At 37.9% G+C, this 144,179-nt stretch overlaps 1 protein-coding gene across 6 annotated transcripts; it reads left to right on the top strand.

The window, feature by feature from the left end:
• Positions 1 to 63,520: 63,520 nt before the first annotated feature.
• LOC148874137 (syntaxin-81-like) lies at positions 63,521 to 110,228 on the top strand. 6 transcript variants are annotated; one of them, XM_088965890.1, is made up of 10 exons: positions 63,521 to 64,436; positions 64,686 to 64,915; positions 72,660 to 72,763; positions 80,023 to 80,102; positions 85,722 to 85,805; positions 87,209 to 87,313; positions 87,508 to 87,657; positions 89,702 to 89,944; positions 90,038 to 90,169; positions 109,903 to 110,228. In XM_088965890.1, exons 4-10 carry the CDS (start codon positions 80,025 to 80,027, stop codon positions 110,044 to 110,046), a joined length of 936 nt encoding a protein of 311 aa, XP_088822016.1. In that variant the 5' UTR covers positions 63,521 to 64,436; positions 64,686 to 64,915; positions 72,660 to 72,763; positions 80,023 to 80,024; the 3' UTR covers positions 110,047 to 110,228. The 6 variants fall into 6 exon arrangements, with proteins under 6 accessions (XP_088822016.1, XP_088822018.1, XP_088822020.1 ...); XM_088965892.1 differs by lacking the exon at positions 72,660 to 72,763 and having other exon boundaries at positions 63,954 to 64,436; XM_088965893.1 differs by lacking the exon at positions 63,521 to 64,436 and having other exon boundaries at positions 64,638 to 64,915; positions 89,774 to 89,944.
• The last annotated feature ends 33,951 nt before the right edge of the window (positions 110,229 to 144,179 follow it).

The raw sequence follows: 144,179 nt of genomic DNA, 5'->3' as shown, positions 1-144,179 counted from the left end.
GGAAAGTAGGTTAAACAGTTCCATTTCAAGAGTTCTCTAAATTTTTTCTTTGAAGATGAAGGGAGCTTAGGTCGGTCATCATGTACTTAAATGCCATAATAGAATGGAGATGCACAAAGGAATAATAGACATTTACTTGTGACTACTCATTCTCTAGTCATCAACCAAATGCCATCCAAGGTTTTAGGGATCAGAACCCTTTTTCTGTCTTGTGTCTAGAGCAAGCTATGCTCTCTTTGCCTCCCAAGGTTTTTGGTTATGTATGTTTTATTCATATTAATGATCTTATTAAATGGACAAAGTTGGATCCAAAGGCAATCCATGGGGTGTTCTTGGGTTATTCTCCTACATAAAAGGGTATAAATGTCTTGATCCAACTACTGGAAGGAATTTCATCACCAAGGATGTCACCTTTTGTGAGTCACAATCCTTCCTTAAGCCTCAATGAAATCCTATTCAAGGGGAGACTAGTGGAGTAGAAGAGACTTTCTCAAAGTCTAACCCTTTTGTATCCGCTCCTACTTCTCCTACTTCTTTTTCAGAGCCTTCTCATGTTGAACCTTCTTCCTCTTGTCTAATGGAAACTACAATGGTGACGTAATGATGACCTAGATGATGAAAGGCAGATATGTGTTTATCGAAGAGAGAGAAAGAGAGGCCTACCAGTGAATAACTATGACTAATCAGGAACTTCAGATTCCGGCCAAGGTATTGCTCCTCACATTACTTCCTCTAATCCAAATTCAAATCTTCATATTGCCTTGCAAAAACCGGTTCGTTCATGATCTTTATCCTATTAATAGATTTGTTTCATATTATCACTTGTCACCTACCTATTACTCTTTTGTATTGGTCTTGTCCTCTGTTTCTACCCCTTCTAGGCAAGGTTCAAAGTATCGAAAACATCAAGTGTATCGGAAAGGTGATTTTAAGAGACGTATCAAGATACACCTTGGATATGCATGCATATCAGAGAAAAACTAAGATACACATAGATATGCTTAGAAACACTATAAATATTTTAATAAATCATAAAAATGCATCAACAATACTAAATATAAGACCTTAATGAGGTGTATATACATTAAATTAATATATTTTAATGGTTTTATGAAGAAATATATTGTAGCTAATTATAATTTCATTAAAAATCCTATGCTTAACTATAATTTATAAATTATAATTCTTAAGTTTTAATGTTTTATGAGATGGGAAAAATCCAATTCTCCTATCCAACCATAAAACATGCATTGGCACAACTTCTATGTAAAAATGTAATTAATAATTATTTATTATTCATTTCCAAAAATTATAAAAAATAAATACACATTATATAATATATTCAAAAAATAGTTATTAAAGGAGAAGTTTCAATTGCTTTGTGGATATGATAGATCATCCATAGAATTACAATGATTAAAAAATAATCATTAAAGAAGAAATTTCAATTGGTCTATGGATATGATAAATCATCCATATAATAATAATATATTCACATGTTTTAATCAAATAATAAAATATAATTAATTATTATTTATTTTTTAATTCTAAAAATATAAAATCAAAAAAATATATTAAAGAAGACATTTTAATTGCTCTATGGATATGATAGATAAACCCATAGATCTAAAACATATTTAGTCTTCATTAGTAGAGAAAAAACTACATTTTTAAATTTTTTGTTAATTTATATTTCCCCAAATATGTTCATGAAATTTCCATAAATCTACTGATAAAAAACATTGTGATTTTGAATGTAAGAAATGTAGATCAACATAAATTTAAACATTCAAGAAAAAAAAAATAACAAGATATTATAAAAGATTGAAAAGATTTACCTATTTTTGCCACATTTTTTTTAATTTGAAAAATCTTTAAAAAATTTAACGATTCACACTTATTTCTTGCAAACTTTTGCAAATCAAGCACTCTACGAATGAAGTTTGGAGTTTTAGAGTAATTTGGGGGTGAAAGAAGGCTTATTTTAGGGAAAAGAAGCTTGCTTTTCCCCTTTAAGTTTTTTTTTTAGCTTTAGTCATAACTTTTCGTCGATGCGCTACTGTTACGCCCTGATACACTCCCAATACGCCCCCGATATGGGTCCAATATGCATGAAAAAAATGAAACGTCTGATTTCCATGTGTATCTCATATCGATTTTTCAAAGATATGATACAATACGCCTCGTATTGGGAATGGAGAGAAGCTATGGATGAGGAAATGAAAGCTATGTTGAAAGCTAACACTTGGGAGCTTGTGGATCTACCAACCGAGAAAAGCACTGTAGGGCGTAAGTGGGTATATATAGTCAAGCACAAGGCTGATGGAATTAACTATAAGGAGACCTTTGCTCTAATTATCAAATTGAATACTATACAATTGTTACTCTCTCTTGCAACAAATTTTTCTTGGGAGCTACATCAGTTACATGTCTAGAATGCTTTCTTAAATGAAGATCTACAAGAAGTCTACATGGACCTCCTCTAGGGTATGACATGAGAGGAAAGGTTTGCAAGCTAAGGAGGACCTTATATGGCCTCTAGGGGTGGATTTGAGCCGAGCTGAGCCAAATACTTGGCTATTCGAGCTTGGCTTACAGGAATAGTATTAGGCTCGAACTTGAGCTTCAGCTTGATTCGAGCTAGAGACTTGAGCCCGAGCTCAGCGTGGCTTGAGCTCGACTATAAGCCATGTTTTTTTTAAATAAAAATTATATGTATAAAATTGTTTTTTTTTTTATTTTTTAGACAAAAACTTAAGAATTATAAAAATTATTTACTAATATACATGAAAAATAAAAATATTATATTAATATAAATATTATTATATATAATTAAATTATTTATTATATATTTATATGTATGTATGTATGTATGTATGTATGTATGTATGCATGTATGTATGTATGTATGTATTTATGTATGTATGTATTTATGTATGTATGTATGTATATAATAAAAATTATTTATTTAATACTAGGCTCGCGAGCCTCATGAAACGAGCTTCACTAGGCTTAAGTTCGACTCAAGCAAACAAGCCTATATATTGGGCTCAAATTTGACTTGAAGCTCAGTTTAAATCGAGCCAAGTTGAGCTTTTCATGAGCCAAGCTTGAATATCTTGTGAAAGGCTCGACTCGTGGCCACCCCTAATGGTCTCAAATAATCTCCAAGGGCTTGGTTTGAAAGATCATGCAAGGTAATGAAGGTTGTTGGGTACAAGTAGAGCAGTGCTAATCACATGTTGTTATATAAAAGAAATAAAGGAAAACTAACAACATTAATTGTTTATGTTGATGGTATCGTTGTTACAGGAGATAATTCAAATGAGATTCAAAAGTTGAAAGACTTCTTAGCCTCAGAGTTTGAAATCAAATATCTAGGACCTCTAAAATTATTCTTGGGAATAGAGGTGACTAGATTTAGACAGGGAATATACATCTGCCAAAGGAAGTATGCATCATACCTTCTAAAAGAGACAGGGAAGCTAGGAGCCAAACCACTAGACACTCCTATAGAGCAAAATCATGGGTTGCAGAAAGATGATGGAGAGTTGTATCCTAACAAAGAGAGATATCAAAAATTAGTTAGAAAATTGCTTTATTTTTCCCTTACAAGTTTCTGATATTGCATATGCAATTCATGTGTTTAGCCAATTTATGCATACTCCACAAGTTGCACATATGAGGGTAGTAGAAAGGATCTTGAGATACTTGAAGACATATCCTGAGAAGGAATTATTATTTAAGAAATGTAATGAAATAGATTTAGACAGGGAATATACATCTGCCAAAGGAAGTATGCATCATACCTTCTAAAAGAGACAGGGAAGCTAGGAGCCAAACCACTAGACACTCCTATAGAGCAAAATCATGGGTTGCAGAAAGATGATGGAGAGCTGTATCCTAACAAAGAGAGATATCAGAAATTAGTTAGAAAATTGCTTTATTTATCCCTTACAAGTTTCTGATATTGCATATGCAATTCATGTGTTTAGCCAATTTATGCATACTCCACAAGTTGCACATATGAGGGTAGTAGAAAGGATCTTGAGATACTTGAAGACATATCCTGAGAAGGAATTATTATTTAAGAAATGTAATGAAATAGATGTAGAAGCCTACATTGATAACGATTGAGCAAGTTCTAGTGGAGATAAAAAGGTCTACGTCTAGATATTGCACCTTCATAGGTGGAAATCTAGTCACTTGGAGATACAAGAAATAAACAGTTGTTGCAAGATCATGTGCCAAGGTTGAATATAAGGCTATGGCCCATGAAGTTACATAACTACTTTTGTTTTAGATTCTTCTAAAAGAGTTAGGGATAGGAGTAACTAGACCTTTAATGTTGTATTGTGATAGTCAGGCTACAATCAACATTGCTAACAACCCAGTCCAATATGATAGAACAAAACATATTGAGATTGATAGACACTTTGTGTGAGAAGGAATTGTTTCTAGGGACCTTTACCTCTCTTATATGCCATGTACAAGACAACTAGCTGATGTTCTTACCAAGGAGCTTACCAAGACAAGATTTATGGAACTGTTATGCAAGTTGGGAATGAAAGATATCTATGCTCATCTTGATGGAGAGTATTGTAAGACTTATTTTGTAGTCTTGGGCCTTAGTAGTCGACTATTATCAGTACATTATTCTTAGTAGTCGACTACTATTGGTATACTATTCCTAGTAGTTGAGTACTTGGTGAAGAGATTTCCTAGTAGTCGACTACTTGGACACCGTTGTACTTTTTCATTTTTTTATTTTGATCGCCCTAATATAATAGAATGATTGGTGCAACCAACATAACTTTTTGGCCTCTCTCACATTTTTTCTCTCTCTCTCTCTCTCTCTTATCCTCTTCTCTTCTTCTTGGAAAATAGTATATAATATAATATAATGTTTAAACATATATATGTATGCATGTGCGTATTCATTTATTTCATACATTCACTACAAGAAAGTTTTGTTTAGATTGTGGTTTCCCTCCAGTGATCTTGTGTAATTGCCAACAACTCCAAAAAAACTTTTTCCCACCCAATGTTTGATTAGGGACCGGTGTTCAAGTTTTGATGGGAAACAATTCACTTAGACACATGGTGGGTACTAACAATCATGCTTTGGCAAAAAAAAAAAAAATCCATTGATAGGTCAAGACCCCTGGCAATTAGGGCTATAAATGGATCATATTCAACAAATGTAAATCTGATCTGATTATTGAATAATTGCATCCAAATCCAATCTGATTTGGATTTAGTCTAACTCCATTTTAATTTTGTAAAATACAAAAAACTAAAAAGTTAGTTACTTTTCAACTTTATATATAATAAACTAATGTAAACATAACATACTAAATTTATTTTATATATATAAATTCATATATAATATAATGTATAAAAATATATTTTTCATAATTTAAATATAATTATATAAAATTTATGTATTAAAATCAATATGTTTTCGTTTGTTTGTGGTGTAAATATGGACCGGTGTAAAACTTCACTCCGGTTTGTATTTGTCATTGTTTCTATGAGTTGTAGTTAAACATCGAGAATCAATGTAAAACTCCACTCACGGTAGAGTTTTACATCAACAATCGATGTAAATACAACATCGATAAAATCATTGTAAATATTTACATCAATAATCATACATTTCAAATTCCAACGATTCACGACTTTAAGCTGATCGGTGTTGGAACTATTAGACAGTTTTGTATGCCCTTAGCTCCAATCAGTTTTTATGTACTTTTGACATTTAGTGTAAATGAATAAAGTGCATGTTTGATTCATGTTGTGTGGTATGTTTCTATGTAAAACCCTTAAACTAGACACTTAATGAGACTCGTGTTAGTTTAGAATGTTCACAGTCGTTGGATAAGTCTGGGGAGATTTATCCTACCAAGGCTGACACTGGTGTGCTGCCAAGTGTTGGGGTGGCCTATCTCAGCTGCCAGGGTGAGATCCAAAGCACATGCAGTGTAGGATTAATTGAATCTTTGAACCGGACCAGATTTCCAGTATTACCCTAGACTTTGGTGATTTATGGGCAAAACTGGAAAGTTACACTTGACCCCTAGACTCGATTATTATACTGCACTAGGTGTTGGATTGGGCCGTCTTTGATATGCCAATTAGTGAGATTCTTAGCCTGGGTTCAAATCTGGGTATGTTGGGATAGTCTGAGAATTCATCTGAGTGGGTGATCATAGTGACTGGATCAACCCCTTTGTTGGACAAAGGTAATGATCGGGGATGCACTCTCTTTGATGGAAACCAAAATGCCGGCAGTTGATTTCAATTGTTAGATTTTTGTTTTGCAAAATTTATATATAAGATATATAGATATATACGGTTTCAAAATGTTTGCAAATGGTTTTAATTCCCCGGATCCATATGAGCAGAGAGTGCAACATTGTTCCTTGCAGCCGAGGGAGAGGTCCTCTCTTGTTGGGTAATGTTTGATCATTATGGGCTGAGAGGTTAAGTGTAAGGCCATTTAGGTTTATACCTGAAGGGTTAATCTTGCATCTGCCACAGTCCCTGGGTTTTTATAAGATGGCTTGACCCAGGGACTACTTAGTGCAAGTGTTGGGCCCATAAAGTCCATGTGATGGGCTCAGGGGGTTCATTGGGCTGTCTAGAGAATTCGGCTAGGCCTTGTAACAAAGGTTGGGCTGAACCCATGTGGCTGATGTGTAGATCAATGCTTGGACCCCACGCCATACAAAGAAGCCCAACTGGGTAGTAGTTTGGAAGCCTATTGAGCACTTAATACATATTGGGCCTAAAGCCCATTTCGAACTAGCTGATTACCCACTTAAAGGGGCGGATCTGAGATTAAGGCAAGCCAAAGGATTGGGTCTTGACCCTATCCATTCTTGAAGACCAAATTCAAATAAAGATTTGAATTTGGTAACCTTCTGATAATATTAGGAGTGGGCTGACCTAATCTGCAGATAGGATTAAGATAATGCCCTATCCAAATATAGATTTGGATTGGGATAACTCCTAATAGGATTAGGAGGTTTCTTAATCACTAAAAAAGAGGAGAAACCCTAATCTTGAATTACAAGAATTCGAACCAAGGATTTAGCAGAAAAAAAGCCTCCTACAATTTGAGATAGGATCTTAGAAACCCAAGAGAGAAGAAAAGCAAATACGCCAACTTCATCTCTAGAGTTCTTCTCCAGCCACCGCCATTCACTGCCTGGTTCAATCTCTTTGAGAGGGAAAGATCAAGAAGGTATTCTTGATATCAGTATTTGCTGAAAGGCTGATTGTGTACGGTGCTCTTCGCTTCCATCGAATTCTTGTGAAGAATTTGGTTCGTAGGACGAACACTACTGGTTCTGTTCCAGTATCATTGCGTCATCTTCAGTGGGAGCAGATCTTGGGAGTATTCTTTCGGCGTGAACACCAACGTTGGGAGATACCAACTCTTTTTATCAGGTATAACCCTTCCCTTTCTCTTTGGTTCATATCTTGTTCGGTTTTGGTTCAATTAGATCATTGAATATTGTATTCTAAAATCAGGGAATATGATTCCCGGTTGGAAGGGAGGAGAGAAATTTTTTGAAATTCACCCACCATGTTCCGCTGCATTCTTGGCATCCATACGATGGATCTCTCCCTCCTTTCAGGAACTCCATCGATGTACTTTTACAGCGATAGAGTTTCACATCACAAACAACATAGCCTAAATGTTATGATATAATTGGATTCGGATTTTAATCAGATTGGATGGAGTGAAATCAGAATCTGACACTATTATTAATTGGATGCATATTACAAAATTTGAATTCGATCCAATTTCGTAAACACATTGTCTGAATCCAAGATAATGGGATTGGATGCTAGATTAGGTCATGGATTTTTTACTATAATTGACAAGCCTACTTGCAATTACCCCTGGCAAATATGAGGTGAACTTTTTGTTGTCATTTTCAAATTTGAGGTGATGGTGATTTACCCTTTCTTTATAAACTTGATGATTAAATTGTACCTTGATGTGTGCACAATTTACATATAAATTCTGGTGTTTATGCATGGTTTTGATGCTAATTTGTGTGAATTCTTACCCCAATTGAGCTTGATTTCAGGAATTGTCAAAGGGGACAAGTCTAGGGAAAAAGAACATAAAATCATGCTAAAAGAGGCCAAATTGAAGGTAATACGGCCCAACTGGGAGCAAGGCCCAATCGAGAGGTCAAAGGAGGGCTATTCAGCCCTTAAAGCCCATGCAGCACTCTTTGGGAGAGCCCAAAGAAAGAGCCTAGTCGCAGCCTTCCAAGGGAGCTTATTCAGCCCAGCAAGGAGGAGGCCTATTTGCAGCTCAAGAGCAGCTCAAATTGCAGCTCAAGAGAAGCTAGGGGCGGAAACTTCTAGAAAGTTCAAGAGAAGTTAGGGGCAGCAACTTCTAGAAGGTTCAAGAGAGGCTAAAGGTGTCAAACTTTCTAGATGAGAGAAAGGGGATGAAGAGAAAGCTATAAAAGGAGAAGAGAAAGAGAGGAAAATGGGTCAAAGACCTTTAGGGATAAGAGAAAGATAGGCGCAAGAGAGGAGAAAATTCAAGAATATTCAAGAGAAGAAGAAGTTGATTTTGAATTTGGAGAAGAAACCATTGGAGGAGATCAATCTAGGTTGTCTTCTTTCTTGATTTCTGCACAAGTGGTAATCGAATTCAGCTAGGGCTTTCATGTTTATTTTCTCCATTAATTCAATCTTTCTTGCTGTAATTGAATGGTGTTTCTTGTAATTTTAGATCTGTAATTAGTTCTCTAGACTTATTCAAATGGATTAGATTCAATTTTTATGTTTCTTGATTAGAAATTTAATTGTTAGAACTGCTAGCCGAATTGATCTTAATCTTTATAATGTCTGAATTGCTTGAGAAAGAATTTAGGCAATCTTAATTCTGTTTGGCCGAATTGTTCTTCTTTCTTGGATTTTTTAGATTGCTTGAGAAAGAGTCTAGAAATTCAGATCTGCTAATCAAGAACCGAATTGAGTGCAAGGTTAGAGATAACTTGCACAATTCGGTTGGTGATCATTCAATTTGAAATGATGCCCTAGAATTTCTAGATCTTAATGCATGCATGTGGATTAAATTCTTGCTAGAGATAGAAGAATCATCACTCATGCATAGAATGAACATGCGCTTGAGAGAGGCTGTTCATTGCCTTGGGGTTTCACCAAGCCAAGGCTGAATCCTAATCTAATCGAATGACCTAGAGAACTAATTGCTGAAGCAATTCTATGCATAGTGAGCTTATCTTCTCAATTGCATGAAAGGTGTTTGATCAAATTTGTTAGAGCTAGTTTGTTAGATAGGAATTCAGTTTTTGATTAAGTTAACATTTTGGTTAATCAGATAATAGATGGCTGATATATTACTAGTAATTGCTACATAAGTCCTCGTGGGAATGATACTCTATTCATCACTCTATTACTTGTGCGGCTAGTGCACTTGTTAGTATAGCAAATACGCATCATACCTTTTATCCAAATTCATGAGTTCTTTTATAACAAAGGATAATAGTTTAATGTAGCAACATTCCCCTTGTCTAAAATCCCTAGTAGGATGTTGTCAAGATGTATTAAATTTTTCAAGGTTTATGAAAAACAACACTTTGTAAAGGCAAAATTATCATCAAGAAAATTCTCTTCTTGATAAACAAAACAACCTCATATTTCTAGAGTTGGAGATGCCATTGCTTGTGCTGTTATCTCTTTTCTTCTAAATGGCAATACACAGGGCTTTGACTTTGCCAGGAATATTAAAGGATTGAGGAGGTTTTCTTTCTCATAAATTCCTTTTTTCTACCACCTTTAAATCTGATGATAAGATTTGAAGCCCTAAACCAAGTAGTTTTAAATCTCAAATCCTTCCTTTTCTACATGGCATCATCTAACAATTCTGCCCTATTCCCATATATATACTCTCCAAGGGAAACAATTTTTGTTTGGAAAGGTGAATATATGCATTTTTCTTCAAAGGAGAAGGCATAATTACAAATAGCTCCCCCTTTGTACATATATACAAGATGAAGAATCAACTAATTACTTATTTCTCCACTTTTTTATTGTCATAGACATTTGGAAATAGTTCTTATATATCTTAGATATGCTAGTGGTTTATGATTGCCGATATGATAGTGATTTTCACAAGTTTGTCGACAACAATGTTCAAAATATTGGCCTATAGTGAGGTTCGCTTGTCCCTTATTTTTTAGTTTTTTTTTTTTCAATTTGGTTTAAAGGGGTCAATTAAAGGCCTGTCTACCCCCTGAACCATGGTCTTACCTGAAGCAACCCTGTAGGGTCATATCAGGAAGCCCCCGATACAATATTTATCGGCCGATATGGTTTGATACGTATCAAAATTTTGAACCTTGGTTTACAATGCTTAATATAAAGCACCATTTTAATGACACCTATGCTGGTGGTTTTTTAGGGCTTTCTTGGTGCTCATGTTCTTTTCCGACAATATTTGTACCGTCAACAAAAACTTGTTTTCTTGTAATGGATGTTGTTGTTTATTTTAATTTTTAATTTGTAATTTGATGCCCAAGGAGTTATTTATGTTTGAGAAAGTGTGAACATAATTTGTATAATATTAATGGGTGGTACTTGTTAACATTTCAATTTGATATTTGAATTATATTGGTTATTTATGTAGGTATGCATGTTATTTGGACTTTCTTACTAGGTTAAGCCCATTAGAATGGTTCAAACCATATTAGAAACTAGACTAAACCATATGGTTTTTGTTAGTTTGTATTATAAAATGGTTTGGTTTGGTCTGACAACTTCTCACTTATAATTTACTGGTTTGGTTTGATATCTTCTCCAAACTGAACCAAACAGTATCGTGAACACCCCTACTTTTTGTGCAAGATACAAGGCAATTTATATGAGAATCTCCAAAATTGGGTGAACCCCACAAAATTTTTAAGTAATGGATTCACGAGCCTTGTGAGATCCCACTTGTGAGTTTCGTGTCCTACGAACCTGGGACTTGTAAGTCCCACTTGCTTTTCTAGGTTACAACAAGTCTAGATGACTCACAATTCCCATCTGTCTACAATTTTGGATGAGCTATGAACCTCATTTCTTTGTGAAACTAAATATGTTGCAATTCTCAAAAAGAACTGAATTGTGATCCCCACTGGCAAATTTCCTTCGAGTTTTCCTCAACTTTGTTGGGTCGGGTCATGGAGTGGTTTCACAATTGGAATACAAGGTACCAACACAACAAATGACAAGGCTTGTTATCTTCTTGCCCATGGTACCAGTGGTATGAAAGATATTATTTCTAAGAAAATCTTTTGATTCATCCCTAGGTAAGAATCATTAAGGATCATTACATCACTAAGGCTTCACCCACTCCCTATGGGGCTCTCCATCATCTTCTACAAGCATCATTCATCCTTTCCTTTTATCATTCTTTGCACATTCATTAGAACCAACTTGATTTTGGTTTGGTCCACAGCCTCGGTCTGGGTTCAACCCACAAAGATACTATTGTTGTTGGGATTTGGGTTGGATTCAAGTTCCCATGTAGAGGTCGTTTGGTACCCATGAAGCTAGTATAGTTGTGTGTTAGGTTGTGAGTTGGATTCGGGTTCCCACATGGAAATGGTCTAGTCATATTACCTTAGGTTTGGCCCAATTGGTTAGGCTTGTAAGTTTGTCTCTCTATGGTAAGAGCATGCCAATGAACCATAGAGATGTCATAGATGTTGACTTAGATGAGGCCAGTGTCACCCTTAGGACTTGTATTAACATCCTCACCCGTAATAAGGAAATAAAGTTGCGCCCTTACCATCAACTTAAGCAGAGGGTGGCATAACGACATAATCTTGTTCTTTCTTTCTATATTTGCATATGTTTAAAAAGCAAACTTTATCTACTATATCTTAATTTGTTTTAAAATCTGGTTTGGTCCTATACATCCTTGCTGGTTTGCGGAGTGAATATGAATATATTGTTACAACAATCACTAACATACATGGTGCAGATTGCTTTTCATTGGATCACTTCTCAACCATGAAAATTGGTTGGCAAAGCAGGCCTACTCCTTGCAAGATTCGAATTTACCTGCGGATGATCTTGCTGGTGTAAAGAACAAGACTAACACCGGATACCAACAAAACTCTGGTTTCAGCAAAATTGACCACCACAAAACTCTTAAGGACATTGGCATGGAAGTGATAAAGGACAATGTTTTTCACAACAATTCTTTAATGGACAACAACAAGTGTTTATTGGTTGTGGTAAGGTCCTATCTATAGTATGTCAGATATGCAATAAACCAAGTCATGGTTTCTTGACCTGTAGAAAAGGCAAGTACATGTTTGGCTTCTAGAATGACAACATGTACTCTACACTAGCAACCTATAATAGTGAATTGAGTAACTCCTCATTTTGAATACATGGGTTTCAATTAGGTCAAAGTAGGGATTGGTCAAGGTTTGAGCATAAAACACATTGGTTCTTCTTTCTTAATTTTTAATCAACATGCTTTTTCTTTGAATGAAATTCGTTATGTACCTTCTATATGCAAAAACTTGCTATCAGTAAGCTGATTTACCAAGGATAATGATCTCTTCCTTGAATTTCACTATGATTGTTGTTTTGTGAAGGACCATACGAAGAGAATCTTGCTACAAGGGCTCAGTAGAGGAGGTTTACATTGTTTCCTTCAATAGCAAAAGTGGTGCAAGCGTCATCATGTGCTCCATTTGTCCACATTGGAGAGAGAACAAAAATTCAAGGATGGCATCAATGACTAGGTCATGCAACTCTTTGTACTATTCAATAAGTAATTTCTAGATATGGTTTACCATATAGTGATAAGTCATTTAATTCCAATGTTTGTGAAGCATGTCAAATGGGCAAGAGTCATAGGTTGTCTTTATAGTTTTATGGTTTTCAGTCAAATAGTCCACTTGAGATAGTTTAATTTATTTTTTATTTATTTCTTTTATATTTAGGAGCCTTCTCCAGTTAATTTGAATAATGGATATAGTTATTATGGTTTATTTCTTAATGATTATTCCAATTTTTCTTGGATTTTTCCCATGGCCCAAAAATCAAATGTTTTTTATTATTCAAAATTTTCTTGGATTTCTTAATGATTATTCCAAATTTTCGTGGATCATTTATTTATTTTTTAATGATTAATCCCAGAATCCATCCAAGTAGAGAATCTGACATTGCATTTTGTGGTCAGGGAAGAGGTCCTTCCCTATGGGCATTGTTTAGATGATTATGAGCCGAATGGTTAAGTATGAGTCATTACAGGGATGATTACCGAATGGGGTTCATATTACACAAGTCCATTATCCTTGGGTTTTCATAGGGTGACTAAATCTATGGATCATTTATGTATAAATGTTGGTCTCAAATTGAGCCCAAGTTGGTTGGGTGAGGTTCACTAGCCCTGAGTAATGAATTTAGGTTAACCTCTACCAGAGGTGGGGTCAAACTATTATGGAATTGTATGAGACCTTTGTGAGTTCTATACCATACTATATTTAGGTCAAAAGTATCCATGCAACACCTTGGAACATGAACTATTAGAGAAAGTGGGCCTAAAGGCCATTACTAATATGAGTAGTTAAGTGATCATGTGACTTGTGTTAAAAATGAGCATGGATCTGGATATAGGGCACCTGTCCTATTAAGAAGATAATGCTTGTTAATTAAAGATAAACTCCTAATTAATTTGTATTAGCCCCTAATTAGATTGGGAAAGCGATTTATATAAATGAAAAGAGGGGAGAGTCCAATTTAGCTAATTCTCTCCACTCTCTTGTTTTCTTTTCTTCTCCCTTGCCTTCAGAAAATTTAATTCGACTAAGTTTTGATAGGGGATGATTTCTATTAGTCCTCTATTGTGTTTTTGCAAGAAAAACACCAGAGCATATTAGTTCACATACCTACTTTGATCCAAGCAAGTTGGAGACCAGTTTTTGCTAAAATGGTGTTGTTGAATCAGCTTCACATATATACTGCACCACCTTCAATTGGAGGCCAATTTTGGAACTGATTTTGGGCATAAAATACCACTCTAGGAGTTGCATTTTTTGTGGTCTTTATGTCAGGTATCATCAGTTTTAATTTAGTTTTCAAATTAGTACAATTCATTGCAAGATTGATATCGAAATTTTAAATTTCAAAATCACTGAAAGATCGGTTTTGGGGTTAGATTAGAAAATTTTTAAAAATTTGGCCAGACACTAAACCTAGTTCGGCCATGTCAAATCTGATTTCTAACCCTTTCAATAATGGAATTGTTACATTATTTTCTAGGGATCAAGGCATAATTCTCCTTTATTAGACTTCATTTATCACAAAAGTGATACGCTGTTGAATTGTTATAGGGCACCAAATTAAATGAAGCTAAACCACTTCCCTCACCCATGGCTACCTCCTCTAAACTCAACAAATTATCTAGTGAACCATTATTCGATCCTACAAAGTATCACAACGTGGTTGGTGCTTTACAATACGCCACCATTACTAGACCCAACATTTCATTCTCAATTAACAAGGCCTACTAGTTTTTCCAATCTCTTACCACTGACTATTGAGTAGCCATCAAGCGTATCCTTTGATATTTATAGTCCATTATTGAACTTGGACTCTAGTTTACCACAAATTCCACTCTTTAGTTACATTGCTTTATTGATGTTGATTATGCTAACTACCTAAATGATAGATGTTCAATAGGAGGACATGTCATTTTCTTAGGCTCCAATCTCATTGCTAGGAGTTCTAATAAATAAAACATGATAACCAGGTTGAGCATATAGCGTGAGTTTAAAGCTCTTGCAAACTTAGTCACTGAATTGTTGTGGCTTCAATCATTTCTCTTAGATCTTGGTTAACCCATTTCCACTCCAATGATTTGGTGTGGTAATCTTGGGGCTACCTACCTGGCTGCACTCAGTTTTTCATGCTTGTACAAAGCATGTGGAAGTGGACTTCACTTCCTTACAGATCATTGTATGCGTAAGTGTGAGCTCAAGGAAACTCATGGCTGACTCAAAAAGATGGAGTCACCACACATTTTTCAGAGGAAATGGGCCTCATTTTCAGATTCAAATATTTGATTTTATTGCCTCGCTATTAACCATGTTCTCTAATAGAAAAGGCATCTAAGTGAAAGGTTCCAAGTTTGAAAGGATTGGGAGAGGGAAGGTGTAGACACCCCTGTCTCCAAGCTGTTTTACCAGCCCAATACAAGAATTATTTAGGCTCAATTTCTAGCAAAAATCAATAGAAATGATTGCTAGAATTTGTAAAATTTGGAGAAAAGTACTTCTAACTCCTCTTGAAATTGATTTCGAGGTGATGCTGTTGTGCCTTATGTACTAATTTACCTAAGACCCTCGCTTCTCTGCATCTTTTTCTTAGTCTAGGAGAAATTAAGAATGCAAGTTGTCCAAATCACATAACTTCAAGCAACCTAAAATTAAACTGAAAAAAAATAGAGATTTCAACTAAGTAAATGAGAGAGTAAGAAGCTTATCCCTTGTATGTGTGATCTAGGCAAAGGTTTTCCACCAACTGGAATGAGTTTGAATGAAACTTAAATAGGTTATTGAGATGGAGGGTATTCTAGTTACTAATCTCTTGTTTGAAAATAGGGGAGGCGAATCTAAAGCTTTGGGGTTTAAGTGCTTAGGGATATCTGACAAATAAGGGTTCTATAGAGACAAGAGATGTTTCTTAGGTCTCTCATCTGTTTCTCTCTAAAATTTTCCCTAGATCTTGAGTTGGGTCCCTATTTATAGAGAAAAGAAGGGAGCATGCCTGAAATTTGCCCAATCAGAGAGCTTGGCCTTCAAGACATCTTTTTAATGTAAAAAGTAAAGATTTTTCAAAGAAAATGGGGCTTAGTCTATTTTTACTTTTTGGTGAAAGGATTCTCCTTGATTTGGGGTTGATTTTCATGGGTTTTGTGTGTCCAATGAGGTTCTGTGGCGTGCTTGTCATTATATTGTTATCTTGTATTTGTGGTTGTTAGTGGCATAAAATGAAATTCGACTTAACTATAAATGTTATTTTGTCTTTTCTTAACATTAAGTGGATGTATCATTAGATTTTTTGTCCTTTTAGGAAAATTATTTTCTATAATTATTAATTGATATAAGTGAAAAATGTTTCATTATTAGTGCAATAATAATTGTAATTTTTATTCTATGTTTTATATCTATTAAAAATATTTTTTTTTTAAAGTTATTAAACATTTTTGTTATTTGGAAGCTTCAATACCTCTAAATTATTTAATCTATTTTTCATTATTTCAATAATATTTATAACCTTTTAAATTATTTATGTTTTATATTCTTATTATCTAATATTATTAAATTTAATATAATTACTTTTGTGTTTATAATAAAGTTTTAAAGTTATAACTTAATCTCATTATTTAATATATTTTTATTTAAATAATATTTAAAATATTTTTTATATTTTAAATACGTTTTTATTCAAAATTTTAACATATTAAGTATGTATTAAACTAAATAATCCATAAAATTATAATTCATATTATTATTACATAAATTCATTATTAATTTTGTAAAATAGAAAATTATTATTAATTTGAATATTATGAATTCTATTATAATTAATTTTCTATTTTTATGAAAAATTTTAAATTTATTACTTAACTTTGCCATTTTAAATATTTAAAATTTGTTTATTTTAAATACTTTATTATTTAAAATCTTTAATAATTTAAATATTTAAAGTATTTAAACTTTTTATTTAAATGTTTTATTTTAAATTTATTAGATGTTATTAAATATTGTGTTATCTAATAATTTATCTATTTTTGATATTTTATTATTTTAAAATTTTAGTTATTGAAATATATAAATAATATTTTAGTTCTTTTTTTGTTTTTAAATAACATTTAAATAATTTTGTTATTAAAATTTTAAAACATTATTTAGTTATTAAATTGAATAATTAGTAAAATTATAATTTATTTTGTTATTACATAATTTTGTTATGAGCTTCGCAAAAATGTTAAATTATTAATAATCCAAATATTATTAAATCTATGATAATTATTTTTGTGTTTTTAATAAAAATTTTAAATTTTTACATGATTTTATTATAATATTTAAATAATTATTATCTTTTAATTCAAACTTTCTATAGATAGATATAGATGGGAAAGTGTGGGAGAGGATAAATAGAAATTAGAGATAGTGGATAGTGGTACTAGAGTAAGATTCCTTTTTGTATGGGAAATTGAGGGAGAAAATAGAGGGGAGTTGGAGTAAGATTCTAGTAAAGGGGATAGTGGTACTAGAATTACAAGGCTAGACATCAAAAAAGCACTTCTCTCCTTTTTTATCTATTGGTTATTTGTAAAAATAACATGGAATAAAATAAAATAAAATAAAGAGAAAAATGAGAAAAAAGATAAACTTCATTGTTTTAATATATATAGATAGATATATCTTACAACTTTGGGGGCATTTGTTAAAAGCTGAAGAAATTGAATTAAATGTATTTAGTGGATAAAATACTAAGGGGGTATAGTAGTAATTAATTCCACATGCCATCCGAGGATCTATCTTACAACTTAATTACATATTCTCTAAAAGACAAACCAATAAGTCATTCAGTTCAGCCACTTCAGCCATTAATGGTTGGGTTAGTTCCGATGTTGAATTAATTACAAAGATGTTGAATTAATGTTGAATTAAAAGCCATAAAAATCAAAGAATTTGCCATATACCAGGTTGGGTTAGTTCCGATGTTTAGACAATTAATAACCTTATTCCTTCCTGGAGTCATTACTTATAATTAGCTATACGTTCAAATTAAAATAGACAAACTCCATAATCTTATAAACTACCATGTAGTGCTCAGATAATATTCTTGTAGTCTCTTCTTGCAAATTTTGAACACAGATTTGTTTCTAATCTTTGCAATCCTTCTAGCTCCAATGCTATTTCTTTCATAGTGGGCCTTTTTTTCACCCCTAATGTTAAGGCATCTTTTTGCAAGCTCAGCAATTGCAAGAATTTGTTCAGTATTCATACATTCACCCAAAAGTTGTCTCTCAATGAGTTGGAAGAGATGATTCTCATTCACTGAATAAATGAAATATGTAATAGCTAGGTTCCTTTTTTCTTCTGATCTTTCAAAACAAAGTGGTTTCTTCCCTGTTAAAAGCTCAACGAGAACTACACCAAAACTATAAACATCACTTTTTTCTGTTAATTTACTGCTATGGAAATATTCTGGGTCCAAATACCCAAAAGTCCCTCGAACCAGTGTGGTTATTTGAGTTTGATCCATAGGAAATAATCTTGAAGTTCCAAAATCAGAAACTTTTGCTGTATAATTATCATCCAGTAGGAAGTAATCTCTATGAATAATCGGAATAGAGGCTGCAGAGTGTAAACAGGCAAGTGCACTAGCAGTTTCTGTTGCAATCTTCAACCTGTTTTTCCAAGAAAGAAAGGAAATGGCACTCTTTTTATGGATGTGGTCAAATAGGGTTCCATTGGATTCGTTGTAAAAATCTTTATGAACTCATAATCGCCATCATGTGCAGAGATTCGTTGTTGCAAAAGTAAGCCACAATTTTATTGAAAGAATTTCTCTTTTAGCCTCATTAGCTTTCGTCTCCTCATGATGAAGTATAACCAAGAACCACTAATGAGTAAAAATAATATCCCAAAGCCTAAACCTGCATGTAATATTTAAAGATTACTTGGTAGAGTTTTCATAAGATAGTAGGGGAAAACAGTGCCATCCAACATAGACATTGTAATATTATGGATGCTAGATGGAACCATATTCCCCTAAGTTGACAAATAACTAGGGCATACGTGGAGGAGATCATCTCCTTGACAAGAGATGAATCCCTTCACTATTAGACATGCTTACAAGAATTGTTTTCTTTAAAGAATATTTTGAGAGTTTCTCTACAAGATAAAAGTTATGTCAATGTCATACTTACATATATTTATACTAATATAAAAGTATGAATAGATACTTGTGTTTCTAGAATTTTCTAACCAAAATACCCCTCTTTTTGAAATATGGTCCCTCTTCATTGTGAGGGTAAAAAGTGTAATTTGAATACTATTATTAAGTTCATTTAATTCCCTTTCATCATGTTCTACATTTATGGTATTAACTCACATTCTCCCTCATTGAATTATATATATAAGTCATTTTGTTTCTCATCACTAAATTTCACTAGTTAAATCAATACATAACAATTTTAGTAATATAAAAAATATATTTTTAAAATTGACCTAAAAAAAAAACTATATATTTGTGTAGCTGGTGGTAAGAAGTTTAACCATTTTGGGTCAAATGGTCCAACCCATAATGCTACAATTAAACAATAAAATTCAAAAATATAAAAAATAAAAATAATTGTAAAAAATTTTAGGCACATCTATGATGAATACTTTTTTTATTAATGATGGAAATGGAATATAAAATTTAAAACCTACTAGAAATGAAACCATTTTCCACTGTTTCTCATCTAGTCCCATATATATGGTATTAACGCTAGTTCTCTCATATATTTGTTTCTCATCATCAAAATCTACAAATTAAATCAACAGCATTAACTTTAATGTTGAGAGGAAAAGTTAAATGTATTTGGGACAGGTTTGAATCAAGGATACATAGGCGGGTTTGGGAATGGGTAGGGCATTTTGCACAGGTACCGTACCCATAATTAAATAACAAAATTTTAAAAATATAAATAAAATATACAAATACAAAAAATGAAAAAGAATTGGGCATATCTCTAATATTATATATTCATTATACTAAATGAAAATAAGTATGATATGTAAAAAATATTTTTATTAATGATAGAAATAGAATACAAAATTTGAAATAAACCTAGAAATGAAATATTGTCATAATCAAAAAATAAAATTTAAAAATAGAAAATACAAAAATGACAAAATCATAGAAAAATTTAGACACATATCTGATGTTATATATTTATAACAAATAAAAAAATGGTTGTCTTTAATATTGTATATTCATTATGTTAAATAAAATTAATTATTATACGTAAAAAGTAATTTATGAATGAAAGAAACGGAATGCGAATTTTAAAATCAACTTAGAAACAAAAAAAAAATTCTCTTTGGGTGATGAGTTAGTGGTTTGGGATCTATTATTATTAAAGATGAAAATGGCTAAAATACAAAAAAAAAAATAATGTCTTACGCATGTAGTATTGACCTAGGCAAATAGGTGAATAGTTCAACCAATTAGGTCATCTGGTTCTTAATCAAGGCAATGGTTTTTCAAATGGTTATATTGATATAGGCTCTTGATTAAATTTGTATAGCTGATAGGTCAATTGATTTGACTATTTATTTCAATTACAAGTTAGAAACATTGATATAAAATATAAAGAAGAAGATTTAAAGCAAAGTTTTTAAGTTGAAAGACAACTAAGCTACTAGTACACCATGTATTGATTACTTGTTTTTTGTTGCCACCGGATTACCATTAACATAAGTGTGTGAGTGCCAATTTGAAGTTAACATGCCGATATTTAATACACATGGAGCCCATATCCCACATGGGTTCCATGCATATGTCACACTAGTGTACTTACTCATGATTTGTTACACTATTAGATTTGCATACTTGTGTATACACCAAAATTTTGTTACACAGGTTCTAATAAGAATATTCAAACAATCACAATTATCATCACTTTTAATTCATTCAATTCTCTATGATTAAGTTATTTATTCTAATTTTTGTTCATTAAATTTGATATTTAAGGCATTTTTATTTTTTTACCATTGAACTCCACTAATTTTGTGCAAAATATTTTCTAATTAAATCTATATGGCAATATATACCACAAAATTTTAATAGTACAAAGAACTATGTTTTAAAACTATTCTTCTATTTGGGTAGTAGGTTGTGGTTCAACCATCTTAGTCAAATCACAAATGTGTCAATAAATGATGTCATAAAAAAATAGATATAATAAAAGTTAAAAATGAAAAATAGTCTAATATTTTATGTATTCATCATATTAAACAAAAAAGAAAGCATATAATGAATAAGAAGTGTGTTTATTAATGATGGCAATGACAAAATTTAAAATTGACTACACAGCAAAACTATTTTCACATTCAAATGGTAGGTCAGTGGTTCATTGTCTAGGTTAAATGGTTTAGTCAATCCCTGATGTCATAATAAAATAATAATATTCTAAAATAAATAGAAATACAAAAATAATAAAAATTTGGGCATGCCTCTAATATCATATTCATCATAATAACAAAACATGTTTTCATTAATGAGGTAAATGGAATACAAATTTTAAAATTAACTAAAAATCATGCCACTTTTCTCTTGGGGTGGTGGGTAATTAGTTTAAACTTTAAAAATCCAAGTCAAAGAAGACAACCCATGGGATTAATTAAATAACAAAATTTATAGAATATATTGAAGATATCTCTGTTCTCTCATATTATTTTTCATATATTAAACAAAATATTTGTTAATAATAATATTAATAATTGTTACTGTAAATTGAAATGTCTACATGCAATGCAGTACCCATTTCCTAGTAAGCAAAATATGTCTATAAAATGTAGAATTATTTGCACACAAATTAATGCTGCAAAAATGAATTTTCTACATGAAAACCACGAATCCCCGTTATGTATGTAACTTATGGTGAAGTGACAATATGCTAATAATAATGCAGAATCCAAAACTAACAATAAACTGTTAGTGGGTTGAAGTGCAAACTTCAACTACACAAAAAGCAAGTTGATATTTATGTGTCATAGCTGTTGATAAATTGTCATATTTCATGAAATATTTTCTTTGGTTTAGTAACATAAATATATGCAACTAAACTAAACATAATAATGCAATCATGCCCATTAACTAGATTGCCTGTAATTAATAAAGAATCATTACCTAGAGTGACCTTCATCATTGGATAATAGGTTTTACTATTTACGGTGTAGCCTTGACCATCTTTTCTACCATCACCATAACTGTTTTTTCGGACAAGAAAAGTAGTAAGATAAGATCCCATTGTATTAGTACAAATGCCTACACAAGGATTGTTGTTTGGATCTTCACACTCATTTGCATCTGCCAAAGCAAAATAAAAATGTATAAGTTTCGTGCCAATTTGCCAAAATGTATAAAAATGTGTAGTCTAAAGCATAGGGTATGCAATGGTGGTTTAGATCCCTTTCTCAAGGGAAAATTTTCAAACTAAAACTGTAAAGTTTTGAGCTTCATCACTATGAGATCTGCAGTTAATTTAGATACTAAATTTGATGAATGAATACAGGTTCAGATTGGTTGATTTGTTTGAAGAAGAATCCAAATTGGCCCAGTTAGGCTACTTGATCATATACATACATTTAAATTCTTGAAACAATACCTTGGCATCCATTGGGGAGATGAGGATTCCCATGATAACCTTCTATATAATGGCAAAGATATCCAAGACCATTTGTGGAGTCAGTGCAGTAGGTGTTGTTTCCACAAGTATAAGTGATCGCTCGTTTTGTGCTTCCTTACAATTTTTGTTTCGAATTGTCCAATCGAGTACAATCGGAGTTCTGATCCCAATGTTGTAAAGGAACTCCACATCATTTCTCGAATTCCATAGGAAGGAAGCATTAGTTCTGATCCCAATTTTTGTTTTAGAACAAATGTATCAAGATCATTTGGTATTGCTGTCTAGCAGCATCCGATACCATCACAAGGTAGGCCCATCAACTTCGTATCATAAGGACAAGAGGAAATGCACCCAATTGTATTACAACCAATAGTTGTGAATTTGTTTCTAGTGTTCGAGAATTTATATACGTTTGGTAATTGGACAGTAATGGTGTAGTGTTCATAGCTTTGTTCTCTCCAATGTAACAATAGATTGAAGTCCACATGGAGAATGTTAGTTGGCCTTCTAGTGATATGTTCAAAACGAACATATTGCCATATTTAGCATATTCATCACCAATCGTGGAGGATCAATGGCAGTGTTGCAGAACAACTTGAATTCATCTCTGAAACAAGTTGGATCATCTCCAACTAAGCCAAATGGGTATGGAATGCTAATATTCCCACATACAACATACAAGTCACAACCCAATACAATGGAATGTTATAATTTCTAATGTTTTTTATAATTTCTTTTTTTTTTATATTTTTCTATTTTCTACAATATATAAATTTTCTTGTATTTTTGTTATTTATTTACAATTTCTGTTTTTTTATAATTTTTATTTTCTGATTTTGTTTTTCAATTTCTATAGTTTCTATAATTTGAAAATAATTTTTTATTTTGTTTACACTTTCTATAATTTTTTTATAATTTATTTTGTATATATTTTATATTTTTTATGAAGTCTAAAATAATAATATATTAAAACCAGTTTAAGAGAAATGCTGAAAACTCATGGTGAGTTTTAGACAATTTCTCTAAGGTTGTGTTTGGTTGCAATGTAATTTTATTTGTACTAATACAAATGCATGGGAGTACAAATGAAAAAAATGAAAGTTCTGGTTAATTTTGCTTTGGGTTTTATTTTATTCTGTTTCGTGTCTTAATTCACTTTATTGGTACTGCAATCAAACAAAATAAACTAAAATTTGAAACAGGAATAAGCTAAAATTTACACTCAAATCATTTGTACATCCATAATTTTGCATCAGTTTAAATTTATAGATAAATTTCTTAAACTACTCTTATGGTTTAGTTAATTGAATAAATGTACCCCTACTGTTTGAAAATTGAGTAATGCTACTCTTATGTTTTTCACAATTGTCTCATACTTCCCTTGCCCTAGTGGCGTAAGATAAAAAAAAACTATTTTACCGTTTATTTTTCTTCAAATTTTTAAAATAAAAGAAGGAAAAGAGCTGCCGGTGGCAGTCTAACCGGAGCGAGAGAAGAGGGAAGAATTTGGAACCGAACAGGACAATGGCGACTTCTTCTGGGTTTTTCGTGATGATTGTCTTCTTCCTCACGACTATACTTATCTCGTCTTCTACCATCGTTGATGCCAGCGGGGAGTACCAATTGGGTTGGCTGCCGACGAGATCGACCTGCCAAGGCTCCATGGAGGAGTGCATGGCCGGTGGCAACAAGTTCGAAATGGATTCTGAGATCAACCGCCCCATTCTAGCAACCAGCCAGTACATCAGCTATGGAGCCCTGCTGCGCAACACTGTACCCTGCTCCCGACGCGGTGCGTCTTACTACAATTGCAAACCCGGAGCTCAAGCCAATTCCTACAACCGAGGTTGCAGCGCCATCACTTGGTGCTGGAGCTAGTTCTGTATTTTCCTTTCACTTATTTCTCCGATCCTTATTCTGGGATTTAATGGGGGTGTTTGTTAATTGTTATACAAGACGAAGAGGGGAGGAGGAAGCTGGTTGGGAGGGGGGTGTTTGATTTGAATTATATTGGAGGTGTTATTATAACTATAATTGGCAGCTTGTGTAAAATATTGGAGGAAGAGCGGCAATGCTACGCAGTGACTGAAGATGGGGATTCCATTGCCGTTGGGTCGATTCAGCATCAACTGATGCTAGGTATCCATGCTGAGGTTATATACACTGACGCCGTAAATGGGTGAGTTTGCCTCTTATCTTGTTGCTGCTCGTCGTTACCTTCAACCGCTAATTCTATGCTGGGTTCAGCAGAGCTGGTGAGGGCTTGAACGAGATAGACAAGCTGCTCGGCGGTGCCGGTTCTCTACCTTTCTCTGCAAAAAGATGGGTGCTTGAGCAGGTTCCGCCATCTCTGGCAAACGGACTTAATTTTCGAGTGGAATCGATAGGGCACACGAGCGAGACATTCCAACGCTATTTCGTCGAGTAGGCTGGGGATCAGACTTGGGTTCCGCTGGTTACCCAGCCCTGCTTCTCCCGTGCTCATGCTTCCTTTTAAATTTTCTTCTATTTCAGACAATCCAACAAACAGTGTCGCTTAGGTGTTCGAGAGAGAGAGAGACTTAGAGAAACTCGTGCCAACAGAACTACAGAAGTGAATTGGATTAGAGGAGGAATGAACAGAAGTTGGTTAAAGCATGGTGCTCAACTGCTCATGTTTCCTTCTAATTTTTCTTTTGCTTGAAATTTGAAATTCTACTCTCTTCCTTCTTCCACTGTAATCGAGCGGAAAAGATTTGGTGAAGGAAAGAAATAGGAGTGAAGGAAGTAAAGGAAAAGGCAGAAAAAAGTGGATTTCTTTATTTTTTCTCCATCTTAAGAAAATCTATATAGAAATCAGGAGAAGAACAGTGGACAGTGGACACCATTAATTCGTCTTCCTCAAGTAAAGAGGAGAGAAAAAAAATGGAGAGATCAGAGAAATGGCTTGGAATGCTTAGATGTCATTTGGATTTGGGTGTCCACCATCCACCATTTACCAATTTCCAAACAAACCCTCAAACCCTTATAAGCCAAAAGGAGGGGAGCTGGGAAGGATTTGCACCTCTGAAAACAACCAGAGAGTCTGTGAGCCGATCCATTGCATATTATAGCAAAAGCAGGAGAAAAGAAAGGTTTTATTAGCTTAAACTCACTGACAAGACGCTCCCAACAGGAAAAAAAGGGGAGAGAGGTGAGGGTAAAGTTGGGTTTTAAATACATATATATATATATATATATATATCAAGTATGAATGAGTTTTGACTGAATTTGAGGAATTTAATAGTAATGGTAAAGTTAGTCAATTGTTAGAAACAGTAAGGATAGAGTTAGTCAACTTTCAATAAGGGTATAGTTAGTCAATTAACTAAACCATAAGGATAGTTTAAGAAATTTATCCTAAATTTATTTCAATTGTGAGAAAGTATGGTTGATAAGCTAAATTTAGGATTGAATTCAAGTTTAAGAGTTTGAACTTGCACAATCAATTAGCTTTTAAATTTTTTTATCCAAACTCAAACTTGTTGAATATTTAGAAAGATAAAGTTCAAATCAAACTCAACTCAAACTTGAAATCCATCATAAAAATACTTTAATCCAACTGAGGTCTGGTGAAGTTCAACTTGGCTTGATTTGATTGCACACTTAACCATCCAATAAAAATATTGTGTCTTAGTAGATAAAATATTCGAGGATGTTCAGGAATTATTATTGCATTCAGTTATTAAAAAATGTTGTTGGGTTCATAGAGTTTGTCAATGGATCAGGTCTGGTTCGGGACAACCTATCCCAGTCCCAAATCGGTTATTTAATTGGTTCCATATGGCCAGACCTAGAACCGTCCCATTTATTAATTGGGACAACCGTGTCTGACCTGCTTTGTAATTTCTTATTGTAATAACAACCTGCCCCATTTAATTTGACTACCCGGGTCAGTGATTGCTGACTAAATCAATGGCTTTTTGCTTAAGAATGGTTTTAGGGTGAAGTGGATCTGGTTACGTAACCGATTCTCGGTTCAAATTATTTAACTGTCCAATATAATTCGGTTTTCAAAACCATGATTCGACCATTTTTTATTTGGAACATCTCAAAAGCAGAATAGTGGATTCACAGTGTTTAAAGTCTCTTTGATGAAAAATAAAAAGGAATATCAAAAATTCGAGTGGCTCTCTCTCCACATAACCTTAAAATATAAAAGTTCAGCCCATGGTCCCATTTTCTAACCTTTTTTTCCAAGTAACAACCAAACATCAGAAAATTTAATAAGAATATTTTCACAAGTAATTAAAACATTTTTCAGAGACTTGAATGCAGATGTATAATCAAGGTGCTTTAATGTAGGGGTAATCGTTTTCAGCACAGCCTAACCTGGCCTCATGGCCAGAAAATTCCTGATGTATATATATATATTTGAGACTTGAATGCAGATGTATAATCTAGGTGCTTTAATGTAGGGGTAATCATTTTCAGCACAGCCTAGCCTGGCCTCATGGCCAGAAAATTCCTGACTTGGGCTTAGGTTTTATATTCAGGCCCGGCACAGGCCCAGCTATATATATATATATATATATATATATATATCTGCTTATTTTATGTTATATTTTTGTGGTAATTTATAAAAAGAGAAAAAGAACAACAGAGATGCAATGCATGAAGGGCGTACAGCATCTCAAAAACCCCAACAACCAAAGCTTAAAGCTAAAAGCCCCCAATAAACAAAAGGAAAAACTTCACAAACCAAAAAAGAGGCAAGGCCTATAAAAAATCAAGCACATGAATCTATCAAAGAAGCCAAAAACTAAACAAAGACAAGAAAATAGCAGGCCAATATGCCTCTACCCCCTCTACCCTCTTCCCTATTGCTTTTAGTGCCTCTTACCTTTCTTAATTTTCTTTATATAAGTATTCACAAACATGAACTATCAGTGCAAGTAGAGGAAACATGGTTATCCTCATCTTCACTTGAAGCTAACATCAGTGGAATCCAAGTCACCCATCTCTTTAGTCAACATACAACATACAAGTCATACATAGGCATCCATTAGGGAGATAAAGGGTCACCGTCGTAACCTTCCACACAGTCCAGGGCCATTGTTAGAGTAAGTGCAGTATGTGTTATCCCACATGCATAATTAATGGCTCCTTTCTCACAAGTCTTGTTTGCAATCGACCAGTTAAGTACTAGGTGTTCAAAATAAGATTAACTTAAAAGGCAATTTACAAATAAATAAAAAAAAATGGAAAGTTGACATCTTTAATGGGTATGGTGCTAAGTGGACCAGGGGAGAGTACTGCACAGAAGAAACCTATTAGGTTGTTTTCTGAAAGATGAATTAATGTTGAAGTGAGTTCTTGAACTGAGTTTTTGTTTAGAAAAACAAAAGCAAATTTGGTTTTGATTTGTTCTAAACCATCAAAATGATTAAAGAACCCAACTTGTTTTTACATTGAAGAACACCCTCCATTAATTGACCTAGCTAAAGCTGCTTTTTCCAGTTGGAATCTTGTAAGAATGAGTTCATACCTTGGCACCCATCGGGGAGATACGGATTCCCATCGTAATCTTCCATGCAATGGCAAAGATACCCAGAGCCATTTGTGGAGTTAGTGCAGTAGGTGTTTGTCCCGCAAGCATACTCCGTCGTCACTCTTGTTTGTGCTTCCTCCCACGTAGTCTTGCTACGAATTGCCCAATCGAGGACTATTGGACTTCTGATCCCAATATCCAGATGGTAATCTGTGTTGTTTCTCATATCCCAGAGATGGGGACACAGATGAGTTGAGCCAGTCTTGATCGGCCAGAATGGCATACGCGCATCTGCTGACATTCAAGTGTAGGATACATCGTAATAGTTTCCGATTTGTATCCAAAATGAACTGAGGTCTTTGGGTATGTTGGTCTGGCAGCATCCAAGGTCAGAACAAGGTAAGCCCATCACCTTGGTATCGTGCAAACATTATGAATTGCAGTCAACACAGAATACGTTTCCCTTGTAGTCAAACAATTTGCCATACACCTCGCAACCCACCGCCATGAATATGATTCTGGTATTCGAGACTTTATATGCCTCTGGAAGTTCATAACTTGGCCTATAACTTTTCAAACCGTCTCTAGCTCCCATGTTACATTCGACTGCTGTCCAAATGGAGGTCGTCAGTTGGCCTTGCAATGATATGTTCAAAACGGGCAGACCGTTGTATGTCTTCAGTGGGGTGTCACTACTTGAGGTGTTGCAAATCTGCTTAAAATCTCCATTTATGAAACAACTTGGATCATCTCCCACGCCAAACGGGTAGGGGATACTAAGATTTCCGCATTTCTCCTGGCAGCCAGGCTTTGTTTGTGCTGCTTCTCTTGAACTCACCATGAACAGCCCTAGTAAGAAGAGATAAAGCAACATGGGCCAATGCATTTTCCTTCCTCCCACAGGTTAATGGGTCTCCTCTCTCTTGTTGCTTGATTGATTAGGGAAGATTGTCAGGGTTGAACATAACTCCTGGACAAAAGAGAATCAGTAAACTGCTTTCTCAGATTATTTTGATACCTATTGCTACAAAAAGAACCAACGCTTAACCCACCTGTCATGTTAAAACCTAAAAGGATGCTAAATAGACGACAATGTTTCAAAGATTGGCAGGCTTGAGACAGATCTTTAGAACAATAAGGAAAATAAAGAAGGAAAAGAGATGAGAATTTAAAGATGTCTCCAGTTAGCAGTATAGAATGTAGATATGTTAATCAAAATGAGCCAAGCAGCTATGGTAATTGTTAATCAAAAACCGTTTGACCTGGACGGTTCAAGGGTCGACCCGTTCGACCTGGTCGCCGGGTTGTGGGTTGCATAATCAATGCACACAAACTTTCGGAGGCCATCACTTTGCACTCGGATGTCTGATTGGGGTGATCCTTTTATTTTATTTTATTTTTTTTATTTTGGGTAACATTTTGTGATCTGTGTGCCCAATGAGCCATAGACACTTTGCGCCGCTATTTTTGCCAAAAAACCCGTTTTTGGCTTCAAATTGCAATTATAATATTTCTTTACAAATAAACTTTTAAAATTGAATTAGAAAACATAAATTAAATATAAAATAATACATATATTACATGTAGAACATAAATTCATTATTTATTAATAAAATATGTATTTGCACACACACACATATATATAGTAAAGTAGAACATGCCACATCAAATGGACTCTCCTTGCTCCATTACCCCCCCATGGAGCAATTCTAGAGGGGGTTCAGAATTGTCTTTAGAAGCCCTTGTTGGCACGGCTTATCTCCTTTTTTCCTCTCCTTTTTATTAGGAAACTAACTATTCCCCACTTTCTCCTAAATTATCTCTAACTATATCTATTTCCTATTTATCCTCTTTCCTACTTTTCATATATAGAAAGTTTCAATTAAAAATTTTAACAATTATTTCAATATTATAATAAAATTATGTAGTAATTTTAAAGTATTTATTAAAAATACAAAAAATAATTATAATAGATTTAATAATATTCATATTATCAGTAATTTTATATTTTTATGAAATTTGTATTGAAATTATGTAATAACAATCTAAATTATAATTTTATGGATTATTCAATTTAATAACTAAGTAATATATTAAAATATAAATAAATAATTATTTGAATATCATTCAAATAATAAAAATTAAAACTATAAATAAAATATAATTTAAAATTTTCAATAACTAAATATTTTAAATAACAAAATACTAAAATAGTTAAGTAATTGTATAAAAATATTTAAAATTGTGAAATAAATTTAAAAGAAATAAAATTCAAATAACAAAAATTAAATATTTTATGTATTATTCAAATATTTAAATAACGAAATATTTAATATAACTAAATTTGAAATAGTTAAGATAACAAAATTATGTAATAAATTTAAAAAATTTCTTAAGAGTAGAAAAACAATTATAATAGATTTTATAATATTTAAATGAAGAATAATTTTATATTTTACAAACTTAATAACAAAATTTTGTAATAGTAGTATACATTATAATTTTATGGATTATTATTTCAAAAACAAAAAAAAATAGATTAGATGACAAAATCATGTTATAAATTTGAACAAATTATCAAAAACAAAAAAATAATTATCATAAATTTAGTAATTTTTTATAATAAGAATATAAAATATAAATAATTTAAAAAATAACTATTGTTATTTATTATAGATTAGACTATACATTTAGCTAAAATTAGGAGTGCTCACTAGGCGATTTAGTTCAGTTGCAGATTTTTTGGCTAGCCATACTTATTTGGTGGGGTTGGGGTGTTGGTCACTAAAAACTATCCAGTCAATTGTGAAAACCGACCAACTTGATATATAGTATTGGACAATGTTTTAAAACCAAACTGGAGACCAACCTGCTTTTGCATTTGTGTCGCGATCATCGGTTCAACCATCTTGGTCAAATAGTGTATATACATATTTTATCAATAAATAGTGTATATATTACATGTATTATTTTATATATTTAATTTTTTTATTTATAAAAAATGTTAATTAAAATTGTGATTTGAAGATGAAAAGGGTTTTTTCATAAAACTAGCAGGGCAAGGCACCCCCGGCACTTTAGGATGCATAGATCTTGAAACGTAACCCAAAATAAAATAAAAGATCACCTAAAATCAGACATTGGAGTGCAAAGTTATGGCCTTTGAAAGTTTGCAGATGCATTAAGTATGCAACCTGTAACCTAGTGAGTGGGTTTCAATAGAACTAGACCTAGAATCAAGGTCGGGTGATGGTTTGAATGGTTCAACCTGTTTGGTCAATGATGGGTTGAAAACATTAGTAATGGTTTGGGTAGTTTTTAGTTTAGTTGGTCGGTTCAAAAGATTTAAACTTAAAAATTTAAATTACATTTAGAAAATATAATGTTATTATTAAAAGAATATTTTTAATAATTGAAGTTTATAATGTAAAATATTTTAGAATAAGAAATATGGGAGTTTTCCCACTTTCATGTATTAAAAAAAATAATTTGAAATATAAAATATTAATATATATTTATAATTAGGTCGGTTAAATTTTGATTGATTTACAAATGGCCAAGTCGAAACTAACTTGGCTTGGTTGGGTTGGAAAATTGCTGAACCGAAGCCGACTGAGTTGGGTCAATTTGGTAAGTTTGGTCAGTTTGGTAAACATCCCTAGATAAAATTAATTATTATTATTGTTGTGTGTGCATACATACATACATACATACATACATGCATACATACATACATACATACATATACATAAATATATATATTCGGCTTTCGGGTTGATTTTTAAAACACTGATGTATAACTACAGGAGTGAAAAAAAAAAAAGAGAGGAGAGGGAAGAAAAAAAAAGAAAAATGATCAATATTAATGCTGTGTTTGGTTTCAAGGAACCCCTCCTTTCCCTACCTTTTCCTTCAAACCAAACACAGCCTAAAAGAAAAAGGAGGGATACACAGGAAGGGAAAGAAGAAGTCGAAACAGAGATATTCAGATTGCCCAAGCTTTCAGTCCTAATTACCCCCACTCATTAAATTGGGGCCATGGCTTGATATTCTCCCAACAAGCCACTACAACTGCACATAATTAACATCTCACTTATCATTCATGGAAGATGTTCCTGAGGTGCAGCTGTAATGGCTTGTTGAGAGGCCTGTTGGGAGCGGATCCAGTTTTATCAAATTGCACCCCAATTGATACTTTTCCAAATTATTTTAGAGCTAGGTAAAGCATTATGAGATAAGCATGTAGCCATAAATTTGTACTCTGATTCACTTTTTCCTGTATTTGGCAACACTACTTTTATCCATTGATTAATGATAGAAAATACAATTTCCAATGGGGCAATTATAGAGGGGGTAAATTTGTACTCTGTTTCACTTTTGCCTGTGTTTGCATTTAAGTGGGTTTTTGATAAAAAATACATGTTTTATTTGCATCCATTACTGCTAAAAGTCTGGTTGGTAAGAAGATAAATTTATCGGTGAAAAACTAATCCAACTTTATAATTTATGAGGACCATTTTGCACTCTACATATTTGCATTCACACTTATTTGCATCGTTTCCAAACACAGCCTTACTATTTTTTGTATTTGCATTCTATATATTTATATTTGTATTCTTTCCAAACCGAATTTGTTCTTTTCCCTTACTCTCTGCAAAATCAAGAATTGCCTAAAGGCTTCTTTGACAATCACTTTAGAGAACGTCATAATCCCTGCATATGTGCGTAAAAAAGGATCAAATAATCAGAATATAATATACCATGCAAATGCAAGTGACCAACATGTTGGCTTTTATGATCTTAAAGTTTCACAATTTGGCATTAGTGAAAAAATAATAATTTCTACAATAAAAGCCTGAAAAATCCAATGCTTAAGCTTTAGGAACAGATATTCTTTAAAAGACCATACTTTTAAAGTTTCGGAAGCCAATGACTTGTAGGTTTCCATCCATAAATCTTTTTACAACACTAAGGGTGAAATTCATAATATCATTTATTGTCTTTATTAAACTTACTGACTGATAGAAGGTTTTTGGTAATATTAGGAACATGAAGAATATTGACAAGATGAAAGAGCCTATTATTCATAGAGAAAGAAGAATCACCAACACGAGAAATAACCAAACCTGTACCAATACCAATACAAATTTGATCAGCCCTAGTATATTCGGATTTGCTCTATAGGTTGTTCAAATCGACTGTGACATGATGAGAGGCTTCAGAGTCCGGATACCATGCTGAATCGGCGGATGACTAAGAGCTACTTGCTTGAAAGGCATGACCCAGGACAGATGGTTGTTCACTAATGGAGGAAACATCAAAGCGGCGATAACACTGTAGAACATTGTAATAGAGCTTATTGCAGAGTTGGCATCGCACTGCATTTAGATTACTATTCTGGGAATTCTAAAAGTTGCCTCATCCACCACTGCCACAACCTCTTCCCCTTCCATGACCCCTATTACTTTGAGAGGAGGGTCGTTGTTGATTGGGATCTATGGGGGAAGTGAAAATAAATGGAGGTTGAGAGGCAGATTGTTTGCTTGCAATATTCGCAGAAGAGTCACCAAGAAGAGAAGAATTACATTGCAAAGCCAAGCTCCATGATTTAACAATTATCCAAAAAGATCAGAAAGAGTAAGAGGAGAAATCAGATTTAGTTGTGTAGGTATGTATAGCTCATTCAGACTCTCAAAGAATAATCAGACATTGAGAGTAATACCACAAAAGCACTCATGAGCAGCCCAACTGCGATGAACTTACAGTCTATCATTATATTCGCGATGGACTCGCAACGCGTTAAGCAAAACCACAATAAACCTACAGATCACAAAGTCCAATAAGCACCCGAACTAGAACAAGCCTCAAAAATACTCATCCAAAAGACTCAAGCGCACTTAAGTGTGCGATGAAGTCACACCTACCACGACGTGCGGTGAACCCATAACTTGCAAACCGCTCCAGATAATGGGTCGGAGAGGGTAGTGGGCCGAGCCCACAACAAGGCCTGCGCATACCCAAACACGTGTAAGCCCCATGATAGAGAAAGCACTTCGTGAATCACCACAAGGAACTAACAAAATATCAGCTTTCAAATAGTGGCATCATCTTCACCACGTAGGATTAGTCATGTTGCGTGAAAAGGTAGTAGCACACGTGAGTAATGAGGGGTCTTAAGGATAAAGAAAGCCGATCCTTGAGAAAATATTCATGAGACACGTGGCAATGCCCTAGTAGTGCACCCAATGGCCACCAGCAAACAATATATTCCCTTTCTCGATATGGAGCGAAGAACCTCATCTCCTACCTTTTAAGATCTTGGGATCTTCTCCATAAACAAGGAGTCCACCTCATGTTAGGCATCATGGAATTCTGAGCATTTTGTTATCAATACTGCTAAGTGTCCATAACCATTTTCATTTTTCCCAACCTCTTACTAAGAGGCACTCACCTCCCTTGGGGGCTCTCCTTCGTCTTCCAAAGAGACCATTCCTCAACCGAGCCTTACATCTCAGACTTACAGTAGAATCTCTTATTCCATTTTTTATCACAGAGGATGACCTCAAGAATAATCAACCTCACTACTATCCCTGAGTAACAGAGCAACATTCAAGAAAACACCAACCCAGGAGTCGAGAATCAGCCTAAGACGGAAACACTCCTCCAGGCCGATATTGAGATCTTGTCAAACAAGGTTTACGAGTTCGAGGCTTCCCTTCTACTTTTCAAAGAGCGGTTCAAGAAAATCGAATAGAGCATGGAGGAGACAAGGAGTGCCCTCCAAATCCTATTTAACCGTTCATCCTAGGCTGAGCAAACACCCGTCGCCACCATCCCTAGTGTCCCAGGTACCAACCCCAATCCCAGTTGCCATACTTTTGGTACCACACCCACCTTCCTTGACATCTCGGAGCAGCACCACAAAGCCAACCCGGCTCCATCTCAAGTAGGCTCTGTACCCGCCCACCAGTTTCGCGCTTTCCCTGGCGCCAACCTAGTATCAGAAGTTCCCCTCAGCAAAGACGAACTGAAGGAGTACTTCCAAGGACTGGTGGTCGAAAGTCGCAGTCGAGCCCATGATTCGGTAGTCTTACAAAAGCCTTATTCCGACCATATTTTCCACAAACCCTATCTTACCGGCCACACCTCTCCCCAACAATGGCCACAGTATGATGGGCAAAAGGGTATCCCATAGGAACATATCAGCAAGTTTGAAGACTCCCTCGATCCTTTCACTCTCGATGGGGACTTTAAAGTATGAGAATTCTCTAAGTCATTGACCGGCCTAGCATACACATGGTTTGTGAATCTCACCTCTGGGAGTATCGACTTGTGGGGGAATTGGCCAAGAAGTTCCTATCAAAGTGGTTCACTCTAGAAAGGAAGTTAACAATGGTTGACCTAAGGAATGTAGAACAAGGGCCAGGAGAAGACCTTCTTGCTTATGTCATGAGATTCTAGAAGCTCACTCATTCCGTCTTCAATGAGCTTGCTATTGAGAAGAGCTTTGTTGAACAGTGCATTCAGGGTATGTGCCCTGCATACGGATCGACGTCAAAAACGTCAAAGCAAAAACCTTTAGCTAGCTCTGGAAATGCATGGAGAGGATGGCATGAATTGTCAAAGGCACGGCTCCATACAACAAGGAAGAGGCTTATGCGGTTGACAGAAGGTCGAGGAACAGTGGAGGAATGAGACAGGAACCATACCAAAGAGGTAACATCTCCCCCTTTCCCTTGCACCACGGAGGAGGTAATTAAGATTATGAACAAATTGGTTGAAGACAAAGCCATTAATTTGCCACCACCACCTCCGGGAGTAGACCTAGAGAAGGACAAGTATGGTGACAGGTGGTGTAACTATCACCAGACACCACATCATGAGTTGATGGATTGCTTCTCCCTTAGGAGGATATTTGTACAGAAAGTGAAGTTGGATCAGCTCATAACAAAGGAACTAGCTCATGTGGAAACCGACCCCCTCCCAACCCACATCCAGGGAGGTAGCATCAACATGGTCGGGGCACTCGGACTGCACCAAGTTGACGCTTTGATAGAGAAACTAGAACAGAGCGAGGAACTATGTCGATTTTTTACAAAACATGGAGCCAACACAACAACATAGAAGTTGACCATTAGAGCATTGGCAGAGGTCTTCCGATACCCCTTGCAGCCTTACTGCAGTTGTCATGGCAACGTAGAGTTCATGGCGGATGACATGTTAGCCGCAGATCTCCTGCATAACAAACCTTTGTACATCATGGCAAAGATAGGGGTATGACATGTGCAGATTAATGGTCGACCTAGGAAGTTCTGTAAACCTTATCCCGGTCCACACATTGCAGTTGATGAATATCAAAAAGTATGACATCAAGGGGTTGCCGTTAGAAGTGACGAACTTCAATGGTAACCCATCAGTCACCGAGGGGTCCATAGAATTGTAGGTGGCAATAGAGTCATTTTGCATAACGCAAGAATTCTAGGTAATTAGGGGAAAGACTTCCTACCATGCACTCTTTGGACGACCACTAATACATGACTTGGCCCTTGTCCCTTCAACCTACCACCAATGCATCAAGGCCCAACACCGAGGGAGGTCGATCAAGATCCCAGTAACTAGAGCTCTGATGAACCTACAATTTATCTATATTTTATGAGGTTTTTGCATGAAATTTTATGATGGTTTAATTAAATTTTGCCCTATTTTAGCTTGATTGCAAGAAAGATTTCAGGGGGAGCCAAATCAACAAAAAGAAGGCAAAAGCAAGAAAAGAAAACCCAAAATTTATCAAGTTCAGCCCGGCCCAGCCATGAGAGCAAGAGAATTTCATTCGGCCCAAGAAGAGCAAGTGAAACTCTTTGGAAAATCCAAGGGAAGAAGCCTAGCAAGAAGGAAATTTTGGCCCAGCCCATTTTTAGCCCAAATAACAGCCTAGAGTGTAGCCCACATGAGCTCAAAAGCAAGCTAAGTTGTAGCCCAAATAGCAGCCCAAAGGGAGCTAGGGGTGGCAACTTCTAGGAGTTTCTTGAAGAGAAGGAGGGAGCACTCTAGAAGGTTCATAAGGGGTGTAATACACCCCATTCTAGAGGCTTCAAGAAGGGGCAAGAGCCCCCTTGAAAAACTATATAAGGAGGCCTCTAGGAGGGGAGAAAGTTGTTCAATTGCTTGAGAGGAAGGCTCTCCCACTCTTAGAGGTTCGGCCACCTTGAGAGAAGAGAAGAGAAAAGGCTAGGCGCAAGGAAGAAGAAGAAGGTGAGTTCAAATTGAGGGTTTGTGATTCAAAGATCTTTTGTAATAAATCATTTGTAATTTCATTCTCTTTTGATTTGAATTCAGTTTCTTTGTTATATTTTCTTTCTTCTTTCTCCTTGTTTCCATTCTTCCTTGATGTATTTCATCTTGTAAAATTTCAGTTCAGCAATCTAATTCTTTTTTATTCATTCAAATGGTCATGCATTGTACTTGAAGTTTCTTTAATAAGGGTGTGATTGTAGATTAATTTGGCCAACTAACCTTCAAACTCAGATCTGAATTCTCAGATCTGAGATTGCAAGATCTGAATTGCTTGAAAGAGAATTCAGATCTGCAATTTTCAGATTGGGCGAATTAATCTACAGCTTGGAATTCCTAGAGTGCTTGAGAGAGACTCTAGGAATTCAGATCTACTATTCAAGAACTGAATCGAGTGCAAGGTTAGATATAACTTGCACAATTCAGTTGGTGATCAATTCAGATTTGAATTGATGCCTTAGAAGTGTTTGAAGAAATGCATGCATGGGGATTATATTCTTGCTAGAGATAGAAGAACCGTCACTCATGCATAGGATGAACATGCGCTTGAGAGAGGCTGTTCATGACCTTGGGGTTTCACTAAACCAAGGCTCAATCATGATTTATTCGAATGATCCAAATTGATAGATTGTTGAATTCTGAGATTGACATTTACTGCTTACTCTTCTAACCTGATTTGAAGGCAATTAGGCCAATGATTTAGATAGATTTTAATTTAGGATTTCTTAGCTTTCATTAGAGTTTTGATTTATTTGTTGATCAGATAAGAAGTGCTCAATTTAGTATTGGTAATTGTTTCCTAAATCCTCGTGGAAACGATACTTCACTCTCTACTTTATTACTTGAACAGCTAGTGCACTTGCTAGTGTCACAATGAGCAACACACATCAAGCTCCATTTGACAAGTCCGAGAGACACCTCCAAGACACCATCTACTTCATAGAGTTGGCGGAGGACGTTAAAACAAGGATAGCTAAAGTTGAGGGAACAAAGTTGTCACAACCACCTAAGAATGAACCTTTAGGGATGGCCGAACGACGGAAGAGGAGCATATGCGTATGGACAGGAGACGACGGGAAAGAGTATTATACCATCATCAAGGATCATGAGAGCGACAGACCTCCCACAACTAAAAAGGCCATCCCCGAGGTATGATTTTTTTTATTGCTTAATGTAACTTGATCGTAGTATGTCTTGAGAGTGAAATCTATTTTTCAAAAAGGTTTTTTGGTTTCTATCATTTCCAAAACAAAGGACACATATATTTGTTAAAGAAATCATTACATTTTCTAATTGAAGACTCTAAGTAAAGTTTCAACCAATATCATTTCACCATATTGCAAATTGATATTGCTACGATCATGCCACCAAGCGATGGCTCAACCGTTGAATTGGGCATAAAGGTACAATATTTAGATCATATACCTATGAACACATAAATTACCTAAGACTCGAGCCAAATAACAAATTGAACAACTTCAAAAATCGAAAGAAGATGTACTAGAATATTGCGATGAAGTTAGGACAACCCCAAAGTGCATGACGGACTCCATCAACACAGTTGAGGAACCTTTAGAAGAAATCAACTTAACATCCGATGGATCCAACGAAAGACCTGTGTACATTTCTACCAAGTTAACAACCAAGGATAGGGAAAAGCTCATTGCACTTCTAAAAGGTAAAGGAGCACCTTATTGCAAAATCTTAGAGCCCAGAGCCAACCTAACTCGTGTTCTCCCCGTAAAGTTTAAGGATGTATTTGCCTAGTTGTATGACCATATGCCAAGGCTCGATCTAGAACTTGTCTGCCATTCTCTTTGTATAGATCCAAAATTCCAGCCGGTCAAGCAGCCACAGAGGATCTTTAAGCCTAAGATAACACTAAAAGTTAAGGAGGAAGTAGAGCGGCTTTTGAAAGTATGCTTCAACAAGCCCATAGCACACTCCCAATGGTTAGCCAATGTGGTCCCAATAAAGAAGAAAAATGGACAGCTAAGGTTAGTACTTCCCACCCACCTTTACTGCAATAATACAATACCTAAATGTTGACCTCACCTTATTGCAGATGTTGCATTGACTTTAGGGACCTAAACAAGGCCTGTACGAATGATGACTTCCCTCTTCCTAATATGGAGGGCCTGATAAATTCGACAGTGGAACATGAACTCTTCTCTTTCCCAGATACTTATAGTGGGTATAACCAAATCTTCATGGACCCCATAGACGCACCCCACACGGCCTTTAGAACGCCCATAGGGAACTTCTACTATAAAATGATGCCCTTCAGATTGAAGAATGTTGGAGCCATGTATCAGAGAGCCATGACTAGTATTTTTCATGACATGATCCATAAGGAAATAGAATTCTATGTGGATGACATAGTCATCAAACCCAAGAAGAAAGAGGAGCATTCCGAAGTCTTAAGGAAGATTTTTACCGAATGTAGGGAATTCAAATTGAGGTTGAATCCGCTAAAATGTGCATTTGGAGTACAATCAGGCAAGTTCTTAGGATACAAAGTAGATTAGATGAAAGACATTCCTCAAAAAAGTTTCTTATTTGAGGAGATTTGTTCCTGGCCTCGCACACGCAGTCTTGCCATTAATGAAATTAGTTAAGAAATCCATTGAGTTCAAATGGACCTAGGAGCATCAGGACACCTTTGAGCAGCTGAAGCAACCACTAGCCATGGCACCTACGATGTCACCACCCAAAGACGGGTGAGAATTCAGGATGTACATCGCAACGTGGATGGAAGCCATAGGGTGCCTGTTGGTGCAAGAAGATGAGAGTAAGATAGAAAGCCCCTGTGTTCATGCTTGATGGCTCCAATAGGACCCTCAAAGTGACAGAGAAGAATTATTCTCACATGGAGCAACAGTGTCTAGCCTTGGTCTTTGCTACATAGAAATTTAGACACTATATCCTAGGGAAAAAGGTACGACTCATCGCACGGAGTGACCTGATCAAATTCATCATGGATAGACCTCCCCTTTCTGGAAAACTCATAAAATGGATGATGCAGCTCAACGAATATGAGATAGAGTACACACAACCTAAAGCAATCAAGTGCCAGGTGGCTGCCGACCTACTGGCTACCTTTCCATCATTTTCTAACTTTCCTATACTAGAGGAAGTTCCTGACGACATACCCATGGTCGCCTTGGCAGAAAACAAAGAGTGGATCTTAACCTTCGATGGGAGCAGCACAAGCACTTCGGCCAGCACTAGAGTGACCCTGACCTCCCCGAATAGACAGACCTCTATGTATTCATTTAAGCTTCAGTTCCTTTTTTCCCACAATATAGCAGAGTATGAAGCACTAGTCTTGGGCCTGATAAAAGCGATTGGACAGCTTGCAATTAGGTGCTCGGTGATTCAAAGTTAGTGATTGGACAGCTTGCGGGAGCATGACAGTAAAAGAGCTCACCATCCTACCTTATAGGACCCTAATCCAAAAACTAGTCCACCACTTAGGTGTAGCCTTCGAGCATCATAATAGGAACAAAAATAGGTTTGTTGATGCACTAGCTACCTTAGGATCCAAGATGCAAGCCAGCCTGGAGCCGATAGAGATTACTATTCGGACAACCGACAAGCAATCGACTCTCATCCTAAAGGACCAGGTGGAAGATGAGGGGCAAATAGTGACTGGTGATTGGAAATATGGGGTGATATAAAAACTGAAAGGTCAGGCCATAGGAGCATAGGACATTAGGTTGATCACAAAATTCCAGTTGGTGCATGGGGTGCTATATCATCGAGAGTCAGACTCCGTGAGGACAAGATGCTTAAGCAAGCATGAAGTAGGGACAGTGTTGGACAAAATTCACAAAGCCACTTGTGGAGATATCATGAGTACCCTATTCCGTAAACTACAACGGTTGGGATATTATTGGCCTACGATGAAGTGGGACTCCACTAAGGTGAAAAGAGAGTGCGATAAATGTGTCCCACAAACAGACAGTAGGGAATGTTTAGTGATCTGCGATGAGGACTAGAGAAATATATATATATATATAGAATACCTACAAAAACACACACTCCCCATTGACATCTAGTTGCGAAGAAAGCTACTATCCAAAATCAAGAGATTCTACCTACAAGATGGGGTGTTGTACAGGAAATCTCACACAAGCAAACCTCTACGATGCTTACTCAGAGGGGAAATTGATGATATATTAGAAACAACCCATAGCTTTGAACCTACAACCCATCAGGGCTAGCTTTCCCTACATAGCCACATCCTACACCTTGGTTTTTATTGGCCAACTATGATGGAAGACACGCAGTGGCATGTGTACCAGTGCTACAAGTGCCAAATCCATGGAGAAAGGATCTACAAGCCTGCCAACGACCTGCTCCCAGATATCACGCCTTGGCCCTTTCACACTTGGGGGGTAGATCTCATAGGAAAGATACATCTACCTTCTTGGGGGTATTGCTTCATCATTTTCATGACAGATTATTTCATTAAGTGGGTAGAGGCCATCCCCTTATGATGAATATGTGCCACCAACACAACAAACTTCTTGAGACTACATATTATCCACAGATTCGAGGTACCAATGCGGATATTGACCAATAACGGCCTGTCCAAAAAAAAAATCAAGAGGCCCATGACCTTTTAGGGCAATACGGGGTGAGATTAGGGACATCTACAACATATTACCCCCAGGGCAATGGTCAGGCAGAAGCACAAACAAGACACTGTTAAGGATGCTAAGCAAAGTGGTAGCCGATAATCAAAAGGATTGGGCAGAAAAACTATCGGAGACAATATGGGCTTATCGGACATCAATCAAGAAGAGTACACAGGTGACGCCTTACTGCCTAGTCTACATCCAAGAAGCAGTACTGTCAGCAGAAATTAAAGTCAGCCCATGGCATAAAAATTAAGATAATTTTAGCACGAAAAATAATCGTACCCTATGTTGCTCATTTTCATTCTTCAAAGAAGCTTTGTGCTGGTGGTGGCCATCAGGAAGGTTGGGTTAAGCTTCAACCCAATCCATTAAACCTACCAACCCATTATTGACCCACTTATATATAATTAAATGGGTTGGGTTCAACCAAACCCGCTTTGACCTAATCCAACCCGCCCAAACCCGTTAAACTTATATTTATATACTTAAAACGAAAAACTTACTCCCACTTGACAAATAAGTTAGTCATAGCTTGGTGGTAATAGTAGTTATTTACACAAGTGGTGAAGGTTGAATCATATTACATGCATGTTATTTTACACAAGTGGCAAAGCCATTTGACTATGTTCGGGTTTCATGTTTGATCGAACAACTTAGGTTCAAACCAGTCATACCAACTTGAACTATCTAATTGGATTGTCTTCAAGCTAATCACATCAAGAGTGGTTAAACCATTTGGATTCGGATTAGTCTGATTGGATCAGATTGGACCGGTTCAATCAATGGTGTATTGAGGTCAATGGAAGTAAATTGGACCAGTCCAAATTCAGGTCGGGTTGTACAGATACGAGTTGGATTGGACAGTCCAATCCAAGTCAAGGCAAGCATGGCTGATTTGGGGTCGGAGGGACTAGGGTCAAAATCGAACCATGTCGTCCTATCCCATTTTGGATTATGGTCGACCCGGATTGGCCTACCTTGGGTCGGGTTGGTTTTGGACAGTGCTGACCGATCCAAACGAACCAAACTGAGGTAATCGGGTATACTCATGTTTAGACCAAGTTGAGCTAGTCCGGACTTGGGTCAAGTTGATTTGTATTTATGTTGATTTGGGGTGAAATGTATTGATTCGAGACAAAACTAGTTTTAGTAAATAATTAATAGAAAATTAATGCATTGATTATAAATTATTTTATTCAAATGAAGAAAATTAAGAAAAGGGCTAAGGAATTAATACTTTATATCTTTAGTGGTTAATCCAATGGTTATCCATAACCTAACCTGATCCAACCTATTTAAATTGACCCAATGGGTGATCAACCCAATTCCAACCCACCAAGTAAATGGGCAGGTTGGGTGGGTTCAGTCGATAGGGTGCAAAATTGCCACCCCTAGCACTGGTGGTCATAATATGTTATTCTAGGTCTCTAAACCGCCGACATAAAATTTTACCAGCAAATGGCTAGCAATCAACTCTTCATCGATTATTTCTGTTGTGAAAACTTATGCTAACAAATAATGACTACTGGCCATCTACCAATAAAAACCTATACCAGAAATTTGGAGAACTAAGCTGATGGTTTATGATCTCTGGTATAAAGCTTCTTTGAAGAATGAAAATGAGCAAACATAGGTAGGATTATATGATGTTTTATTATATTTAAGACGTCCATAACATATTGATCACTGGTATAAGAGGGACTCTATAACGGTTGGGATATTATATTTAAGTCGTCCATAACATATTGATCACTTGTGGAGATATCATGAGTACCCTATTCCGTAAACTACAACGGTTGGGATATTATTGGCCTACGATGAAGTGGGACTCCACTAAGGTGAAAAGAGAGTGCGATAAATGTGTCCCACAAACAGACAGTAGGGAATGTTTAGTGATCTGTGATGAGGACTAGAGAAATATATATATATATATATATATATATAGAATACCTACAAGAACACACACTCCCCATTGACATCTAGTTGCGAAGAAAGCTACTATCCAAAATCAAGAGATTCTACCTACAAGATGGGGTGTTGTACAGGAAATCTCACACAAGCAAACCTCTACGATGCTTACTCAGAGGGGAAATTGATGATATATTAGAGACAACCCATAGCTTTGAACCTACAACCCATCAGGGCTAGCTTTCCCTACATAGCCACATCCTACACCTTGGTTTTTATTGGCCAACTATGATGGAAGACACGCAGTGGCATGTGTACCAGTGCTACAAGTGCCAAATCCATGGAGAAAGGATCTACAAGCCTGCCAACGACCTGCTCCCAGATATCACGCCTTGGCCCTTTCACACTTGGGGGGTAGATCTCATAGGAAAGATACATCTACCTTCTTGGGGGTATTGCTTCATCATTTTCATGACAGATTATTTCATTAAGTGGGTAGAGGCCATCCCCTTATGATGAATATGTGCCACCAACACAACAAACTTCTTGAGACTACATATTATCCACAGATTCGAGGTACCAATGCAGATATTGACCGATAACGGCCTGTCCAAAAAAAAATCAAGAGGCCCATGACCTTTTAGGGCAATACGGGGTGAGATTAGGGACATCTACAACATATTACCCCCAGGGCAATGGTCAGGCAGAAGCACAAACAAGACACTGTTAAGGATGCTAAGCAAAGTGGTAGCCGATAATCAAAAGGATTGGGCAGAAAAACTATCGGAGACAATATGGGCTTATCGGACATCAATCAAGAAGAGTACACAGGTGACGCCTTACTGCCTAGTCTACATCCAAGAAGCAGTACTGTCAGCAGAAATCAAAGTCAGCCCATGGCATAAAAATTAAGACAATTTTAGCACGAAAAATAATCGTACCCTATGTTGCTCATTTTCATTCTTCAAAGAAGCTTTGTGCTGGTGGTGGCCATCAGGAAGGTTGGGTTAAGCTTCAACCCAATCCATTAAACCTACCAACCCATTATTGACCCACTTATATATAATTAAATGGGTTGGGTTCAACCAAACCCGCTTTGACCCAATCCAACCCGCCCAAACCCGTTAAACTTATATTTATATACTTAAAACGAAAAACTTACTCCCACTTGACAAATAAGTTAGTCATAGCTTGGTGGTAATAGTAGTTATTTACACAAGTGGTGAAGGTTGAATCATATTACATGCATGTTATTTTACACAAGTGGCAAAGCCATTTGACTATGTTCGGGTTTCATGTTTGATCGAACCACTTAGGTTCAAACCAGTCATACCAACTTGAACTATCTAATTGGATTGTCTTCAAGCTAATCACATCAAGAGTGGTTAAACCATTTGGATTCGGATTAGCCTGATTGGATCAGATTGGACCGGTTCAATCAACGGTGTATTGAGGTCAATGGAAGTAAATTGAACCAGTCCAAATTCAGGTCGGGTTGTACAGATACGAGTTGGATTGGACAGTCCAATCCAAGTCAAGGCAAGCATGGCTGATTTGGGGTCGGAGGGACTAGGGTCAAAATCGAACCATGTCGTCCTATCCCATTTTGGATTATGGTCGACCCGGATTGGCCTACCTTGGGTCGGGTTGGTTTTGGACAGGGCTGACCGATCCAAACGAACCAAACTGAGGTAATCGGGTATACTCATGTTTAGACCAAGTTGAGCTAGTCCAGACTCGGGTCAAGTTGATTTGTATTTATGTTGATTTGGGGTGAAGTGTATTGATTCGAGACAAAACTAGTTTTAGTAAATAATTAATAGAAAATTAATGCATTGATTATAAATTATTTTATTCAAATGAAGAAAATTAAAAAAAGGGCTAAGGAATTAATACTTTATATCTTTAGTGGTTAATCCAATGGTTATCCATAACCTAACCTGATCCAACCTATTTAAATTGACCCAATGGGTGATCAACCCAATTCCAACCCACCAAGTAAATGGGCAGGTTGGGTGGGTTCAGTCGATAGGGTGAAAAATTGCCACCCCTAGCACTGGTGGTCATAATATGTTATTCTAGGTCTCTAAACCGCCGACATAAAATTTTACCAGCAAATGGCCAGCAATCAACTCTTCATCGATTATTTCTGTTGTGAAAACTTATGCTAACAAATAATGACTACTGGCCATCTACCAATAAAAATCTATACCAGAAATTTGGAGAACTAAGCTGATGGTTTATGATCTCTGGTATAAAGCTTCTTTGAAGAATGAAAATGAGCAAACATAGGTAGGATTATATGATGTTTTATTATATTTAAGACGTCCATAACATATTGATCACTGGTATAAGAGGGACTCTATAATCTCTGGCATCTAGGTTCTAGTTGTCTTCTTATAGCTCCCTTTAAAGAGGATATTTTCGATTACGATTTCAATTTGAAGAGGATTTTACTTGCATCCTGGATAACGGACCTTGGCTTTTGGATGCTCAATGGATATTTCTTAAACCATGGGTACCAGGTCGGCCCTAATACGAATAGAATCTCAACTAGATAGAACTTTGAGTTCAATTACCTGATATTCCTTATGAAATCCTGTCTGTTGATGTTGGACGTCCAATCTTTGAACAGATAGGTCCTACCCTCATGTTATTGTTCCTCAAAATTATATCCGGGCCGACGTTTTAGTTACAATTGATCAACCCCTTAAGTCTGGTTCCTTTTTTAGTGCCACCCATTGAGCAGTTTACCGATTTGAAAATCTTCTTAATACTTGCTATCTGTGTGGAAAAATTGGTCACATGTATCGTCGTTGTTCCAACCTCTCCCATACATTACAGGCCAAACCTATGAGCAATATTTCAACAAGCGTTCCATGCATCTTCCTGGTCCTTGGCTTCGAGTAGAAATCCCAAAGAGAAGGAACTCGCACCGACCTTCTCTTCGTGATTTTGTTAATCTCCCAAACCGTGTTCATAATATCAGACCCCCTCCAGCAACGGATTCATCTCCCACTCCCCCTTCCCAGACCCTCACACCACCTATTCCTACAGATACTACCCTTGCTAGGGTCACGTCTGGCTCCTCCTCTTCCAATCCCCCCGATCAGGCTTCTTCATCTTTGAGGGTTTCCACCAAAACTTTTAGTATAGTACTTCAGGCTCAACCTACCCCCAATAATCTTTTTTCCTCTGGATCCAATGGGCACCTCCTCTTCTCAGGAAAAATGACTTTGAATCGACTAAGCGGATTCTGGATATACTATTTATGATAGGATAGAATCCTCTAAGCAAAGTAATCAGATTGAGCAGATTCTAGATATCGCTCAACCTCATCTAGACACAAGCAACAATCCTTCTACTCTGACTCATGCATCTCTGACAGAAAGCGCGTCTCTTGAAGATTTGACAACTCGGGTTAGTTATGTTTTTTTCTTTTTTTTTTTTATTTGAAACAAGCTGTTGTGGCTAGCTTACAACAACCACAAGACCGCCAATGTTGATTATCAGGTGGAACTGTCATGGGGCCGAGCGTTTCAAGGCAATTCAAGGCCTATGGATTTTAGTAAAAATGTATAATCCTGATTTTCTCTTTCTTTGTGAAACTAAAATCCCTATTGAAAAAAAAATACAAATTTTAGCTAACCAACTCCATTATTTTAACTCATTTTCTATTCCCCCTGAAGGACAAGCAAGAGGATTAGCCATCTTTTGGAAAAGTAGTGCTAGTATTTCTCTCTTTTTGACTTAATCAAGGTATGTTTTTCTCAAAGTCTCCTCTATTCCCATTTTAGATACTTGGCTTTTGGGTTTTGTTTATGAACCATCTATTAAAACCCACAGAAATAAATTCTGGTTTATGATAGACCTTTTAGTCTTTCCTCAACCCAGTATCGTAATATGGTGCTTGAATAAAACTTGATGGAAATTCACATCCAAGGTGGGCAACTAAGTTGGTCAAACAAAAGATTGATAGGTCTTGTTAATCGAACTGTAGATAGAGCTTTAGCGACCCCATATTAGATCTCTACCTTCCCTCATGCTTCTTTATCCCTAACAGCCTGGTGGGGATTAGACCATCATCCCTTAGTCTTGAACACTTCCCCAAAAATAACCCAATATCCTAAACCATTCAAATTTTATGAGATGTGGCTTGTTGAGGAGTCTTGTAGAACTGAAATTCTTAAAGGATGGGATTGTCCAACTACTAGGTATGCTGCTTACCAACTTTCTATCAAAATGGACCAAATCAAGCAAAATTTGATAAAATGGAGAAAATTTAAATTCACTAATACCTAAATAAATTAAATCAATTGAAGTCACAAATTATCCAAGTAGAGCAATCTACACCCTAGGATAGGAATTTACTGACTTCTCTTTATAAACAGTATGATGATCTACATACCCAAATTGAAAGTTTCTGGAGACAAAATCTAGACAACCCTGGCTGAACTTAGGAGATAAAAACACCCATTATTTCCATAAAAGTGTTATATATCTCTAGAGAAGAAATGAAATCTAAGGTGTTAAAGATAACCGAGGTTCTTGGATTACTGATCATAAAGAGATTGCTAATATTTTCATATCCTATTTTTCTGATATCTTTTCCCATCAGTCCTCCTCTAATCTCTCTTTTATTTCAGAATTGTTTTCTCCTATTATCACTAAAGAAGATAATAGATTATTGATAGCTATTCCTTTTGAAGAGGAAATTAAGTTAGCCCTTTTTAGTATAGGAAGTCTAAAATCTCCTGGCCCTGATGGTATGCCTACTTTGATCTATAAGAAGTACTGAAATGAAATGAGCATAGAAATCATAGATTTTGCCAAAGAATTCTTTCAGAATAGGAAATTATTGAGACGACTGAATCATACCTTTCATTGTCTTATTCCAAAAAAAAAGAAAATTGTACCAAGGTACAAGACTCCTGACCCATCAGTCTCTGTAACGTCCTTTATTCTCAAAGATTCTAGCTAATAGACTACGTACTATTCTGGATAAGTGCATCTCTCCCAATCAATCAACATTTATCCCAGACAGACAGATGGTTGACAATACCATTATTGCCTATGAAATGTTTCATTTTTTGAAACATCATGAAAGGGGTACAAGTTACGTAGCTATTAAGTTAGACATGGTGAAAGTCTATGATAGACTAGAATGGGCCTTTTTATTAGAAGTTCTGAAAGGACTAGGTTTTTCCCCAGATTTTTACCAAATCATTTTTGAATGCATTTATGTTGTCTCCTATTCCGTACTAATTAATGGCTCATTTGAAGGCAGAATTGTCCTTTCTCGAGGACTTAGACAAAGTGACCCCCTATCCCCATATCTTTTTATCCTAACCATGGAATGCCTAACTAGGCTAATTCAAAAAGTTGAACCTGAAAACCAACTCCAACATCTTTAGTTATCTTCTAGAGCTCCTTCTATCTCTCGCCTCCTTTTTGCTAATGACATTCTATTATTCATTCGAAGTCACCGAGAAGAGTTGGACAACCTAAAAATCATTTTATATCTTTTTCAAACTTGTTTAGAACAATTGATTAATCTGGAAAAAACTAGAATTTATTTTAGTAAAAATATCCACCCTCGTCACCAAAGAATGATTAGGAGACAACTCCATATGAAGAAGCTTCCTAAAAATACTAAATATTTAGGACTTCCTTTGTTATGGGAACAGAATAAACACAATCAACTCTCCTTCCTATTGGAAAATCTCAAGAATAAACTAAATGCTTGGAAAGCCTCTTTGATTAACCAAGCGGGTAAGAGAATCCTTATCCAATATGTTCTTCATGCTATGACTCTAATTCAGTTTTCAAAAAAGACAATTTCTGCCATGTATTCTATCATCAAAAACTTATGGTGGGGCAAGTCAGCTTTTAAACCACATCCTTATTACTGGTGTTCTTAGTCTAAGCTCATTGTACCTAAAATCATAGAGGTCTGGGATTTCGAGATATCAAGTTAATCAACCTAGTTTTTCTTAAAAAACTTGCTTGAAGATATCTCAATGAACAACACAAATGGTGGGCTCAAATATGGAAATCAAAGTATCTCCCTACTAATGAAAATTTCCCCCAGAAAATCCCTCAAGCTAGTTCTTTCTTCTAGAAATCCAATGCTCCTAAAGTTCAAAATCTTTTTCATGAAGTAGGATATCTAGTTTCAGTAAGTTCAACGGAGTCCATTTCCTAAGTACCTTGGATCCAGAATAGTCATTCTTTTCATATGATCAAGCGTCCTTTAAACACTGAAATCCTTAACTTGTCTTTTAATGACATCATCCAGAATGGAGAATGGAACTCTTCGCTAATCAATTCTCTTTTTTATATAACTCAAGCTTCTCAAATTCCTTTTCTCCCAAATAACACTCCTACTTCTTGGATTTGGACTAAACATTTTACTGGTAAACTATTAAGCTTAGTTGCCTATAAAATTTTAATTCAGGATATTTTACCTCAGTTAAATAATTCTATTCAATCCTGTATTAAATGGTTATGGCAACTTTCTTGTCCTCCTCCTTATCAGCTTCTTTTATGGTGCATTATCTTCAATTATCTACCAGTAAAAACAAAAATTTTTGGACCAGAACAAGATCAACTGTGTCTTTTGTCAAATCCATTTAGAATCCACCACCCATTTATTCCTTGATTGTTCCTTTACTTAATCTATTCTTTTTGCCCCCCCCCCCCAGAATATTATTTTGAACACTTCTACTCACCATAATTGGATTGATTGTAATCATTTTAGCACAAAAGTTCACTCATAAATCTGATTCTTATAAAGCTCTCAATTAGTATGTTTTTGCATTATACTACATCTGGTTTGCTAGGAATGAAAAAATTTTTAAAAACTCAGATGTTTCCAATCTATGGATTATTCACAAAACAAACTCCATTTGCATTCAAATTCTGACTAAATCATCTAATTTAAATCAAATCCAAAACTGTCCTCCTCGATTGCATGTTTCTCTCAAGGAGCATAACGATTGTATTATCTTTACAGATGCAGGAAAATTTTGTTCTTCTTATTTCTCCTTCGGAATTATTTGTCTAACAATACAATGGGAGTGTTTATAAATTGCAGGTGGAAGAAAGAATTTGTCATCAATACAAGAGGCGGAACTTTTTGCTATTTATCAAGGACTTCTATATGCCCGTCAAATGGAAAAATCTAATCTGATAATCTGCTCAGACTCAGTTAGTGATCAATGCACTTGAACGACGATCTGATCTATTTTGGCATATTTTGGGACTTCTTACATCCACTTTTAACTTATTTTCATCTTTTAACAGTATAAAGTTTGTATATATTAAGCGTATGTACAATGTTCCTATGCATGAACTAGCAAGATGGTGTAAAAATTTGTCGCAGGAACTAGTTTTACTTCCTCATTATCCTTCCTTTCTCCCTCCTGTACAAAACTTTGCAGCTTGTTCTACAGTTTAATATATTTTTCTTTTACCTGTCAAAAAAAAATATGGAGATATTTCCGATGCAAGGATGTAAAGATTGTTCGAATGAACGTTGCATTGACGGAAGCCGAACTCAATTGATACCGTACAAAATCAGCCATTCTATTACAACCAGATCCGTCAGGACTCGAGTGGGATTAATGTAAGAAAGGGATTGATGTTCCCTTTAATTGTTTGAAAATTGGGGATGCTGACCCCTTCAGCAAGTCTTCAACTTGCTTTGGTCAATTTGTATAATTAAAAACTAGTAGATTATGATTTGGGGAAGAAGAGGGTAAGGATGAGATGAAGAGAAAATAGGAGGGCAAGTAACAGGGGTGCAATTTTTGGGTTCATGGGGCTACATATATAAATTAAAAGATAAACAAAAATGGGACATTTACTAAAACACCCTTTGTAGTTTCATGAATTTACTAAAACCTACTTTATAGTTTGTATTTTACTAAAACACCCCTATAATTTGCAATCAATTTACCTAATTGACCTTCTATTAGATAGAATTGGAAAATGATACTTTTTACTTTTATATCCCCTTAAACAAATTTAATTTATAGAAAGGAAAAATGGAATTATCATTCTTGTCCCCTAGTAAAATGCAGGCAACAATTCTACTCGATTAAAATTTCTTGTCTATTTGAAAAAGGAAAGCACACCATTATTGACGAAGAAACATACATGCCAATGTTCTCTCTTCTTCATTTTGCTAAAGCCAAACATTTTTTGATAAATATGAAAACCAAACCTTGTTTCTTTCTATAGAAGCTCGGTTTGAAGTTTTAGGTGTACTTTTGGAATAAAAAAAGCATGTATTCATGCCTTTAAACATTTTCCACTCTATTTATATGGTCAAGTTACCATTTTTCACGAAAAAAAGAGTTACAATTTTTAGACATAAATGCAAATGATTCTTAATAGAAGGTCAATTAAGTAAGTTGGTTGCAAATTATAAAGGGCATTTTAGTAAAATGTGAAATATATATATAGGTAGATTTTAATAAATCTGTGAAACCGTAAGGGATATTTTAGAAAATGACCTATAAAAATAAATATTTACTAATAATGGATTCTCTTAATTATCATACGTGGGAGGGCCTCGTGACCACCACTTGTCTTTTGCAAGTAGTGTATAGCAGATCCAGGTTTTAACAATGCTACATATCTCTTATTTTGTCCAAAATTTTTGGATGTTGAATGAAGCGACCTACCATGATAAAAAACATCTTGGTTGACAAAGCAAAATAAAGATTACTATCTAAGGTCTTAAGAGGAGTAGATTACAAATTCATGACTATGAGGTCATCGTTCACAAAATTTGTCAAAGACTGTTACGTACCCCAGATTCAACCCAAGCCAAGAGATGCTTGGCCCCACTAAAGGATGTCACCGACTCAACCATAACCAATTCCAGAGACCCAAGGTGGCTGTGCTTTTCACTGTTCTTAGAGAAAGGCATATGTCAAAGACCCAATGTGGCTTCTTAGGGATAGAGACTCTTAACAATCAAGTTAGCAAGAAACTAGAAGTGAGGACAAGCTGAAGAGCTCAATAGAGAAAGAGAGTATGAGGTCAGATCGATCGATTAGCTCGTTTATAACATTCTGAAATTGGAGATTCCATATGTTGCATCCATGTCATTTGGTGAAGTTACCAAATTTCCTTCTGATGTGGTGTGAATTGACTAGGTTACCCACCAAGTGGGACACATGTAAATTAATATCCCATAGACATTAGTCAAATGATATGCCCTTTTGCCCAAGTGTTAGCAAGACTATTTGACTTCATAGTCAATAAAGTTCAAGGGATGGTTCAATTGTTGTTCTCTGTCAAACTTGACATTAGTTAGAGTTTCTAACCATGCATTGATTCTATATATGCCTTAGGTAGTTAGTGTTGATCACTCTATCTGGTGGAGCTAGTTTGATTGATGTCTAACTGCGATCGGTTTCCCATTATTGTTTCCTACCGTGCTTAACCCTAGGCAGGTCTTTTGGTCAGGCTAGAATGAGATCTCATTGAGGAGACGTAGTCACTAGTTTTTACCTTATGATGGGATGGTGAACCAGTGTTGGCTACTTTGTCTAACTGAGTTGGTTCAGTCAACATTTACGGAGGTCTACTTTTTATCACCATTCTCTGCCTAATCCTATCATGACTTTCGTATGGGCCGTGGCTCAGAGCCTATGTCGTGCTTGGATCTATCGGCCAAGAGATTGGCTAGTAGGCGAGGTTGGCAGAGTTAGCATTAGTTGGTTTTAGGACCGAGGTCAGACTTTTGTTACCTTTCCTTGTCGTGCTCAATCTTGATGTGAGTATTCAACTCATCAGGCTTATAGCTTATTCTTGGATTCAAGAGTGATAAAAGGAAAAGAATTTACAATACGACATGATAGAAGTGTTGTCATAGGGATAGTTGCCTACACTTCGATATTCACAGGATGACTAATCGCCTAAGACAGTTTCAAAGGTAGTCTTGCGAGATGAAAAAAAAAAGAAACTTTAATTGCATTCTTCAATGGTCAACAATCCTTGATGTTGTGGTTGTTGGGTTGGTGGTTATTTGATTGGTGTTCACATCTCTGCCCCACAATGTCTCACAGCACATTCCCACCGTGTATTGGGAACATCTCCTGATAATGACATTATCGAGACTGGTACTGTCATCAAGAGATGTTCCCAATACACGGTGGCGATGTGATGTAGGACATTGTGGGGCACCCCCTTATGAAGTGCAGATGTGAACTCATTCGATTGGCCAATTCAACACATAGTTTCCAAGGTAGCCTTGTCAAATAAATCCTTTGATTTCATTCTTTAACAATTAGAAGTCCTCGATTCTTTGATCCCTTTGTTCACCTGACATCATCTTCTTGGGCCAACAAACATAACATATTCTTTATCCCAAATATGCATATGAATTCAGGCTCTATAAGTATTGAGGGGAGCACACCTCTTGAATCCTTAAGGTTGCATTTGTTTGGGGTGGAAAATCAAATTGGGGTAAACTTTACAGCCCGGTTCGATTTTATATAAGCTTGGTAATTATGCACGTACTTTTACATCAAAAATCGGTGTAAAACTCTACTTTCATTTCTCTTCACACCATTAATCAATGTAAATTATACATCAAAATTATCAATGTAAAACTCATCGGTTCTACCATCGAGGTAAACTCCTCTCACTCCACCCTGGCTGTCCTGCACGTCTCCCTCCTCCATTCTTCGACTACTCTGTTAGCTCTCTTGCCGGTGTTGCTGCTTCTCCGTTGAACATCCGATAATCTCTCTCTCTCTCTCTCTCACCTCCTCTCAAATCTCTCTCTCATTGATCTACTCTCTTTATTACATTTGGGACATATGCATGAGTTCCATACTTATGAGCCAAATTGTATTGCATGTCTAAATTCCTAGGATAGGATAGGTATCTAGCATATTAGTGTACTATGTTTTTAACTTGTCTTTTAATATATTTATTTGTTTGTGAACAGCTAGTAGACTCTAGGATATAGACAAAACATTGATACTCCTAATGTCAGGTTAAGTTTCCCATATCTTTTGGTTCATAATTTAATTCATTTGAGAGGTAATAACTGAAAATTGTTTGCATCATCTTTAACTCCAAGGGGGTTAATGGGTAACTTACAATTTAGCATTAGGAAATATATAATTTTTAAATAAATTTGATCTATGCATGTCATCATTCACTGCTAGAATATATATATATATATATATATATATATATATATATATATATATATATATATATATATATATATATATACATTGAATGTAGTTTACCTATGCCGACAGTCATGATTGCCACCATAGGTAAAGTTTTAAACAAAAAATGGACCTATGTCGGTGCTCATTCTTCACATTGTTGCTGCCTTACATGATGCCTTGGCGGTCATAATCGTTGTGTTTGAATACATAAACTGGCAGTTATGATAGAACTGCCGGTATAAAAGCAATTGGATTGGGGCCCTAAGCCGACATTTCTTTGTATCTAGACCGGCAGTCATGAGCTAGGCCAACAGTGCTCAAGGCTGTGGTCACAAAACCGCTAGCTTAGACCTAACCCGGTGGTTTTGTGACTGTCACCTTAGGTCCTTTTTTTTTGTAGTGTGATCAAGCAGCCACATATGAAGAAGTTTGAGACTCTAAGTTGAGTATCATTTTTCTTTATGGACTATGAGAAATTAGACACATGATTACTTGTACATGTTGTTGGCCTCTAGGGCTCTCATCACCTAGGCCTCAGATACCAAGGCTAGGCAATAGGAGGGCACCTTGTTGCCTAGTTGCCTAGGCGATGGATTTTTTTTTTCTTTTGAATAAAAATCATGAATCCTAGGATAATTCCCTATGTTCACTAGAAAGTAGCAACCATCTTTCACTAGTAGTTGTCTATAATCTTCATAAAAAATGTATGAACTTCATTTAAAGATAGAAAATCAACATATTCATGAATAGATGAAAGAAATAAAAAAAAATTAGAACAGAGTTTTTGTCCTAGGAAAAGAAGAAAAGAAAGGTGAGAATCAACACATGGACCATATTTGTGCTTATGTTTCATACATTGACCGTGTGAAAATTCTATTGGAACCCTTTGCTTTAAATTAACAGATGGACCAAATGGTTGAGAATCATCTGATCATGTTTATTTCTTGTTCAAACCCTCCATTCGTTCCAGCTAAGGCTTAGTTTGTAGTGAAGAAAGAAAGTGGATGCAGAAAATACTAAAAAGATTAACACCAATAACTATGCCCCTAGAACTTTAACTCTCTGAAGTCTTTACCCAAACAACCCTAGTTGAGAGCAATTATGGGGCTTGATGATTGCGAAATGTTTAAAGAATGTCTATCTTGAAAGAAGATTTTTATCTCATTAGGAGATTAGGGTTCTCACTTCTCAACGATGTATGATTGTATGATGTGAAAGGAGGCTGGTGGGGAGCAGATTAGGGTTAGAATCTATGAAGGATTAGATTTCAGAACTGAAATTGTAGGATTAGACTACTAGATCTAAAATTGTAGGGTTAGATTTCAGATCTGAAATTGCAGGATTAGATTACCAGAAACCAAAAACCTTTTGTTGTAGTGATAGACTTGGAATTCAATGATAGTTAGACTCTAACCTGGAACCTCAAACAATAGGTTTATCTACTTGATATACCCCTTTCTTTCTTGAGTTCAATTCAGTTATTTTAACAAATTTGCATCCATAGATAAAGTGTTTATCTAGCCTATGCTCACTATGATAAAGTGTTTATTTGACTATGCGTTTGTCTTTGACTACCAAATATAAGGGCACATTCATACACTGAAAGATGTAGGCAAGTTGTAGGGGCCTTCTCTACAATCCTGGGTGTCATCATTATCCTAATTATGGTAGGCTACTAGACACTTTGCAAGCATCCAGGAGCAAGGGAATGTAGGAGCATAGGAAAAGGGAAATTCATGAAGAGCATATTTAATAGCCAGAAGTGATGCCTTTCGTAGATTAGGATGAGGAGAAGATGCTTTGATTCATTGAGTGATTTACTTAGACCACATGGTCAACTCACACCAACCCTCTATTTGAATGTTGAGGAGCAAGTTGCAATGTTCCTTCACACCATTGGTCACAATGTCTAAAATAGTACAATCCATGTTAGATTTGGTGAATCCCAAGAGACTGTTAACCAATACTTTCATAATGTCCTTTGCGTTGTTCTGAAGTTGTAACCCCTGTTGGTTGCACAACCTACAGGAGATCATATACCGCTAGAAATCAGATATGATGCACGATTCATGCCATTGGTGGAACTCATATTCCTTGCAAGGTGCTTGTTAAAGAGCAGGCTCGATTTTGTGGTAGGAAAGGGAAAACCACCCAAAATGTGGTAGCCATAGTCACATTTGACTTGAAATTTACATATGTATTGGCTGATTGGGAAGGGTCAACTACTGATGCAATAGTCATAATTCCCTACGAAGGAAATATAGTCTTAGAATACCTGAAGGTAATCTACAAAAATTTTTCTATCTTCATCCTACCTCTACATCAACAAGATCATTGGAGTGAACTATTTTTTTTTTTTATTATTTACTTCCATGTGAACATAGGAAAGTACTATCTCGTAGATGCGAGTTATAGAAATATGTCAGGATTCTTAGCTCCTTATCAAAACACACGGTACCACCTCAATGAGATCCGAGGATGATTGCCTAAATCCCCAAAAGAAATCTTCAACCATAGGAATTCCACATTGAGAAATGCAGTGGAGCGTGCATTGGTGTATTAAAGAAGCATTGGACCATCCTAGACTCCGCCCAACACTTTTGATTTCCCTACATAAGTTAATATTGTCATTGCATGTTGTGTCCCTCATAATCACATAATGGGTGTTGATCCAAATGATGCAGTAACACAACAAGGTATTTGGGATACAGGTGCATGCAACTCCAATGCTAGGAGAAGTGAGCCCATGGACGATACACCAATTGAGGACAACTTAACACAACGAATCCAAAGAAATGAACTTGCAAGGTGGACCTCATTCAGAGATCAACTCAGTTTGGAGATGTTTCGAGATTGGTAAAGACTCCGACAAGGAGTTTGATGGGGTGGATTGTTGTGATACCAACAATGTTGACTTAATATATGCTTTTATTACTGGTGAACCATTTGTATCACATTGAGAATAGTTTGATTTCGTTTAATGTTGTGGTTATTAACATGTTCAGTTTCATTATTTCTATACAAGCATAAATTTTAATTAGTGGTACTAAATCTGAATTAGAAGCTCGTATGTTGAATGTTGGCATGTGTTTTTTTTATTCAAATTTAAGTGTGCTTTAAATTTCATTATTCAACTGTGTATGAATCCATTTAATTCATGATATGAGACTGGTTACTAGGAATGGTGTTGGGAAAAGATTCACAAGTGTCGGCTAGTGGTCACTTAGGAGACCGGCAAAAGGGTGAAGTCCATATCTATGTCACATCTAGCTACATCTAAGTTTAGGCATAGTAGGCATATTAGATGGAATGATTCAATGGACCGATCATTGATAGAGTTATTGGTAGAGCAGGTTGCCTTAGGAAACAAGATTGACAAATGGTTTAAAACATCTATATACACATATTTGTAAAGAGATGATGAGACGATGTGGTGTTGACATGAAAACCCCAAACATAAAGAATAGGATGCGCACATTGAAGCCAATTTATATAGAGGCAAAAAAATTGCTTACTACATGTGGGTTTGGATGGAGTTATGCAAGAAACCAGATACAAGTAGACTAACAAGTTTGGGAGGAATACCTACAAGTAAACCTGATATAACTTAAATGTTGTGATCTCTAGCAGTTGTGCTAGCACAATAAAAACATTGTTTGTCCAATGCAGGCAAATGCACTTGCACATACTATGAAAGGACGGATCATGGAGATGTATGATGATATGCAACTGGTACTTGGTAATGATCAACCTGTTGGGGATTATGCAGCAACAGGTCCTGAGATACAGGACTTGGACCTAGGGGATGATGACTATGGTGAGGGTGTCAATGAAGATGTTGATGATGATGCATCAACACCTCTAGGAGATATTGTTGTCAGCAATGATTATGGGACACAATACCATAGTACTATCCCTTGACTTGTTTCTTCCTCATTGAGTACTCGAAAGAGATCACACCGTATGAAGAAGAAACCACATGAACATTTCATCGAGGCAATTATAGGCTGAATCATACCATCAAAGACATGACAACTGCCCTCACAATTCAAACTGAGCAAGATATGGTTAATTTGTTGTATCAAGAAGTTATGGATTTATTCTCAGAGGGGTTTGATATTCAAGTCCTAAATGTAGTATTTGGATACCTAGTGGAAAATGAGAAGGAAGCAAGGATGTTCATTGCTAGGGAGAAGATCCTACGAGCCTAGATGGTGTTCACAATCTTAACAAAGTTGCCTGGATTTAGAAGGATGCCACACCCTATTGAGAGAGAAGGTTGTTGAGTTTCAAACTGCCTACATTGGACAATCTAAAATTTTCAGATTTTCTAATCTTTGGAACTACACTTTTTGATAGCATATTTGAAATTACTCTTTTTGATAAATACATATTTGTTGTGTTTCAAGATAAATATGTTAGCTTAAAGATAAATATTTGTTGTGTTTCAACCGCTGAAATTATGAATTCTAAATCTATAAATTCAAAGAAGTTCAAACTAACAATCTGAATTGAATATTATATATGAATTTGAAAGTATGATTTATATGAACTATATAAATCCTGCAATATTTCTTGAATTTCTTGAATTTTATTCATACTTGAATTTCTGGAATTTTATGAATATTTCTTAACTGTAGCTCTTAGGAGATAAAGCATCAAAAAGATCATGAAGAAAATAGCAGGCTACAAATGTTTTAGGATGAACGTTTGAACCTATTATTTCCAAGATTCAGGTATTCCAAGTGCTCCATACTACCAAAGTAATTAGGTAACACACTAGATAGATGATTATTCTACAACTCTCTACATGATGTAAATGTTTATGGTAATGCCTCTTTGAATACCAAATGCACTACCCACAAGCAAGTTTGCAACCTAGCACTCAAGGGCTTGTAGATGACTAAAGGTGCATCTTCTCTGGGCTTGGGCTACTCCAATCCCCATTGTTATTTCTCTTCCTTTTCCGAAGAGAGAAATGAGGGGGAGATAGAGAAAGAAAAAAAAGAATCCATGCAAATTGTCTTTTTGCATTTTGTAATTTCTAGATGTAGCCTAATGAATAAATTCTTTTTGAAGGAAAAGTAAAGTATTCTATTAGCTTCTACTGAAATGATCCATGATTACATGTATAGATTATGTATAAACCATGTTTGAGACATGCACTACCAGAGACTATACATCAACTAGGGCAACTAAAACCAAGTCCCCCCCACCCCCAAAAAAAAAGAAAAAAGAAAAAAACAAAATATTACTCCAACATAGGCATGTTTATCAACTAAACAATCTGCTATGTTAAAAAAATTGGGGTTGTGGAAATCTAAACTTCATTAGCTGACAGCCATGAGTGTACAATGGCCACATCCCAACACACCATCTCATCCACTGATCTCCTCCCCTGTTCTCGGACACTCTTTGGTTCCTTGCTTTTCAAATAACCCAATCGGGCTACAAGAGGAATCACTCCAAAGCACCTTACCCTTGTAGCTATTTGTGCTAGCTTCAGGATTTGAACAAATCAAACAAATTCCTTGGACTAACATTGAAGAACCTACATAAATGGTTGTACAAGAGACCCACAACTCTACAATGTAGAAACAATTGATCTGTTGACTCTTTTCATCCCTATTACACATTACCCACTCCAAGGGCTCCAACACCCAACCTCTCCTTTTACTAATGAATAAAGTTGATTTACTGATCCTTTTACCAAGCAAATAGCATGGATATTCTTATTTTGTTTCTTTCTGAACTATATTTTATGGTTCATCTAGTCTAGGAGTATGCTGAAATAATTTCTGCTCTAGCTTCTTTTGCAATAAACATGAACTGAGATGTTATTGATTATTTAAAAGGCCATTACCCATGTTGCCCCAGAGATATTTGGTGTCTTCGAAGGGGTAGATGGAAACAAACTAGTTTTATTGATTGTATAAAAAGAATTTAAACATCTACGGTCAAAGTCTTGGAATCGTGGTACAATAGGCTGGCAAAGCCACCAAATCCTCTTTGCCCATTTCTGGTAGGACTTCTAATGATGCATTCCCCCATTACAATTAGAGTCCTTTTTACTTCTTGTCTAGCTAACCCATTAGTTGACTGTGTTAACTGATCCTTGGACCCAAGTGAATCTTGTAGCTATTAGCCTGTTGCCTGCCAAGCTTCTTACTTTTCTTAGTATGTATTAATGCTTCCATAATCCTAAACTTCTATTTCTAGGCTTGCCCACTACCACATTTTTCCTACCTCAATGTTCCTGGGCCCTTTTTAGGAGGTAAGGAACTAGTCAAGATTTTTCTTTCCTTTTTTTTTTTTTTTTGTAATTAGAGGAGAAAGAGAGGTTAACAAATTTAAAATCTGCATCTGCAGTACACTTTTAGAAGAAGATTTGCAGAATGAGGCTATGGTTATATAAAGAAAAGGTTTGAGATTATTATATTAACTAGGATTGGTTTCTAGATGATCAGGAATGAATTGTGACAGTGTAAATTGGGTGCCAGTAGGTTTGATAAGATTGAGGTTGTACTTGATGTTCAGTATTTTGTTAGGATGGAGTGATGTTGGGTGTATTATGGTTGTGGCCTTTGTAACCTTGTTGGTGATATCTTAACCCTTATCACTGATGCATCTATCTTTTTTTCTTTTTAGTGAAAATTTCTTTACCATAACTAACTAGTTGAGGGCTAGATCAATTGCATATCTAGTTGGTCAGCACTCATGAGGTGAGAGACAACACCTAAGGCTTTCTTTGCTAATCATCTGACAAGTCTTAACCTTAACCATGGAAAACCTCCCATGCAAAAAGCTTTTAACCTTGAGGGGTACTAGACCAAGCCAAAGGGATTTAATGGCATTGCCTAAAGAAGTGGTTGAGAATAAAATTCTGAAAAAAGAAGGCACAAGTAAACAAGAAGCAACCACCCCGGTTTTGAGGCTGCACTTAGACATAGAACTGTGTGCGGCCTGGCGCGCGGTTCTGACAGGATGTAACGAGTCTTACCATTTGGAGGCTTTTCACCCACTTAACCCACGAGGACTCCGGTATATAAAGACCTTACCCCCCAAAGGGGAGGGGGATGGAAAAAAGGGAAGTAACCCTTGCTCTCTATCTCTCTCATATTATCTTCAAAGCTCTCTACAATAAGAGTGCTAACTTAAGCGTCGGAGAAACCCCACCGGGAAAATACCCCCGGGACCTCTAATTCAGTTCTCGCAGGTCCCTCAGCTCCCGTCGCCTACAAAGAGGAGGAAAAGATGGAGTTCTCTCAGGTCCCTCATCTCCCGCCACCTACAAAGAGGAGGAAAAGATGGAGTTCTCGCAGGTCCCTCAGCTCCCACTACCTACAAAGGAAAGAAGACCACCTCATGCTGGGGGCAGTCGGATTGCGCCACACCAGGAAGCTCCACCATTCTCTAAGTCACCGACCGCCTAGTAGGGAGTTTGCCACCGAGCAGCTCGCCACCAGGCAGTTCACCACCGAGTAGTTCGCCACCATGCAGTTCGCCACCAGGCAGTTCGCCATCGAGCAGCTCGCCACCGGGCAGTTCGCCACCGGGTAGATTGCCACCAAGCAGTTCGCCACCAGGCAATTCGCCACCAAGCAGTTCACCACTAGGGAGCTCGCCACCCCAGGCAGTTCGCCACCAAGCAATTCACCACTAGGGAGTTCGCCACCACAGTTCACCATCGGGCAGTTCACCACCAGGCAGTTCGCCCCCTGGTAGTTCTCCACAAAGCAGTTTGCCAGTAGGCAGTTCACCACCAAGTAGCTTATCCTAAGGCACGCCACCACCGGGTCAAATGGCGAGGTACTTAGCCAAAAAATTTTACAACACAAAACATTGGTACGTGGCCGAAAACGATTACATCAGTAGACATTTGGAATTTGAAGCCTAATTTTTCTAGACTATAAAAAGTCAACTAAATTCCTACGTTTACGATATAAACACGTATTTTTCTAGACCGTAAAAAATTAATAAAGTTGTATCGGGAAGTGGCTATGATGCTTGATTATTTTTTGCATTGGTGTAAGCTACCAAATTGTAGAAAAAGTACTCAGAAATACCATGTTTTACATCTTGGTGCCAAATGTGAAGAGCGTAAATTAGACATGCAAAAACAATTTACAACCTACAATTTTGTCTTTACCCCCTTTTCAAACGCAATCTAAAGTGAAATTTTCCCTAATAAAAACTATTCCGTTCTATATGACAGAGCATAAAGTGAAATTTTCCTTAACAAAATTTAGGGTAAATTATAAACACTCCGTACTATAATGACCCCTTTGTACTTTGACTGTGAGACAAAACCCTCTTGTCTTTTGTTAAAATCTGTCGTTATAATAATTTTTAATCCCAATACTACTCTTATAATATCTATTCTGATAAAACATTGTCTCCGCGACCTCAAGATACACGAACAGTAGCGGCGGTAGACTTCCAAAGTCCTTTGAGTTTAACTATTCTCGAGCCTTCCATTTGGCCATTTAGAGAGTTCCAGTTGTCAAGATGATACGACGGTGCCGGAATCGGAACACAAGTCTCTGCTCCCCCGCCAACGAGACAAGGCCATCTGCACCGCTTATGATATCGCCGTTGTCTGTCATGTCGAAGCCCCATTGTTGTCCCGGTGTATTCCCCCATTACAACAGATTATAATCGTCATTTGAGTAGTAATGGGGGAATGGGGTTTACCTTTACAGCGGTGGTCGACCAGTTCTTTGGGAGGTTGAGAGTAATAATATCTCTAGTTTGGTCACCGTAAGCCAAGTAACCAAAGAACCCAAACAGCACCCACCGGAAATTCCAGTGAACGCCGTACACAAGCGTAATCCCAGTGAACGCCTATCCCAGCACCCATCGGAAATTCTTCCTCTTTCTCATCAACGCTTCCAACGGCTAAAGTCATTCCAAAACACTCGAAACAAAACACCACCACCCCTTCGGCAAACAGCAAACCGCCAACGCTTGTAATCACCTCTCTTAGAAAAACAATCAAACAATTGGAGGTCTTCCTTAACGACGATCGCCATCACCAACACGTTGCAGATGTCTATGAAGATGGTGAAAGGGGAGAGAGTGGAGAGAGAACGAATCCATGAGAGAGCGATTTCGACAGGGACAAGAAGGAATATGTAAGAAGACAATTCAAGGTATGGGTGCCCACAATGGATGACATGTTTTGGCTGATAAAGACGAGATAACCAACAGAGGCACCACGTTGGGAGATGCAAATAAGGAACTTCGTTAGATGCCGACCTATCATTCCGAAGGCTTTGAAACGCAAGTCACGATCCTCTTCCTCTTCACCTCTCACTCGGTTAGAGCAATCGTGCCAAACTCGTACGCTGTTAAGGGAAAGGGGAAGAAAAGAGATTGAGGGAGAGAGAGAAATGCAAAACAAGGTATTATAATGATAGTATGGGAATTAAAAAAATATTATAACGGAAGGGGTCCTTGTCTCATGATCAAAGTGCAGGGGGTTTTTGCCACAGGCCCCATAATATAGGGGGGTCTTTATAATTTGCCCTGAAATCTATTCCGTTATCTAATAAAAAAAAAATCTACTCCGTTATGATTAAGTGACTTAGTGGATTTGTACCGGTGGTGGAGACATATTTACATTCCACACTCTCCCTTTTCTCCTATTTCAGCTGAAATTTTGCGATTCCGAAGAAAGCAAGAAGAATTAATTGTTGCTCATTAATTGGGCCCTAAAAGACAAGCTTGTTTTTCGCGTTCAACAAGGAGAGTTTCCAAGAGGGTGAAATGCTGCTTGCCTCTTCCGAATTTCTAAATCGAGCCTAATCCACTGGTGGATTCTTGTATTCTGCCGAGAAATTACAACAAATCTAACCCGCCCAAAATCCAAATGACGAGCAAGGTTAGTATGATATACTCTTCGCCTCCCGCAGTCTCTGTATTTCTGTTGTCTATGGTGCGTGTTTAAAGTTAAACTCGAAATTGAAATTCGAAATAAATCTATAGAAATCGATTTTGAACTAAAAAATGGTGTGTCTCTGGAGTTAAAAGGAGGACTTGCAGCAGCGGCGGTGGTTTCCTCTTCACCTCTTCCCTCCCTTTGATTCCATTTAATTACAACTCCTTAGTGGCATTGACTAGGCTTATTTGCAACAAACTGGTGAGAGAGCTAGTCCCCAGATGTCTGCGTAACAAAGCACACTGCCCTGCCCAGCTTGCCGATCCTAATGATTATTCCGGTCGCCCTGCCGTTCACCTTTATGAATTCAGTCAACCATCGGACTTGACCCGGATTTTATCGGCACCAAGAACAATATCGATTGCGACCAAGTAAAAGGTTACCTGTAGTGTTTCAGCATTTTTCTCTGTCACAAACCAACCATGACCATCGTCACCAGTCTGCACAGCAGCTTCGTTTCTCAGATCACAGGCTACATTAAAAGAGGGTATCCCAGTCTTCCCTTAATTTGTTTTGTAATGTCTTGATTCCATTAGTTTTTGTGGTATGAATCACTTGTCAAGAGGGAGTGCGGTGATGTTATGAATCTAAAGCCAATCTTGTCTCCCGAAGTATACACCATTTACCGTCGGCTAAGTATTGAATTTCTTGCTCTTTCCTCTGATATTCGATCTTTATGTTGCCATGCGTTGAATAGTTTGATGTCTCGCCTATAGTGTTTAGTATTTACTCCAATTATTTATGCTTTATCAGGCTTGATTCATGGGATTAGTTAATCACGGTTCCCCCCGGTTATCCTGTGTTGTTGCCATACAATCATCATGACGGCATAAAATTCCATACTAGCTTTTATTTTGTTTACTTGAACTAAAATTTCAGTGGGGTTGAACGGTTCAGTGGGACTATTTACCTGGGTCATACCATGCTGTTATATGGCTTAATAGTTGGTAAACTAACGATTCTAGTGCCGTCTTGCTGCCAGTTCTCATGTAGTTATTTCTTATGGTTTTGGTTTCATGTAATTTACTTCAGGCCATTCTTTTTTAGTCTATGCCATTGAATAATTCTAGCTTGTTACATTTAGATATACTATGGTGAATCCCCTCTACTGTTAGTAGTTGTTGATGTGATTTTATTAAGGGTTTTTTTCTTGTTTGTTAAAAAAAAATAATAATGATAAATTAAAAATAGAAGTAAAGTTCATATGCAATGGTACACAAGTAAATGAATAAACCAATAATTATTTTGTTTGTGCTTGTGCTTATTTAGGTCTCTCCATTCATCTATTGGGCCTAGGAGAGGGGTGCCTATCCCCTTTCCTCTCCCATCTGAGTCTTACCTGGACTGGTTGGACCATTTCCTTGGATCTTGGAGTCACTATAAATGAAAACGGATTTTCGATGCAATTTCCGGAGGTCCCATCACCTCAATTTCCTTAACTGATGGCAGGGACTCCAATTCAGCCCAAGTGAGCCAATTTCCAATGCTCATAAATGGTGAAATGGGAGCTAATGTGTAGACCAAAGGGCAAAGGTGGCTTGGTATAATCGTTTCTGATCCAAAAAAAAAAAAAAAGGTGGCTTGGTATAGGAAACTTAGTCCAGAAAAATACAACCCTCATGGGAAAGTGGCTTTGGAAGTTCCCCCTGGAACGTGAAAGGCTCTAGAAAGCATTCAGACAATGACTCGGATGTAAAAGTATCCCCTAATGCCTCATTATCATCTCCTTGGAAAGCAATTCAAGAGGTTTTTCCTTCCTTCCTCAACCATATTCAATTTGATGTGGGAAATGGGAACAAGGTCTTATTTTAGGAAGGCTTTTGGTTGGGAGAATAACCTCTAAAGACCCAATTCTCCTTACTCTTTACTTTGTCAAACTATAAATCTGAGCTCATTTCAAAATTTTTGACCTTCAACACCTCACGGCTGAATTGGGGTTTCGGTTTCAGAAGGGGTCTTAGGGACTTGGAATGTGAATCTCTGATAACCCTTTTGGCCAAGCTGGACTCTGTTTTCCTAGACCAAATTATAGACGATACAAGGGTTTGGGCAATTTCTAATAATGGCATCTTCACTTGGGCTTCTTTTTTCAATAACCTAATTCGTCCTACCACCCTGGGTTAGAACCTCCTGCTAAAAGAGGTTTGGAGCATTAGAGCATGCCAATTCCACCAAAAATTCAGGCCCTTTGCTGGGAGATCTTTCTTGGGAAGATTAATGCCAATTCCCTTATGTTTATTGCTTTTGCAAAGCTAGTGAAGAAAATATCTTCTATTTGTTTATTCATTGTACCTTTGCACATTGTGTTTGGGAGCATTTCTGTTCTCTTTGGTTGCAGGTGGACTCCTCCCCAGGATGTGTTGGGTCTCTTTGATCCAATCCAAAGAAAAGAGGAAGGATTCTATGGAAAGCAATGAGAGCAGCACTAATTTGGACTATTTGAGAAGAAAGGAACAGGGAGATTTTCAATGACAAGTGTAGATCTGAGTCAGAAATCATAGAAACCATAAAGTTACAAGCTGCACATTGGGTAAAAACCTTGAAAATCTTCCATCTTTTATCCTTCAATGATATTTTGAGATCATGGAAGAATGTGGCAAACTTGGCCCAAGAGAAAGAAAGGGTTGTTATGGAATGGAGACCGCCAACACCTAATTATGTGAAAAAACTAAATTTTGATGGAAGTTTTTTGAGAAATTAAGGAAGGGCTGGTTTAGGGGGTGTATTTCGAGGTAAAGAGGGTGAGATACTAGCACTTTATCTGGGTCCTGTATTGCAAGGAGATTCATTGACAATAGAATTATTAGCTCTGCTTCAAGGGCTGAAACTTGCAAAGCAGTTTGGCTTTCAAAGGTTAGAGGTGGAAGGGGACTCTCAGGTGGTTATTCTTGGACAAAATTTCACAGCCAAACCCCTTGGATTTACAAGCAAAGGATTAAGGAAATTGAAAGGATAACAAGGGAACTGAGTGAAACTTTTAAATGGGTGAGAAGAACTACAAATGGCATGGCAGATTAGCTAAGCAAGGGGCAGATAGGCGGTACTTATTTCAGGCTAAATTGTAAGGCTGGTTTTTCGGGGATTGCAACTCTAGTTGTATTTGTTTACTCCTATGGGTGTGGGTAAAATTACCCACAAATTTGTAAGCTCAAGTTTCATATAATGCTTAATAAAATTTACCTTTGCTGATAAAAACACATCGGTTGAACTCATGTAAGGATCAAAATAAGAACAGAATTATTCATCAAAGGACCGATTTATAATATCTAAGGGGCCAAAATAAATAAAAGCCAACCTATTTGATAAAAACCATAAAGTATTATACCATACATGTAAGATACTGTACAATTACCAAAAAGCTATAAGATATTATATACCAAATATATAAGCTATTATACTACATTATATATACACAATTTCTGGACTGGCCCAGGCTGACCAGGCCTAAGGCTTGATTGGTCTAGGCCTGGCCCACATTATGTGTGGCTTGATGCAAGTCCTGGCTAGCTAGGCTTGGGAAAAATGTGGCTGCCCAAGCCCAGAAATTTGTAGGCTGGGTTGGGTGTACATGATCATCCTAAAGCCAAGCTTTCCCCCTCCATAGCTTATATTTGGTAAAAACCATAAAATATTGTACCATCTATGTATGATACTATACAATTACCAAAAGACTATAAGATATTATACCAAATTTATGAGTTATTATACTACATATTATATATACACAATTTCTGGGCTGGACCAGGCTGACCAGGCCTAAAACTTGCTTAGTCTGGGCCTGGCCCACATTATGTGTGGGTTGATGTAGGTTCTAGCTGTCTAGGCCTAGGAGAAATGTGGCTGCCCAATCCCAGGAATTCGTAGGATGGGCTGGGTGTAAATGATCATCCTTAAGCCAAGCTTTCCCCCTAATATGCACTCCATAGCACATGTTCTGTTCTAGTCCTACCTATTTTTAAAATCTTCTGTTTAGTTAATCATCTATGATTAGTGCAAAAATAATTAAGTATTATCTTTGAAGAAATGAATAGAAGGGAAAAAGGGGCCTAAAGACTCCACTCTGTATTTGCTAGTTACCTATTGGAATAGGACCCTTAACAGTTGGGTGGCTGGCCATATCTCTTGAGCCACTTTTGATGTGGCAAAAAATGGTGTGGTCTCAAAGGTAAATTTCTTTGGGCTGCATTTGGAAAAATATGTTTTTGTACTGAAAATAAAAGTGAATTTATTTTTTCTTACTTTTTTGAATTCAAAGTGGGAGCAAAATTTGCCACCCAAAAAATTGGAGCAAACTCTTGTGAGCTTTTGTAGACTCTCATCAAAGTTGCCGATCATCTTTTCGTTGGAATGGTTTAGGCCCTGTTTGATGATTATGTGGTTGTTAAAAGAAGTACTTGTTGCACAAGTACTTTTTAGAAGTACTTATTTTAACAACTACTTAAGGTTGTTTGGTAACCCACTTGCCAAATCACTTATTATGTTTTTAAGCACTTATTGGGGTGGGGATGTTTGGTAAGCTACTTTTCCCATAAGTGCTTATATTGACACAAATGACAATTTTAGCCCTCACTTCAATGAGAAGAATAACTTCACAAAATAGAAGAAAGTGGAAAAACGACAGGTCCGTTAGCCACTTTTCCTTACCGCCATTGTCGCTGGTGGAACTATAACTGGGTGCACCGCCACTTGGTTTGAATGAGAGGAGATGGAGGTATAACCCTTGTGTTGGGGTATTTTAGGTATTATAAGAAAATACTAGGGACTGGTTCATCCCATTTTATTGGAGAAGTACTTCAAAAAGTGCTAAAAAAGCCAACTTTGGGTCACTTTTTTAAGAAGTATTTCTTTTAAAAAGCACTTCTTCTCCACTTTTTTACTAAACACATAAAACCACTTAATAACCACTTAATGTGTGGTCCTAGCTGTTAAAAGGAGTACTTGTTAAAAGAAGTACTTCTTATAAGTGAAATTAAATAGGGGCTTAGAATCCAACATATGGATAGCCGAACCATGCTAGATGGTTGGGCAAAATTTCAAATTTCTAAACCCTTTTGGGAATCGATTTCTCAGTGAATTTGAAAACTGAATTTTCTAGATTGATCTTGCATTGAACCGGACCAGATTTGAAACCAAATTGAAACGAAATTATACCTGATACGGAAGCCACAAATTGCAGCTCCCAAATTGGAAGTTCATGCCCAATATCAGTCCCAAAATCGTCCTCCAATTGAAGATGTGCAGAGTATAGGGAAAACCGATTCAACAACTATGATTTCAGCAAATCTGCTATCCAATTAACTTGGATCGAGTGAGATAACTTAACTAATCACATGATCACTAAACTAATCTGCTATCCAAACCTAGTTTTGACCCAAATCACATGACAACTTAATTAATCATGTGATAACTTAACTAATCATATTAGTAATGGGCCTTAGGCCCATTTCTCATAAAGGCTTGCACCTCTATGTGTTGCATGGCTACTTTATGCCTGATATTGTATGATGTGGGACCCCACAAAGGTCTCACACAAGTCCATGAGGATCTAACCCCAATTTCTTAATTTTATCAGGTATGATGTTTGCTCAGGGAATTATGTTCTCTTTTGGAATATGTCGGGGTGGGAAATTCAGCCTTAAAATACCTTTTCCCTTCTCTTTACTCTATTTCCTTATTTAAGAATAAGGCTGTCTCTAATTTCCTTCCCTTCCCCCTTTTGCCTTTGTCGTTAAATTGGGATTTTGGCTTCCGTTGGGGCTTGAGGGATGCTGAACTTGGTGATGTTTCCCAACTTCTTTTGATTCTTGATAATGTTTGGTTGGATCTTTTATAGTCAGACAAGAGGATTTGGTCCCCCCACCCAAAATGCTCCTTTTCTTGTGCATCCATTTTGAAAGCCCTCTGTTTTTCCTCCCCTTAGTCGGTTTTTCCAATAAAGGAGCTTTGGGCTAAGCCTATTCCCCCCAAAGTTATCTTGTTTTGTTGGGAATTGTTTTATGGGAAAATCAGTACTATAGACTGCTTACAAAAAAAAAAAAGAAGCAGCCTTTTATGTGCTTGTCCCCTAGTTGGTGTATTCTTTGCAAAGCTAATGGTGAGGACTATTTCCACTTACTAATTTCTTGATCCTTTGTTGTTGCTATTTGGGATTGGACTTTTGCCTTATTTGTTTGATGGTGGAATTTACCCACTAATGTAAGTTTGCTTTTCGACCCGTTGGTCTTTGTATGGCCCACAAAAAGAGGGTGGATAATGTATCAGAGCAGCTGCACTTTGGACAATTTGGGAGGAAAGAAATGCAAGAAATTTTCAATAAAAGGAACGAAGCCTCCCGAATATCAAAGAGTGTATCTTAACAAGGGCAATTCATTGGTTGAGAACTTCGGAATTTTTCCATTTGTTCTCCTTTGATGACTTCAGAAGGAATTGGATGGAGGTGGCTAATATCTCCCTCAAGAAGTAATGGACTTCTATAGTGTGGACTCCGCTGTCGGAAGGTTGTGTAAAATTGAACTTTGAGTGTAGGTGGAACCTGCCATCTGATACTGTTGTTTAGTTCGTCTATTTTTGAATGGCACACAAAGAGAGGGAGAGTTAGGTGGAAGTGCATAAAAGCAACTTTGTTGTGGACAGTTTGGGAAGAAAGGAACACTAGAATCTTTTGTGAAAAAGAAAGGAGTTTCTTGGAAGTTAAAGAATGTATTTTGACAAGGGCAACTTAGTGACTAAAAACTCTAAAGATCTTTGATGCATACTCTTTTGATGACCTATGGAGAAGCTGGTTAGCAGTGGCTAATGCTTCTACCAGGAAGGACAAACATGGGGTTGAATGGATGTCACTAGGTAAGGAGTTTATCAAGCTAAACTTTGATGGAAGTTGTCGAGGAAATCCAGGACCTTCAGGCGTAGGAGTGCTGAGAAACAAAGATAGTAATATGATATCTTTGTACTCAGGTCCTGCAGGTGTGGGAGACTCTTTAAGGGCCGAATTACTGGCTGCTGTACAAGGAATCCAACTTGCAAATCAGCTAGGCATAGAGCATCTGATTATTGAAGGGGATTCCTAGGTGATAGTGGGTTGGCTGAAGGATCTAGACATTGTGATTTGGGGTTTTAGAAATCTTCTCAAAAAGGTTAAATGGTTAACAAGGAATATGACAATCAGAGTTCAGTGGGTAGGGAGATCAGCAAACTCATTGGCCGATTCACTTGCAAAACAAGGGGTTTCTTGGGATACTTTATTTTGGGCTTTAGTGTAATTTCTTTTGTACTTATAATTCTGTAATTAGCTTTAAAGGAAAGGTTGCATCTCGTGCCTTTCCACGGGTTGCATGTAACTCTTATTTGCTGGTTTAATAAAATTTCACTCATTTATCAAAAAAAAAAAACAATAATGTACTTTATTCATTTACAAATAAATGTTTATGTACATAGTCTGATTGGAGCTAAGGACATACACTATCTAACACTTTGAGCACCTTGATGGGTCTATCATTAGTTATCTATGCCATTCTAAAATGTTCTTTGCTTATAGGTGACCCAAACCATGCTCCTGAATTGGAAATATCTCCTTTTCTCTTCTACTTTAAATGCATTTTTCCCCCACCCTCTCATTTCTACATCAAAACCTTCAATCCCCGGGATTTTCTTTTGACTGATTATAGCCAATGATAATTTCTAATTATAGGGAACCATATTTTCTAGTAAGAGCACTGGACTTCGTTTCATGGGGTGCACAAAGTTTTGATGCCTTCTATCACTTTCTAAAGCCTTAAATCTGATTCTTTTAAGGTAAGCTCATGATTTTTGGTGCATTATTTTGAAGAAATTCTTGTGCACAACCCACTTTTTGATGTCTTGATTGAAAATTCCTTTTGGTTCTTACTTATAATAGTGAAGCTCATCTCATAGGATAATGATTTGTTTGAAAATAATGCATTGAAGAATTTAGTTTTGGTATGCATTGAAGAATTTAGTTTGGTATGCATTGAAGAATTTAGTTGGTTAATAAAAATGCATTTTGTTTATTCTAATCACATGACTAAGTTTGATAGGTTAAGAGAATTGCTAATGTGATGGCAGATTCATTGGCCAAAGAAGGGGTCCATAGGGAAATTACTTCTGGGCAAAATTGTAAAAACCAAATACATTAAATGGGTGGCTGGGTATCCATCCCCAGCTTTGGCTGTACTTGTGATCATTTAATCAATCTAACAAATTTACTCTTTACTGACAATTTGACAAAAAAAATCGCATGGCTAAGTTTATACATTAGGAAATGGAAATGATCTATTGATTGTTTCTATTTTTTTTTTTTTTGAGTTTTAATACTTTGTCATGTGTTTTAAGACTCCGCATTTTCTGTCAATGATCCAAATCCAATGGATTCATATGGGATTTTCTGGAACAATATGCATATGCATTACTCATAAAAGTAATAGATAAGATTGATTTCAAATTAAAAGTGGTTTGTAGTTGGGTTGAGCTTGGAGTTCATGGTGATTGGGAATTTTTTCTAGTATGAAAATCATACAGGTCATAGTGATATTGAGTTAGATATCATCTTTCTTAGAAATTGGATTTTCTTTTGTGAACAATTTTCTAGACACGCACGTTTTATAAAAATTGCTTCAAATTTCACATCATTCCATTGTAGTAAGTAGTATTTTTTTGTTGGTTTTCAGTATAATGGTGAATTTAGATTTAGCTTCAAAGTTGAGACTTGATATGCGTCCCCACTTAATGTGGTTGCCAATCTTTATTATGGGAGGGCCCTTAGAGCTTGGGTGGGCATTTTAATGTAATTAGATTTATAGAGGAATCAAATAACCCCCAATATACAATTACAACCAGTATGAAGAAGTTCAGTGACTTAGACTTCAAGCCATCTCTACTTGTACTAACTTCCAGGAAAACCCAACCTGCTCAAAGCTGGACCATTTTCTCTTTAATGCAGCATGGGAGAATCTTTGGAGGGGTTTGGTGACGAAAGCCTTACCTAGAGTCACCTCTGATCACTGCCCTATTATGTTAGGACAGAAATGGTTAGGTGGGCCTAGGCCTTTTAGACTTGAGAACATGTGGTTGACGCACCCAGATTTTGTAAAGAAGGTTGGGGAATGGTGGAATGAGGAATTGAGGGGTGTAAAATAGAAAGGAGTGTGGTTCCACAAAAAACTGAAAATGTTGAGGGCCAAAATAAAAGAGTGGAGCAGAGATCAGTTTGGGAAAATAGAGGAGCACAAGTCCAATTTACTTTTAGGCATTGAGTCTTTGAATGAGAAAGAAACCCAAAGAACAATGGATGAACAGGAGAGCGAGTCAAGATGGAAACTAAAAAAATAATTGGAAGAAGTGCTCTATAGAGAGGAAATTTCTTGGAGGCAAAAGTCAAGGCATAGATGGATCAAGGAAGGTGATGGGAATACCAAATATTTTCATGCTTTGGCCAATGGGAGACGGAGAAAGAATTCTGTAATCAAATTAGAAATTGATGGATAAATTTTCTCCTCTCAAGAAGAGATAGCAAGGAGTTTTGTGGACCACTTCAAGTCAAGGATGAGAGGACCTCTAAACATTCGAGAGAGGTTGGAAGGCTTAGAGTGGCCAAGGCTAGACGAGAGCATTTTAGGTTGGCTGGAAAGGAGCTTTGAGGAAGAAGAAATCAAACAAGCGGTGTTTCTATGGATAGATCAAACGCACCAGGACCAGATGGTTTCACAATGGCCTTTTACCAAGATTGTTGGAGAATAATTAAGGAGGATCTGGTTGAGGTTTTCAAGGAGTTTGAAGAAAGACATGTGAGTAGCCCTGGAATAAATGCCACTTTCTTAGCTCTGATTCCAAAAAAGATTGATGCTAAACACCCAAAAGACTACAGGCCCATTAGTTTGGTGATGAGCATCTATAAAATCTTGGAAAAGGTGCTATCCTTAAGGATCAAAGTGGTCTTACCATCTATCATTAGTCAATCTTAAGGAGCTTTCATACAAGTTAGGCAGATAACCGATCAAATCCTAATAGCAAATGAGTGTGTGGAGGATATGAGGAAATCAGGGGGGCCAGGCTTTGCTTGCAAGTTGGACCTTGAGAAGGCATATGATATGGCGGACTGGGGTTTCTTCTTGGAGATACTTAGGGCTTGTTGGTTTGGGGAGAGATGGTGCTATTGGATGATTGGTTGCCTCACTTCGGTTCATTACTCTGTGCTAGTGAATGGAGTGTTAAAAGATTTCTTTCCAGCCTACAAAGGGTTGAGACAAGGTGATCCTCTTTCTCCTTTTCTTTTTACTTCGATGGCAGATGTGCTGAGTAGATTGATATCAAAAGCAGATAGGGAGGGGATAATAGATGGTTGGAAGATCGGAAGGAACAATGTCTCTATAACTCATCTCCAGTTTGCAGATGATATTATCATTTTTTGTGAGGGAAGTGAGCCAAGAAGAGTGGGAAATCTTAAGGATATAATATTACGCTTTGAGAGAGTTTCCAATCTAAAGGTCAACTTTGAAAAAAGTTGTGTAGTAGGGGTCAATCTAGCTAACAATGAAGTTGAGTCTATTGTAAACTCTTTGGACTTCTCTATTTCTTCTTGGCCCTTGACTTATTTGGGTTTACCTTTGGGTGAGAATCCTAGGGAAAGCAGATATTGGTACCTAGTTGTTGAGAAATTTGAAAGAAAGTTGGCAGCTTGGAAAAAGAATTATATCATTATGGGAGGAAGGGTAACTTTGATTAAGGCTACACTTGCCAATTTACCTGTCTATTATCTCTCTGTGTTTAGGGTCCCCCATAGGGAGGCTAGGAAATTAGAAAAATTGATGAGAGATTTTCTTTGGAAACCAGGGGAGGAGAAAAAGGATCACTTAGTTAATTGGGAGACAGTTTGTCGGAGTAAAGAAGTAGGGGGTCTGGGATTAGGGAATTTGGTCCTAAAAAATGAAGCTTTATTGGGAAAGTGGCTATGGAGATGGCCTCTGAAAGAGAAAGTTTGTGGCACAAGGTTGTGCATAGTATTCATGGCTGTTCTGTTTCTGGTTGGGATGCTGGGGTATCTCATTGGGCTACCCAAACAACACTGTGGAAGGCAATACATGGTGTCCTCCCCAATTTCCTTCAATTTGTAAGGTATGGCGTTTGCTCTAGAAATTTGGTTCTTTTTTTGGGAAGACACTTGGGTGGGTAATCAACCTCCAAAAGACCTATTTCCTTCTCTGTATGCCCTTTTCCTTTATAAAAAGGAGGTTATCTTTGTCTTTCTTCCCCCTCCAGTTTTACCTTTATCCTTGAATTGGGACTTTGGTTTTCGTAAGGGCTTAAGGGAGGAGGAGCTTGCTTGTGTTATTGAACTTCTATCCATTCTACAGAGTGTTTGCTTAGACCCCTCTTCTCCTGATAAAATGGTGTGGACTCCTATCCCAAAAGGTTCTTTCACTTGTGCATCTTTCTTCAAATCCCTTTGTTTGAGTACTTCTTTTGAGCCTTTCCTAGTGAAAGAAGTTTGGACAAAGCCTATGCCCCCCAAAATTGCTGTTTTCTGCTGGGAAGTGTACCTTGGTAAGATTAATACTTTGAACTTACAAAAGAAAAAGCCTTTGTGTAGATGTTTCAGAGCAGCCACCCTATGAACAATTTGGGAAGAAAGAAATGCTAGAATTTTCCAAGATAAAGAGAGGTGCTTTATAGAAGTGAAGGAATGTATCTTAACCAGGTCTATCCATTGGCTGAAATCTTTCCATTCTACGGAGTGTTTGCTTGGACCCCTTTTCTCTTGATAAAAGGGTGTGGACTCCTATCCCAAAAGGTTCTTTCACTTGTGCATCTTTCTTCAAATCTTTGAGTACTTCTTTTGAGCCTTTCCTAGTGAAAGAAGTTTGGACAAAGCCTGTGCCCCCCAAAATTGCTGTTTTTTGCTGGGTAGTGTACTTTGGTAAGATTAATACTTTGAAGAACTTACAAAAGAAAACGCCTTTCATTTGTTTATCCCCAAACTGGTGTTTACTGTGCAATTCTCATAGTGAGGACTGTCACCACTTACTGGTTTCTGGTTTCTTTGCTGCAGCTCTTTGGGACTGGATGTTTGTTTTATTTAGATGTAGGTGGAATCAACCAGTAGAGGTAAAATCATTATTCTCACCAACTACCTTTGTTTACCTAACAAAAAGAGGGAGGAGTATGTGGAGATGTTTCAGAGCAGCCTCCCTATGGACAATTTGGGAAGAAAGAAACACTAGAATTTTCCAAGATAAAGAGAGGTCCTTTACAAAAGTGAAGGAATGTATCTTAACCAGGGCTATCCATTGGCTGAAATCCTTGGATTCTTTCAGCTCTTTTTCATTTTATGACATCTGTAGGAATTGGGCCACAGTTGCACACACTTTGGTTAGAAAAACCAGAGCCACTACAGTTTGGGTAACTCCCCCAAAAGGATTTTTTTAACTGAATTTTGACGGAAGCAGCTAGGGTAACCTAGGGCCATCTGGCATTGGAGGAGTATTGAAGAATGAGAATGGCAATATCATATCCTTATTTTCAGGCCCGATAGGGATAGGGGACTCTACAAGAGCTGAGATATTGGCTGCAGTACGGGGAATTCAGATTGCTAATCAACTAGGAGTGGAGAACCTATTGATTGAAGGGGATTCTAAGGTGATTGTGGGCTGGCTGTCAAATCCAGACTCAGTTGTTTGGAGTTATAGGGTTCTCATAAAAAAAGTTAAATGTTTAACAAGGCACATAACATGTAGATATCAGTGGGTGGTTAGGGATGCAAATGCCTTGGCTGATCATCTTTCTAAACAGGGGTCTACTAGGGACCATTTATTCTGGGCAGCATTGTAATTTTGTTACTGATTTCTTGTAATGTTTAGGGGAGGCTGCATCTCGTGCCTCTCCAAGGGATTCTTGTAAAATCTTATTTCTCGTCTAATGAAATCAATTTCAATTATCAAAAACAAAGTGGCAGAAATATTTTTTATTATTGAATTAAAGCAATAATGTTTTTGATATGCATTTCCTATTTGTAAATATTTCTGTATCATTGTTTAGAATATCTTTATAATTTCAACTAACCTAAGGTGAGGCCCTAGAATTTGTCTTAATCAAATGATAGGTTATGGGGCCAATAGCTCAATGTTTCAGACCAATAAATTGTTTAAGGAAAATTCATGAAGGATATCACTCTTTCTAAGTTTTGATAGAAAAATAAAAGAAAAAAGAGTGAGGTGATGAAAAAAGTGATACCACCCAATTCATAAAGGATATCACCCAATTTATAAAGTTTTGATAAAATAAAGGATATCACCCAATTCATAAAGGATATCACCCAATTCATAAAGTTTTGATAAAATAAAGGATATCACTCTTTCTAAGCTTTGGATTTGGGTGAGGTGATGAAAAAAGAGTTAGCACCCAACTCCAAAGGAAGAAATACATCCTGAAACACTACAAGTTAATCCGGCATCTGCATTTTGGAATTACAATTCTAGGGTTGCTCACAAGCCCTGCAAGTGTCTCTTTGTACATCAGAAAGTTCTGGATGTACAAGAATTTAATCTAAAAATCGTTTTCCCAATTTACACAGCTCTTCTAGGTTCATCTGAGGATAATTGAAGATTTCATTATTTCTTTCCTTCCAATGCACCAAACTGCAGTAAAAGGAATACAACTCCAACTCATTGGATTCTTGGCCAAGTCGCAAATGGCTAATTTGAATTTATAGGCTGCCATCCACTTCTTCTAAATAAGTGAAAGTTGAAACAAAGAACAATCAAACAAAAGGACTTTAGTATAGCTTTATGTATTGAAATGATATCTTGAATCTTCTTCATTTCATTGCTGTATCTTAAATAGCAAATGCTTGGAAATTGGAATGCTCTCCTTTTCAGCTAATCTAATGTGCCTCACACAATTTATTGCAGTAGAAAATAACAAAATAAAAAAAAAGGTTTAAGAAGAAAAGAGATAGAAGAAGGATTCTCGAGAGTAGAAGGAGAAGATGAGAGAATAAAAAGAGATACAATGTCTAATATGCCCATACTATACTAATGGGCCTTGGGCCTGATAACAGCAACTAATAATTTTTTTTTGAGAAAGGGTAAAGTATCATTGGCAATGTGCCAACCAGTGGGTTGGTAAGGTCTTCCTGCTGGTTGTAGCAGAGACTTGGGATCCACACAAAAGTTTTGGACATACTGTCTCTTGATTGCTCAACATTCTGCTCCTTGCAGCATATGCACATGGACATTACCGTGTTGTAAAATATGATCAACCAAACTTTCATGGTATGGTGCTAGAAATTGGAATACTTCACTGGGTCCTTCTAAAAAGATATGAACATAGATGATATTTGATGTCATGAAAACACCATATTGTGATTTTGGTGGTGAATTCTTATGTTGAAGAAATTATGTGGCTTATATGTACTACTATTGCTTATTTAAACCATTGTGATTTTGTTGGACCATTTTTTTCTTTTGCCATGTGGCCTCAGTCTTTCGGGAAGTCTTATGCTCCTCTATAGACTGCTTTGAAAAGAGATGAACCAAAAAGGTCTGCAAAAAGTCTTTGATGCGTTTGTGCACCTGTGGAAGACTTAAATGAGTTTACCAGAGGAATTCTGTTTGAGGTGCCGAACCGTAGATATTGTATAATGAAAGCTTTAAGGCCCTTTTTCAATCTTCATAGTTCGTATTTTTTGATTACTTATCCAAAAGCAAGCAGGAAAAGCAAGTGAGAAAGAAAGAATGAATGAAAAGGAGTGGTTTTGAATGATTTAATGATTTTTTTATCTTTTCTCTCACTTTATTCTACTCCAAGCCAAAATGAATTAAGCAGGAGTTAGCCAATATTATTTGTAATTCTACCCTGGTGCTAACTTTATAATTTCATTAGCATCTTCACTCTAATGGTAGTTATATCTAACAGTTGTGAAAAATCTTTATTTTTTCCATTCTGTTGTTTCCCCTGAGTGATTAGCTATCTTTTCTTTGACTTTTACACCTGTTGTTTCAAGGATTCATACTAAAGATGTTTATTGTTGAACCATGAAGGCATGGCAAGAAGTAGAGACAGAACTGAGGATTTTAAGGACACTGTTCGCTCTATAGCTCTTTCTCTAGGATATAATGAGGTTTGTTACTACTGTGAAAACCATATTTTTTTGGGTGTGTTTCTGTGGTTGGAACAAATTACAACTTTAAGGGATTGAAATTTATCAGTTATACTGTAATGAAAGTAACTTTTAATGGATCTTGAACAACAACAATATTAAAATTTACACTTGGTTATTCTGAATTTATTTATTTTAGATCTATGCACATGGCATTTTCTTTATTTTTTTCAATATTATGCAGATGATACTGTAGAGAAGATGAGCCGAATGGCCCATAGGCTATTTATCCTTTTTATCTTTTATGTTCTTTGCTGTAATGGGCCTTAATCTGGGCTTTATTCTTTCTTATGTTATGTCTTTTTAATTTTCTGCCCAACTAGGGGCTTCTCTGTAAATTACTAAAGTTTAACTTAATGAAATAGAATTAAGGGAGTAAGAGAAGGGATTATGTTAAAAAAATAAGAGAAGGGATTATGTTAAAAAAATCTCTCTCTTTGAACCCAAGTTGCCACCACCTTCTTCTCTTGAACTCTGATTTCTGCTACCTTCTTTTGAATTTTTGCAACTTTCTAAACAGTCATTTCTTCTCAAAAGTCTGTTTTTTTTTTCTGATACATATTTAGAGATATACTTGCTCTTATTTTGTAGAATAAAGAGAGTATTAGAATAGATACAAGGAAATTAGATGGCCTGAAGACTGCCACTCATCACATAAACTGAGCCACAAAAAATAGGAAAGAGCTACCTTAATCTGGTAGGTAAGGGCCCTGGTGAGAAGTGCTCACCACAGGGGCTTCTTTGAGGGAGCCTTGTCCTCCTGAACAAAAAGAGAGAAGAGAGGAATTTGAGGGAATCTGAACTATCCAATTATTATTCAAGACTGCCTTACATAGGCTGTTGCAACCAGATGTGAAGGGGACATGATATCATAATTAACTTGGTTCACATGGCCTACGGATGTAAACATATTTGATGGGTGGTTTAAAACCTTGGGCATCATCCAGTCCTGGCTGGTGTATAGTGGAGTAAGAGAGTATTAGAATAGATACAAGGAAATTAGATGGCCTGAAGGCTGTCACTCATCACATAAACTGAGCCACAAAAAATAGGAAAGAGCTACCTTAATCTGGTAGGGAAGGGCCCTGGTGAGAACTGCTCACCACAGGGGCTTCTTTGAGGGAGCCTTGTCTTCCTGAACAAAAAGAGAGAGAAGAGAGAATTTTGAGGGAATCCGAACTATACAATTATTATTTAAGACTGCCTTACATAGGCTGTTGCAACCAGATGTGAAGGGGACATGATATCATAATTAACTTGATCCACATGGCCTACAAATGTAAACATATTTGATGGGTGGTTTAAAGCCTTGGGCATCATCCAGTCCTGGCTGGTGTATAGTGGAGTAAGCAAGGTGGTGAGTGTTTTCCCATGTAGTTTCCTCCCATGGTAAGTGGGTCGTTTATACTAGTACCTCCTCAACCAATATGTTTCCTGCACATACCCAGTGCTGATCAATGAGTGCCTTGGGCTCAACAATGGGCTGGCCTTCTTCAGTAAATTCAGGCTGGGTTTGACTGACAGTAGCTATGGGTTGGAAGGCCTTCTTCAGAAGTGAAATGTGAAAGACAGGGCGCAGGAAGTATCTGGTAGCTGTAGTCGATAGGCTACTGCCCCTATACTCTTAGTAATGCAAAATGGGCCAAAATTGGAATTTATGAAATTTTGTATTTTTTATTTGTTTGGACAGTAGGGGTATTTTTGTCGTTTTGCAATTTTCTGGGCTCCAATGATAGGGTTTAATTTGTCTAGTCTTAGTTTGTTTGTGTTTAAAATTTCAGAGTCATTGCATAAGTAGGATTAGAGTTAGAGTCTTCTTTGAATTGAAGTAGGATATGACAACTTAGTTTGAGTTCTACTAGGATTAGAGTCTAATGGTTTTGACTCCTTTGACAATTATGAGTAACAGTTTGATTCCTAGGATTATTGCGAGTTTAGAGTCTATAAATATGTATTGATGTTTTACACAAAAGCAATGAAGTTTATTGAATTCTCTTCAGCTTATGCTAGCTATGGTGAGTGGTTCAGGTATTTTCTCTCTTATTCCTTCAAGAAGCCATTACAGCCATCAACAGCCATAAAATTCTGATCAAGAAGCCATTAACATTCTCCAAGGACTAGAACTGAGCTGGTCCTACATCACCCTTTTTGCTATGGATGATTGGGGATAGGGTTGGAGTTTCAGGTAAACCCAGTCGCCAACCTGGAACTCCAAGTGTAGGTGATGCTTGTCATAATTGGCCTTCATCAGTTGTTGAGCTGGTGAAAGGTAAGCCTTTAATGATTGTAGAATCTCATCACGTTGATAAGCTGTTCATCCACTTTAGTCACCACCGTGGATCCCTACTCATGGGGTGGGATGGATGGAGTGTTCCACCCATATAAAGCCTGAAATGGAGTCGTCCTTATGGAAACTTGATAGGTAGAGTTATACTATAGCTCGACCCAAGGTAGTGAATGGGGCCAACGTATCAGTTTATCTCTTGCAAAACATCATGATATCTCTCCAAGCAATGGTTAATAAACTACGTTTGGTCATCAGTTTGGGGGTGATAGGCTGGTGGAATGTAAGAACTTGCTGCCTCTGGCCTTGAAGTATTCAGTCCAAAAGTCACTCGTAAAGATGGAGTCCCGGTTTGAGAGGATGGACTGGGAGTGCCATGTGTTGAGTGGGCCGACTTGTGTTTAGTTTATTTTCTTTTAAATTAAGATGTTGTTGGGCCTTGGGCCCATTAGTTTTTATTTTTTAAAGAGCTGTAATTACTTAGTTTGAGTTGTCGCCCTACTAAGGGCATCCTTGTAATATCTCATACTTAAGTTAATTATAAATAGAATGAGGGGCTGGCGGCTAGGGTTATGTTAATCTATCCTAGTCGACCTTCTTCTCTTTTCTCCCCTTTCCTCTCTTGCTGAAATCCCCAACTTTCTACTCTTCCTTTCACAAGAAGCTTGGCTGAAATCAGCACATAAGGTTTTCTACTTGGTATCAGAGCAGGTTGAAGGTTCTTGAAGAGATTTATTCCTGCAGCCCTAGATCGGCTGACTGCATGGAGTTTTAAGAGGCTGATCGAAGCTTTCAGGTAAGCCCAGTTTTTGGATTTTCTTGATGGATCTGTATGCCCTGTAGCTGGTCTAGGGTTTCTCATCAGAATCAGGAAAAACTAGAGAAAGGGGAAGAGTCCTGATTTTGTTGGACTCTTCAATTTTGACCTAGGTAGTGGCGCCCTATTTTTCTAGGGTTCCTCTAGGTTTTTTGTAAGGGGCGATTCAAGTTCCATGTGGTTTGGAGGCCTCTAGAGAGGGTGGTTGCTTCTTCTCTCTCTTCTCCCCATCCCACCGAAAAGGAATCTTTTGTGGGAAGAAAGTCCAGGACACCAAAGGAGTGTCGTTGGTTCCAGAAGGTATTCTGTTTATTCTTGTTGCATTTTTTAGCTGTTTTCTAGACCTCTTTGAGACACATGGAGGGACACAGAGTTGAATATAAGCCCGGGAATGAAATGGGACTAGTGTGAGGAGGTGCTGGAGACCCCTTCGGAGCTGGAACCATTACTACAGTTAGGTTGGATGGTACATATTACTTAGAATGGTCCCAATCTGCAAAGATGGCCATTGGGGCTCATGGAAAATTAGGGTATATTACTGGTGAAGAGGTAAAACCCGAAATTGGAAATTCCCGGTGGGTGCAAGAAAATTATATGGTAATGACATGGTTGTGTAATTCTATGTTGCCACATATAAGTAAAAACTTTTTATGGGCAAACACTGCTAAGGAGATATGGGATGGGGTTGCAGAGACCTATTCACAGAAGGAGAATGTTGCTAGGGCTTATCAACTGAGAAATCAAATTATTGCTACTAGGCAGGGAGATAGATCTGTTGCAGCTTATTTTTCAGTCCTTAAGACCCTATGGCAGGAGATTGACCATCTAGAGACTTTTGCTTGGGAAACCACCAAGGATGCAGCTACCTATCAAAAACACTTAGAGAAGTATAGGGTGTTCGAATTCCTTGCTGGCCTTAACCTTGAGTATGACATTGCACGACAACATCTTCTTTCTAGGGGCAGTGTCACTCTCTCCCAAGCATATGCATTCGTCTCAGGAGAGGAGTGCAGGAGGGATGTAATGATGAAGAATCTCATGTCTGATCAGTCTGCTATGGTAAGTGCTGTGAAACCTAAACAGAATGGCAATGAGAAAAAGAAGGAAGACAAAAGGGACTTAGTCTGTGACTACTGTAAGAAACCAAAGCATACAAGAGATACTTGCTGGAAGCTTCACCTACATCTTGTGCCGACCAGATTGAAGAATAAGAGAGGAAATGCACATATGGCAGTTACTGGTGACACTCCGGCCCCCCTACTACAGCTGCCTTGGAGTCTGTTGCAGTTGCTGCAGTAAGGGCCGAGCTTGAGAGGTTTGGGTTACTTCTGAATCAGAGGGATACATCTAGTTCCAATTCAGCCGCAACCGGACAACAAGGTACAGGTAGCACAGGTGGAACTCACTCTACCTCCCTTGCCCACACAGGTAGTCCACATGTCACTACAAACTATGTTTCTGCTTTAGGTAAGGAGAGATCTCCTTGGATTATAGACTCTGGAGCCTGAGAGTCTCACCTCCCTTTCATCCAACTCATCACTACCTGAGAGACACCCTCTGGGCCTCCATCTACTCTAGGATAAAGCCAAGAGGAGAAAATATTATTGTTGTTCTTCAAGTTAATTTTTGCTTTCATCTTTTCCTTCTCAGGATCTTGGTAATGTGGTCTGAAAGATTTTGTCCTATATCAAACAGAGTGAACTTACAATCTTGAATCATAAAATGTCTTTGTTCTCTCATACAGCCTGCCATGGCATGTATGTCATTGTGAAACACAGACATGTGGGTTTGGAAGCTGGGCCCAAGTAAATTCAATATTTTGAGATATTACTAACAAAAATTGCATTTTATTAAATTAATAAATAGCACTACGTGCACTATTTATTTGTTATCCTTTTTACACATATTAACTTTTTAAATATGATTTTTCTAACCAATGATGGAGACACTTGATTTCCTATTTTGAACTACTTGGGAATTTTCCAGAATAATTGTCAGATTGAACTACTTGTGAAGTGGTGATACAAACAGTGTATAAATGTTTATTGGTTGTCTTCTTTTCTTTTCCCCTAAATTGCTTACAGTAATTTTCCTATAAATATATTTGGGATAAATAAGAGTCTATTAGAAGGTTCTTGTTTAAGCTACAATTTTTTTTGTTTGCAGGAGTCATGTACTTTTTTAGTCTTGATTTCCTATTTTGAACTACTTGGGAACTTTCCAGAATAATTATCAGATTGAACTACTTGTGAAGTGGTGATACAAACAGTGTAAAAATGTTTATTGGTTTTCTTCTTTTACCCTAAAATGCTTACAGTAGTTTTCCTATAAATATATTTGGGATAAATAAGAGTCTATTAGAAAGTTCTTGTTTAAGCTACATTTTATTTTCTGTTTTGATTTTAATTATTTACTTATTTCTTATCCAAGAGGAGTTACTAAACCAGTGTTGCCTAATTGTGGATTTGACTTTTGACAGTCCAAAACGGCAGCTATATTAGCATCCTTCATTATGCATAAACCTCGCCAAAGATCAACTTTTACCAAAGTTGCACTTAGAACGGTATGTGCATGGTTTAAAACTATCATCTCAACTTGTTTTACATTTCATTGATATTAACTTTACTTTTATAGTTGATGTGTCATACTGGAAATCATAGTTTTCAAGGCACCAAGGCGAGGCTAGGTGACAGGGGGGCACCTTGTCACCTAGTCACCTAGGTGGGCACCTAGGTGATGGGTTTTTTTATGTAGAAAACATAGATCCTAGGGTAGTTCCCTAGGTACCATAACCATATTTCCTTAAGAATTATTCATAATTTTCATAAGAAAAGTAAAGAGTTCATGTGAAAGTATAGAAAATCAACATATTCATGAGAAGAAAAAGAAGGAAAAGAAAATTCAAAAAATATAGGGGCTGAACCCTTATTTTTGTTATAGGAAAAAAAGAAGAAAATGTGTTGATTAGAAAACGTAGTAGTACTACTGGTTCAGTTTTAAGTTGAACCAGTACAGCATTTAGCAATGTGTTGATTAGACAATATTTTAAGTTCTTCCTTACTGGTTCAGGTTTTAAAGTCTTTGGGGGTTCAATACAGCATTTAGCAATGTTTATATTGATTAAACCCTAACAAATAAGAAAATAATAAAAATAAATTAGTATATAAACACACAAAATGAATATTTTAGTTTAATAGTGCCTATTTTATAATTATAATGTCAAAAAATAAAGAATAAAATATTATTTTATAATACATAGTACAAAACTGTTTGGCGATTAGGCGATTAGGCAAGGTGAGCCTCAAAGGGTGCCTTGTTGCCTTGACAACTATGCTGGAAATCCTGGTTCAGCTTGCCATTTAAAAAGGTCCATTGTTATTTCTTTTTTAAGAAGGTAAAGTAATTTTATTGCCATCTAGGATAAATTAGCAACAACGAACAATCGGTAGGGGATCCAAGCACACAGTGACAGTATTCCCCCAACTATCAAAACACTCAAACAAAGCCGATTACAAAAAAAACGTGAAAAGAGACCCTTTACCCCCTAAAGAGTTAAGAGACTGATTTTTAAAAATTCCCATGCAGATGAATTCTGTAAATTCTTGTCAACCAAGACCCAGGACCCTACCCTCCCCACCACCTTTTTAACCAGCTCATAATATCGCTTCTGGAATACTAGATCACACAACTCTTCCTTTATTAGATAAATCATTCACCAACCAAGCACCAAGTCAATCTTTATGGAGCGAGGTTGAGTGAGACTAGCTCAGCTTTATGGCTGAGAGGAAATGAATCCAGACTTTGTGTGTAATAGTATGATGAACAAAAATGTAATCTGTTGTCTCCTCTACAGTACACAGGCTGTACCTTGGGGGTCTGATTTTACCCTTCGATTAATTTATGTTAACAGTTAATGGAACTCATGGTAGAAGTCTGTGTAATACTAACTTTGTTTTGATATGTTAGCTCGAAAGCATCAAAACTCTGGAACAGTTCATCCTGAAGCACCGGAAGGATTATGTGGATCCACATCGCACCACTGAACAAGAAAGGGACAGTATTGAGCATGAAGTATGTTAATATAGTACCTATTCTTATCATTTGTATTGGAGCATATCTATATTGAAATTTCCATACAAATGCTGGTTTAATTTGTCTTTTACTAATAATTACATGGCTGCTTATTTTCAAGACAAGGTTACATATATATATATTTTTTCTTATAAGCACTACATATTTGTTTCTAATATGTTCATTTTCTGTAGGTTAGTGTCTTCATAAAAACTTGCAAAGAACAGATAGATATTCTCAAAAATAGGATACATGATGAAGATACAAGTGGGAAGTCAAAGGCATGGCTTACCATGCGGAGTGATAATTCTCATGTTGATATTGTAGCCCACAAACATGGTGTGGTATGGTTATGGCCTCTCTTGAATGTGCTCTTTTGGCATCCTTTAATTTGTGAATGTTCCATTTATAGAATCTAGTACTATCTTGATTCATTTGGTCGACTTGTTTTCCTTCACTTGAAAATGCCTTAGTGGATAATATGCATTAGGAAGTAGTAGCATTGCAGTGCAATGATATATGATCTTCAACATTGTTATTGGTATTCTTCTTTTTCATTCTTTTATGGAAAACTTTTTTTTTTTTCAAATTTGTGCATTTAATTAGAATTTTATTAAGTGAAGAAGAAACTGGTAATGTGGAAAAGTGTACTTTGCAGTGTATGACATCTGTATGCCCTTTACAAAATGTATAACCATATAAGCTCATTTTTTTCTGTGATTTTATTAAATTAGTTAAAAATGTAATAAAAGGAAGAAGAATAGATTGCCAAAAGACAATGGCACATAAACCTTCCTTCTTTGATTAGTTTCATCAATCTTCCCTTCCAGTTGATCCATGGTAATAGGTGCCTATTTTATTTTATTCCCCTATATTTGATACCATGTAAACCTGTAGAAAATAAAATAATAATTATGGAGGGAAAAAATCTGTCATGGAAATAAAAGAGAGAGATGAGGATTCTGTCATGGCTCTATGTCGTTCATGGGTCCCACTGCAACAGTTGGATGCATGAAGTAGTTTCTGTGTGATGCAGTTGTATTAGATCCACTTTGCACCTTTAGCTGTCAAGTTTTGCAAATTCACCACTTCTGGAAATTTGGAAGAATAAAAATATGCCTTTGAGCTATCCTTAGTTGATAATCTTAGTCATCATTAAGATGCCTTTGAGGTTCTTTATTAGTTTATTTTCTTTTTTTGAGTATATTAACTGGGGATATATTTGCTTGCTAGTTGCTATCTAAGGAGCACACTTCTTTAAGAAATTCTAGTCAGTTTTAAGAGTTCAAAGATGTAGGATCTCATTTTAGATATGCATCCTGAACTTTTGAAGGAGGCAAATGAAATATAGATTGATGAGCAATATTTTCTTTGTTGTTTGGTGCAGACTCTAAACATTCTTTGATGCCAACTTTCTAACTCCCTCAAGCTATTAGGTTCTAACTCCTTGGTTGTCCAATTTCCCTCCCCCTCCCCCCTTTTATTTCTGTGGATCTGTTTTGTTTATCGTTTGTCATTATCTGAACACATCAAATCTACAGTTCAGTATCATGAGCACAGTTGTCAAATTTGGATCAGTTGTACAAATCACAGCCCTTGTCAATTCTTTCTTTTTTCTGCTTCCTCTGTTTTTGCTTGTATTTTGGGCTGTTGTTGCTGAAGTAGTTGTAATTGTTCATTGCTTTGAGACTTTTTCTTGTATCTCTTGTTTGTTTCTCTCTTTAATGAAAGTTTCTGTTGATTGTAAAAAAATGTGAATCATTCTTAAAATCAGGATGCTCAATGATCACTGGTTTAACCAGTAATTTATTTGTTTACCCCATGAAAGTTGTCTGAAAGTTGGGACACAGAAAACCCCCTGGCTCACATGTTTACCAACTTGAATGTACTATGTGATTTGAGTCTGATAACACTGCGATTCTTGTCCTACTTCATTGTTCTTGTCAATTATTTCTGGTCCTGGGTGGTGGCCATTTATTATTTATTAAATGGAGAAAGTTCTTTCTTGGGGTACCCATTCTTGTTCACTTTGGATTAAGGGGTACTTGGCTGCTTGTCATATGGTTATTGAAGCAGTAGCCTTAGATGATGGTGGTGGTAGTGTTGGTGAATAATCTATACATCACAGCTTGTTTTCCTTTAATACATTCACTTTTTAATGAAAAAGGAATGAGGATGCTTGATTTGTAACCTTATGTACCTTGGACGAGGTCTTTCTGTGGGGAAAAAAAAAAGAAAAAGAAAAGAAACATCAGCTTGCACTTGAAAATTACACTGATAAATTTTATTGTCAGTTTCAAGGAAAGCATTTTTGAGTACCTTTTCCTAGTTCCTTTGCTGAGTTTTCATTCCACCTTTTCTCTTGACAGTTAATTTGGTAAACTTCAGGTTTTGATTTTAAGTGAGAAACTTCATTCAGTCACGTCTCAGTTTGACCAACTAAGGGCCATACGCTTCCAGGATGCTGTTAATAAAGCAATGCCAAGACGAAAAATGCACCATGTTACCAATTCAAATTCACCAATTATCACTAAATCTAATCAGTCAGAAGTCAAGGAGCCAGATGAGCTCCCATCTGAACATCTAAGAGTTCAGCAGCAATTCTTGGATGATGAAACACGTGCTTTTCAGGTAATTGTTGTATTTGTCTTCTGAGGGTTAAAGTTTTCTTTATAGTCATTTTTGGTTATTCCTTTTATGTAAATTGTTGCTCTACTTTTGCAGGTGGAGTTGACAAATCTTTTAGATACTGTTCAAGAAACTGAAACTAAAATGGTGGAGATGTCCGCATTGAATCATCTGATGGCCACACATGTTCTTCAACAGACTCAACAGATAGAGCTTCTGTATGAACAGGTCAGTAACTGTTTGCTTGTTTATAGGGTTAACTTATTTGCCTTCATTTTCTGCCATAAATTTGCTGTTTTTCATTGGGGAAAATCAAAATATACTATCAAATGGTTAAAGACTATCTTGTATGTAAAACCATTAGTTCTATAAAACAAGCCAAGTTAAAGAAACACTCCATTCAAGGCACTGAAAGAGCTCCAAACTCAAATCTGAATTTTCTGTGAATTTTCTTTTGGAAAAATCATTACAAATCACAGAAGTTTGAATGGTTGAGAAACCTATACCAAAAAGTCCCAAAATTCAGGGAGATTTGAACCATACCAGTTTCAAGGATGGTTGCCACCATTTATACTAACTGCTGACATCATCTGGCGATGGTCTGATGTCAGTAGGTTGGCTCTAGGAGTAGAAGTCTACCCTGAATCCAGATGTTGCTCTGATACCAAGTTGACTAATGTAAAGCCAAAAGAAAAAGAGAAGGGGGAAGTGAAGAAGAAGAAGAGAGTTCGAATGATGTGTCTCAGTTATTGTTCACACCAAAGACAAATCTTTTATGTTTTGCTGAAAAGTACAAGTTTGCGCTTACTTGGGCGCCCAAATACAAAAGAAGGAAAAACCCAAAAAGCCCTTACAACATTTGCATATTCTCAACAATTCCAAAGATATGGCCTTAGATGTATGAGAGAAGAAGATTGGGAGTGGTGTTTGACCTTATTTCATCAGAGCCACTGTAAATCTCCTTTGAGGATGAAGGTTTTGGGGGCACTCTTGTTGTACCTCCACCTTCTCACTTCTCAGAACACTGATGCTCTAAGTACTAGTGTGCTCTCTACTTTTGATGTTCCTGCTTCTGTTACTGACCTTGACCTCCCTATGGCTCTAGAGAAGGAAAATAAACATATATCATCTTCTTCTACTGCTCATAGTGTATCCTCTTATATGTTTTATGATCGGTTATCTCTTGGATATGTCTCTTTTTTGGCCTCCATTTCATTTGTTCATATTCCCATGTCTATAACTGAGGCTTTGATAATACCTAAGTGAAGAGAAGCTATGCAAGCTGAGATGGATGCTCTAGTGAAGAATGAGATGTGGGATGTGCTGAATTACCTAGAGGAAAGGCTCCTATTGGTTGTAAGTAGGTGTTCACAATGAAGTACAAGTTAGATGGAAGTATTGAAAGATATAAGGCCAAGTTGGTAGCAAAGGGTTACACACAAACTTATGGGGTTGATTATGAAGAAACTTTTTCACTAGTTGCAAAGATGCCATCTATATGTGTTTTACTATCATTTTCTGTTTATTTTTATTGGCTATTATGGTAGTTTGATGTCAAATATGCCTTTTTGAATGGTGATCTAAATGAGATGTATATGATGTTACCACTGAGGTTTTACTCTGAGAAACAAGGTGTTAGGGTTTGCAGATTCAGAGGCATTGTATCACATGAAAGTCACCTTATGCATGATTTGACAGCTTTAGAAAGGCATTACAAGGAATTGGTTTTGAGCAATCCCTGTCAAATCATACTCTGTTCATGAAGAAGAATGGAGAGCTGGTTATTGTATAATGTATACATTGATTATATTTTGGTAACAAGTAGTGATATAGGTGGATTGCATAGCTCAAGTAGTTCTTAGCCTCAAAATTTAAAATCAATGATTTGAGGGAACTGTGGTACTTTCTTACAATTGAGGTAGCTAGATCTAAACACAACATCTATATCTTTCAAAGGAAGTATGTAATAGACTTACTTAGGGGCACATGGAAGTTAGGAGTAAAGCTAGCAGATACATATTGAGCCTTGACATAAGACTTGTGCTACAAAAGGGAGCTCCTTGAGGACCATGCCATGTATCAAAGGCTTGTAGGGAGACTTCTCTTTGTATGACTCATTCAGATGTATGCAATTAGTGTTGTAAGCCAGTTCATGCATACTCCTCGTACATCACATATGGTAGTAGTGGAGAGGGTCCTTGCTTGTCTGAAGGCTAGTCCTGGCAAGGTTATTTTGTATAAGAGGCATGACCATCTGAAGGTGGAAGTCTACACTAATGTTGACTGGATTGAATCTCTAGATGATAGATCTACTTCAGAATATTGTGCTTTTGTGGGTGGAAATATGGTATCTTACAAGAGAAAGAAACAAAATGTGGTGGTTGGGTCTAATGCTGAGGTGGAATACTATTCGATGGCTCATATTTTATTAGAGGCTTTATGGTTGAGGTCTTTATTGGAGGAATTAGGTGTTCCTGTTCAGTTGCCAATGTTGCTATATCGTGATAACAAGGCTGTAATTAATATTGCTCATAACCCTATTCACCAAACATATAGAAGTTAATCAAAACTTTATATAGGAGAAGGTTGTGCCTGTTATGTTTGTATACCTTTTGTGAAATACGATCAACAGCAATGTTTTAAAATAGCAGCGGCATGAGGGGGGGGGGGGGCATTCCACTACCTGGAGACGTAAAGCATGGTTTAGAATCTAAGAGGTGTAAGCCTCCTAAATACAAGGAGGTGCAAGCCTCCTAAGACGTGAAGCATGATTTTTTATTTTTTTAATAAAGATGTTTTACATTAAAAAGAATTAAGATGCATAACACTAGCTGAAGAATGAACAGCCCAAACTTTCCTTCCCTTCCCTTCCCTTTCCTTTTCTTTCTCTTTTCATATTTTCTTTTCTTTTCCTTTCCTTTTTTCCTTTCCTTTTTTCCTTTCTTTTTTTCTGTCTTTTTATATGAAAGGCATTTGAGGCGTATGCCTTAGAGGCATCAACGTATCTGGCATATACCTCTCCTGGAGGCGTGCCTCCAGGCATACGCCTCTCACACCTTTTAAAACACTAATCAATAGCGGGCAGACATTTTCACAAAGAGATTTCCTAAAGCTTGATGCAGGTCACACTGAGCAAGCCGGACATAAGTGACTGTTACCGGGCCTATTATGACTGCTACTGTATTGTTAATGTATGTCTTCTCTTATTATTGGGATTGGGCCTTATTATTTTATTTTTATCTTTCAGTTTTAAGTTGTCACATGGTGGTCACATGACCACTTTAGTTACAAGTTACAACTGCCCTATGAGGGACACTGATGTAATTTTCTTCACATTAGTCCTTGAATATAGAAGTAAATGGGAGACTAACAGTCCCTAACAATCTATTTTCTTCTTTTCATACTGTTTCTTCATCTGAAAACTCATAACCCATAAGTCTGGTAGACAAGTATTTCATTTGCTCTTCTAGAACTAACATCTTTATTTAAGCTAAGATTAGTATTTCTTTCTTTATTGATCCCAAAGGCTTCCCATTCCAAATCATGATTTTTGATTTCAAGAAGTTTCTTCCAGAACTTGAATCCCTTTCATCTAACAATCATTCCCCTTCCTCCCACTAGGATTTGGAAGTTTAAAAAACAAAACAATGGGTCTGTTAGCCACATGCTCTCAAATCTAAAGGGAGTTGATCTGCCCAGAATTCTCTCTTGCAATATCAAAATAGGGCAGTGGTCTTATACCAGCCAAGAGAGAGTGTGGAAAAAGAGATTTCCATGTTGTTCATCCCAATCCACTGAAAGAATGGTAGGATCCATCTAATGGACGCCATAAAGGTTGCGGAATGGGTGGGTGAATTTCAAAAATTTCCTACCTTCTCTCAACTGGGAATCATATTCCCTAAATTTAGAATACAATATTCAAGGATCCTACTTGAACCATAATCAAACCAGATCTGTATCAAAAGATAAATGGGAGGAATATACCTGATCCGGAGAAACAGTATCTCCCAAAGTTGGTGTTCACGCCCAAAGAATGCTCCAAGATCCGTTCCTGCTGAAGATGACACAGCTGTGGATGGAACAGAACCAGCAGGGTGCGTCCTATACACTGGATCCTTCACAAGAATCCTCTGGAAGTACTAAACACTGAATCCTTTCAGTCTTTCTTGCAAGACTGATGTCAAGAACAGATTTCTTGACTTTCTTCTCTGCAAAGATCTAATCTTGCAATGGCAGATGGCGGCGGCAGGAGGAGATCTCGAAAAAAAAAGGGCTGAACTGCTTTTTCTGTTTTTCTGGAGAGTATCAAATCAGATCTGATCTGAATTCGCAGGAGATATCCTATACCTCTTCAAGGTTGTTCGAAATCTCCTCCTTTCTTCTTGATTAAGAAACCTCCTTTTTAGGAGTTATCCCAATCCAAATCAGTATTTGGATAGGGGATAATCTTAATCCTTTCTGCAGATAGAGTTAGCTTACTCCTGATCTTATCAGGAGGTTACCAGATTCAAATCTAATTTGAATTTGGTCTCTAAGAGTGGATAAGGCTAAAAGGCCCAATCCTTTTACTAACTTTAATCTCAAATTCGCCCCATGGATGGGTGATCATATCAGCCCACCTCGAAATGGGCTTTTGGCCCATTAAGTGTTCAGTGTCTAATTACTTTCCAATCTGCTGCCCAGTTGGGCTTCTTTGTATGGCGTGGGACCCAAGCATTGATCTACACACCAGCCACATGGGTTCGGCCCAGCCTCTAAAACAAGGCCTAGCCGAATTCACTGAAAAAACTCAATGAACCCCTTGAGTCCATCATATGGACCCTATGGGCCCAACACTTACATTAAGTGGTCCCTGGGCCAAGCCATCTTATAAAAACCCAGGGACTGTGGGCAGGTGCAAGATTAGCCCATCAGGTATTATCCTCAATGGTCTTACACTTAACCTCTCAGCCCTTAATGCTCAAGCACTGCCCGACAAGAGAGGACCTCTCCCTCGACTGCAAGGAACAGTGCCGCACTCTCCTCTCACATGGATCCCGGGAATTAAAACCATTTGCAAACAATTCGAAACCGAACATATATATATAAATATATTAATTTTGCTAAACAAAATTCCAACGATTGAAATCAACTGCCGGCAGTTTGGTTTCCATCAGAGAGAGTGCATTCCCGATCATTACCCTTTGTCCGACAAAGTGGCTGATTCTGTCACTATGATCACCCACTCAGATGAATTCTCAAACTGCCCCAACATACCCATGTTTTGATCCCCGCTAAGGATCTCACTGATTGGCATATCAAAGGCAGCCTGATCCAACACCTAGTGAAATGTCATAATTGAGTCTAGGGGTCAGGTGTAACTTTCCAGTTTTGCCCATCTATCTCCGAGGTTCAGGGCAATACTGGAAATCTGGTCCGGTTCAAGGATTCAAGTAATCCCATATTGCATGTGCCTCGGGTCTTACCCTGATGGCTGAGACAGGCCATCCCAACACTTGGTGGCACACCAGTATCAGCCTTGGCAGGATAAATCTCCCCAGACTTATCCAACGGCTGTGAACATTTAAAACTAACATGAGTCTCTATAAATGTCCAGTTTTAGGGTTTCACACAGAATTAAACCAAACAACATGAATCAAACATGCACTTTATTTATTTCCACTAAATAACAAAAGTACATCAAATCAGATTGAAGCTAAGGGCATACAAAACTGTCTAACAGCTCCCACTTGCACTTAGGTCCAATCTGGTACAAGCCGGAGTCCCATACTTTCCAAGTGTTTCTCAAACACCTTCTGTGTCAGTGGCTTAGTCAATGGGTCCGCCACATTATCCGTTGATGCTACCTTTTGAATCAGGACGTCCCCTCTACCAACGATCTCCCGCAGTACATGGTACTTTCTCTCGATGTGCTTTGACTTCGAGTGAGCCCGAGGCTCTTTAGCCTGGGCGATCGCTCCATTGTTGTCACACAACAACGGGATGGGAGATGTGCTGGATGGAATCGCTCCCAATTCGTGTATGAACTTCTTCATCCACACGGCTTCCTTGGCAGCTTCACTTGCGGCAATGTACTCGGCCTCGGTTGTGGAGTCTGCAGTGGACCCCTGTTTGATGCTTTTCCAGCAAACAGCACACGATCCTATCGTGAAAACATACCCAGATGTAGACTTTCTATCATCTGGATCCGACTGGAAATCAGCATCGGTATACCCTAGAACTTGCAGTGAACTACCATCGAATACCAGACAAAACTCTTTTGTCCTTCGAAGGTATTTGAGTATGTTCTTCACAGCAGTCCAATGCTCCTGCCCTGGGTTTGCCTGGAATCTGCTTACTACACTCATCGCCTGAGCAATGTCAGGGCGAGTGCACAGCATGGCATACATGATGCTCCCTACGGCTGAGGCATAGGGAACGTCTCTCATGCTCTCAATCTCCTCAGAAGTCTTGGGAGACATCTTCTTGGAGAGAGTGACTCCGTGCCTGAAAGGAACGTTTCCTTTCTTGGAGTTCTCCATGCTGTACCTCTTGACAATTTTGTCAATGTAAGCAGCCTGGGATAATCCAATTATCCGCTTCGATCCATCTCTATAGAGTCGAAGACCCAGTATGTATGAAGCTTCTCCAAGATCTTTCATGGAGAACTGCTGTGATAGCCATACCTTGACCGAAGTCAACATTCCTACATCATTCCCAATGAGTAAGATATCGTCCACGTACAACACCAAAAAGGTGATCTTATCCCCACTGGACTTCCTGTAAACACAGGGCTCATCCGGATTCTGCTCAAAGTCAAACGTTTTGACTGCAGAATCAAAACGGATGTTCCAACTCCTAGAAGCCTGCTTAAGTCCATATATGGATCTATTAAGTTTACATACCATGTGTTCCTGACCAGCAGCAATGAAGCCTTGCGGCTGCTGCATGTAGATATCTTCACTAAGATCTCCATTCAGGAACGCGGTTTTGACATCCATTTGCCAAATCTCATAGTCATGGTACGCTACTACAGCTAGCAGGATCCTAATGGATTTAAGCATGGCCACGGGCGAAAAGGTTTCCTCATAGTCGATGCCTTCTTTCTGAGTATACCCTTTCGCCACCAAGCGAGCTTTAAAGGTCTCAATCCTGCCATCGGGGCCCTTCTTCCTCTTGTAGATCCATTTGCAACCAATTGCTTTTACCCCGGGGGGCGGATCCACTAGAGTCCAGACTCCATTGGTCTCCATTGAGTCCATTTTAGCTCTCATGGCCTCCACCCACTTCTGGGAGTCTATGTCTAACATAGCTTCTGCGTAAGTCACGGGATCCTCTTCACTAGTCAAGGTTTCCACCAGGTAACTATCCTGGTCATAACCATATCGGACTGGTGGTCTGGATACCCGGGTGGTTCTTCTAGGTTGGTAATTGCCTGGAATTTGTGGGACATCTCCCACTGCTCCTGAGCTTTCCTCATCAAGAACTATTTCCTGACGATGGGTGTCCAGGATGTAATCGGATTCTAAGAACTGGGCATTTCGACTGCAGAACACTTTCTGTTCACTCGGGTCATAGAATAGATAACCTATCGAATCCTTTGGGTAGCCTATAAACAGGCAACGACTGGTTTTAGATTCCAACTTGTCCGCACTTGTTCTTTTAACGTGTGCAGGACAACCCCAAATCTTCAAGTGTCTTACACTTGGCTTCCTTCCGGTCCAAAGTTCATATGGAGTTTTCGGAACTGATTTGGTTGGAACCCGATTCAGCACGTAGATAGCAGTCTCTAATGCGTATCCCCAAAAGGATGTGGGTAATTGTGAGCGTACGAGAAGTGACCGGACCATGTCCAACAAGGTCCTATTCCTCCTCTCTGAAACACCGTTGAGTTGAGGTGTAGCAGGAGGAGCTAATTGTGACACTATCCCATTGGCCTTTAAGTAGTCCCTGAATTCGTCAGAGAGATACTCGCCACCTCGATCTGATCGAAGGGCCTTAATTTCTCTCCCTAACTGCTTCTCGACTTCCTGTCTGAACTCTTTGAACTTTTCAAATGATCCAGACTTATGTCTCATTAGGTACATGTAACCATATCGTGAAAAATCATCTGTAAAGGTGATGAAGTACACGTGTTGATTCCGTGTCCTAACACTCAGGGGACCACATACATCAGTATGTATCAGGTCAAATGTGCCTTCAGATCTTTCAGGCTTACCGTCAAATGGCCGCTTAGACATCTTACCTTGAAGGCAAGGTTCACAAGTGGGAAGATTTTCTACGGTTAGAAAATCCAAAGGACCATCCTTTACCAGCCTTGTGATTCGGTCAATACCGATATGGCCAAGTCGGTAATGCCAGAGGCACGTGGGACTTACTGTATCACGATTCCTTTTCTTGGGATTTTCGACCGACGTAGTTTCGGTTAAGTTAGTTTCCAGAGAAGGATGTAGAACATAGAGACCGTTCTCTTGTTCCCCGCATGCGATGAATTTATTATTCCGTTTAACAGTAATCACATTACTAAAATAAACAGTATATCCATCAGCACACAGTTTTGAAACAGAAATCAAATTTCTTCTCAAGTTCTGTACATAAAGACAATCTTTAAGTACAAGTATTCCTTCTTTAAAAACTAATTCTACGGTTCCTATTGCCGCTGCTGCAACACTTGCAGTTGTTCCCAAAAATAATGTCACTTCACCTTCACTCAACCTTCTGCTAACTTTGAACCCCTGCAGTGAGTTACACGCATGAGTTGAAGCCCTGGAGTCAACACACCAGGACACAGAAGTAACTAACATGTTAGTTTCTATGACACAAGTTTCGATGTTACCTTTCTTAGATTCCAGGTAGGCAGGACAATTCCTCTTCCAGTGGCCGGTCTGCTTGCAGAAGTGACAGACATCAGATGCCTTGTTCTTCTTCTGCTTCTTAGGATTGGTAGCCTTCTTCTGAGGCTTCTTTGCCTTTCTCTTTTTCTTGCTCGATTTGTTAGTTTCAGCAAGCATAACCACAGGCTCATCCTTCTTGAGTAGATCCTCGGCTCTCTACAACATATTGCTGAGTTCCTGGACGCTGACATTCAGCTTATTCATATTGTAGTTCATTGTGAACGCATTGAAGGAAGAGGGCAAAGAATTGAGGATGGCATCCACTTGCGTGCCAAGATCTAACCCGGATCCAAGAGCTTCAAGTTCGTTAATGTAACCCATCATCCGAAGACAATGGTCATGAACTTTCTGCCCTTTGGTCATCTGCGCGGTCATGAACAATTTCAGGACCTTTTGTCGAGTAGAACGGTTCTGCTCTTCATACATTGTTCTTAGACTGTCCAATATGTCCTTGGCTAGTTCGATCTGATCGAACTGCCTCTGTATTGAGTTGTCTAATGAGGCAACGACAAAGCAGCGGGCTAGGGAGTTCTTATCCTCCCACTCTTGGTAGTCCCTCCTACGGTCATGAACAATTTCAGGACCTTTTGTCGAGTAGAACGGTTCTGCTCTTCATACATTGTTCTTAGACTGTCCAATATGTCCTTGGCTAGTTCGATCTGATCGAACTGCCTCTGTATTGAGTTGTCTAATGAGGCAACGACAAAGCAGCGGGCTAGGGAGTTCTTATCCTCCCACTCTTGGTAGTCCCTCCTACGGGCCTCAGAAGCCCTATCACCCGGACGTTCCGGTGCAGGATTTTTCACTACCTTGTCTAACTTTTCGGAAGTTAGGACCAGCATAAGATTTCTGTACCAGTCGGCATAGTTTGGGCCCTTTAGCTTGTTATCGTCTAGAAGCTTTGCAAATTGACCGTTTGCCATTTTCTGATAAAATAGCAAAATCATTAGTCCACAACCTTAGTTTGATTCATGTTACCTACATAGATATGGCTTTTAATCTATGTTCCATTCCCATTTGTTCATCTCTGAGATTTCCCTCCTTTCTCAGTGACGGAGACGACGAAATGTCTTTGGAAATGTGGGAAATCACATGGGGTGCGTGAAGCCAACTGTTTCAGCTGCATAACCTCACCACCTTTCTGTGACGGATCATATCCACTCATCAAATGAGTTTCCCTTTGGCCTCTGTCAGACAAGGTTCAGAGCCGTTTTCAGGTAAACCTTTCTGTCCAGTGAGTGCTTACCCATCATATTCAGGTTACGCCAAGGTACCGTGAGAGAGTTCCCATTTTCTGGTGAAGCCCCTCCCACATCGGTCTATGACGCCCCTATCATCTTATGAAACATTCTAATAGATCCAATAGCAAATGGATAGCCCAATTTTATGGTGCGTTTCCTCATTACTGAAGGACCCATCATTGTGCTAATGACGGAAGGCCTTTAGAGAGTCCATCATATGGGTCTCCCTATCACATGCATTCATATTTGCTGGAGGGAACAAAAACGCCCTAGTTTTAATTTAGGTCAAACCAGAGTGGCTCCCACTGACTTTCATAAAGTCAGATTTCTGGTGGGCCTTAATCGGCTAGGGGTTCCGTACGCATCCCTTTTCAGGGTTGTGGGGGCCCATCAAACAAAGAGGGGTCATCCAATGACCTTGAAGGACACCATGGCAATGATGTGCATTCAGCCATGGTGTGCGCAAGAGCCACTAACGAGTCTTCATGGGCCAAGTACTTATGGCCCATGGTCGCAGCACATCAAACATCCAAACATCACATGTAAAGGAGGAATTGATCCAATCAATTAACTGCTGTAAAGCCCATTGAATAGCCCGTTTAAAATCTAAGTCATTAACAATTAATGACTACCAGGTGTATGGGCTGAATCGCAGATAGCAGTTCGGCCCATACAGCTTATCTCACAGTAATGGGCCTTTTGCAGTTTTAACCCTTTAAAACTGGGCTTTACAGGTGGGCCGAATTAATCCTTATAATTGAACATCAGATTTGGAACAGCAAGTGTGAGAAATACAGATTGAAAAACAGTCCCTATCGAACCCCAGATTCGGTCCAAATAGTTTTGGTCCAATCTAGTACGAGAGGATCCAAAACTGATTTTCAATTCAAGAATTAATTCATGAAAGATCTGAAATTAATAATTTTGATTTCAAACAATCACAAATCAAACTATGGACTGTTCGCACCACCTGCAAAACAGAGGTTAATCACAAGGGTTGCAGTTTCACAAACTGCAAATCGCAGAAAGCGATTTCTCCAACTGCAAATCTCCAGCGCCGCCTTCTTCTTCCTTCTTCTTTAATCAAGAAAAAATAACAGAAAACCTATTTCTATTAATTACATTCTTGATCAAATCCTATACATTCAGTCTAAAATAAAAAAAATTATTTACAAACCGAATATAAATAAAAGGAAAGTAAAAGGGTGCGCAGACTATCTACGCCAAATCTGCACTGTGATCTCCAGGTTCGAACAGTCCATTAAATCAAAATAAATAAAGAACAATTCTAAATAAATTTTGGATTTAATAAAATTAATTTCAGATCAATCGCCCTTAACAAGAAACAGTTTCTTGAAATAAAGAAAACAATCTGCGCAAATCCAGAAAGAACACCTTCTATCCATCTGCGCAGGGTCAGATCTGATTTTCTTTTGGTTCAGGATTCGAACCTGGCTCTGATACCACTGAAAGAATGGTAGGATCCATCTAATGGACGCCATAAAGGTTGCGGAATGGGTGGGCGAATTTCAAAAATTTCCTACTTTCTCTCAACTGGGAATCATATTCCCTAAATTTAGAATACAATATTCAAGGATCCTACTTGAACCATAACCAAACCAGATCTGTACCAAAAGATAAATGGGAGGAATATACCTGATCCGGAGAAGCAGTATCTTCCAAAGTTGGTGTTCACGCCCAAAGAATGCTCCAAGATCCGTTCCTGCTGAAGATGACACAGCTGTGGATGGAACAGATCCAGCAGGGTGCGTCCTATACACTGGATCCTTCACTAGAATCCTCTGGAAGTACTAAACACTGAATCCTTTCAGTCTTTCTTGCAAGACTGATGTCAAGAACAGATTTCTTGACTTTCTTCTCTGCAAAGATCTAATCTTGCGATGGCAGATGGCGGCGGCAGGAGGAGATCTCGAAAACAAAAAGGGCTGAACTGCTTTTTCTGTTTTTCTGGAGAGTATCAAATCAGATCTGATCTGAATTCGCAGGAGATATCCTATACCTCTTCAAGGTTGTTCGAAATCTCCTCCTTTCTTCTTGATTAAGAAACCTCCTTTTTAGGAGTTATCCCAATCCAAATCAGTATTTGGATAGGGGATAATCTTAATCCTTTCTGCAGATAGAGTTAGCTTACTCCTGATCTTATCAGGAGGTTACCAGATTCAAATCTAATTTGAATTTGGTCTCTAAGAGTGGATAAGGCTAAAAGGCCCAATCCTTTTACTAACTTTAATCTCAAATTCGCCCCATGGATGGGTGATCATATCAGCCCACCTCGAAATGGGCTTTTGGCCCATTAAGTGTTCAGTGTCTAATTACTTTCCAATCTGCTGCCCAGTTGGGCTTCTTTGTATGGCGTGGGACCCAAGCATTGATCTACACACCAGCTACATGGGTTCGGCCCAGCCTCCAAAACAAGTTCCAGCCGAATTTACTGAAAAACTCAATGAACCCCTTGAGTCCATCATATGGACCCTATGGGCCCAATACTTACATTAAGTGGTCCCTGGGCCAAGCCATCTTATAAAAACCCAGGGACTGTGGGCAGGTGCAAGATTAGCCCATCAGGTATTATCCTCAATGGTCTTACACTTAACCTCTCAGCCCTTAATGATCAAGCACTGCCCGACAAGAGAGGACCTCTCCCTTGACTGCAAGGAACAGTGCCGCACTCTCCTCTCACATGGATCCCGGGAATTAAAACCATTTGCAAACAATTCGAAACCGAACATATATATATAAATATATTAATTTTGCAAAACAAAATTCCAACGATTGAAATCAACTGCCGGCAGTTTGGTTTCCATCAGAGAGAGTGCATTCCCGATCATTACCCTTTGTCCGACAAAGTGGCTGATTCTGTCACTATGATCACCCACTCAGATGAATTCTCAAACTGCCCCAACATACCCAGATTTTGATCCCCGCTAAGGATCTCACTGATTGGCATATCAAAGGCAGCCTGATCCAACACCTAGTGAAATGTCATATTTGAGTCTAGGGGTCAGGTGTAACTTTCCAGTTTTGCCCATCTATCTCCAAGGTTCAGGGCAATACTGGAAATCTGGTCCGGTTCAAGGATTCAAGTAATCCCATACTGCATGTGCCTCGGGTCTTACCCTGATGGCTGAGACAGGCCATCCCAACACTTGGTGGCACACCAGTATCAGCCTTGGCAGGATAAATCTCCCCAGACTTATCCAACGGCTGTGAACATTTAAAACTAACATGAGTCTCTATAAATGTCCAGTTTTAGGGTTTCACACAGAATTAAACCAAACAACATGAATCAAACATGCACTTTATTTATTTCCACTAAATAACAAAAGTACATCAAATCAGATTGAAGCTAAGGGCATACAAAACTGTCTAACATCCACAAGAGAGAAATCTATCAAGTTTTGAGCATACAAGGTTACTTTAAAAATTAGTCCAAGTGGAAATTGTTTATAGCAATGGGAGCTCTCTATGAAGAAATTGAATCTCCTTTTGCTATTCATTGGTTGGATTTATGTTCTTATTTTAAATCATGTAATGAAGTCCCTACCAATGAACCATGGACCTTTCTATAAACCTTACCACATGGAGTTCCTCCCAAATTTCCCAGTTCCCTTCTTTCCTTAGTTGTTGGATCCATGTATGTTTCAATTACATACTCAAAGCCATCCTCAATTCCTCTCACCTTGATTGAGATTATGATTGCTTTAATTCCTCTGCTCTCTCAAAAACCTCTGAATTCTAGAGAGTGATGGTTCCCCTGCCCCTGTGTCCCTGCTCCAACTGTCCCAAAGAAGAGGCCTATGCCCAATTAATATTCCTTACTACCAAATATTCCTAGTCTAGGGGTCTCTTTCTGCTAGTTTTGCCTCTTGAATCATAGCTGGCTCAAGGCCTACCTTCCTCGTTAAATCCTTGAGAGCTTTTCCCTTCCTAGAATTGGGTATTTAATTGGGCCAAATTTGAAACAGATCGAGCCACATCCAAATTTGATCCAATTATTGAGACTTCAAATCTATATCCAAAATCTGATATATTGGACTCAGATTTGGATTTAAACCAAATCTGCTTTATTGTGTTCAAAATAAATAAAATTTTAAGAGTTACAAAATCAATTACTTTTTAACCTATACATATGTAATTACTTTATATAAATTTAAGTGTTGAATTTATAGTCACAAACTATTAAATTCAATAAGATTAGAAGTTAGATCATGTTTCAAACTTTTGGAGTCCATTGACAGTCCTTCCAAGAAATATCTAACTCACTCACATTTCCATGATGATCATCATGCCTTGCAATGGGAGGGTGGTACTTGTGATACAGACAAACAATCACTGATATAGAAACCAAGGCTGCACATTGGCCCACCTAGCCACATAAACATAAAACTAGTGTTTGGAATGGATGCCATTCTCTTGAAAAATGGTGCCACATCAGCGCCACATCTGAAATCCATTTTTCAGACCATGCCTAGTGTTTGGTTATACTTTTTTCTGAAAAATGTTTTCTCAGACCAGGCCTTGGAAATTGGGAAAGGTGTGGTCTGAGAAAATGTCCTTTATGGTGTTTTCTCGTTTTTTATTGTTGGTAGCAACAGTATGCTGATGTGGCAGCAAACAGCAACAGTCACAAACAAAAAATAACAAAAAAAAACATTTTCTGAGAAAACGGCATGCCAATGTAGCACCATTTTCTCAAGAAACACCTCACAGGGAACTGCATTGGTTCCAGAGTCCAACTGATACAATAGTCAGATTTTCTAGAAAAATGGGGTTGGAGGTTCCCATAAACAGAAAAATAATGGTTTGAATACATAAGCCAGGCCAAACATGGGGTTGAAGGAAAAAAAGAGGATCGAGAAACTGTATTGAAGTTGAAAACTTGAGATGTGAAATAGCATATGATAAGGAGAGTGGTGGGAGAATAGAGAGGGTGCAGATGAGGAGGGAACAGTATACTGTGATAATTGATAACCATATTTCATAAAAAAACATCAATAGTTCAATATTTATTAAATTCCATAATCCAAATCCATAAGGCAATACAAAGATTAAAATCAAAATTCAAAAGGTTTCATAATAACCATAGAATAAGTAAATAATAGGAGCAGAGCCTTTATTTTAGGCAGGAAAACAAGAGAGCCAATAGGCATGGAGGAAAAGGGATGCTATGGCTGCATCACGTAAAGTAACTAGTATAATGTTAGATATCTTATATTCTTAATAGTTAATCCTAGGAGGTTGGGGATTAATGGAGGACGAGGGCCAATATGCATGGAATTCAATCTGTTATTCTGTTTTGAGTTTACTTAGAAGTTAATAGACCATTACAGTGATGCAAAACACATTAGAGTATAAAAGAAAAGGAAATGAAATTTATCAGAGAAAAAAAGGTGACTCGGGTGGAGTAATTAGAGATAGAGAAGGGAAAGTGGTGGCATTATATTTAGGGCCAATAGGTGAAGATGACTCTCCCATGGCTGAAGTTTTAGCTCTCCTCCAAGGGATGAGATTGGTGAAACAACCGGGCCACTGGCCTCCAACAATTTGAAGTGGAGGGAACTCAAAACTGGTGATAGGGTGGTTACATAAAAGCAACATGGGAATTTGAGTCCACAGGCAGTCCTTGAGGTAGAATAGAAGCTTATTAAGGGAGCTTGGTGCAACTGTTAAATGGGCTAGAAGATCTTTAAATGGTTTCACTGACACATTTGCCAAATAAAGTAAAACTAGGGGTGATTTGTTTTTGGTTAAATTGTAATTGAATCTTTATGGGGGGGGTAGTCCCTTCTCTTTCGAGGACTGGACCAGAAGAAGCATGCATCTAGGTTGCCTTGCATCTTAGGTGCACCATGCATTTGTCCTTGGGTTCAAGCAAGGTACATGCTTTAAAATGTGCCTTGCTGTATACCTAAGCATGCTTGAGGTGCATCTTTTTTTAAACACTTTTAGGTCAGAGACTTGAAATTTTCAGGCATATTTAGAAACTTGTTTTGCAATTTTGTAGATAAGGTTGTCTTGGTTAAAGTTTTTATAGAACCAATGAATAGATTCCGGAAGTATTGATTATGGGGCTTTCCATAATCGTGAAACAAAAATATCCAAAAAATGAGAGTAAGTAGACTAAGATGGTTTGGCCATGTGCATAGAAGACCATCTATAGCACCAATTAGAAGAAGTGATTTGTTGCAAGTAGAAGGGGCTAGAAGGGCTAGGGGTAGACCAAAAAGGACATGGTAGTAGTAAAAAATGATTTAAACACTCATAATTTAACGGTGGATATGGCATTAAACAGAGCAAATTGGTGAAATAGGATTCATGTATCTAACCCATATAGTTGGGATAAAGGCTATCAATCTTCCAGATCGTGAGAGATCAAAGGTTTCAGGTAGGGGTGTAAACGGATCTAATTTGAATCGGATCAGGCAATATCCGAATTCGAATCTGATTAAAAAATTCGATATCCGACGGATATCGAAAATTAATATTCGAATTCAAATTCAACTAATTAATTATTTTAGGTAATTAATAAATATATAAAATAAATATTTTATTTATATAAAGTATGTAAATATATAAATTATTTATATAATTTAATTATTATATATATAAATTATATAAAACATTTAAAAATTTTATATATTATATAAGAATTAAATAATCGGTTGAATTCAGATATTTATCGAATCGAATCAGGTCATATCTGAATTCGAATCTGATTAGTTATTTGGTATGAATAGGATATCCAAATTCGACCAATTAGATATTCAAATTATCCGAATTCGATTCAATTATGTCAAATCTTGAATTCGAAATCGGATTTTCGAATACCATTGACACCCCTAGTTTCACAGGTGTCTAATGTAATGATTGACCCTCACCCCAACTGAGTATATATATACAATCCAGTGGACAGCAGTAATGTGGAGTTAACACGGGGGGTTGAAACAAACTAACTGAACCGCATGAGAGATGTCTGGATGAGTCATGGTGAGATAGATGGAGATAGTAGAACTTGTTCCAATAAAGAAGGCCTGAAACTCTTGTTGGCTCCCTCCACCTCATGACTTTACTAAGCTGAACTTTTATGGCAGCGGCATGGGTAATCCAGGGCCATCTGGAATAGGGGGAGTAATAAGAGATGAACAAGGGAATCTGTTAGCTATATTTTCTGGATCAGTAGGGGTGGGAGATTCTTTGAGGACTGAGATACTTGCAGCTCTTGAAGGGGTACAAAGAATCAAGGATATGCATATTAACAAGCTGATCATAGAAGGAGATTCTGAAGTGGTGGTAAACTGGCTGAAAGAGGATAGCTTTTAGACTTTGGAATTACAACAACGAAAAGAGGAAATTTAAGTGGCTGACTAAGGACATGGAAATTCAATACAAATGGGTAAAAAGAAGTGCGAACTCATTGGCAGATGGTCTAGCTAGACAAGGGGTGAACAGAATTTCTATATTTTGGGCTGTATTGTAATCGGTTTTTGGTGTTTAATGGTTACTCTCGGGAGCTAAGATTGTTTAGCTCCTTGCCCTGCAACTTTTCATAATATTAATACAATTCACAGTTATTGATCAAAAAAAAGAAAATGAAGGACCCAACAAGTTGTCGATATAGAGTAGCATCAAGAAGCAAGGTCCCATTAGATTTAGACAACTTAACATTGAGTGCTAGAGGTGTATCAACCTATTTGGTGTTTGTAAGACTAGCAAGCTTAACAAGATCAGAGGCATATTTGTGCTGACAAACAAAGTAGTCTTGATCACTTCATTGTACTTGCAGCCCCAAGAAATAAGTAAGAGAACCCAAGACTTTCATATGAAAGGAATTGTGGAGAAGAGACTTAAGTTCTTGAGTTCCAACGTCATCATTCACACTCAACAACATATCATCAACATACAACAACAAGATTGTAATGCCTTGAGATTTGTGATGAACAAGGAGTGAGTGATCAGAGGCACTTTGATGATATTCAGTAGTAATAACATCTCAAAACTTCTCAAACTAGGCCCAACTTGTTTGGGGCCATATAAAGATTTCTTTAGCCAACAAACAAGGGAGGTATCACCACTATATCCAGGAGGAGGCATTCTTCACGTCTAACTTATAAATGGCTCATGAATGCATAGTAGAGAGCTAGGAGGATACATACTGTAACAATCTTGGCAATGAGAGCAAATGTCTCCTCATAGTCGATGCCATACTCTTGGGTGTAACCCTGAGCAACAAGATGAGCTTTGTATTGGTGTAATGAACCATTAGACTTCAACTTGACGGTGTAAACCCAATGACTTCCGATGACTAAAGCATCTAAGGGAGGAAGGACTAAATCCCAAGTGTCATTCTCTTGCACGGTCTGAATTTCTGCATCCATGGCTTTTCTCCAATGAGGATTGGTAATGGCCTGCTCATATGAACGGGGAATACCTATGAAAGATTACATAACAGACATAAGAACTATGGTTTGCAGGGAAACCATAGTGGTCTGGAGGTCTAGAAATATGAGAGGAATGATGAAGAGATTTGGTAGGAATAGAGATAGAATCTAAAGTGACATCACTTACAGGAGCATCAGTGGAGGGGTGATTTGGACCGGGAGGAAGTGGGGTTGTAGGCGTAGGATTTGGGACACGTAACCTTTTGCGAGAGAAGAAAGCCTTTCACACTATTTGGAGGAGAAACATTCTCTGAGTCAAAATTCTGCAAAACAAAAACAAATGGAGCAGATAGCCTAGCAACAATATCCAAAAAGGAGATATGCTCAAGGAAAACAACATTTTAAGAAACATGAATGCAATGAGCAGAGGGATCAAGAAAGAAATCCTTTGTGATTTGGATTGTATTCCACAAAGGCACATATAACAGATTTAGCAGATAACTTGGAACATTCATGAGACAAAAGATGAACAAAACAAAGACACCCAAAAACATGGAAACTAGGTAAGTTTGGAGGACGACCAAATAGTTTCTAGAAAGGAGACATTAGCAAGAACATATGAGGAAATGCAATTAATCAAGAAAACAACAGTATTGGCAAGCTCTACCCAAAATGGAGGAGCATGAGATACTTGCAGCAAAGTTCTCACAACACTGGGCACATGACCATTCTTACGCTCAACCACTCCATTATGTTGAGGTGTCTAGATAACTTCGTTGAACTTGTATCCCTTGACTTTTTAGATAGGATAAGAAGTCTCCGTTAGTGTATTCTCCCCCTGAATTTGAACAAAGAATACGTATATGAGATTGAAATTGAACTAGTATCATAGCATGGAAAAGCCAAAATGTAGGATATACTTCTGATTTGTCTCAAAAGGTAAATCCATGTGTACGTAGTGCAATCATCAATGAACAAGACAAAATACTTGTCTAAGTCAAGAAATAACAGATGAGGTCCAAACATCACTATGTATAATTTCAAATGGTGAGGTGGCATGTTCAAATGTGTGAGGACAGTGTGAAGTGCAACTTTTACTCAACCAACAAAAAACATATGAGGTGTCAAAAGTATGTAAAGATGGAAATTTATTTTTAATAGAACCAGATTTCTTGTGAAGGAGTCAAAGGTCTTAGCTTCCACATTGCATACCTTACTTGGGTGTAATCATCCTAGGTTGGCTAATTCCTTTCTGGCTTAAGGTTATGATTGAGCTGACATCAGTCTGGTTTGGTTCTTGATGTTATTGGGTCTGGCTATTCCTAGGCAGAGTACTAATTTTTAAGATATGGACGGCATTCATCGTTTTTTTTTTCTTATTTTGATTCTTGATGTTATTGGGTCTGCTAATGTTTGTGAGAACCAAATTAACCGAAACTTTTTCTCAGGCAGTTGAAGCTACAAAGAACGTGGAAATGGGTAACAAAGAGATCTCTCAAGCCGTTCAGCGCAACAGCAGTAGCAGAACTTTTCTTTTGCTTTTCTTATTTGTACTTACTTTCTCAATCCTGTTTCTGGACTGGTACAACTAAATCTTTCTGCATTTCCATAATATTTTGGTTTTTCACATCCTTTTCCTTACTTTTTTACCTTCCCTGTATTTTTTTATTGGAATATAGTTTTCAATGCATTCATGACAAAGGTAAGTGGATTTTCTTGTATCTACACATTAAGGAGTTCAAATGCTATGGTGCCTACGTGTGGCAGCTCAAAAGTATGCGTGCTTTTGTCATCACAGTTTCACATCTTGTAAGGTAGGATTAACCTAAACCTGTAGGCTGTAGTTGGAGTGGAATAGTCCTGCTCTAGATGAAGGTTTTAATAGAATAGGTCTGCAAGTATGGACAGTTCTAAATTATGTTTTTTTGACCCAAAAGGTGAACTATTTATTATTAATTTTTATATTTCATTTTTGGACAGTTCTAAATTATGTATTTCATTTTCATTATTAATAAAAATAATTTGATTACATAAATGTATAATTTTTCTACATTTTGTAATTTTCCATATTCGTTTCTATTTTAAAAATTTTATTACCTAACTATGACTTCGTAGAATTGTTTAATTGTTTAACCATCGCTTGGATAAAGAATGGTTTTTTAGTCAATTTTAAAAATATATGGATTTATACTGTTAAAAATATTGACATGGATATAATTAGTAGCATTTATTAGTGAAAAATAACTTAAAAATATAGGATTTAATAAGAGAAAATGAGATTTAGTACCTTAAGACTTAATTAGAGGAGATTAAATGAGGTGAAAGTAATAATATAAGTTACATTTTCAACCCTTACAATTAGACATAGATTAAATATACAAATATGAAAAGGGGAAGATAAGGGGACCTCTCACCACAAGCCTCACACGGACTCCTTTCAATTCTTGCACAATGCACATGTGGTCTTAAAAGGTAAAAATAAAATATTAAAAATCATAATTGCTTCCTCTCCCATTACAATTTATTACATCGTTCTATTTAATTCTCACAAGCCATTAATTTCACTTTAATCCATCATATTTAATCATCTAAATTCAAATTCAAGTTTGACGAAAAAATACCTAAGAATTCTCTGTAGTTACACCATACTATTCAATTTCCATCACCCAATTAGTTTCATTTTAATCCTTCCTAATTAATCACCTAAATTTGGAAGATTCTTTAGTCTCTTACGTCTCACCCTCTCCTTTGCCTTCTCTAGAGTTCCCCCTCATTCTCTCTTCTGTTTTAACCTTTTGAATATTATAATTTTCTATCTATTGTTCTTCTTATCATGATCAATGCTTATTCTTTTTTTTTTTTTTTATTTTATCATGATCAATAGAACTTGCTAGAGATTACCATATTTCGACCATCACAATAAGTTTTGCATTTTTTTTCTGCTCTTGTTTTACTTCAATGGAGTCAATGGCTAGCGTTTTATTGTTTCAAAGTGGTCTTATAAAGCTGGTCACGGGGGAGAATCCAATAGATAGCACAAGTAAGCGCTTTTGATTCCAACTTATTTTATTTTACTTCACTAGAATCACTTTCTATTTCTTATTTATTTTATTTTGGTGAGAACAGTGTCTAATCCCTTACCGGTTCAAAGTAATTATTTTATTTTATTGGAATTAGTGATTACTCTCTTTATTTTATTTTATTTTATACTTATATAATTTTATTTTGCTGGAATTAGTTTTCAGGTTCATTTTATCTGAATCACTTTTGATGTGATGATGGCAGGATTTAGGTGGTGTATGATAGAAGGGAAACTAAATGTATTTTACTTTCCAATATTTGTGGTCTTTTTTCCTTGGAAGAGATTCATAAAAAATGTGTTGGTTGCTATTTTTATGGGGTTTGGTTTGGTTTGGGCTAGGTTGTTTTATTTTTATTTTTTAATTTGTTGTTTTTTATGCTTTTCTCTATTATTTCCTTTGCCATTTTCTCATAATTTTATAAATGTTTATGATTTTTATGTTTGTCATTTTAAGTATTTCCTTTGACATGGGATGTATTTTATTGCTTTTCTCTATTTCTTCTTTATTCTTGTCTTTCTCTTTCTCGCAAAATGTTGAACTTCCTATTATCTTCATCAAATCAAGAAATCTAAATCCCATGGTTTTGATTGACATTTACCTTTTCTCATCTAATTCCTTTTATATCCTTTTACAATTATATATTTTTTTTACTTATGTGGATTTATACAAGATAACTATATATGTTCTACTAACTACATGAAAAATGTCTATTTCAGTTTAGTTTTAGTGTTAATAGTTTACCATGTTCATATATTACAACATAAGGGGAAATGCCCTGTAACTTGTCCTTGATTGTTTAGTTAGATTAGATCCTTTACCAGCCCTTGCAAAGGGCATCCCATTCCATGCGTTATGCTACTTTAAAATGCAAATTTAATAGTGCACTTCATATTTTTATTCTTGCTTCATTTTTACTTTTCAATTTTGCCTCCTATAAAAAAGAACCACGCTCATAGAAATATTTTGCCCATTGATAGTTGTATCTCTTTATGGATGAGAAATTTCCCCAAATTTGCTTTTGTTTTTGGTGCTATTTGGTTGGTATTTCATTTGCTATTTTCTCATAATTTTGCAATTTCCTTTTATAATCCTCCTAGAAATGTTTTGTTATTCTCTTTCTTATTTTCTATTAATTTCCCCTATTTTCCTTTTAATGTTTTCCTTATTCTTTCCTTAATGTTAAAAATTAGGACAAGCTATTGATTTCCAAATTACCTATTTTAATATACTAGAAACTTGTCTCCTAACATTTGCATTTCTCTTTCCATCTATTAATGTACCTACAGGGATCTATTTTCCTTTATTGCCTTGTTTGTAATTTGAGCTTAATGTAAGTGTTGATCTTTCAAGATGTGACCAATGCACCAATTTCCTCATTGTGGTCTAATCAAATTTGTTACAAAGATGTCTACACTGATCCATGCACCGTATGGTGTTTTTAGTTGTTATAATAACATGTTCATTTAATGGCAATTTCTTTGATATTCTTAATTTAATTTATTTAAATGTTTCATTTATTAATTTAAATATAATACTTTTAATTTAAATATAATAAGTTCAATCGTAGATCGATGGAACACTTGTAACTGGATCATTATGTCATCATTTGTTATAAGTAGTAGATCCATCTATGTTCCAATATGATACCTTTCTCGCATGATAGGTTAAAAGAATGTTAAAACAGGTAAGGTTAAAACAAAAAGATCTTTTTTGGACAAAGAAAAAAAACCCCTTTTCTTCATTGTTTCGTTGTCCATCGAAGAATTAACACAACCAATTAGATCATTGTGTCAAAGTTGTCATTGTCCATGATCAGAAGAAAAATGGATCAATGGCATTGGTGATTAGTAATTTTTAGGTCATGCGGGCAGTAGTGATAGAGCATAACCCACAATTTTTACCTTAATATTTTCTAATTGCTTGGGCTTAAGTTACAACGGGGTCTTGCTTATGAATCATTATGTTAACATTCACTCAAAGAAAACCAGCCGCAAATGGGGAACATGGTAATGAACCCCCTTTACTGCATGGAAAAGTATGCTAGTGAGACTCACAAAGATGGATCTGGATCTGCTGTAGATCCAATGACCGATCGCAGGTGGTGGTCTTCTCATGTGTGGTTTACTTAAGAGATTCTACCATTGGGCTTTAACATTTAACCACACATGAGAATCCCATAATTGCACAACTCTTCATCTCTTCTCCATCTCTCCAACTCCTTTCCCGCCAACTTTTTTCTGTACTAACTCAACTTCCCTATCTTCTCTTCCTTCCCCATCTGCTTCTTTACAATCTCCGATCTCTTTGTTTCCTTAAACCTCGATTACCATTAATTGCTGTTCACTTTTTCTCCCTGCTTGCTTTGTTATACTCCTCTACCTGCCATTAAGTTTGAATTTGATTCTAAGTGTAGAGCTATAAGACAGCTTAAAAGTTTAAAAGAAACAAGTTGGATTATCACATTTAAAACAAGGTGTTATTTTGAGCGATTTATGGAAATTTGTATTACCAGTGTTTCATGTGATATACAGATTATAATTTTAAAAGAAAATACTTTTTTATTTGAAGGACATCTATGTTTGTGGTCAAACTGCCAGTAAAAATGACACAAATATATATGTTGCAATGTCCATCATGTGTATACCAGCGGTCATAGATCCAGATCTAGTTATGATCCAACTAAAATGTTTAAGTTAGAATTTTATAAAGCTTTAAAGAACGATGAGATGTGTGTGAAGTCATAGTTGGATTGCTATTGGAGGAAGCATTTGAAAATGATCATGCAAATTTTGATATTTTGTGTTGGTGGAAAACAAATAGCTCAAAATATCATATACTTTCTTATATGGCTCAGGATATTTTGGCTATTCCTATGTCTACTGTTGCATCCGAAAGTGCATTTAGCATAGGAGGTTGAGTACTTAATCAATTTTGTAGTTCATTGACACTAACAACTGTGGAGGGTTTAATTTGCACCAAAATTGATTAAGAGAACCTTCACATGCAATTCAAGATGAAGGGAAATTGGAAGTGCTTGAAGAGATGGAGAAAGGTATCTTATGAATTTACTTCTTATTAATCTAGTAGTATTTCCTTTTTAATCTATAATATAACACTATATTAACTCTTCTTTGGAACCTATGAAAAATGAAGCTTCTAGTTCTACTCCAACATCCTTGTTACTTACAACAATAAATTCTTCTAGTGGTATGGCATCATGTCCACAACAGGTAATTGGTAAAAAAAAAAAAACAGAAAAAAAGAAAGAGAAGGATTTTCAATTTTTTGAATATATAAAGTATCATTAATATTTCTAGTAAAATTGATAATATAGAACATTTTTTCCATGTTTGAAATCTTTGAGAAATTGAAAATTAAGAAAATTTGGACAGATTAAAGACACTTATGATTGGATAGTGACAAGATTTTGAAATGAGATATTTATTGGAGACCATGGAAGATTTTTTTATTAGTGAGAAGATGAGTTGTTGGTTTATGATGAGAAGATGTTTTGGATAAATGATAATGATGTCATTTCTTATGAGATTATGAACCTATTGGTAGAGGTGTAAATCAGGCTATGTTGGGCCGGTAAGGCATGACCCGCATGTAGCTCATGCAAAGTGCGAGTCGTACCATGCTGGCTCATGGGTCGTGCTTCCCTCCCCTAGGATACTTTGGGGGTTGACTCGACATGACCCATGGCCCGTGCCATGCCATAGGTCAGGCTGGTCCATGGGCTGAGCCTTGGTCCAAGCCGTGTTGTGGATTGGGCCAAGCCATGTTTTTTAAAAATTTTAAAAAGAAATAATGAAAATTTTAAGATAAATTAAAAAATAGACAAAAAATTAAAAAAAATCTTAATTTTTTATTTTATTTGCATTTTGATGCATACAATTGTTTATATACGTAATAATAAATAAAATTGAAAATAAAATTATATTATTATTAATATATATATATATATATATACCCCTATACCCCAGGCCCGGCATGCTGGCACAACCCAATTTACACCTCTACCTGTTGATACTTTAATGATATATTTTTGATAAAATTTTCTTGGTTAATTATCATTTAGATTATTTCGCATGTATAGTCTTTTCATTACAATGAATTAATTTATCTATTTCTAGATATAATTGTGAGGATGAAACAAGTTACTAGGATTTATATTATAGACACAAAATTGATAAAGGATATTCGGTTATACAAGATTGGACACTTTAAGAAGACCAAACCAAATCCTCGTGCAAGGTTGTGTGCAAGGTTGTTAGCAGGTGGACTTGTAAGCTATGAGGGAGAATTAATTAAACCATAGCCATTTTTTTTTCAAATCAAATCAGTCCTACTAGTTTATATATATATATATATATATTCTAAACCAAAATCGAATCGGTACTACTGGTTAATCGGTTGACCGTTTCGGTTTTTGACCGATTTAGTTCTTCGGTTTTTTATATTTATAATATGTATTATATAATATATGTATAATATTATATTTTAAATAATAAATGATATATAATGTATTATTAATATTATAAAAGTATAGAATATATAATATATTTATAAATAGATTATTATAAATATAATATATGTATATATTTATATATATAATGTATATATGTTTATATATAATATATAGAGGATATGTGACATATATTAAAATATATATAATATACATACATATATACATATATACATACATACATATATATATATATATATATATATATATATATATATATATATATATATATAGATAGATAGATAGATATATTGATCGGTTCAGTTAATCACATTTTCCGGTTCGATTCACTCAATTTGATTTGGTTATTTGGTTTTTCAAATTTTTATGGACACTCCTACTTACACCCCTAGTTTCAATTTGTATCATTTTTTAATGTAAAGGCTCTTTCCTTTTAAAATGTTGAAGTATATTGATCAATTCATTTAATCGCATTTTTCGGTTCGATTCTCTCGGTTTGATTCAGTTATTTGGTTTTTCAAATTTTTATGGACACCCCTACTTGCACCCCTAGTTTCAATTTGTATCATTTTTGCATGTAAAGGCTCTTTCCTCTTAAAATGTTGAAGAATTGATAAACGAAAGGGTATGAAAGATCTCATGAGTTCACAGCGTCTGTATCGTGGTTGTAGAAAAAACTCTGTAACCACCAATACAAATCCACCACGTCACTTATTTATAACGAGTAGTGAGAAGCTGAAAATTAATGGCCATTTTGTGACAAATGAATAGTTTATTATATGGGTAAAATACAAAAACCTCTCCTGAAGTTTCTAACAATCATAAAAACCTCCTCTGTAGTTTCATTTTAACAAATATCTCCTTGGAACTTTAGAGAAACTCAATAAAAACCTCCCTTTTGTCACTGTCCCAGACGGAAAATGTTAGATTGATGCACCAGTTTTTTCCAAATACCCATTCTACTCTTTTATAAATTATTTTGCATACAAAATTATTGAAATAACCCCATTTTAACTCAACAAAAACCTCTTTTAACAATCATTTCAATAATTTTACATACAAAATTACTGAAATATGTTTTTTTGCCGAATTAAAATGCGATTATTTCAGTAATTTTGTATGTAAAATAATTTATAAAAGGGTAGAATGGATATTTGGAAAAAACTGGTGCATCAATCTAACATTTTCCATCTAGGACAGTGGCCGAAGGAAGGTCTTTGTTGAGTTTCTCAAAAGTTCAGGGGAGGTATTTGTTAAAATGAAACTATAGGGGAGGCCTTGTATTTTACCCTTATTATATTTTTAATTGATGCACTCCTCTCCACTCTCCTCTTTCTTTCTACGCACTCCCTCCCGCTTCCGCTTTGAGCTCTCCCCTATTCCACACTAACCACCAGCGATGGTTGCGCCATTGGAACAAACACTCCATACCAAAAGTCTTTCTTTAATTTCTCTCCCATTTTTCTTGTTTCCTCTTCTTGCCTCTTCCTCTGACTCTACAACCCAACACTCCGATCCAGCCACCGCTTGCTCAAAGGAAGCCATTGTAACCATCGGCACCATTGCAACCACCGGGCATCAGACACAACACTACAAAAGGCTGGAAATTTTCTGTAGAAGGTCAGAAACTTTGGTGTGTTCTTTGGTCTTGAAGGTGTGAAAAAGCTAGACCCTAGAATCTATGAGAATGAGAATGTGCGGCAGAAGGCAGGAAAAGCTTTGCATGTTGGAGATAACTTGCATGAGGATTATATGCAAGCAAAGAGCAAATAGCATAAGAATGCATGCATTGCTCCTTCCTATACCTAATATGCACTTTTTCTGTTATTTTTCTTGATTACTTTGGATTACTTTAAATCAAGGTTAAACCATTTCATTGTTGATAATCATTTTTCCTGCCAAGTTTACATTTTGCACAGAAATTGCATATTGGGTGATGTCACCCACTTGGACAACTGTCTTTGTTTTGATAATTCAAACTACAAACATTTGAGAGGAATGCTTTTTGTGCAGCTAACATGTCCAATGGATTTGAAGCACATACTTTTCTATGATAGTTCTAAGAGAAATAAGAGCAAGTGCATTCCTCTTTTCGAAATGAAAATCGATTCCAGTCAATTCCAAATCTGGTCTGAACCTAATAGACTTATTTCAATAGAGATTCTGGTTCCAATGTAAAATTGAGCAAAGATAGAATGAAGAGAAGGAAAAGCTCTGTAAAATATTATTCCAAAAGCTAATGAAAAAAACAAAGGTCCTTCTCTCTACATATATATACAAGCTGACAAAAAAGAATGATGTAGAAAATAACAAACTTGCCACCTCACCCTATAAAATAAATGAATAATATAAAGCTAATAACTAACTAAATGATGAGCTGTAATGAGCTGTGAGTGGCATTGAATATGTAGGAAGAATATACAAGTATTGTACATCCCCCCCCTCAAGTTGGACTGTGAAGGAAATCCATCATGCCCAACTTGGACAGCATCAAATGAAATTGAGGAGGAGTTAAAGCTTTGGTAAATATGTCTGCCACTTGTTGTTTAGTAGAGATGTGCTGAGGACGAACAAATCCCTGCTTGAATTGATTGCGAACCAAGTGGCAGTCAATCTCCAAATGTTTAGTTCTCTCATTGGAAAATGGGGTTGGCAGTGATATGAAGGGTGGCCTGATTGTCACACCACAAAGGAATGGGAAGGTGCAGTGGAATTTGCAAATCTTTTAGAATATAAGTTATCCATTGCAATTTATAGATTGTGGAAGCCATGCTGTGGTATTCAGCCTCTACTGAAGAACGTGACATTGTGGTTTGTATTTTTTTGTTTTCCTTGAGATAAGAGAGTGACCAAGATAAATACAGAATCCAGTGAGTGAATGACGAGTGTCAATGCAGGAAGCCCAGTCAGCATCATTGAATGCTTGTAACTTGAAAGAATTCTAGACAAGAAAATAAAGACCCTTACTGAGTGTGCCCTTTAAGTATTTAACAACATGTAGAGCTGCTTCCCAGTGGCTTTTGCAGGGTAAATTAATGAATTGACTTAATTGTTGAACTGCATAAGTCAAATCCGATCGAGTAAGATTCAAATACAATAATCTTCCCACCAATCTGCAATATTTGTTAGGATCAAGTAAAAGATCTCCTGCTTGAGAAGAGAATTTATGGCCTTTAGATAGAGGACTTGCAGTAGGCTTGGCACCCAATAATCCAACATCTGTAACAATATCTAAGGCATACTTTCTCTGATGAATATAAATGCCAGTATCACTGCATGCAATCTCAATTCCCAAGAAGTATCTTGCAAGACCAAGATCTTTGATGGTGAATTCAGTATCCAAAAACTTCTTCACAGCTAAGATCTGCTCTTCACAAGTTCTTGTAATTAAAACATCATCCACATACACAAGTAGAGCTAGAAAATAGGTGGAAGATTTCAAAGTAAAAAGGCAATGATCATGTTGTGATTGCAGAAAACCATAAGTTTGCAATTTCTTTTAAAATTCTGAATTCCATTCTTTGGAAGCTTGTTTAAGGCCATAAAGAGATCTCCTTAACTTGCAAACTTCTCCTTCTTTAGCCTTTGTATACCCTTTTGGAGGCCATATATAAACTTCTTCAATGAGAAATCCATGCAAGAAAGCGCTATTTATATCTAGCTAGTGAATTGGCCAAGAAAATGAAGTTGCCATAGCTAAATAAATCCTGACAGTAACCAACTTGGCTATTGGAGAAAAGCTTTCAAAATAGTCTACCCCAGCAACTTGATTGTACCCTTTGGCCACCAATCTTTCCTTGCACCTGTCATCTGTCCCATCTGGTTTCAGTTTCAAGTTATAGACCCATTTAGAGCCAATAGGTTTCTTCCCTGCAGGTAATGGCATCAAATCATAGGTTTGGTTTGATTCTAAAGCCTCTAACTCCTTGTTCATTGCCTGCACCCATTCTGCTTTAACACTGGCTTCTTTGTAAGATTTTGGTTTTTGAATAGTTGTAACATTTGCTAGAAAGGACAAGTAATCACATGTAAACAATGGTGAGTGAATGAAAGGAAAAGTCTGAGGGGTGTGTTTGGAACTGGTGGGTGTGGTTCTGAGTAAGTAAGTATTGGCAACAGTTGGATTAGTAAAAGATAAATTAGTAACAAAGTCTTTCATCCAGGTTGGCTTATTCCTAATCCTAGTACTATGTCTGGATTGTTGGAGGTCTAGATCAGGTTGAAGTGGTAGCATTTCAATTACAGGTTCAACATCTGATATTTGGTCTGGTGTTGAATGGTCAATAAGTTCTAAATCCAAATCATGAGTAAGATCAGGTGCAGGTGATGAAGGTTTAGGCTGTGAAATTGGTTCTGGAATAACAAATTCTTCAAACACATGTTCACTGTTAGCAGTTGACATGGGCAAAGACAAGATGGAATCTGTTTCTTGTTTAAAAGGAAAAACATTTTCAAAGAAGATGACATCCCTAGAGGTAAAAACTTGTTTGGAAGTTAAATCATACACTTTGTAAACCTTTTGTCCAGGCTGATAGCCTATGAAAACACATTTAAAGGATCTAGTTGAAAATTTATCTTTTGCTGGTTTAGTATTTGTTGCATAGCAAAGGCAACCAAAAACCTTTAACATATAATACTCTGGTGCTTTGTTATATAAAATCTCAAAAGGTGTCTTCCAATTAAGAATATCAGTTGGCAATCTGTTAATTATGAAAGTTGCCATAAGCAAAGAATATCCCAAAAAATTTCTTGGTAAGTTTGATTGAAACATAAGTGCCCTTGCAACTTGCAATAGGTGCTTATGCTTCCTTTCAACTATACCATTTTGTTGAGGGGTATATACACATGACTTTTGATGTAAAATTCCTTTCTCAAGTAAAAGACTTTGAAATTCATTGTTTAAAAACTCAGTTCCATTATCTGATCAAAAACATTTTATCTTTGTTTCAAACTGAGTTTCAACCATAATGATAAATGGCACTAAAGCTTGAAAAGTTTGACTCTTGTGTTTTAACAAGAAAGTCCAAGTTGCCCTGTTGTAGTCAACCACTACTGTTAACATATAATGAGAACCAGTCAATGATGCATGTTTGTAAGGTCCTTACAAGTCTAAGTGAACTAATTCAAAAGGTTTATTGGTATGAATATGACTAGTAGGAAATGGCATTCTATGCTGTTTAGAAAAGGAACATACATCACAGGGCAATAAAGATTGTTTAGTGCAAGAATTCAGAATTTTCAAATACTGCAAAACATTAACTGAAGCATGGCCAAACCTCTTATGCCAAAGTGACATAGAGTTGGCTTTGTCCTTTAACTTTATTTCTGAATTTGTAACTGCATTACAATGCAAAGGTAAAGATGGTAATGAAACAAAATTACATGAAGGAAAGGTGTATTTCTGTATAGTGCTTGGAAGAAAAGACTTTGCATCTAGGAAATAAAGATTTCCTACTGATTTTCCCATTGCCAATACCTCTTCACTTTGCTGGTCCTACAATAAACAGTGTGTAGGTAAAAAAAGAAATTTCAGGTTTGCACTCTTTGTAGCTTTACTAACTGATAGCAGATTAAATTTAAAGCTAGGTACATGCAAAACATTTGTGAGACAGATTCTTGGGGTCAATTGGATAGTTCCACTGTGTTTCACTAAGTTTATGGTTCCATCTAGAAGATACACAGGTGTCATGTGGCTTACAATTGTTGGTTTATGTATAACTGAAATGTCTGTGCACATGTGATTAGATGCTCTAGTGTCTACTATCCAGGTTCCTGATCTAAACAAATCCACAATATTTAAAGCAAAATTAAGTTCAGGATTTAGAACAATACCTGCAAAGTCTTCAAGATGTGCAAAATTCACCATATTCGCAGTAGTAGGCATCTTCCCTTTCATCAATTTAATAAGCTCCTGCTGAATTAAATTTGCAAGCCCTACATTCTGGTCAAGTCCTTTTCCTGTAGTAGTTTTAGTGTTCACTTCCAATGGTGTATCCACCAAGTTTGCTATATATTTTCCTCCTATTTCATTTCTTGTCCTTGACTCCTTTCTCTTCTGGTCTCTGAGTTGCTTGTACCAGTCTGGATATCCAATAAGCTTGAAGCATGATTCCTTGAGAGGACCATTAGTGTTGCAAGGAGTACAATATTGCTACTTCTTCTCTTCTTTGGTCACTTCATTTCTCTTTGTATTTCCCATGTTTCCTCCATCCTTCCTAGGCATTTGTTTTCTAGCTAGCATAGCTGCATTCTCATTAGGCTCCACATAAGAAATTTGAACCACCTTTTGCTTCTCAACCCTTGTTATCATTGATTATGCTTTATTGACTGAGGGCAAGGGATCCATTAGTAAAATTTGACTTCTACTGTGATCATAAATATCATTCAACCCCATTATAAATTGCATCAGACGATTAAAAGATGTGAGATCTGCTACTGCCTTTGTTGATCCACATGTGCATTCAGGTATTATCATTAAAACAGTCAACTCATCCCAAAGTTTCTTAAGTCTGGTATAATACTGTGTAACAGTCATCATTCCCTGAGTAATGGAACTAATTTTCCTCTGTATTTGGTAGAGAAGAGGTCCATTACTCTCTCCATACCTTTCCTTTGATTCACACCAAAGGTTCTCTTGCAGTAGAAGTGTATAAGAAGGCTTCTATTAGGTCCTTTGATATTGAGTTTAAAATCCAGGAGGTTACCATACATTTAACCCTATTCCATTGATCATAAATTGGTGAATCCTTTTCTGGTACCTTATAACTACCATCTATGAGCCCCAACTTCATTTTAGCTCCTAGAGCAATTTTAATAGATCTACTTCAGGCTAAAAAGTTCTTATCAGTTAAAGGTGCAGTGACCAAAGCCATACCTGGATGGTCTGAGTTGTGCAGGAAAAGTGGATCTCCATTATTCACCGCGTTTTGATCTTTCTTCAAGCTTGTTTCAACCTCTGTTTCATCTCCTTCGACTACAACTTGTTCGTTAGCCATTACTGTAGCTGCAATAAGGTTGTTGTATTGCTTAATCAAACAAAAAAACAAGACGAATCCTTCGTCTTCAAATCTTCAATACCTCTCCCTAGATCGTTGCTCTGATACCATGAGTAAAGATAGAATGAAGAGAAGGAAAAGCTCAGTAAAATATTATTCCAAAAGCTAATGAAAAAACAAAGGTCTTTCTCTCTACATATATATACAAGCTGACAAAAAAGAATAATGTAGAAAATAACACTCTAACAAACTTGCCACCTCACCCTATAAAATAAAAGAATAATATAAAGCTAATAACTAACTAAATGATGATCTGTAATGAGCTGTGAGCGGCATTAAATATGTAGGAAGAATATACAGGTATTGTACAAAAAATTTACTTCTCTCCAGATAAAACTAATAAGAGAAATCTCGCTAGTGAAGGGCCTTGCTTATGGCTGTTATATTAATCTCCTTCCTAGCTTTCACCACTTCTCTTGCCAACAATATCAAAATGAGCAGAAATAAATACCAATGAGACTGTAGATCCTTTGCATTGAAAAGTTGGAGTTCTCAAGTCCATAGGATTGCAAGGAGGATTTCTACATTCCAATGCATTAGCACGAAGACAAGAATTCTCTACTCTTATTCATTGAATCACAAGAATTAAGTAACTTCAAATATAAAATAGCTTATTCTCCCTTAATTTATTCTACTAGAAAGCATTTCATTTTACCTGGAATAACGTTAGACCTGCCACTTTGTAAAAGATATAAGATATAAGAGCAACATATATAACATACTTAAACAGCTTGTCTACCAATGGTTTCCGATTCGGAGCAAGTGGTGGCCCAGTTGGAGTGTTGGGTTGCTGATTCAGAGGAGGAAATAAGAAAAATGAGAGAGAAAGAGAGAGAGAGAGTTCTGGTATGGATCGGAGTGTGTGTTCCGATTGTGCAACCGTCGCTGGTGGTCAGTATGGAACAAGGGAGAGCACAGAGTGGAAGCAGGAGAGAGGGAAAGAGAAAGAAAGAGGGGCGAGGGATGGAGAGGAGTGCATCGATTAATTGCAAAAGGACTAGACGTGTGAGGGGGAAATTTCACTTTAGTACCCTCAACTTTGGGGGTAGTGTCAAGTTAGTATCCGAACTCCAAAACATGTCACTATAATACCCAAGCTTTGGAAAGCTATCATTGTCTTTTCCTTGATACAAAAACTATACCAGAGCAATGAGGAACAATAACAGAATAATACTCCTCCTGACCACCACTCCTCTCCCCTTAGCCCCACTTTGGGAACTCTCTACTGCCAAAACCAAACCCAACAACAACCCAGCAAGTAGAAACCAGAGGCCCTCTTCAATATCTACATCCACGGCAATCCCTCTTACGCTTGTGACCCGCCCTTTTGTGGTGTTTTCTTCAGCCGAGTCATCCATTCCAAACCCACTCAATTGGATCAAGAGAAGTTATAGTAGTCAGAAAGCTGCCTGCTCCTTATCATCATAATATGCTAAAAGGTTCCATAATTGATCAATTACACGACTCTTTAGGTTCAGTTTGGAAGTAGTATAAATGCAAATATGTACAGCGTAAATACATACAAAATATAAGGTTTTACACTACATATTTGCATTTACACTCACTCAGCCTCAAGGACAAAGAGAAAAGGGAAAAAGGAAGGCTAACAATGCCAGCTATTAACCATAACCAAGCGAAATATTTCTGCTTGCATTTGAGAGGGTAAGAGAGGTTATACATATTGTAATATTCAGACCAATCAAATGCATATACTGTACAATCTTGAGCAAAGATCAAAGTCAGCTTTTCTATTTCGATTGCTTGGTCATATCCAAGTTTAACAGAAAAAGATGCAATTTTCACAACAACTGAAATGTATATTAATAAGAGAAACAAAGACGTAGATCCTTGAATATTTACAGGCCTAGAGCACAACGAGTGACCTCCTTGCAATCGATGAACGCCATATTTTCAATTATGCATTTCATTGCTATATGTTTGAAGACGCCATGAGTACGACTGACGTTGGGATTGGCTCTCCGGCGGAATCAATCGTGCTCGCCATCTTGAAACTATTCTGCACGGCACTGAACTGGTTGCAGATGTAATCGGCGGGCGGCGTTAGTGGTGCCATTTAAGAGTGGGATGAGATTGGACGGCACACAGGTCAAGACGCCATGATCGGATGTCTAGATAGATAGAAACGCAGAAGAAAATTGAGGTATTGAGTCTACAACTTGAAAGAAATTTTGGTCCCTCGGGAACCATTTTTATAAAGAGACTAATTCAAGCCAAACGAGAGGATCTGACTCATGTTTTGACTTCATTTAGGTACTTTTCATGCACAGTTCATTGTTTCTCTCTTGTAAGAGAATTAGATGACCTTCAAAGGGCACTTGTCTCATTTCACATGCCACTTTCCGTTTTAGACTAAATTCACAGGTTTTGAAAGTTAGGGTAATGAGTGGCACGTTTTGAAGTTTGTGTACTAACTTTACACTATTCTCTCTCAATGTCGATGGTACCAAGGCTCTGTTTGGAAAGAGGGTAAAATTCGGTTCAATGGAAATATGCACCCCGAGTCAGTTTTCCTGCCATTTGGTAGAGCTGTAAATAAGCCTCGAAAATAGAGGGAAATATCCAATATTGTGAGTATTTCCCTCCATTTTGGTGTGTAAATGTACATCAAGAAAAGGAAAAGAAATCATGTATTCTCCACAACAATGGTTACTTTTCGATGACTACCTATCATCTTCTCGACCTTTGACAACGGAAACTTCCGACGATGAAAACGGAGAACTGCTGTTCGAGATCTGATGGACTTAACATCGACATACGGCGTCACTGGCTATTCTGAAGACCTTAGAACATCTCAGGTATGTTCTGTGTCCTCTCCATGGAGATTCACCGGTGATGGAAAGACCAAAGACATGAGATCATTGCCATATTTCACGATATTTGGAATAGATAGAGGGCCAAATTTTGTCTGGGTTTTCTTCTACTTTTCGCTTGGTTCCTGCATGTATTTGGGTTTCTTCTACTCGTTCTTTTATCCTAGTTAAGTTAAATTGGAAAACCAAAAACATGGTGAAGTCTAATTCAAACGGTTGGCTACATATCCAAATATACATATTTTGGGACTTCAATGGTCCAATGCCAGGGGAAATGGTTGAAAAAAGCTATGACATGATAGCGGGACCCATTCTCTAGATTTGCGATGTAAAAATCTCCCAAACACTAGAAAATTTGCATTCTCAGATTGCTTTCTTCCAATTAAACAACCATGGGTGCAAATGACCATAGAGCCGATCTAACTTTTGCATTTACCTGAACCAATTACTTGCCTTTACCCTCTTCCCAAACGGATCTAGGATGAATTCTCAACCCTCTCTATAGGTCTTTAGATTTGTTTGACCTCTTCCTCTGACCTTTTTGTGATCTTGGCTAGTCTTTACCCTTACAATTTTTTTCTGTTTCCTAATCTCTATCCTTTTTACTTGGTCTTCCTCAGCTTAATGTACTTCTCAGGTTAGGTGAACAGTTCAAACATGATCTTGGGTGGATTCTTAGAGAGGGAGAAGTTTAACTTTGAGGTATTAAGACCATTTGTGATTGTGGCCACTACTATAGTATCGACTGGTCAAGGTTAAGGATCTCTTGGGATGCTATGTTGAAATGGCACATATAGTCACAAAGGGGCTCATCTGACTTTAGCTTGATGGTAAATAAGCTTTCTAAGTCCTTTGATGAGTCTCCCCTTGTTGATAAAATGTCTAATGAATTGCTCCAAGAGTTGACAGACCAAGGTTAGAGTCCTGAAGTAGACCATATTCAAGCTTCCCATTTTGAGAGTCATTAGAAAAGCTCGGCACATGATTGCCCTGAAAGCACTCTATAGGAGCATGCGGGCTTTGACAGAGCTCTCTAATTGGTCACTTAGGTTCTCAGTCCTGTCATAGTATTGATGGCTAGGCATTTTGAACTTTGACGGTAGGGGTTCCTCCAAGGTGAATGAAGGCTCCTTATGTTGATCCTATGTGTTTTGATGATAATAAATACATTGAAGGTTCTAATGTTTTTGAATCAAGTGTGTAGACATTCCTTTGAATCTCCCACATTTTGAGCTAATAATATGGGAAAATAAAATGCAAGGTGATGCGGCACGACCCGGGCACTCATACCTGGTTGCTGATTGGCTCCTTGTTGACAACAGACGACACCTGAGAAGAAGAAAAAGAAGGATTCCCGGGGATTTTCCCGGCGGGAATACTCCGAAACTTAAGTTAGAACGCTAGAGAGGAAGAAAAGAGTGTAAAAGGCTAAGAGTGTAGGTCGCGCTAGATCACTGTGCTCGTGAGGTTGTCTCGTGATCAAGTAAGATAATTCAAATTCAGATGAAAATTCCAGAGAGAGTGAATGTCCCTCTCCCCTTCGCCTAAAACGCTTTTATAGGGGTGTTCTTGTCAAACCAGGCGTAACCGCCACTAGGCTCTTGTTGCAGTGGTTACCTGCCAGGTCTGCGCAGGTGATCGTTATAGTGTACTATCCGCTCGGCTGAGTGACATGTCCCAAAGGAGCAGACGCGCCTCCATTTGTCGAGAGATGTGGGTGTAGACTATCGAAAGGACAAGGACTACGCCACCAGTCAGGAGACGTAGTGCAGTCTGACCGGTACGGTCTTGTCAGATGGAAGCTTCCTAAGAGCGTCACATCGCTCAGACGCAGGTTACTTCATAGCGAGCTATCCTTGTCGTGAGCTACTTTGTTGCAAGCTCTTAGGGGTACTTCGAGGTGACCCTCATCAAGGTTGGTCTTTGGGGCAATTCTTCTACCCAAGTGCTACAGCGAGCTGGTTTCCCTAGCTCGCGAGCTGAAATAGTATTGGAGTTTTCCCTTCTCAGTAACTCGAGGGAACTAGAGCTCGCGCCCCCTATAGAGAGCTATGACGTAGTGAGCTGCTCTATAGGCTCGTTACTTAGTTGTGGTCAGGCCATGAGGCTGAGCTGTTACTCGTGCTAAGTCAGATCCACGTGTCGTCATCTCAGTAGGTTGGGTCAAATCATCCTCCATCAATTGCCCCCCACTCCTCGGGCTAAGAGTGCTGCCTTAGCGTGAGGAGTTCATGAAGTGTGACAGGTTGATTTTACCAAAATTCAAACTAGATTGACTACTCATATTAAATGTGTGCGTGGGAATCAGGGGATTTCTGACTTTTCGAATACCAAAAATGCGCTAAAGCGGCTCTTAACTCCGGATGTCGTGCAACCGCCATTACCTCAATCATGGGAGATGTGCAGCCAGTCACATTTCAGTTTCAGAAGGCATGCGGTCAGCGACGCTCACAATTAGAGGGTCATCGTTCAGAAGCTCCAGGGTGAGCTCGACCGGACCCGAGGCGAGCTCCTTCACACTTGCAAGGGGAGCGAGTCCTAGGAGCAGCTCGTCCGGGACCAAGAGGCACAGATCGCCAGGCTTTTCGAGGATAGCGCACGCTACAGGGAGGAGTTGTCAAGGGTGGCCACGGAGAGGGAGCTCCTTCGCTAACAGGTTCAGGACTTGGAGTCCACACTTCTGGACCAAACTCAGAACTTCGACACCATGGTGGAGGCCGAGTGGGAGAGGGCGGTCTAGGACTTCAAGGACTCACAGTAGTATCGTGACCTCCAAGTGGAGTATGGCTCAAGCTCATACTGCTCTGATTCAAGCTCTGCCGCTGGTTGGTTCGAAAGAAATTCTCTGGTTTCAACCTTGACGGCATCATAATGAAGGGCATGGCTCCTGAGACGGTAGACCAGACGGAGAAGGAAGAGCCTAATTCCCCAGAGGATGAGGATGAGGTGGAGGAGGTGGACCCCTAAGGCTGGTGGCTCTGCTTTTCTATTCTTCTGATTGCTGGTGGCTCCCTGGTGCCAGAACCTAGTCTTGAAATGATCTTCTTGGGCGGTTAAACGTTATCCCAGGCTACCCTTAATATTTAAAGCATCTCTATGGTATACCAAGAAGTGATTACCATGTATGCCCGAACTATACATTTGTTGGTGATTCCTGAGTTCAACCAACGTACTGAGACGAGCTATGCTTTGTAAGGTTTAAACCCGAGCTGCTTACACCTCTGATATTTCATACTTTGCCTTCGCCACTAAAACAGTTAAGTTTTTCTTGATGCCGAGGTCTTTGTTAGCTCAGTGTTTTAACCCTTAGGCTGAGGGGGTGACTTATAATCTGCCCTCGAAGTTTGCCCATGCCATGGAGGTGACTAGGTCTTATAGCGTCGAGGTCGTGGTAGCTTGGCATTTGGCCCTTAATCTCTAGGAGTGACTCATGGTCTACTCAGTAGTTTGCCCATGCCATGGAGGCGACTGGGTCTTGTTGTGCTAAGGTCGTGTTAGCTCAGCGATTTGGCCCTTAGACTTTGGGAGTGACTCATGGTCTACTCAGTAGTTTGCCCATGCCGTAGGGGCGACTGGGTCTTATTGTGCCGAGGTCGTGGTAGCTCGGCATTTTGGTCCTTAGGCTCTGGGAGTGACTCATGGTCTACTGAGTAGTTACAAGTAATATTTCCTTAAGTTGACAATATTACATTCCCGAGGTACTTGTCTCCCTTCAAGGGTTTCAAGCTCGTATGTTCCTTCCCTGAGCACCCGTTTCACTCGGTAAGGTCCTTCCCAATTCGGTCTGAGCTTGCCAGCACTGGACTCAGGTACTATAACTTTACGAAGGACCAGGTCTCCAGTGCGGAGGTTCCGCTTCTTGACCCTGGCATTATAGTACCGAGCTACTCTTTGCTGGTAGGCTGCGGTCCTGATATATGCGAGGTCCCTTACTTCATTGAGTAGGTCGAGGGTGGTACGTAGCTCGTCTTCATTGGCCTTGTCATCGTATGCTTCCAGTTGTAGTGAGGGAACCTCGATCTTAGCTGGGATGACTGCCTCGGTGTCGTAGGTGAGGTTGAAGGGAGTCTCTCCTGTGGTGGTCTTCTCTGTGGTTCGTTAAGCCCATAGAACACTAGGTAGCTCGTCTGCCAATAGTCCTTTAGCTCGGTCTAACCGTGCCTTTAGCCTGCGGAGTATAGCCCTGTTCGTGACTTCTGCTTGACTATTTGCTTGAGTGCGTGCGACCGAAGTGAAGTTCTATCGGATCCCCATGTCTTGGCACAAGTTCTGGAATTTGATGTCCTCGATCTGCTTACCATTATCGGAAATCAATACCTGAGGTAACCCGAAGAGGCACACTATGTGCTTCCAAAAGAAATTCCGAATGTTTCAGGTTGTGATTGTTACAAGGGGTTTGGCTTCTATGCACTTGGTGAAATAATCCACTGCGACCACTAGAAACTTCCTCGGGCCTGTTGCTGGTGGAAATGGTCCAAGTATATCGATGCCCCATTGCACGAAAGGCCACGGGCTAGTGAGATACTTGAGATCAGTAGTGGGCTGATGGTGGATGTTGGCATGTCTCTGGCACTTGTCACATTTTCTGATGAGCTCAATGGCGTCTGCTTTCATTATTGTCCAGTAGTATCCCTGTCGTAGTGATTTTTGGGTGAGGGCCCTGCCCCCTAAGTGACCGTTGCATAGACCCTCATGAGTGTCGCGGAGCATGAGCTCGGCTTTGGGAGGTCGCAAGCAGCTCAGGTAGGGGAGTGTGTAGGATCTTCGGTACAGCCATTTGTCTATCATGACGTATTTGGCTGCTTGATGCTCTACCCTTCTGGCGGCATTGCGATCTGCAAGGAGGGTCCCATGTAGCAGGAAGCTCGCGAGCGGGTCAGTCCAGCTCGGCTCTGCTTGAACAATAGAAGCAACCTCCTCTGCCCCCCGAGAATGCTAGGCCGAGGTAGGTTCTCTATGTACACTGTTCTCATGGTGTTATCACTAGTGCTGGCTAGCCGGGACAAGGCGTCGACCTCCGCATTCTCAGACCTCGGGACTTGCCTGATGAAGTGTGACTGGAAGTTGGGCAGTGCCTTTCTTACTTTGGCCAGGTAGGCAATCATAGTCGATTCACGAGCTTCGTATTCTCCTGTGACCTGATTGACCACGAGCTGGGAATCACTGCAGATGATAATGTGCTTGGCTTTCATTTCTTTGGCTAGAGCTAGCCCGGCTATCAACGCTTTGTACTCTACTTCATTGTTGGATGCCGCGAACTCAAAACGTAGTGCGTACTCCAATTTCGTGCAGCTTGGGCCATGCAAAACTATTCCATCTCCGCTGCCCTGCTGGTTCGAGGAGCCATCTACCTGAAGGATCCAGGGATCCTCATCCCAGCTCGCTCTTGGCCTAACTAGGAGAGATGTCGCACTGGCTCCTACCTCATGGTGCTCAAACTCAATCGGCCTAGGGGCTCTGGGCTCGTCCGAGCTGGGGGCCTCATGCTTAACCGGCTTGAGGACTTTGGAGCTGAAAGTGCACTTCGCAACGAAATCTTCTAAGTCTTGGGCCTTAATAGCAGTTTGTGGCTTATATTGGAGGTCGTACTTGCTGAGCTCAACTGCCCACTTTGTTAGTCGACCAGAGACCTCGGGCTTGAGTAAGACTTGCCTTAGAGGTTTGTTGGTGAGGACGATAATAGTATGAGCCTGAAAGTACGGACGGAGCTTTCGGGCTACAATGACTAGTGCGTACACCAATTTTTCTATCTTTGGATATCTCATTTCTGCTCCCTACAACACTTTACTAACATAGTAGATAGGTTGTTGAACCTGATCTACTTCCTTTATTAGTACTAAGCTGACCACTTCGTCACTTGCTGAGAGGTACAGCTCTAAAACATCGCCCTCCTCGGGTTGGGTTAAGACCGGTATGCTAGCGAGGTACTTTTTTAGCTTGCTGAGCACGAGCTGACAATCTTGGGTCCATTCAAACCCTTTTCTTTTAATCACTTTAAGGAAAGGTAGGCAGCGATCTGCCAACTTGGACATGAAGCAGCTCAGGGCGGTTATTTGGCCATTCAGCCTCTGAACCTCCTTCATTTTTCGGGGTGGTCTCATATCCAGGATGGGCTTTATTTTGTCTGGGTTGGCCTCAATGCCACGCCGGTTCACATTATACCCCAGGATTTTACCCAAGGTGACTCCAAAGACACACTTATTCGGGTTCAACTTCATATTGAATCTATGCAGGATTTCAAAAACTAAATTCAAGTCTTGTACTAAATAACATGAGAACTGGGTTTTGATGACCATGTCGTGTACATAACATTCTACTTTCTGACCAATCAATGGCTCAAACAGTTTGTTTACAAGTCTTTGAAAGGTCGCCCCAGCATTTTTTAGCCTGAAGGGCATGATCTTGTTACAGTACAGGCCGAGCTCGGTTATGAATGCAGTTTTCTCTTCATCAGCAGGGTCCATCCTGATCTGATTGTAGCCCGAGTAGGCGTCTAGAAAGCTTAGCAACTCATGCCCCGAGGTCACGTCCACCAGACGGTCGATCCTGTGAAGTGGGAAGCAGTCCTTTGGGCAAGCTCGATTCAGGCCGATGTAGTTGACGCACATACGCCATTTACCGTTAGCCTTTTTCACCAGAACAGGGTTGGCCACCCAACTCGGGTAATGGACTTCCCTGATAAATTCAGCTACAAGGAGCTTCCCAACCTCCTCGTTGACTGTGCTCCATCGCTTTGGGGCTAGGTTGTGTTTCTTCAGTCTAATGGGCCTAACTACAGGATTAGTATTAAGTTTATGAGTCATGATGCTAGGGTCTATGCCGGACATTTTTGCCACAGACTATGCAAAAACATCTAAATTTTCAAGTAAAAAGCTTATCAGTTTAGATCGCAGGGGCTCTTTAATGGAAGCACCGATCTAGAGAGTTCGGACTGGGTTTTCCACCAAGACCGGGATGGAGGCGGTCTCTTCTGTGGGCGCAGCTCGCTCCTCACTTTGCTCCGTAGGTCACTCCAATTCGAGGTCATTGGCCACCTTGGTTTTTCCCTTAAGGGTGGCGACATAGCATTTGCGAGACTCAAGCTGGTCACCTCGCACTACCCCGATGCTGAAGTCCGTGGGGAACTTCATAGCCATGTAGTAGGCGGACACAACAGCCCGTAAGGCGTGGGTAATCGGCCAATCTACTATGGCATTATACGGGGAGGGGGTTGCAACCACCAAGAAGTCGTGGTTGAGCCTCACTATGCTAGGCCAGGTGCCGACTTCTATAGGTACTGCTACCCTACCCAAGGGCTGAACTTCCTTTCCGCTAAAGCCTACCAGGGGACGGGCTTTAGGTTGCACTCTTGAAGCTGGAGTTGGTCGAAGGCTGCTTTGATAAGGATGTCTGCTAAGCTACCCGAATCAACAAGGACGTGCCTAACTTCGAAGTCGTTGATTTTCATCTTTATGACAAGCGCGTCGTCATGGGGTAGTGGACCCCGTGCGCATCGTCTTCTGTGAAGAAGATGGGGTCTTCTATCCTTGGTCACTTCGGTGGGTTCCGCTCTTCCCTACCGGTCTCACGAGCTGCTGCTGAGGTGCAACCCGCCACAACCAAACCTTCAACTATGACATGGATGGTCCCCCAAATTGGTCTTTCTTCGGGGGGCTGCTTCCGCGGTTGTTTCGCTTGCCTACTGGACTCGGGAGCATCTCTACTTTGCTTCCCTTGTTGACTTGCTTTATTATTATTATTATTAATTTGTACAAAATTTCTCAAATATGCATGACGGATGAGCTCTTCTATCTCATCACGGAGGTTTTTACAACTTTCGGTTCTATGATCGTGATGTTTTTGAAAGCTACAATACAAATTTTTATTCATTGCATTAGGGTCGGCCTTTAGCCGAGGTGACCACTTCACGTACGAAGCATCCTTGATCGCTATGAGGATCTCGGTTCGCTTCACGTTGAGGGGTGTATAGTCCCTTTCTACTGCTGGAGCTCGGAAGGGCTGGATTGGCCCTGCCCCCCGAGCTGTGTCCTTCTTCTTCCTGCTATTGCCTTGAGACGGGGGTTCTGGCTCCCTCTTTCTTTTTTCTAGGGCCTGCTCGCCCTTCTGGTTGATTTCCTCCTCTATCCCTATGAACCGATCCACGAGCTTAAGGAACTCGGTCACGGTCTTGGGTTGGTTGACAACTACGTGCCACTTGAACTCTTTGTGGGTGATACCTCGCTTGGATATTGTGAGGCGACCTATGGGATCTAGGTCGGGTATCTACAAACAAACATCATTGAACCGCTTGATGTAGCTCCGAATGGACTCTCCTTCCTTTTGCACTATGACGAGGAGGCTCTCTTGAGTTCGCGGGCACCTTGTGCTGGTGATGAAGTGTGAGGTGAAAACTTGCATGAACTGCGCTTAACTTCTTATTGAGCCGGGCGTGAGGTTTCGGTACCACGTGCGGGCTACCCCTTTGAAGGTGGTGGAAAAGGCCAGGCACATGCAGGTCTCGCTGGCTCTTGCCAGGTGCATCTGGGACTGGAAGGCATCCATATGGTCATTTAGATCAAAAGACCCATCGTACTTATCCAGAGGAGGGAGCTTAAAGTCCCTTGGCATGGGGACAAAAAGGAGTTCTGGAGATAACGGGGAGGAAACTGAGAGGAGAGGGGTAGCTTTCACTTCACCTGAGCATACCTCCTCTTTTCCTTTGAGCTCAGGAGAGACTCGGGTAGCAGTTCGGCGAGCTCGTCGGCGTCTTCACTGTTGCTTCGCTGGCTCGGTGTTGGTGCTTGATGCTTCAGTGTCACCAAGCTTGATGGGCTCAGACTGCTGGTGGTGACTTTGGACCAAATGGCCCTGCCTATAGTCCGTGGCCAGGACCTAGAATGGATTCTCTGTGAGTGGGAGCTCGAACTATGAAGGCCGGGGTGATACAGGCTTGGTTGGCTGGGAGGCCCCCGACCTGCCCACAGGCTGGGAGGCGGGGGTAGTTGGCCTCTCCTTCTTGCTATGGGAAGAGGCTTGGCTCTTGGCAGGATCCTGGGTCTGGGAGGCCTCTTCCCGGTAAGGTCACTCACTCTAGCAGGAGGGCTTAGTCTGCTTTGTGGCCGGATGCCGAGGGGGAAGCGACGGTTGGGCCTGGGGCAGAGAAAGGAACTGCTGCTGGTATTGGTATTGGGAAACCTGGTGCAACACTTGTTGTTGGTAGAGTTGGAATTGTTGAAATTGTTGCATTTGAGTCTGCATGGCTCGCATGCATTGCATTAAGTCCTCCAACTGGTTCGGGCTAGCCACTGGGGGAACAACTGAGGGTTCAGCAAAGGTTGCCCCAACTGTGGAAGGGATTGGAGCGACAGCGGGTGCCGCTACAAGAGGCACGTTCAAGCTGGGGACTCCGTCCACGAAGAGGGGGACGGTGAACTGTCCAATACAGATTGGACATGAATGGTTCTGGCTGGTACCACGTCTGGCATTACTGGAAGAAGCCATGAATGCTGATTTTTTGAAAAAAAGAAACTGTGAAACCTTAGAGGAAGGCTTTTAGAAGCGTTTCCCACAGATGGCGCCAAACGATGCAGCACGATCTGGTTACTCCTAGTTGGCTGCTGACTGGCTCATTGTTGGCAACAGACGGGACCTAAGAAGATGAAAAAGAAGGATTCCCAAGGATTTGCCCAACGGGAATACTCCAAAGCTTAAGTTAGAATGCTGGAGAGGAAGAAAAGAGTGTAAAAGGCTAATAGTGTAGGTCGCGCTAGATCACTGTGCTCGTGAGGTTAGCTCGTGAGCAAGTAAGATAATTCAAGGTCAGTTGAAAATTCTAGGGAGAATGAATGTCCCTCTCCCCTTCGCCTAAAAGGCTTTTATAGGGGCATTCTTGTCAAATCGGGCGTAACCGCCACTGGGCTCCTATCGTAGCGGTTACCTACCAGGTCTGCGCAGGTGATTGTTATAGTGTACTATCTGCTCGGCTGTGTGACATGTACCAAAGGAGCAGAGGCACCTCCATTTGTCGAGAGACGTGGGTGCAGACTATCAGAAGGACAAGGACTGCACCGCCAGTCAGGAGACGTAGCGCAGTCTGACTAGTACGGTCTTGTCAAATGGAAGTTTCCTGAGAGTGTCGCATCACTCAATCGCAAGTTACTTCGTAGCGAGCTATCCTTGTCGCGAGCTACTTTGTAGCAAGCTCTTAGGAGAACTTCGAGGTGACCCTCATCAAGGTTGGTCTTTGGGGCAGTTCTTCTGCCTAGGTGCTGGAGCGAGCTGGTTTCCCTAGCTCGCGAGATAAAATAGTCTTGGAGTTTTCCCTTCTCAGTCGCTCGGGAGACCTAGAGCTCGCATTGTAGCAAGCTCTCCCTATAGCGAGCTATGACGTAGCGAGCTGCTCTACAGGCTCGTTACTTAGTTGTGGTCAGGCCATGATGCTGAGCTATTGCTCGTACTGAGTCAGATCCACATGTCGTCATCTCCGTAGGTCGGGTCAAATCATCCTCCATCACAAGGCATCTCTCTTGGAAGAATAATATCAAGTTCAAGAAAGTCAAATGTCATATTTTTAAGAACCTAATGTAATCAATAGCAAGAAATATAATTTGGTTTCGGACAAGACCAACAATGGTTAAACCAAGACCTTAGAGACCAATGGTTAACTTAGTTAGACTCATAGACTTGCTCCCAAACCTTATTGGACTCAAAGGTTGATTGGAATTCATGTCTACATCTTTCTGGAGGCTAAGAAATTGTTTCCTAAGGATAAATCAAAACATTGAAAAATAAATCAATTCTAAGAACTTAAGGAGTCGACTACTTATGACAACCAATTAACTGGTTAAATCAGGAGATTTTGGTCTTGTTTAAGAGTTGATTAGTTATGATGTATATAGTTAACTAGTTGGTTAGACTGTCAAACATGAACAATCAAGCAGTAAACAAGTTAACCAATTGACTACTTTGTGCGAAAAATCTTTGGTATCGTATACCTAATGGACAGTTTTAAGATTTGATGACTCTTTCTTCTTTGGGATGGCTTGAAATCATATGGAAGTCATCTCTTAACTTCTCCTAATGAGGAAATATAATGAATTAATTGGTTCAAATGGTCATATTTGTGGCTGTTTAAGAGCTAGCTGTAAAATCTTTTAAGAAATTAAAGAGAGAAGATGAAAACCTAGAGAAATATCTTGAGCAAGAACTTAAAAGATTAGAGGGAAAACATAACAAAACCAAAAGATTTATCCTTTGAATTTCCCTTGAGCTAAAAAGAGAGATTTCTTAGAGCCAAAATGATGAGAGTGTGTAATTAAATTTCAAAGAGACCATTGAGTTAAGTTGAACATTGTAAATTCTTGCTTGTTGAAGTTTACTTCTATATATTCAATACGTCTTCCTTGAGGAGGCATACAATTGCTCTTTATAAGATCTATCATTATCTGTGAAATAATTGATAGCACCTGCAAACTATTGGTTAGCTATAGATTCCAGCCATTACCTTGTGATTTAATTTCTTACGTTTGTTTATTGTTTATGGTGCATGTATTGATTTCTTGACACGGGAGGGAGACATTAGGTGAGATCATGTCAAATAACCCAATTCACCCCCTGTTAGTTAGAAAATAGGTTTGAGGAGAATACCTAGTACACATTTAATTATTGTTATTGAGAGGACTAAATAAAGTAGGTTACCCATCGTAATGGATAAGTGTTACAATGCTAAAGGGATTATAGTGCTTATATTTACTATCTTGTTTGAGTAAGGTATAACACTAAGTAACTTAAGTGGTTACACTAACATGCCCCTTCAAGCAAAATGAGGGGTAACACCATAAGCTTACACTTGATAGAAGAAAAACTAAATGCTGGTAAAGGTTTTATGAAAGCACTGGCAAGCTTATTGGAGGAGTGGATATGGTGAACCTCAAGATGATGTTGAATGACGTGACCTTGTCTTGAACAAAGTGAAGATCAATCTCAATATGTTTTGAGTGAGAATGGTAAACTGGGTTTGCTGAGAGGTGTATGTGATGGAGGCCCATCATAAGGCCCATCTCACCCTAGGGGCGGCAGCTCCTAGGATAAGGTCAATTCAAGATAAGGTTAAGTTCAAGAATTCAAGATAAGCAAGAACTGGTCCAAGATTAGCAAGACTCTTCCAAAGATTAGCAAGATAAGGCAAGACTCTTCCAAGACTCTTCCAAGATTATCAAGAAAGACTCCAAGATTATTAAGAAAGACTCCAAGAAGCATCAAGATTAGCAAGATAATCCAAGATTCATGCATCTAGGGAGATCGAACGGTGGAGATCCAACTAAGGAGAGTTCGATCCTATCAGATTAGATATTTGGATCTATCCTAGTTGTTTCCTAATTATTTTACAATTTCTCAATGTATTATAAATACTGCTATTTCCCAGAATTATGAATCAATTCATACTTCAGATTTTCACAGTTTCTTTAGTTCTCTTCTTTTAGTTTCGCCACCTTTTCTCTCTCCTAGAGAAATCAGTGTTATTTGCTAGGTGCTAGCGAATGCCCAGTGCTTGCATAGCCAACTCTGGTTTCCATTGCTTTCACGCTGCGTCAGGTGGTATCAGAGCAGGGAATTCGCCCAGTCAGATGGCCAACCCAGACAGTAGCAGTCGCAACCCACCCCGTGACGGGGATCAGGGGTTTCCAGCTGTTTGGAGAGCAATCAAAGAACATCGTACAACCACACGTAACATCAAGCAGCAGTTGGCAGAGATGACTGAACAACTGTGAACCTTGTTACGGGAGGTTGCACCATGGAACCGGGAACATCCACAACAAATCGAGGGAGACGACCATGATAGACCACCCGTCCATACTGCGCTACGACGACCAGTCCTGGATGACGACAGTGATGATGATCTGGAATTTGGTGGTGCTCCAGTTCTTCCCGGCAATGACAGAAACGGTAGAAATTGGCACAATCAAGGTAATTTCATTTCCCGTAGGAATAATGATGAATTTAAACTCAAGGTAGATATTCCTACTTTTAGTGGAGATCTTGGTATAGAGGGACTCCTGGATTGGATCACAGAAGTCGATAGATTCTTTGATTATATGGAGATACCCGAAGAACGAAGGGTAAAACTTGTAGCTTTCCGACTAAAGGGAGGCGCATCCGTTTGGTGGGAACGGATGAGAGAGACCAGGATGAGAGAAGGAAGGGGTCCTGTTCGAACCTGGAGGCGCATGAAACAGCTTATAAGAGGTAGGTTTTTACCTCCAGATTATGAACAATACAATGTTTGAATCTTACCAATGGTGTGCGAAGGGTTCTCGTAGTGCTAATGAATATACCTCTGAATTTTTGAGATTAGCTGAGAGAAATCAATTATCTGAAAGTGATAACCAGCAGGTAGCCCGTTATATAAGCGGTTTGAGACCGTCCATCAGAGAAGAAATTGGTGTACAGATGGTTCTCATTGTGCAAGAAGCAAGGAACCTAGCATTGAAAGCAGAATTAATGTTCCAAGACAAGGCACGCAGTGATAATTACCATCGGTACAACGGAAGCGACAACAGACCAGCAACTGTCGACAGGAACAAATCAGTCCTGGCAATACAACCTTCTCACCCGGAAAGCACAAGTAATGCCGATAAGGCTACTACAGGAGGACATACTCGAGGTAATCCTTCCAACCCTCCTAAACCCAGTAACCCTTATGCAAGACCTGCTCCTATTAAATGTTTTAAATGTAATGAGGTGGGACATAGATCCAGTGACTGTCCCCGAAGGAAGGCAGTTAATATGATAGAAAGGGAGGAGGAAGAAGATATTGAGGATGAGGTATACTGTGGACTTGATGGAGAAGATGAAGAATGTCCATATGAACATGAGGAACATACCTGTGTTGTCAGAAAGTTAATGTTGTCCCAGAAAAACACAAATGCTTCTCAGAGGCACAGATTGTTTCGTACCAGGTGTATTGTCAAAGGAAAATGATTTAATTTAATCATTGATAGTGGTAGTCAAGAAAATATTATTTGCAGGGAGATGGTACAAAAGTTACAACTACCTCTTGAAAGACATCCAAACCCATGCACAATTGGATGGATCAAGGAAAGAGGAGGCATACGGGTAGAGGAGTGCTGCAAGGTACCATTCTCTATTGGTAAGTACCATGATGAAGTTTATTGTGATATTGTTGATATGGATGCTTGCCATATTTTGTTAGGGTGGCCTTGGCAATTTGATATAGATGCAAGGCACTGGGTAGGAAGAATACCTACCAACTGGAAGAAGAAGGTACACGTTATACTTTGTTACCCATAGCTGAGAAAAATATTACAAATGCTCCAAAAGCACATGAGAAGAATTTTCTTACCATCACCCATCATCATGCTGAGTTTATTAAAGAATGTAAGGATACTCATGAGATACATTTCTTAGTAGTAAAGGGAGAAAATGTTAATGATGAAAGTAAAATTCCAGTGGAAGTGCAAGGACTACTTGATGAATTCAATGATGTAGTTCCAAAGGAGTTACCAAATGAACTCCCTCCCATGAGAGATATACAGCACCATATTGACTTTGTTCCAGGCGCTAGTCTACCTAACCTCCCACATTACAGGATGAGTCCTAAGGAGAATGAAATCTTACGGGAAAAAGTAGAAGAATTATTGAAAAAGGGACACATTCAAATCAGCATGAGTCCTTGTGCAGTTCCTGCCTTACTTACACTTAAGAATGATGGCAGTTGGAGAATGTGTGTCAACAACAGGGCCATTAACAAGATTACTATTGGGTACAAATTTCCCATTCCGAGGCTGGACGACATGCTGGACCAACTAAGCGGAGCTATAATTTTCTCAAAAATACATCTCAGGAGTGGATATCATCAAATCAGGATCCGTCCCGGAGATGAATGGAAGACAGCCTTCAAGACTAGAGATGCTTGTTCAAGTGGTTAGTCATGCCCTTTGGACTAACCAACGCACCCAGCACTTTCATGAGGCTGATGAACCAGGTATTGCACCCCTTCATTGGTAAATTTGTGGTAGTCTATTTTGATGATATTTTGATATACAGCAAATCTATCATTGAGCATGTGGGACATATTAGGGAGGTCCTACAAACATTGAGGGAAAATAAATTATATGCTAATTTGAAGAAATGCATCTTCATGAATGATAATTTATTATTCCTATGATTTATTATAAGCAAGGATGGAGTGAAAGTAGATGAGGAAAAAGTGAAAGCCATTAGGGAGTGGCCGACCCCATCCACTGTCACAAATGTCAGGCGATTTCATGGGTTGGCAACCTTCTATAGGCGTTTTATTAAGAATTTTAGTAGTATCATGGCTCCCATTACTAAATGCTTGAAAAAGGGTAAATTCCAATGGGGAGAAGAACAAGAGCAAAGTTTTGCTCTCATAAAAGAAAAATTATGTACTGCCCCTGTTCTTGCCTTGCCAGACTTTAATAAGTTATTTGAAGTTGAATGTGATGCCAGTGGGATTGGCATAGGGGCTGTATTGTCCCAAGAGAAAAGACCCATTGCTTTCTTCAGTGAAAAAATATATGAAGCCAGGAGAAAGTGGTCTACTTATGGCAAGGAGTTCTATGTTGTGTTAGAGCCTTGAAGACATGGGAACACTATTTAATTGCAAAAGAATTTGTTCTCTATACTGACCACCAAGCCCTAAAATATCTTAGTGGGCAAAAGCAATTAAGAAGTGATTTACATGCTAGATGGTCTACTTTCCTAGACAAGTTCCTATACAAAATTGTGTATAAGACAAGACAGCAAAATAAAGTGGTTGATGCACTTAGTAGGCGTATAGCTCTCATCAAGATCCTCAGTGTTGAGATCGTGGGTTTTGATTGCCTCAAAGACTTATATACCCAGGATGAAGACTTCCAACAGGTATGGGAGAGATGTGTGACCAAGCAGCCAACAGAAGACTTCTTTATCTATGATGGGTTCCTTATGAAAGGGGAACAACTGTGTATCCCTTGCACTTCCCTCCGCGAAAAGATCATTAGGGATTTGCATGGGGGTGGATTAGCAGGACACTTGAGAAGGGATAAAATAGTAGAAGCAGTTAAGGGGCGATATTACTGGCCAAAATTAAGAAGGGACGTGTCTACCATTGTAAGCAGGTGCTATGTTTGTCAGACAGGTAAGGGACAAACCTAGAACACAGGTCTCTACATGCCTCTACCCGTTCCTACTTCTATATGGGAAGACTTGTCTATGGATTTTGTGCTAGGCTTGCCAAAGACCCAGAGGAACATGGACTCCGTCTTCGTGGTGGTTGACAAATTCTCAAAAATGGCTCACTTCTTCCCATGCAAGAAAACAACAGACGCATCCGCAACAGCCAAATTGTTTTTCAAGGAGATTGTCCACTTGCATGGAGTACCCAAGACCATCACTTCAAATCGTGACATACGGTTCCTTAGTCACTTTTGGATGACCTTGTGGAGGTTGTTTGATTCATCACTCAATTTTAGCAGTACAGCCCATCCATAGACATATGGACAGACAGAAGTGGTAAACTGGACCTTAGGGAATTTAATCCATAGCATATGTTGGGAGAGGCCAAAATAGTGGTACTTCGCCATTGCCTAAGCTGAGTTCGCCTATAACAACGCAGTGCACAGTTCTATAGGCAGATCACCATTTTCCATCGTGTACATGAAGGTTCCTAACCATGCATTGGATTTAGTGAAGCTACCCAAAGTACCATGCACCAGTATCTCAGCAGAGCAGATGGCAAAACAAATCCAGTCTGTCCAAGAGGCCGTGAAGCAGAAGCTAGAGCAATCCAATGCCAAGTACAAGATGGCTGTAGACAAGCACCACCGACCTCAAGTGTTTGATGTAGGTGATGAGGTTATGGTCTTCTTGAGGAAGGAAAAGATTCCCGTAGGTACTTACAACAAGTTGAAGCCTCGGAAGTATGGCCCATATAAGATCGTGAAGAAGATTAATGACAATGCCTATGTAGTGGATTTACCCGATCATATGGGTATATCCAAGACCTTCAATGTTGCTAACCTTCATCAGTACCTACCAGAAATAATGCTTGCCTATCCTAGTCACGACTCGGGGTCGAGTTCTCTCCAAGTGGGGGAGAATGATGGAGGCCCATCACAAGGCCCATCTCACCCTAGGGGCGGCAGCTCCTAGGATAAGGTCAATTCAAGATAAGGTTAAGTCCAAGAATTCAAGATAAGCAAGAACTGATTCAAGATTAGCAAGACTCTTCCAAAGATTAGCAAGATAAAGCAAGACTCTTCCAAGACTCTTCCAAGATTATCAAGAAAGACTCCAAGAAGCATCAAGATTAGCAAGATAATCCAAGATTCATGCATCTAGGGAGATCGGACGGTGGAGATCCAACCAAGGAGAGTTCGATCCTATCAGATTAGATATTTGGATCTATCCTAGTTGTTGTTTCCTAATTATTTTACAATTTCTCAATGTATTATAAATACTGCTATTTCCCATAATTATGAATCAATTCATACTTCAGATTTTCACAGTTTCTTCAATTCTCTTTTAGTTTCGCCACCTTTTCTCTCTCCTAGAGAAATCGATGTTATTTGCTAGGTGCTAGTGAACGCCCGGTGCTTGCATAGCCAGCTCCGGTTTTCATTGCTTCCACGCTGCGTCGGTATGGTACTCAAATTACCACACCAAATGACAAGACTGGTCACATAACCTTGTGAACCAGGCATGCAGGGCTTGTTTGAGCCCATAGATAGACTTGTGCAACCAAAAAACATGATTGGGGTATCAAGGATCGTGAAACCCTAGGGATTGTGCTATGTATTCTTATTTAGAGAGAACCCCATTAAGAAAAGTGTTGCTAATATCAAGTTGATGAAGTGGCCAAGATTGAGAAATAGCAAGGTTGAGTACAACTCAGACTGTAGTGGCCTTGATCATGGTTTTCAAAACCAGATCAGACCGGAAGAGTTGGGAACTGGTTAGATGATCGATTTTGTTTTTCCCCAAAACCAGATTTTTACAAAAAACCATTGATTTGGTCAGCAAACCGCTGATCCGGGCGTTTGAACCGTTCAACAGTTTTGACAATTTTTTTAAATTTGTCTGAACGGGCTGACCGTCCGATTGAACAATCAGACCATTTGACCCGGAAACTGAACCCCTAACTGATTTGATCTCCAGATTGGTTTTAAAAACCTTGGCCTCGACAACAGGGCTTAACTTTAAATACCAATCGATATCCAGTTGCATTTTTATTGGTGGGGGGAGGTATGAGGGACCATGTTTGGT

This window comes from Nelumbo lutea, chromosome 1 (genome assembly GCF_056320005.1).
Source record: "Nelumbo lutea isolate HS-2025 chromosome 1, American lotus-T2T, whole genome shotgun sequence".
Taxonomy (NCBI): Eukaryota; Viridiplantae; Streptophyta; class Magnoliopsida; order Proteales; family Nelumbonaceae; genus Nelumbo; species Nelumbo lutea.
Note: the sequence above shows the minus strand (reverse complement) of the source record. Positions and strands in the feature narration are given on the sequence as shown.

Excerpts from the sequence above, each read along its gene's own strand:
- LOC148874137 (XM_088965890.1), top strand. The coding sequence starts at position 80,025 with ATGGCAAGAAGTAGAGACAGAACTGAGGATTTTAAGGACACTGTTCGC. Across the intron at positions 87,314-87,507 it reads GGGACAGTATTGAGCATGAA|GTTAGTGTCTTCATAAAAAC; the intron begins GTATGTTAATAT and ends CATTTTCTGTAG. Across the intron at positions 90,170-109,902 it reads TAGAGCTTCTGTATGAACAG|GCAGTTGAAGCTACAAAGAA; the intron begins GTCAGTAACTGT and ends ACTTTTTCTCAG.